The 121,896-nt window shown below is 42.6% G+C and overlaps 3 protein-coding genes and 1 pseudogene across 7 annotated transcripts; 3 read left to right on the forward strand and 1 right to left on the reverse strand.

Annotated features, from left to right (window-relative positions):
* The first annotated feature begins 31,110 nt into the window (after positions 1–31,110).
* On the forward strand, positions 31,111–31,610 carry LOC308253914 (translationally-controlled tumor protein-like; annotated as a pseudogene). Its single transcript has one exon. The product of its transcript is annotated as a translationally-controlled tumor protein-like (transcript).
* Positions 31,611–40,489: 8,879 nt separating this feature from the next.
* On the forward strand, positions 40,490–73,178 carry PLAC8 (placenta associated 8). Its single transcript, XM_080658652.1, has 5 exons — positions 40,490–40,572; positions 61,216–61,344; positions 63,300–63,424; positions 71,059–71,172; positions 72,917–73,178. Exons 2-4 carry the CDS (start codon positions 61,245–61,247, stop codon positions 71,161–71,163), a joined length of 330 nt encoding a protein of 109 aa, XP_080514778.1. The 5' UTR covers positions 40,490–40,572; positions 61,216–61,244; the 3' UTR covers positions 71,164–71,172; positions 72,917–73,178.
* An 840-nt stretch (positions 73,179–74,018) lies between these two features.
* LOC308253262 (zinc finger BED domain-containing protein 5-like) lies at positions 74,019–79,494 on the forward strand. Of its 3 annotated transcripts, none has more exons than XM_080678619.1 (2): positions 74,019–74,052; positions 77,537–79,494. In XM_080678619.1, the coding sequence occupies exon 2, from the start codon at positions 78,310–78,312 to the stop codon at positions 79,348–79,350; it is 1,041 nt and encodes a 346-aa protein (XP_080534745.1). In that variant the 5' UTR covers positions 74,019–74,052; positions 77,537–78,309; the 3' UTR covers positions 79,351–79,494. The 3 variants fall into 3 exon arrangements, with proteins under 3 accessions (XP_080534745.1, XP_080534744.1, XP_080534743.1); XM_080678618.1 differs by having other exon boundaries at positions 74,022–74,238; positions 77,537–79,488; XM_080678617.1 differs by having other exon boundaries at positions 74,042–74,238; positions 77,636–79,478.
* Positions 79,495–83,086: 3,592 nt separating this feature from the next.
* COPS4 (COP9 signalosome subunit 4) lies at positions 83,087–120,739 on the reverse strand. Of its 2 annotated transcripts, XM_080677134.1 has the most exons (10): positions 120,417–120,739; positions 111,253–111,332; positions 108,038–108,189; positions 107,380–107,483; positions 102,136–102,289; positions 101,828–101,978; positions 95,998–96,168; positions 89,568–89,683; positions 87,512–87,596; positions 83,087–83,616 (listed from the first exon to the last, which is right to left on the reverse strand). In XM_080677134.1, the coding sequence occupies exons 1-10, from the start codon at positions 120,488–120,490 to the stop codon at positions 83,483–83,485; spliced, it is 1,221 nt and encodes a 406-aa protein (XP_080533260.1). In that variant the 5' UTR covers positions 120,491–120,739; the 3' UTR covers positions 83,087–83,482. The 2 variants fall into 2 exon arrangements, with proteins under 2 accessions (XP_080533260.1, XP_080533261.1); XM_080677135.1 differs by lacking the exon at positions 87,512–87,596 and having other exon boundaries at positions 83,415–83,616; positions 120,417–120,734.
* Positions 120,740–121,896: the final 1,157 nt, after the last annotated feature.

Below are 121,896 nucleotides of genomic sequence, written 5' to 3' on the forward strand. Positions count from 1 at the left end.
CAATGGAGGAAGCCAAGCTTTCCGCCTGCCTTTGCCGGCCTAGGCCTCCACTCAAGGCTACCAAGTTTCAATGATAGAAGATACATAAATCCAAACAGAAATGGCGGCAGCCACAGAGCTGGAAAGAGCAGGAGGCTAGGGTTGCCCCCGGCGATGGAGGAAGCCAAGCTTTCCGCACACCTTGGCCGGCCCAGGCCTCGCTTAAGGCTACAAAGTTTCAATTATAGAAGATACATAAATCCCAATAGAAATGGCTGCTGCCACGGAGCGAGCAGAAGGCTTGGCTCCGCTCCAGGCTACAAAGTTTCAATTGTAGAAGATAAATAAACTCCAGATACCAGGGCCTCCGCTTGGGTCGCCAGGGGGTGTGGCCAGCCTGCAAACCACCACAGGCCCCTCGCCCAGGCCGCCCCACGCCCCAAGGGAACCCCCACCCTGATCTGGGACACCCTTCAGGGCAAACCAGCTGGCCCCCACCCGTGCACCAGGCCTCTATCCTATCTAATAAAAGAGTAATATGCAGATTGACCATCACTCCAACACACAAGATGGCTGCCCCCATGTGGTCAAAGATCCTGCCCCCATGTGGACACAAGATGGCCACCACAAGATGGTCAGCAGGGGAGCAGTTGGAAGGGATGAGGTCTGTAAGGGAGGGCAGTTGTGGGTGATCAGGCCAGCAGGGGAGGGTAGTTAGGGGTGACCAAGCCAGCAGAGGAGGGAAGTTGGGGGCGACCAGGCCTGCAGGGAAAGGCAATTGGGAGGGACCCAGGCCTGCAGGGGAGAGCAGTTGGGGGGACCAGGCCTGCAGGGGAGGGCAGTTAGGGGTGACCAGGCCTGCAGGGGAGGGCAGTTAGGGGAAAACAGGCTGGCAGAGGAGCAGTTAGGCATCAATCAGGCTGGCAGGGGAGTGGTTAGGGGGTGATCAGCTGGCAGGTAGAAGCGGTTAGGGGCAATCAGGAAGGCAGGCAGGTGAGCAGTTGGGAGCCAGCAGTCCTGGATTGTGAGAGGGATGTCCAACTTCCCGGTGGGATTGGGCCTAAACGGGCAGTCGGACATCCCTCGAGGGATCCCAGATTGGAGAGGGTGCAGGCTGGGCTGAGGGACACCATCCCCTCTCCCCCCCGTGCACGAATTTCATGCACCGGGCCTCTAATATTTAATAATTCTTTATATTAAACTTTTCCTGTTCAAATTATGCTTGAACTCTCTCTGGTACAGTCAGACTGATACAGAACTGGTACTGGAAGCAACCCTAAGAGGTAGACTTGTAAAGATGAAATTTGGGGGTTGGTTTTGTCATGCCCTTGAATTTTTCACACAGTGCTGTGCCCCTTGCCAGTGGGAAATGGGGAGCTAGTAATCACTGGCACACTGGGACATCACAATCAATCACCAGTGTTTGATTGTAATGAGGTGTAAACTGAAGCAAATGTCTTAGGAGCCCCAGTGGTTGTACTTGACTTTATGGAAGTCAATGATGACCATGAGGAATGTGGTGTGAGACTGATTTTTCTGAGTGCCTTTGAGTACTTATAGAAAGAAAATGACAACCTCAAACCTTTTGACTCTTAGCTCAAGTCACAGTTGGAGAACCAAAAAGCTTCTCTTCTTTTTACCCAGAGGGCAGATATTGCTGAAAATTAAACATAAAATTTAATTGTATGGGTTGCTGAATGAAAACAATGGCTGAATTTAGTTTCTGAGCCTCTCTTTCCTGAGGAAACAGCCTGCAAACTAAACCAAGCAAACTAGTCTTCCTTTACGTCAAGCATGTCAAACTCAAAGTCTAACACAGGCCAAATAAACAAGGTTTAAGTTTATATGGGCTGCAAAAAAACAAACACTTCAATTTTCATAGAAACATAGGTTTATTTCGATAGAGACATCTATATTATAAAGAGGTAATATGCAAATTAGGCCAGGACTCTGTAATGGGTCACGACCAGACAGGAGGAGGTTGCATGCAGAGGTGAGGCCTGGAGCGGAGATGGAGACAGAGGCAGGGGGCCCTACTCGAGCCGGCGCGGTGGCTCAGGCAGCCCCAGAGCAGACACAGGCAGGGGTTGGGGGAACTGCAAGTCAGGCGCAGGTCCCGGCCCCGCACAGTGCCGGTTCAGGCCCCCATGGCACCAATCTGGCCTGACTCCCATGGTGGCCAATGCTGCACAAATCAGGCAGGGTCCCGGCCCCCCGCAGGGTGCCTCCTGGCACAGTGGGAGGCGGGGTGTCTCCTTGGGTGATTTTAATCGCACGCTGGGCCTCTAGAGCTGAATACAAAGAGCTGAAATAAATGAGTAATCATTAACATAAAATAATAGAACATTTTAATAAAAATTAATATTTTTTCTTGAACATTAACTTACGAGACACTGAATAACTGCACAAATTAATAAGTGTAACACAAATAAACCTATTTTTCTTGTTCTCCGAAAGTGACATATTTCCTGTTGCACACACCAAACAAATCAGTCCAAGACTAATGATGTGGCAATCAGCTGCTAAAATATTTGCTGCTAGTATTAGTGGAGAGAAGTGGTGTGCCTGCACATAAGGTGAATAAAGGAAATTAATGCAACATGATTATAGTAATCAGTCATTAGTGAACTTTGTAGTTTGTTATTAATAACTACTGGCCTGGTGCACGAAATTCGTGCATGGCGGGGGGGGGGGTGTCTCTCAGCCCGGCCTGCACCCTCTCCAAAGTGGGACCCCTTGGGGGATGTCTGACTGCCGGTTTAGGCCTGATTTCTGTGGGATCGGGCCTAAACTGGCAGTCGGACATCCCTCTTGCAATCTGGACCTGCCTGATTGCCCCTAACCACTCTGCCTGCCAGCCTGCTCACCCCCAACTGCCCCCCACTGTCCTTCTCACCCCCAATTGCCCCCCCTTGCTGGCCTGCTTGCCCCCTACTGCACCCCCCCCCCGCCAGCCTCATTGGCCCCAACTGACACTCCCCTGCTGGCCTGCTCACCCCCAACTGCCCCCGCCCCGTTGGCCTGCTCACCCTCAACTTCCCTCCCCTCCTGGCCTGATCGCCCCTAACTGCCTCTGCCTCGGCCCTGCCACTATGGCTTTATCTTGGCAGCAGCCACGGAGCCAGCTGGGGCAACCAAGAAAGCCAAGCCTCTGCCTCCCACCCGCTCCAGCCAGCTCCGTGGCTCCAGCCGGCACCACCATCTTTGTCGCGCCAATTTGCATATTCCCTCCTTATTGGCTGTGGGCACCACCATCTTTATCGTGAAGTGACAGTTAATTTGCATATTACTGTTTTATTAGGATTATGTATAACAGGATATTGTAAAAATTAAGTTATGACATTTTTATTAAAACGTTTCTTACATACCATTATATTGATTGGGCCACAAAAATATTCACTGTGGGCTGCGAGTTTGACATCATGCTTGCTTTATTATTATAGACTAGAAGTTGGTGCACAAAATTCGTGCACGAGGGGGGGTGTCCCTCACCCCAGCCTGCACCCTCTCCAATTGGGATCCCTCTCACAATCCAGGACTGCTGGCTCCCAACCACTCACCTGCCTGCCTGCCTGATTGCCCCTAACTGCTTCTGCCTGCCAGCCTGATCACCCTCTAACCACTCCCCTGCCAGCCTGATTGCCCCTAACTGCCCTCCCCTGCAGGCCTGGTCGCTCCCAACTGCCCTCCCCTGCAGGCCCAGTCACCCCTAACTTCCCTCCCTTGCCAGCCTGGTTGCCCCTAATTGCCCTCCCCTGCAGGCTTTGTCCCTCCCAACTGCCCTCCCCTGCAGGCCTGGTCCCCCCCAACTGTTCTCCCCTGCAGGCCTGGGTCTCCCCCAACTGCCCTCCCCTGCCAGCCTGGTTTCCCCCAACTGCCCTCCCTTGTAGTCCTGGTCCCCCCTAACTGCCCTCCCCTGCAGGCCTGGTCCCCCCTAACTGCCCTCCTCTGCCAACCCAGTCACCCCTAACTGCCCTCTCCTGCAGGCCTGATCGCCCCCAACTGCCCTCCCCTGCAGGCCTGTTCACCCCTAACTGTCCTCCCCTGCAGGCCTGGTCACCCCCAACTGCCCTCCCCTGCCAGCCATCTTGTGGTGGCCATCTTGTGTCCACATGGGGGCAGCCATCTTTGACCACATGGGGGCGGCCATCTTGTGAGTTGGAGTGATGGTCAATTTGCATATTAATCTTTTATTAGATAGGATTATATCTCAAAATTTTTAAATTTTACCACAAAGTGAATACTAGTACTCATGAAAACCACATTTAGGGCAGACATCTTGAAAGAGGTCTTTTAGTTCTGGCCTGTTTGGCTCTGTGATTGGAGCGTCAGTCCCCAGACTGAAGGGTCACGGGCTGGATTTTAGTGAAGGGCACATGCCCAGTTGAAGGCTTGGTCCTTGGCCCAGTCAGGCGCATGTGGGAGGCAACTAATTGCTGTCTCTCTCACATCTATGTTTCTCTCACTCTGTCTCTCCCCCTCCCTTCCATGCTCTCTAAAAATCAATGGAAAAATATCCTCAGGAAAGGAGTAAGAAAAAAAGAAAGAAAGGGGTCTTTCATTCTGTTCAAGTCCCAATCCAATCACCCCCTGTATGACTAGACACATAACCAAGGTTAACTCTCAGCATATTCCAACAGGACAGGCACACAATGTGACCCAGAAAGATACAATCTACACACTAAGAAAACTGCCACAGTTTTCTAGCGTGTGTCATCAGAAACCTGGGAACATGTGGGAGTTCATCCTAAAGATGTTAGAACAAGAAGAGTAGAACGTAGCACTAGGTCAGGCCAAATTCGTCGAGATGAGTGCTCTTCCTGGAGAGCTTTCTGGGCATCATGTGGAGGAGGAAATCCAAGGCTTAGAGAGATAGGAGCATTGGACTGGGCTGCACATGTGTAACCTGTGTGTCCTCCTCCCAGGTAATTCCAGGCAGCGGCCAGAAACCACTCCTGTCCTAAAGACACCCGTCTTCCTGGAAAGCTGTGTTTGCTCTCTTTTATAGGCTGAGTGTGACGGTGGGGGATGGGTCCATCAAGAGCAGCCTGCTGATTTTCATGGGGATCATGGGACCCCAGAGCAGCAGAGGCCAAGTGGCACCATTAAACCGCCAAAGACAAGGTGTGTGGGCACAGCTGGCATAAAGGGTAGCAAGGACAGCAGTAAGCAGAATGTTTTGGCTCACAAAGCTCTTTGGCAGTAGTTAACTGATCAGAATAGATGGGTAGCCTGCCCTATGGCTTGATCTATATAACAGAGAGAACTCTAGGCCTGGTAGCCAAAAACCTGGCTTGAGTTGTCCTAGTGGCAAGTCACTGCCTTTAACTCAGCTTCTTACCTCATGAATTTAGACTCAGAGGTCCTTGAATGAAAGTATCTCTCATGGCCCACCCTAATCAGAGCCTCACAGAGAGAGGAATTCTGGGCCACCATACCTACTAAGGGCCAGAACAGGGATCTGCGGTCTGGCTCCTACTCTTAGTCATTATCTTTTATCTCCCTGCAGGGCACCCTCAACCCTGGTCTGAATGGCAGGAGTCCGGCTGAAGTTCACCAGGAGTTGTGTGGGGGTTGAGGAGTGCACAGTGCATTCCAGGTTACTGAACATCCTGTTTGCTCAGGACTGAGTAGTTCCCTACATATTGGGGACTGTCTGTGCTACAACCAGAGAAACGCTGGAAAAACCAGAACCCCCATAATCCAGGAATCCAGCCACCATTCTGGCAGCTGCATTGCCTGCAAGTACAGGAAAACAGAGATTAATTGCTCAGATCTTATCTGATTTTTGTTCTATTGCAGGATAGAACCAAGTGTGCTAATCTATGTGTAGTTTTTTGATAAAGTACACTCTACATTTTATGTACCTTTCAGCCAGTAGTACGGATTCTGATCAGAGGATGGTAAAATATTTACCATAAACTCAGTGGATGGAGAGCTAACGTAAGCAGCCTCATAGCCCAAAATCACAGAAAGTCTGTCATAAGCAAACTTGACTTTAAAATAACTTCCTCAGAACTTTCAGAATACCTTAACATTAGGAAAAATATACAGCTATTAAGGGGTACAAGTTGTATGCAGATAAATTTAATGCACAAGCAATGTGGAAACAGTTTTAGACTTTCAACATCTGCTCACTAAGTTCTTTTTCTTTAAAACTTTTATTTCAGTTCTCTTTTTTACCTCTTTATTTCTTCATATAGAAAGGCTGGAAATCAGTTAAATGTATAAAAGGCAGACAACAGATAAAGATGAAAGAAAAGAAAACTTTTTTTAACCCCAGAATCACAGGCTAATGCATCTTAAATTTCAAAACCACCAGCAGCTTCCTGCCCCTGTACCTGCAGTTACATAATGGAGAGGTAGTACGTGTAACAAGTTAAGAATGATAGTTAAAGTATAACAGTATTTGTTACTGGTTTACTTTATAAAATAAAATTAAATTAAATGGAAAAAATTCAAAGTTTCACAAACTACAGGTCTGTCCAGAGAAGCCAATGACAATAGCCAATACCCACTGAGTATTACTGTGTGCCAGGCACCATTCCAGGCACTTTGAACTATTAACTCATTTACAGGTAGGAAATGGAGGAAGAGAGAGGTTTGGTAATGGGTGGAAGGTCACACAGATGGGAAGAGTGATGCTGAGGTCCAGCCCCCTTCCAGGCAATAATGCAACCACGGGTAAAGGAATTGAGAAGGACTCAGTGGTGGAAGACTATATTTTGAGCCAGGGCTGAAGCTAAAAAGTAAACACCACTTTCTTTTATAATAAACTAGAAGCCCGATGCACGAATATTCATGCAAGAATGGGCCTTCCTTTCCCTGGCTGCCAGCGCCGTCTTTCTGCTCTGGCCTGGAGCTGCCTTCCCGCCTTCCCACACTGCCCAGAGGCCCTGAGTGGCCGGGGCAGTGTGAAATGCCTGCGTTGTCACCATGGCAACGACGCAAGCGTCCCGCCCCACCCCGCCCCGTCCTGTCCCCGGCTGCTCGGTGCCTGCGTATGCAAATTAACCCGCCATCTTTCATGGGTTAATTTGCATACTCACTCCTGATTGGCTGGTGGGCATCGCAAAGGTATGGTCAATTAGCATGTTACTCTTTTATTAGGTAGACTAGAGGCCCAGTGCACTAATTTGTGCATGGGTGAGGTCCCTCGGCCTGGCCAGTGATCGAGGCCTATCAGGGAGCCAGCCAGCCGGGGGGAGGGACCCCAGGAGGTTGGCCAGCTGGCCGAGGGGAGGGGCTATGAGAGGTTGGCTCTGGGAGTGCACTGACCACCAGGGGGCAGCTCCTGCATTGAGCGTCTTCCCCCTGGTGGTCAGTGTGCATCATAGCGACTGGTTGACCGATCATTCCGGTTATTCCGGTCATTTGGTCATGACGGTCGCTTAGGCTTTTATATATATAGACACCCAGAAACCAGAAGTGGACACCTCCAAATGGTATAGGATAAGAGCAGTGAAAGACACCAAAATGAGGATCCAGGCCACCCTAGAAATATTCCCATGATCATAGAGGTTCCTTATAGGGGAGGAACTGGAAATTCACATCAGGACTTTTAGAATTGTGCAAGTGCAAAATGGATTCAGTCATTATTATATCCATTTGTCTTCTTTTTTTAAGATATATTTTTATTGATTCCAGAGAGGAAGGAGAGGGAAAGAGAGAGAGATAGAAACATCAATGATTAGAGAGAATCATTGATCGGCTGCCTCCTGCATGCTCCACACTGGGGATCGAGCCCGCAACCCAGGCATATGCCCCAACCGAGAATCGAACTGTGTTCTCCTGGTTCATAGGTCGACACTCAACCACTGACCCAATCCGGCCGGGCAATCCATTTGTCTTCTTAGTACAATCCTGAATTATAGAATATCCCTAGGAATATTTGTATGTTAATAACTGAACAGAATAAACCCTACCTGATAATTACTATATCTAGTTTTCTGTATTTTGTGTGTGTGTGTAAATGTTTTCAATATGTGTAAGAGCATGGACAATGTAATGTACAGAGGTGGGCAAAAGTAGGTTTACAGTTGTGAGTCTATGAAACAGCTTATTCTTATATCATATTTATTAATTATTGTATTATTTATTTGTAATACAACTGTAAACCTATTTTTTGCCAACACCTGTATATGTGTTTGTTAGTTTTAATCTAAAGATAATAATGTAGCATTTGAAATCCCCTAATCAGGAATTTAGTCTTCAGGGTATATTTGAAATGCCTTTACCATATTCAGAGAACCTATTACAGGTGGTTTAATTATTGCCATATTAATATACTAATTATTAATAAATTTAAGAAATGAAATACCTTTCAGAGTGGTCGTCTTGGTTCAGGTTCTGATCGGAACCTGAAGATTCTGCTTCCTGTTGAGCTAAACTTGCCTCTAGAATATGATTGCATCTGCCTGATTAACCTTTTTATGCACTATAATTGACATTGTGTCAGTGGTGTAGACAACTGGTTGTCCACCAACAAATCCATTCTGTCCTTCCTAGGTGCATGGGTACACCACACAGCCTCCCTAACAGAAAGGTGTGGTCACATGGCTGTTTTGTCTGATGGAATGCAAGTAAAAGAATGTGTGCCTAGCCAGAGTCGAATATTCAGGTCTAGAAATCAAAAGAGGGAGATCTGCTTTGGAAACAAAGGTTTGGGAACTATCCACTTATTGAGATAATCCTAGGAGAGAGTGTGGAGTAAGTACATAAGAAGGGCTAGGACAGAGCCTTAAAGAAAATGACATTTATATATACAAAATAATATTGAATGTAAACGGTAATTGAAAAAAAAAACTTTTTTAAATTTTAAAGGAAAGAATTTATCTAGAAAAACAACAATTATCAATTAACTCAATTTAATATTAAATCAAGGTTTTAAATTACCTGAGGATGTTGAAAGTTGTGTCCAAACTGACATACTACAAAGCATAAATACTGCTGTGAAGACATTTTTCAGAATCATCGTTTAATTTAGTTAAACAAAATTTACATTTTTCATAATCTTTTTTAAAAAAATATGTTTTTATTGATTTCAGAGAGAGGAAACACTGAGCCACACCAGCTGGGTCACTTTTCATAATCTTAAATGCTATATAGAAATAATAATAGTTTATTTGATCTGTAAACCAATATGAAAAGGTTAGGAAGATCATGAGAAAAAAAACAAAATGCCAAAATCTCCATACTAATAAAATAAAGAGAAAGACATAGTTATTACTTATTTTTTAAACCAGCATTATTTATACAATTCAATTTTTCCAAAGATTTATCTTAACTATGTGAACTTGGATTCTTATTTATATTAAAGAGTTTGTGAGAAGGGAAAAAAACAATACAGAAAGCAAGCATTTATGGATGAAGGAAGAAGAGGAGCCTACAGAGAAGATGAAACGGTGCTGAGGTATTAGAAATAAGCAGAACAATGATTTCCTAGAAGCCAAAGAGGGGACATGTCAAGAATGAGAGTAGTTAATAGCTCCAGATGCCTGAGAGAGGTCACACCAAGGGCTGAAAAGTGTCCTCTGAATTTTTAGTGTAGTGGTAGCCAGAGTGTGGTGGATTTGAAGTAAGAGTTAAGGAAAGAAATAGAGGCAACTTTTCAATAATTTTGGCTCTGACTATGAGGAAAAGAAATAGGACAAGTTTTGACCATGGAGGTCCAATCTAAGGATGCTTTTATTTGCCATCATAAATTAAGGGGAGAACGTGGTTGGTGGACTGAGGTCCCTGAGAGAGCAGGAATGGAATCACAGGTGGGGCAATTAATTTTTTCAACTCAAAACGAAAGTCAAATGTCAGACGGAACCTCTAGCACTTCATGCTCATTGTGTCCATATGCATAGCCTCTAATTTCATTCTGCATCAACCAAGGACTCAGAACTTACTTCTTCTACAGTTTCTAGAAGAAAAAAAAAAAAAATGGAGTAACCCAGGCATTTTATAATTTTTGTGGTATTTACTTAGAATTTGGAGGATCCAGCCCTAGCTGGTTTGGCTCAGTGGATAGAGCATCAGCCTGTGGACCGAAGGTTCTGGGTTTGATTCCGGTCAAGAGCATGTACTTCAGTTGCAGGCCCCTCCCTGCCTGGTCCCTGGTCAGGGGTCATGCAGGAGGCAATGAATCTATGTGTTTCTCTCACATTGATATTTCTCTCTGTCTTTCCCTCTTTCTTCCACTCTAAAAATCAATGGAAAAATAAATTTGGAGGATTCATGGGAAGGAGTACATTGTGCAATGACCCACACAATACCATCCTTGTATCTGCTTAATTAACCCAGACAGAAAAAGTAGCCTGTGCTTTAGAGGGTAGACACTGACCTACACCTTAATTAACCACACTCTTCAAATCAGGGGACAGTGAGATAAGGACTCTCCTGACCTCAAAACAGACTTGAAAAGGTTAAGAAAATAGGAAGGACACTTCTGTGAATTCCTATTTGGTTCCTCTTTATTTTTCTTTTCCAGGGAAGTCCTCTCTTGTGAAATTCTAATGCTTTGGATAGATATTCAGAAATTCCTAGACCTCATCTTTGAAGGTATTTCTCAATGGCAATTCTTATGTGAGGCTTGTGGTCCTGAGATCAGAACCAGGTCTCACGGAGTGGGGGTGAGGGGACCTCCGCACCACCACGCAGGACATTAGCGGTTGTTCTTGCCATAGCTCACATTGCTTATCTTTGAAATCCGTTAACTGAGGTCCCAGATCCTTTGCTACCTGAGCCATAATCCCCAGTGCAGGTTACACCTGGTATTTCTCAACTCAAGTGTCCTTGCCCTCAGGGAGCAGGATGGGAGATTTCTTCTAAATTTTTAGGAGACACTGTGGACGAAAGGGGCCGCATGCTGACCTGACAAGCTCAGGGGAGGCCTGCATGACGGTCTTGCAAACTCAAAGACTGTCCTAAAATAACCACAAAGGATGGTCTGAAATTAAACTTTAACTAAAAGCAGGTATGGTGGGTAGTCACCTCCTAGGCCAGTATCTTCACTGACAAGGTCAACCTTTACCTTAACTGAACCTATCTGTCTTATTGCATCTATGATAACATGCTTGCTGGGTGCCAGAACAGATACCACAAATTCCTTCACTGTTATCATGTTAATTGTTCCTAGGGATTCCCCCCCTCTCTTTGCTTTCTCCCGCCTCTCTAATCTCTAATCTATCATCAATGTATTTCTTGTAACCCATCTATAATCCCTCCTATGATTGCAATGTTTAAAAATGGGTGAAAACCTGCCATTCTTTGCAGCATTATCTCAATCCCTTGAGGTTCTGCTTCCTGGCAATTGTCGACAGTTTGGCTCAAATAAACTCACAAAAATTCTTTACAGGTTTGAATGTTTTTCACGTTAACAACACTCATAGCAAAATATGTCCACACTCAATTGTAATTGATTTAGTCAAATAGTGTAAACAGAGAAAACAAGTTAGCTATTCTTGAAATCTAATAGATTTGAGGCAGCCGTCTTCCTTACACGATGTCTGTAGGCAAAGCTCTGAAATCACCCCTCAACTGCTGGCCTTGGCACATCCACAGTTTTACTGCCACTCCCTCCCCCTTATCAGTGGGAAAATGGTGATGGTTGTGGAACAGAAGCCATAGGCTGATGATGTTCTATGAAGCTGAGCACATCAATTTTAAGGTCTATGGACTTTACACATCATGTCCCAAAAGTCCTCCTTCTTATCTCAGAGCATGCTAACTCAGCATAGAGGAATTCCACATTTACTCATTATTGATTAACTCAGGATCGTTGGCTCTAAGGGGCGAACTCTACTCCTTCCTGCTCTTAGTTCTTTTCACATTATGCTGAGAAAACAAAGGGAAGTATGCAAATAGTATGATTCTATGTATATGAAGTTCTAGAATAGACAAAACTAGTCAAGGGATAGAAATCAAGTCTCCTGGGACTGGCTGGGGAGGACTGGCTGCAATGGGGCACAGGGAATTTTCAAGGTTGTTGAATGTTCTGTATCTTGACAGGTAGAAACATTTTTCAAAGCTCATCAAACTGTTTACTTAACTGTATGTGTTTTGTTATATATAAACTAGAGGCCTAATACAAGAAATTTGTGCAAGGGGCTCCAAGCCCTCCCCGCCCGCGCACTTTGTCTGGAAGGTCGTCTGGAATGTCGTCCGGAAGGTCGTTCAGTCTAATTAGCATATTACGCTTTTATTATTATAGATTATATCTCAATAAATTTGATTTTGTTTTTTTTAATGCCTTTGAAATTTTTCATAAGTATCACATCATTCTAAGTATTAAACTTCCTGATAATTGCCTTTCAAATCAGGGCCATACTTGAAATTTAATCCTCTTCCATCTTTTGTGCATGTCTTTGATATCTGAGTTTATTCGAGTGTTTACTAGGCTGCCAAATGTGTCTCTTGAGATAACTCCCTTTTACCCCTATTCAACATCATCCTTGTCTGCAAAATCCAGAATTCATTTTGAAGCACTTCTTCCAAACACTTGTCACCTTCTCTTTGGAGTCTCTGTCCAGGGAATCCTACCATTTATCAAAAATGTTACATCTGTCTTACCAAAGTCTAGGATATATACCTAATCACATCAAACTCTCCCTGGCTATCATGAACCCTAAGAAACTCATCATGTTTTTCCTACGAGTTCATGCCACGTTCACTTCTCTGACCAGTTCCTTCTTGTGTCCAGCATTTGGAGCTTACTTCCTCCACATTCTGAGAAAATGTCCACTTAGAAGAATTGCTGGGCCCTGGAGCATGGTATTTTTAGACAGAAATAAAAGTAGAGGTCAGTAATGACCCCTTCACTTATTATATGAGACATCTAAGGTCTTAAGGGCTGAGGTGTTTGGAATCAACAGAATACATATCTATAATAATAAAAGGGTAATATGCTAATTAGACCAGATGTCATTCTGGACATCCTTCCTGAGGAAGCTGGGACAGAGGGAGGGAAACCAGCCTGGGTCCTGGGTGCCTTCCAGCAGCTGGAGGAGGGAAGCCCAGGTCCTGGGTGCCAAAGGGAAGCTGGTGTCGGCAGCCAGGGGAAGGAAGGCCTATGCTTGCACAAATTTTCGTGCATCAGGCCTCTAGTATGTATATATAATATTTATGTGATATTTATAGCATTTATAAAATATAATATAAATATGTGTATTGTGGGTGAAAGAGGCCATATGCTAACCTGAAAAGCTCAGGGAAGACCTGCATGGCAGTCTTGCAAACTCAGAGACCTAACATAACCACAACGGATGGTCTGAAATTGAAAGCAGTTATGGTGGGCAGTTATGTCCTCACTGACAAGGTCAACCTTTACCTTAACTGAGCCTGTCTTTTTGCATCTATGATAACATATCCTTGAAATGCCTGGGTAACTTGTAACTTCCCTTTTTCTGGACCCCTTGGGTTCCTTCATTGTTATAGTTATCAGGTTAATTGTTGACTGTTGACTATCCTGCACCCACCTAAGTATGTGTCTATCATTTTACTTTTTATCCAATCCCAGGGGTTTTCCCACTTTGCTTTCTCCCATCTCACTAATCTATCACCAATGGATTTCATGTAACCCACCTATGCCCCCTCCTTTGATTTCAATGTATAAAAATAGATGAAAACCTGCCATTCTCTGGAGCATTATCCCATTCCACTGAGATACTGCTTCCCAGCAATTGTTGACATTTTGGCTCAAATAAACTCACAAAAATCTTTACAGGTTTCAATGTTTTTATGTTAACAGTATATATACATGCATATATATAGACATACAGATAGATAATTCCTGGGAGAATTTTTTTATTTTTTAATGTATAACAAAAGGATTTATTGAACTTGTATGCATGCATATAAGCATAACCAATGGACACAAGACACTGGGGGGTGGGGGTGGGGGTGAGGGCCTATGCTGGGGGGTAAGGGAGGTTGGGGGAAGGTCAATGGGGGAAAAAAGGAGACATATGTACTACTATTTGTAATACTTTAAACAATAAAATAAAATTTTTTAAAAAAAGGATTTATTGAGAATTTCTAAATGTATACATCTCTACTTTATTATACATAATTCAAGGTCCTGCTTCTCCAACTAGGGTAACTATATCTCCAGGGACATGCAGTAGAAGGCTACAGTGGGCCAAGTTCACAGGACAGGTCAGATCTTACAGGAATGATTTACGTTGTGAGACACAATATAAAAACGTTTTTGTACTGAAACATCTGTAGACAACTTAGCAGAGTAAAATAGAAAATGCACCACATTTTTAAAATCAAGTATGTAACTTCAAAGAAATTTCGCACTGGGTGTTCCTTTCTGCCGATGCAGTTAAAAGATGGGAGGCAGGGAAGGAACCACAGCTACCCTGTTTTCGTGTAATCTGTGAAACTCTTTTAGCAGAGAGATGCATTATCCAGGAATCCAATAACAAGTTGAAAGGATCCTATACACTGAGTGGCCAGATTATTATGATCTCTGAACACATAATAATCTGGCCACTCAGTGTATATCCTATATAATAAAAGGTTAATATGCAAATTGTCCCCTTGACCAGGTGTTCGACCAGCAGGCAGGCCGGCCAACCGCCCATGTACCCTCCCCCTGGCCAGGCTGGCCGGACCCCACCCATGCACGAATTCATGCACCGGGCCTCTAATACACACACACACACACACACACACACACACACACACACACACACTGAGTGGCCAGATTACTATGTGTTCAGAGATCATAATAATCTGGCCACCCAATGTATAATAAAAGGGTAATATGCAAATTAACCCTAACAGTGGCATGACGGGGAATGACGGGTTACTATGAGGCAGCCTTACCACCAGGGGGAAGACGCTCAATGCAAGAACTGCTCCCTGGTGGTCCCAGACTGCGAGAGGGCACAGGCCGGGCTGAGGAACGCCCCCCCCCCCCCCCGTGCACAAATTTTCATGCACCAGGCCTCTAGTTTAGAAATAAGAAAGGCATTAGGGTAGGGTCCATGGGAAAGGATTGCATATTAACAGATGGAGCCAGCTCCAAACCGCTAGATTGTTTATCTTACAAGGACAGAAAGCAGCAGAAAGTTACAAGAGAAGGAGGGAGCACTATTCTTCAAACTTTGTAGGACAAGAACCTGGAGAATTCCAGCTCGCCATTCGGGATATCAAAATCAGACACATGGTGGAGACCTGCCTGCTGCCTCCATTTGTCTGTTTCTGTGAGTGTGAAGACCAGGAAGATGGGATGTGGAAGAGACAGGCCCAACCTCTTGTAACTTCTGACCTGGAGCCTGGACACAGGTAGAAACGGCTGGTTCGGCCTCACCAGCTGGTGTCCCCTGCCTGGGGTAACCATGATTCCACGGCACGCACACGGAGCGTGTTACAAAGAGAGGCAGCATCTGTCACCAGCCACAGAGACGTAAGCACATGAGCATGTTGGTTTGATTTCCCAGATACTACGACAGGAACCCAAAACCACTTTGCTCCTCTCCACTCCCCACGCCCCCCCTGAATTCTCCATTCCCAGGTACACTCTTCAAAACCACACCAGAGAATTTGATTTGAAGTATCTTGATTAGCACTGGAATGAAAATTAAGCCACTCATGCAACAGGTACATAAGACCTCTGTGTTATTTCTTACAATGGCACATAAATCTACAGTGATTTCAAAAAGAAAGTGTAATTGAAAAAAATCAGGCTACTCAGAATGTACTGTGACTGGAAGAAAGAAATACCCCCCACTCCTCCACAAAAAAAGCCCCACCCTGAAAATCAACTTTTGGATTTGACCAACTTCCTCAGTCAAGCTCTACCTATATATAGATACCATTTGGTGCCTCGTGGGAGGTCAAGCAACAGAAAATGACACCTGTTTCTGCCTTCTCCTTCCCCTTACCAAAGTGATAAGTTCCTTAAAGGCAACTGTAAAAGCATATGTATACGTCTGGCAGTCCAAACAAAACTGCTGAGAACTGTTTGCTCCAGAGAGGGGAACAGGGCTGCACCCACACAGAGAGGAAGATACAGCCTTCACCACAGATTCTTTTGGACTTTTGGATTTTATATTGTGTGTACATATTACCTAGTCCAAAAATATCACTCCCCAGATCTTACACATCCTTTGACGGTATAGCACAGACATCACCTTGTCTATGAGCATATCCCAGTCAGAATTCATCCTCTCCTGTGTGTTCCACAGACCAATGGTTCTCAGTTGAAAAACCTGAGAGCTTGTTTTAAAAATGCCCATGCTCAGGCCCTGGCCGGTGTTCTCAGTGGTTAGAGTGCCAGCCTCTGCACCGAAGGGTCCCAGGTTTGATTCCCGGCCAAGGCCACCCCATCTATATGTCTCTCTCACATGGATGTTTCTCTCTCTTTCTCCCTGTCCCTCCCTCCCTCCCTTCCACTCTCTCTCTCTCTGAAAAGCAATGGAAAAAATATCCTCGGATGAGGATTAACAACAACAACAAAAACAAGCTCAGCCTCCCCCGCATCCCAGACCAACAGATTGAGAATCTCAGAGGGAAGGGGTCAGGATGTTTTGTCTTGTTTTGCTTTTTAAACTCCTCATGTAACGTTCAGTTGTACTCAGGATCAGAACTTCTGCCCTGACACTGTACAGAGCCAAGATTCAAGCACTCTCCCTAAAAGTAAACACTGAATAATTGATTACAAAAAAAAAAAAATTTTTTTTTAAATACTTACACTCCTTTTATCTCATTTTGTCTTCAGAACAATTCTGTGAGCTGGGCAGTGACGCCCGGAAGTGGAAAGGGAGCAGAAGTGTTAGCTTGAGCTTTTCAGTTCTGTATTTCTTTGTGTTTGACCATCTACCCTGAGAAGAAAACCAGATTTCACACCCCCCCATGCATATCTCAGCACCACCCTTTACACACACAGGTGGTGTTCAACTGCAATTTATCAGCAAAGTGAAAAGTGAGTAGTCCAGCAGGGAGTGTTTCTCAGTCCTCCACCTTCCTGAAAGCGTCTTCAGATCACAAAGAGGAGTTTATCTCCCTGTGGCTCTAACTGCCTATTTATTCTTCTCAAAATCATCTCAGGTGCATGCTCACAATGCAGATTCCTGGGCCCTGGGCTTACAGAACCAGGATTTCTGGGAATGACATTCAGGGATAACTATTTTTGTATTTTTGAATGTGTATGTGGTAATAACATATACATAATATGAAGGTCACCTTCTTAGCCATTTTTTAAAAATATTTTTATTGATTTCAGAGAGGAAGAGAGAGAAACATAAACTATGAGAGAGAATCATTGATTGGCTGCCCCCTTGCACGCCCTTGGGGATTGAGTCCACAACCTGGGTATGTGCCCTGAGTGGGAATCAAACTGTGACCTCCTGGTTCATAGGTTGATGCTCAACCACTGAGCCACACTGGCCGGGCATCTTAACCATTTTTAAGTGCACAGTTGAGTGTCATTAAGTACATACACATTGTTCTGCACCCATCACCACCATTTCTTCAGAACTTTTTCATCTTCTGAAACTAAAACTCTGTACCCATTAAGCAACAACTCCCCATTACCCTCTCCCCAAGTCCCTGACAACCTGCATTTTACTTTCTTGTCTCTGGATTTGACCACATGAGATACCTCACATATATGGAATTATGCAGTGTCTGTCTTTTTGTAACTGGCTTATGACACTTAGCATAATGTCTTCAAGGTTCATCCACACTGGACCATATAGCAGGATTTTCTTTTTAAGGCTGAATAATATTTCATTTTATGTATATGCCACATTTTGCTTATGCATTCATCCACTGAAGAACATCTAGGTTGCTTCCACTTCCTGACTATTGTGAATAATCTACATGGAAGTGCAAATAGCTTTTTGAAATCCTGATTTCAATTTTTAAAAATATGTCTACCAAAAAGTAGGATTACTGGGTCATTGGTAATTCTATTTTTATTTTTTTGAGGAACCTCCATACTGTTTTTCATGGTGGCTGAACCATTCATCTTACATTCACACCAACAATAAGCGAGGGTTCTGATTTCTCCACATCCTTGTGTCAGCACTTGGAATTTCCCTTTCTCTCTCTCTCTCTCTCTCTCTCTCTCTCTCCCTTCCTCTTTCTTTCTTTCTTTCTTTCTTTCTTTCTTTCTTTCTTTCTTTCTTTCTTTCTTTCTTTCTTTCTTTCTTTCTTTGATTGTAGCTATCCTGGTAGATGTGAGGTGATATCCCACTTGGCTTATATTTACATTTCCCTGATGATTAGTGATGTTGAGCATTTTTTTATATGCTTGTTGACTATTTTTATATCTTTGAAGAAATGTCTATTCAAGTTCTTTGCCCATTTTTAATCAGGTTGTTTGTTTGTTTTTTGTTATTGAGTTTTAGGGGTTCTTTATATACTCTAGATATTAACCCCTTATCAGATTATGATCTGCAAATATTTTCTCCCAATTCTATATGTTCCCTTTTTATTCTGTTGATTGTTCCATTTGCTGCACAGAAGTTTTAAAGTTTGATATATTCACAGCTGTCTATTTTTACTTTTGTTGCCTATGATTTTGGCATTATAACAAGAAATCATTACCAAATACAATGTCATAATGTTTGACATTATGTTTTCTTCTAAAAGTTTTATAGTGTCAGGTCTTACTTTAGGTCTTTAATCCATTTTGAATTAATTTTTGTATATGGTGTAAGGTAAGGGTCTAACTTCATTTTTTTGCACGTGAATATCCAGTTTTTCCAACATCATTTATTTTATTTTTTTAAAATATATTTTATTGATATTTTACAGAGAGGAAGGGAGAGGGATAGAGAGCTAGAAACATCAATCAGCTGCCTCCTGCACACCCCCCACTGGGGATGTGCCCGCAACCACAGTACATGCCCTTGACCGGAATCAAACATGGGACCCTTGAGTCCGCAGGCCGACGCTCTATCCACTGAGCCAAACCGGTTTTGGCCCAACATCATTTATTGAAGGGACTAACCTTTTCCCATTGTGGTGTCTTGGAACCCATATTGAAAATAATTTGACCATATATGTGAGAGTTTATTTTTGCCTTGTATACCCTGTTCTATTGGTCTATATATCTGTCTATATACCCGTACCATATTGTTTTGATACTATAGCTTTGTAATATGTTATTAAATCAGTAAGTGTAAGGCCTACAGCCTTGTTTTTCTTTCTCAAGATGGTTTTGGCTTTTCGGGGGGCTTTGAGATTTCATATGAATTTTAGGATGGATTTTATATTTCTGAAAAACACGCCACTGGCATTTTGATAGTTTCTTGAGATGTAGTTAGTTTGTTGATTTGAGACCTTTCTTTTTTTTTTAATATAGGTAGTTTCCAATATAAAATTTCTGTCTGAGATGTTTTGCTGCATCCCATAAGTTTTGATATATTTATATTTTGTTTTCCTTTGTCTCAAGATATTTTCTAATTTCCCTTGTCATTTACTCTTTGACCCATTGGTTCAAGAGCTAACTTTCTAGTTTTTTTGTTTGTTTGTTTTTTTTTTGGGGGGGGGGGGGCGCAGTTTCTATCTAACTGAGGCTAAAGACCAGATGCAAAGCAGGCAGGGCTCTCATGCACAACACGGACTTTGAAGGCCCAGATTATGAGATGCCCACAGTCTGGAAATGGATCATCAAAACACCAGCTGTGGAGACCAAGGGGCTTGTTGAGTGTCGTGATCACTATCTCTATGTGAGACTCAGTGGGTATTGGTGGTTCTGTCCAGGCAGAGCTTTGGTTTGTGGTGCAGGGACAATCCCCAGAACACATCACGGCTGTATCTTGTTCTCATGCTCAGAGAGAATAAGCCACAGGCAGAGAGACAGTCTGGAGAGAGGCCCAGACAGCTCTCAGGCTTCAAGGTTTCTAATGCTGAGTGTAAGTTGTCCGTCTGGCCTCCATATTGCTTCCTCTACCTACTTCTTCCTTAGAAACCACTGCTCTCCTTTCTTCTCTCCATTCTCTCCCTCATTAAAGGGAGAAGGAAAAGAGTGAATAATATACCATGTGCTTTATATGCATTATCCCATCAAAGCCTCACTAAGTATTATTATCCTCATTTTATAGTTGACAGAACTGAGGCTCACAATGGTTAAGTAACTTGCTCAATAATTGTTGAATAAGTAGACAGTAAGAGGAAGAGATTAGACTCAAAATAAGTCTTTCTGGATCTAACACCCATTATAACTACTTCTACCATTTATTCAACAAATACTACATCCTCGCATTATGGTAGGGGCTCAGCAAAAACAGCAACAACAACAGATAGGGCTTCCGTCACCCAAGGAAACCACTGCTAGTAGAGGAGATTTTTTAAAGAAGTGCTACAGAGGTGTAAATACTATGGGAACACAGAGAAGCATGAATTCTAGGTTTAAGTAGGAAGACGGCTCACATTTAGGCCAAAAAAAAAAAAAAAAAAGAGGAAGGACATTTGGAAGGTGTGTGTGTGTGTGTGTGTGTGTGTGTGTGTGTGTGTGTGTGTGTGTGTTATTGATTTGAGAGAGAGAGGCAGGGAGAGGGAGAGACAGAGATGTGAGAGAGAAACATCAATGGGTTGCCTTCCATACATGACCTAACCAGGGATCAAACTGGCAACCTGGGTATGTGCCCTGCTCAGGGAATCAAACCTGTGACCTTTCAGTGTACAGGATGACGCTCCAGCCAACTGAGCCACACAGGCCAGGCTTGGGAGATTTTTAAATAAAATTCCAGATGTTAAATATTTTAGGCTCTACAAGGCCAGGCAATCTCTGTTCAGCTACTAAACTCTGCTACTATAGCACAAAAGCAGATGCAGAAAACGTAAACAAATAGGCATGGCTGTGATCTAATAAAACTTAATTTATAAAAACAAGAAGGCAGCCAGAATTTATAGACCTCTCCAAAATTAAAGGAGGTAATTAAACCAAGGATGTGATCAGATTTTTGTTATAAAAAGACTACTCTGGGCAATGTAGAGTTTATGTTCTCATACCCTTTTCCTTGGAGTAGCTGAAAGAAAAATGCACCATGGTGGGCCAATGGACCTTGGATTTTGTAAGATGAGAATAATGAGTCCAGGGATTTTCACATAACTCTCTCACTCTCTTTTCCTGTCCCTCATTCCACTCACCCTCCCAATTCCACTTCCTCCTATATATTCTATCTGTCCCCATTTTGAGTATAGAGTTGCCAGATTTAGCAAATAAAAATCCATGATGCTCAGTTAAATTGAAATGTCAGATAAACAATAAATTTTCAGTATATCTCATGCAATATTTGAGACATACTTGTACTAAAAATGCATTACCTCAAATTCAAATTTAACTAGGCATTCTATATTTTATCTGCCAATGCTACCAATGGGCCCTTTCAGTCTAAGTTTCTCAGATTCCTAAGGCAACACAAGAGGACAAAGATCAGCCCAGCTACAGTGACTCAGTGGTTGAGCATCAACCTGTGAACCAGGAGGTCATGATTCAATTCCTGGTCAGGGCATATGCCCGAGTTGCAAGCTCGATCCCAGATTGAGCAGGAGGCAGTCAAGCAATGATTCTCCCCCATCATTGATGTTTCTATCTCTCTCTCCCTCTCCCTTCCTCTCTGAAATCAATAAAGATATTTTAAAAAAAAATAAAGGACAAAGATCAGGGAAGCCTGATGTGTAGACTGGGTTGTGGCTGATGGGCATGTGGGCAGCAGCTAGGAATGGGAGAGGCAGTAAAGTGAGGCCTAGTAAAGTGAGTATCAAGGTAGATTCCAGCAAACCCAGAGGTTCAGAGAAATGAGATGCTGGTGAGAGGTTGCTGAGAGACCTGTGGAATGTGGGCTGGGTCAGGAAGTGAAGCAAGAGTAGGTAGATGTGGTGGCTTTTATAATCTCTTCCACTCAAATAGAGCTTTACCACTTTACCAAAGTTGTTTCCATTGACTCTCACAGGAACCTTTCAAGAGGGCATGACTATTAGTAGTCAATGGTCTCACTTAAAAATGGGAAAACCAAAGACTCACCTAGATCAGGCAAGATCCATTACTTAATCCAAGTTAATGGCCCTTCTGAGACTCAAATAAGGCCTTTTGACTGACCTTCACTTCCCTTACCTTCTGAAAATGTGTTCTATAGTCAAAGACATTAATGATAATAGTAAGAAGAAGCAACACCAGCTAACGTTTATTGAGGACTCACCTTGTGCCAGACCTTGTTCTAAGTGCTTTGTATATTTAACTCACTTATTTATTTTTTCTTCTTTTTCTTCTTTTTTGTTTTGTTTTGTTAATCCTCACCTGAGGATATTTTTCCATTGATACTTTAGAAAGAGTGGAAGAGAGAGAAAAAGACAGAGAGAAACATCAATGTGAGAGAAACACATCAATTGGTTGCCTCCTGCACACACCCTGATAAGGCCTGGCGGGGGAGGAGCCTGCAACCAAGGTACATGCCTTTGACCAGAATGGAACCCGGGACCCTTTGGTTCTCAGGCCAACACTCTATCCAAACCAGCTAGGGCTAACTCACTTATTTCTCACAGTATTCTTTTGAGGCAGGTATTGTTATGATCCCTATTTAACTAGTACAGAGAAATCGAGCAACTAGCTCAAAATAAGAACAAGAATCCAGATCTAGTCATTTCAGTTCAAGAACCCAAGTACCTGATAAAGACTTGCTCCTTCACCAAACTTCATCAGACTCCTCTGAGTCCTCTTCCCAACTAGGCCTTAACCTTGGTTCCTCTTGTGCTTGCTGAGTCCAGTTGTAACAAGAATCTTGATAGGTCAATTTAGAGAGAATCCCCTACCCTGATGAAGATCCAATTTCTCATCCCCGACCCTTGTTATCTCATCATCTTGTCCTATCTTAAGATTCCTGTTAAGTTGGTTTAGCAAGACTCCCCCTACCCTTAACTTCTTCTCTTAGCACATTTCCATCCACTGACCTCCTCAGTGTGCTCACTGGCTGTACTAGTAAATCCCCAGCTGTCTTTGCTGTATTCAAAGTTGAGTTCCATCTCTCATCCCTATTGTAATAGTCTTGACACCTTTGCAATAGTCCTGAATTAAGTCCTCCTTACCATTTAACAAGCATCCGAATAAACTTTTCTTCACTACACCTAACCACTGGAGTATGCTGCTTCTTCAGGTCAGGGTGTGGAAGGTGTGTGGAATTAGAGGTGTGGGGAAGGAAAGCAGAGTTAGCACGAAATGAGATAAGCTGGGTGACAGACCATCTCTTTCTTCCCAGACTCCTCTGCCTTTTCTTGCTTTAGCACAAGCTGTCACTGAAATGACCTTATTGCTATTCCCCATGCCCCCTAATCCCAAACTCCTATGCACCCTTCAACATATATTCAGATATCACTAGACAGAGGTGACCACCACTTTCCTGGGTAGTGTTTAGAACTCCTTTCTTGGAGTTGCAGACTTCTCTCTTAATGCCTGTATTAGAGGACTGCATTGCCATCATTTACAAATCTGTCTCCCCTAATAGATTGTGTAGTCTTCCGCATGAGGGTCATACCACATTCAACCCTAAATTTAACACTTTTAAAACAATGCCTAATTCTCAGTGGCTTCCACAATAGAAGCTTACTGTGAATTTCAAGGGACAGTTCTTGATCTGCAGGAGGGCTTCCATGTTGTCATTTAAAACCCCAAGACTCCTGTCCAAGCTGTGTGTCTCAGTTGGTTAGAGCATCATCCAGTACACCAAAAGGTTGAAAGTTAAATTCCAGTCAAGGTGCATGCAAGAAGCAACATTCATCTCTCTGTCTCTCTGTCTCTCTGTCTCTCTCTGTCTCTGTCTCTCTCTCTCTCTCTAAAGAGCACTAAAAACATATCCTCAGGTGAAGATTAAAAAAAAACACCAAGTTCCTTTCATCTTATGGCTCCACCTTCCCTTGAAATTCTCTGCATTCAGCTGGAAGATGAGGAAAGGTGATGAAGGATTGCATGTGGAAGCTTTTTATGAACCTGCTTGGAAGTAGCACTCTTCAATTCTGCTCACATTCCATTGGCCACAACTCATTCACATGGCCTCAACTCCGATGCAAGGGGAGGCTGGGAAATGTAGTCACACTGTGTTGCCCGGAAAAAAGGAAATTGACCACAGCCAAACTGCTTGGTTTGAATCACTGTTCTATCACTTACTAGCTGTAGGACCCTGGACAAGTTACTTATCTTTTTAGAGCCACAGTTTCTTATTTCTATAAATGAGAATAATTCCTATCTCCAGGGAGAAACCAAGATGGCAGCATAGGTAAATACCTAAACTGCTGCCTCACACAACAATTTCAAAACTACAACTAAAAGACAAAACAGACATCATCCAGAACCACAGGAAGGCTGGCTGAGTGGAAATTCTACAACTAGAAGGAAAGAGAAAAGCACACTGAGACTCAGGGGAGCTGTGGAAGGCAGAGGTACCGAGGCACACGCGCAAAGAGGGCTGGCAACTGAGTACGATGCTGGCTTTCTCAATTGGGAGGGAGACAAAAGCTCCCAACTGCTCTGAACTCCAGTTCTGGGCAAGACTCTGGCGACCCAGACTCATCTGGGGAGAAACTGGACTGTCTGGCAGCGGGCAAAACTTGAGGGCGGCTTTCTCTCAGAGGTGCTTGCAGTGATTACCATGGGACACTGAGACTCAGGGGGCCTCTTAGAGCAGGGCTGATGGGAAGCCATCACTGTTTGCTCCGCCCTGAGATCCTGCCCCATGAAGCCATTGTTGTTTGCTCTGCCCTGAGACCCTGCCCCACACAAGCTGAGCACAGAGGCTTTTGAATATGAATAGCCTGGCCCTTTGAATTTTGAATTCTAATCTTACCTAACAAACTGCAGCTGAGTCAGTGAGACCCAGAACATCCAAAAGAAGGCCCAAGGCTCTGCAGCAGCTTGCATTGCTTCACAGCTGGGCCTCATCTGGGCACCTCCAAAACCCAAACAAAGAAGAGGAATATGCAGATCTCTCCATAGCTCCTGTTGGGTGGCCTCAGGCAGAGGCTAAATTAGCACCTCCTTGGAGATCCAAGAGCCAGTGTACCCAGAGGTCAGAGTGGGACCATCCAGATTACAATTCCTCAGATCCATAAGGGACACACTCTTGTCTCATAAGGGTGTCTCCAGCACAGAAGTTCTCCCAGCATAGACACAGCTGATCCTCACAGCCAATTGGCCTGGAGGTCAATTCCTCCCAGGGATACCAACAACAATCAAGGCTTAACTACAACAAGACTGTGCACACAGCCCACAAAGGGGTCCACCTCAGGTAATTGGGGAGGCTGAGCCACTGGGCCCTATAGGACACCTAGCACACAAAGCCACTCTATCAACACAGGGAAGCAGCCAAAATGCGGAGACAAAGAAACAGGTCATGCCCTAGCAGGTATTGCTCAGTGGATAGAGCTTCGGCCTGCAGAATGAAGGGTCCCAGGTTCAATTCCGGTCAACCTTGGTTGTGGGCACATCCCCAGTAGGGGGTGTGCAGGAGGCAGCTGATTGATGTTTCTCTCTCATCGATGTTTCTAACTCTCTATCCTTCTCCCTACCTCTCTGTAAAAAATCAATAAAATATGTTAAAAAAAAAAAAAAGAAACAGGTCACAAATGAAAGAAATGGAGGAAAGCAAACTACTGTATATAGAGTTCAAAACCACAGTTATAAGGTTTTTCAAGAATTTTCTAGAAAAGGCCAATAAATTTAGTGAGACCCTCGAGGATATGAAAAAGAACCAACTAGAAATTAAACATACACTGACTGAAATAAAAAATAATATACAGAGATCCAACAGCAGACTAGACAATCGCAAGAATCAAGTCAAAGATTTGAAATACAAAGAAGCAAAAGCAAAAAGAGAAAAGAATCCAAAAATATGAAGATAGTGTAAGGAGCCTCTGGGACAACTTCAAGTGTACCAACATCAGAATTATGGGGGTGCCAGAAAAAGAGAGAGAGCAAGATACTGAAAACCTACTTGAAAAAATAATGACAGAAAACTTCTCCCACCTGGTGAAAGAAATAGACTTCTAAGTCCAGGAAGCGCACAGAACCCCAAACAAAAGGAAATCAAAGAGGACCACACCAAGACACATCATAATTAAAATGCCAAGAGCAAAAGACAAAGAGAGAATCTTAAAAGCAGCAAGACAAAAACAGTTAGTTACCTACAAGGGAGTACCCATACGATTGTCAGGTGATTTCTCAACAGAAACTATGCAGGCCAGACGGTAGTGGCAAGAAATATACAAAGTGATGAATAGCAAGAACTTACAACCAAGATGACTCTACCCAGCAAAGCTATCATTCAGAATTGAAGGTCAGATAAAGAGCTTCACAGATAAGAAAAAAGCTAAAGGAGTTCATCACCGCCAAACCAGTATTATATGAAATGCTGAAAGGTATTCTTTAAGAAGAGGAAGAAGAAGAAAAAGGTAAAGAAAAATTATGAACAACAAATACATATCTATCAATAAGTGAATCTAAAAATCAAGTGAATGAAAAATCTGAAGAACCGAATAAACTGGTGAATATAATAGAATCAGGGGCATGGAAAGGGAGTGGACTGACAATTCTCGAGGGGAAAGGGGTGTGGGGGGTGCAGGAAGAGACTGGACAAAAATTGTACACCTATGGATGAGGACAGTGGGGGGGGGGGGGTAAGGTCAGAGGGTGGGGTGGGAACCGGGTGGAGGGGAGCTATGGGGGAGGGGAAGAGGAACAATTGTAATAATCTGAACAATAAAGATTTATTTTTTAAAAATTCCTATCTCATGGGGTTGATAAAGGGAATAAATGAATTAATATATGTACTTAGAACAGTAACTAGCATCTATTAAATGCTATATAGAGGTTATTATCATTATCAGCATTAATATTATCTAATCAAAACTCCCCTACACCTTCCCCTCTGACCCAGAGTAAAATCTAAAATCTGTACAATGGCCTAGGAAACCCTTATACAATCTGTCCCCAGTTATCTCCTGCTTCTCTCTCTACTCAAGCCACCTTGACCTCTTTACTTTACCTCAGGGCCTTTGACGTGCAGTTTCTCTGCCCCGAAGGCTCTTCCCCAGGTTTCTGCAAAACTCTTTCAGATATCATCTGCCCTGACTACTCAGTCAAAAATTTCAAACAACCCCACTTCCCATTCTGCTTCCTTACTTTATTTTTCTCCATACCATCTATTACCACCTATTATCCTAATATATAAAAGCTATGGGTCTGTCACATCTGCAACAACTGGGAGGCTCGACCAACCAGAAGTCAGTCCTGCAGTCAGCGCTGGGTTGCCCTGGCAACCCAGCACTGACTGCTATGGCTGCAGGCACAGTGACCCAGCACTGACTGCTGAGGGGGCTGCGAATCAGGCCCAGAGAGAGGCCTGAAGAGAGAAGCAGGGTCTGATCCATAGTCTCTGTGGCAGCTGTCGATCAGCACTTGCCTCTGTCTTTCTTTCTGGGCCTGGTCAGCAGCCGCACCTCCATTTCTCTCCAGGCCTCCACCTGGGCTACTGATAAGCCCCTCCTTTCTGATCAGGCCAAGTTGATAGGCCTAGAGACACGACTGGCATAGAAACCGACCAATCAGAACCAAATTGGCCAGCAGAGGAGGGCAGTTGGGGGTGACCAGGCCAGCAGGGGAGGGCAGTTGGGGGCCAGCAGGCCAGCAGGGGAGGGCAGTTGGAGGCAAGATCAGGCCGGCAGGGGAAGGCAGTTGGGGGCGATCAGGCCTGCTGGGGAGCAGTTAGGTGTTTTTCAGGCCAGCAGGGGAGCAGTTAGGGGGTGATCAGGCTGGCATGCAGGTGAGCAGTTAGGAGCCAGCAGTCCTGGATTGTGAGAGGGATGTCCGACTGCCGGTTTAGGCCCGATGATTGGGCCTAAACCGACAGTTGGACATCCCCCAAGGGGTCCCACATTGGAGAGGGTGCAGGCTGGGCTGAGGGACACACCCCCAGTGCACAAAATTTGTGCACTGGGCCTCTAGTATCATATATTTAACTTAATTTTCATCTATCTTCCCCACCAGGCCTTAAGCTCCATGAGGACAGGAATTTTTGCCTATTTTATTCACTTCTGTATTCCCAGGAGCTATTACAGTGTATGGCACAGACTAGGCATTCAATAACTGTATGCAACACATCAATATATTAACAAAGGAATGAATGGTGATTCTTGTGGAAGAGACTGGTCCAAGATGTGACTGCTGTCCAACACAAGCTGGACCCTGGCCCAAGAGGTTGCTTACTGCAACCTCCCTTAGACTCTATCTGATATAATCAACTTTCATTCTGACCCAAAAAATAAATCAGTATCTCTCCCCTGCCTCCTGGTCAAGCATGTGAAAGTAATTTTCCATACCTGGTAGTATTCACATACTAGTACCTGTGATTCTTCCCCCTCCCCACTTACCCTGCTGTATAGCACAGAGATTCATTTCATCCTGCAGCCACCCAAGTCACGCCTTGTGAGTATGTTTCCTTTAATATACTCTATTGGTCAACAGGCTGGAATGGTCAGCCTCTTGCTTTGGTCTCTCCCTGCCCTCTGCTTACGGAGGGGGATTTTCAGTCCCAGGGCCTTAGGTCTGCATGTACAAACAATTCTCCACTGACACTAACATCTCTGGCCCTATGAAATGTCTTTCAGAATTGTGGTGGCTATGATTTCTGTGTTGTCAGACATACAATTAATCTGTCAAGTATGTGCAATAAGGAAACCCTGCTGGGGACAGAATACAGCACCATTTGAGACAAGAAGAGTCCCTTGTCTCCAAGGAGCTGTGATTTGACCAGAAACGGAATTATCTGACATTTAAACAGCCCCAGAAAGTCCAGTAAACATGAATTTGTGGTCTTAGACAATAATTTGCAGGAGAGTGACAAAAATGAAGTCTCGCTGCATCTCTTTATAACCAAGGGACCAGCACAGTGATCTATTCAGCGTGTTGAGTCTGGCATATGCAAAAACTGAAGAACCTTGTTCCCTTTTTTTTTTTTTTTTTTTCCCTGCTTTAACAGAAGATAATTCTTTCAAGTGTTAGTGTTAACTTTTGCAATTGTGTCTTGTTAGTACTTCTTGTCAACTTTTTCTGATTGTGTCAATCTGGGGGAAGAGCCCAATGTAGAAGTCAGTTTTTCAAGAGTTGCATCAAGTCTAACAGCACTTTTTTCCTCACAAAGACATGTCCTTCTCTTGCTTAAAGTAGCACTAACAGAACAGGAGATGGGTCAGGTGTGACTTCTCTACCCAGGAGCTAATTTTAAATTTTACTCCAAATTGGGTGTATTTCTTTACAGTGTGTATTTCACAGGCTGTGAAACTACTGAAACTGGTTTAGCTAGTCTGGGCGGGGATGGGACTTTCTACCCACTATTCAATTGAACCCACCGGATAACTGAATCATCCCACAAAAAAAAAACAAGCCTGAATGTCTTTGGCCACAGCTAACAGCAATAAAGGGCAGGGTCCCGAAGCTTCATTTTCAGAAGGTAAATTCTTGTCTATGACACCATCACATCCATCTCCCCACCCACCCCCTCCCCTGCCTCCAACCCAACTCCAGTCTAGGCGGGGTTCCTTGTGTTTTGTTCTCCAAAAACAACCCTTTGCAATGCTTAACATTTGTGGGTGTAATTATCTCTTTCAGCTCAGGAAGGGACAGATCACATTCATTACAGTACCCCAGATGCCTGGCGCAGTTAAGTGACCCATAGATATATGTATTGACGACCAACTGACTGACAGCCTTCTCCCTCTGATTAACTTAGGGCGGAGGGCGGGGGGGTTGTCAAAAAGAGCATGGCATTTAACTGAGCCTCTATCTGAGCTCCATGCTGACTCTACCTTTTCTAGCTTTGTGACTCTGGAAAAACCACCCAGACTTTCTGAGCTTCTATTTCCTCATCTGAAAAATAAGGATGATAATAATATTATCCTCCTCCTTCAGAGCATTTCCTAGGAGCAAATGTGATTATGGACTTGCAAGTGCTTAGTGAATAGTCAAAGCACATTGGCCACAGTCAGTTATGTGGTGAACATTTTTAACGTGGATGCAATTAAAAAAATTTTTATGGTGGAAAAATAAGATGAGTAACTTAAAAATGGAGGATATGATCATCTGTATCTTTGCCATCTGTAGTCAGTTTATTTGAGGTTAAAAAGGATATCCATTGCACGGAGGAACTTGTAGAAGTAGCAGCAAACACATTTATTTCCTGCCTTACCTTACCCAGACTATTTTAAAAAATATCTTTTTATTGATCTCAGAGAAGAAGGGATAGAGAGATAGAAACATCAATGATGAGAGAGAATCATTAATCAGCTGCCTCCTGCACACCCCACACTGGAGATCGAGCCCACAACCCGAGCATGTGCCCCTACTGGAATCAAACTATGACCTCCTGGTTCATAGGTCTACTCTCAACCATTGAGCCACCCAGCCAGGGCTTGTCCAGACTATTTGACTGCAAGTTCCTTGATATCCTGGGTCCTGGATTATTCATCACTGAGTGCCAAACCTTAGGTCAGGGTTGGGCCTGGGCATATTCAAAATATATTTACTGAATGAATGAATGACTACCTGACCTCAATGATCTTCACATTTCCTCCACTTGCTGCACCCACTCCTTCCTTCATGCAGAGGCCTGTACTAATGCCTGGGAATCAAATTGCTTTACCTGTATCCAAACTCTGTCCATCTTCCAGCGCTTGCTTATGAATCCACCCCTGAATTTTGTTTTCTTCTGGCATGGGGTCATATCTAATCACTTATTCTCTGGATTAGCCAAATGACACCCTAATTTCTAAGGGTACCTACAGGTTCTGACTCTTCAGGGATGTGTTAAGGACATTCACCCAGGTAGAACTTCTAGGAAACTGACCCAATAAAAAAAGTTACCATCGGGTGGTGGCCAGGGGCTGGGAGGAGGGGAAATGGGGAGTTGTTGCTTAATGGGTATAAAGTTTTTGTTTTGCAAGATGAAAATGTAGTGGAGATTGGTTGCGTAAAATGTGAATATATTTAACACTACTGTGCCCTTAAAAATGGGTAACACAGCCTTTCCACCTGCTCTCCCATCCCCTCAGTGCTGCTCCCCCTGCGCCGGGCTGGCTCAGAGCTCCTGCTCCTGTAAGCCAATGCCTCTATCATCTCCTTCCAGCCGCCATCAAATCATCTTCCGGGACCTCATCAGTCCTGATGAGACCTTCTCCGATATCTGCCAGATCTGGGTCATCAGAGGTAAGCTGTGCCTGGAGGTGGAGGAGAAGATGGTCAGTAGGACAGAGGGTAACATGGATGGTGTCATTGTGGAAATGCCTCCACTGAAGGCCCCAAGGGTGAAGGTAACGAAAGCACAGTCATCACTGGTGTTGACAGTGTCATGAACCATCATTTGCAGGAAACCAGCTTCACCAAAGAAGCCAACAGGAAGCACATCAAAGATGACACGAAATCAAAGTGAAACGTGAAGAACGGAGACAGCAAGAGCAAAGCCTCTCATGACAGGGGCTGCAGGACAAATCCAGCACATCCTTGCTAATTTAGAAACCAGCAGTTCTGTCCTGGAGACAACACAAGTCCAGATGGCAGGGCTGCTCTGCTGGACTCCCGGGAGGATGGTGTGACCCCACAAATGATTCTCTTTAAGGGTGGTTCAGAAATGGAAAAGTGTTAATAATCTGGCAATTTGACCTATCACCTGTCATCCATCGTAACTGGCCGCTGCTTTTCCTCCACACACAAGCACAGGACAAATGGGACGATGGTATCTTGAGCTCTTCATTTATTTTTATCTTGATTTCTTTGGAGCAGAGACATTGTTTTTAAGCAAAACATGTCATGTAGGCTGTCTAAAAATAAGATGTATAAAAACATGGGTAAGACATTATATGTATATTTTACTACAAGTTAAAACTGTAATCATCAGACATCTCTACCATACACTGAAGAAAGAGGGTAAATTCCCCATGGGATGAAGAAATTGCATTTTATTTTATGACAGATTGTCTGAAAGCTTGGAGGTGTTCTTATCACTTCCAGAATTCTTAAGAACTGACCTATAGGAAACAGGAACTAAATATCAACCAAATATTTCACATTGCCCGATTGAAAAAGTGTGTGAAACCTATGAAATCCACAAAATACATGGACCAAAATAAACTGGCATTTTCTACAGAAGCAAATCAAAGTAACTGAAGGGAGATTCATTGCAGCACCTGTTTTGTTTGTTCTTCCAGTTTTATTTAGATATAATTGACATGTAACAGTGTCTAAGTTTAAGGTGCACAACCTGTTGATTTGATACACTTAATATTGTAAAGTAATTACCACCTCCATCAACATTTTGTTTTTATTGTGAGAATATTTAGGATCTACTCTCTTAGCAACATCCTTGCTTTGCTCAGTGCTTATTGGTTTACAACCACTTTCTTATACATCACAACATGGTGATGCTCTGTAGCTGAAGGACAGGCATTATTAGCCCTTCATGTAATAAGGTTCAGAGGCAATTAATGGCATACTCACTGAACTGACCCCAGGCCTCCAAATCAAAGTCTTGGGAGCACCATTCTCTCTTCCTTGGTGACTCATTTTCTCACTTATGACCTCAACAGAAAGTTCTCAGACCCACCTCTCTGGGCCTACCTTCTCTTCAAATGCATGTTTCACTTTTTAAAAAAATACATTTTTATTGGTTTCAGAGAGGAAGTGAGAGGGAGAGAGAGATAGAAACATCAATGATAAGAGAGAATCATTGATAGGCTGCCTCCTGCACGACCCCCACTAGGAATCGAGCCCAAAATCTGAGCATGTGCCTGGACCGGCAATCAAACCATGACCTCCTGGTTCATAGGTCTACTCTCAACCACTAAGCCATGCCAGCCAGGACTGCATGTTTCACTTAAGCTGCTGGATATTTCCACGTAGGCATCCCAATAATGTCACCTAAATAAAATAGCCCTTCTGCCCTAGCCAGTTGCTCAGTGGTTAGAGCGTCAGCCTGTAGACTGAAGGGTCTCAGGTTCGATTCCAGTCAAGGGCACATACCTCAATTGCAGACTCGATCCCCAACTCAGTAGGGGCACGTGCAGGAGGCAACCAATCCATATGTCTCTGTCACATCGTTTCTCTCTTTCTGTCTCTCCCCCTCCCTTCCACTCTCTCTAAAAATCAATGGACAAAATATACTCAGGTGAAGATTAACAAAATGAAATAGCACTTCTGCAAACACTGGTTTTACTCTTAAAGTTTCTACATTAATCTTAATAATATTGTTCTGCCAAATCTTGGATTACGGTAACTTTAGGTTTGGGATTATCTGAGAAGGCAAATCTCCCCTCACTGTTTTTCTTTTTCATAGTTTTCTTAACCTAATATTGGACATTTATTTTTCCCAATGAGCTGTATGATTATTTTGTCCAATTCCAAGGGAAAAAACACACCTTATTTTCATTCTAGTGGAAACTGCATGAAATCAATTTTAAGAGAATTGACTTCTTTTGTGATATAAAATTTCCCTTCCAAAAATATGGAAGACCTTTGCTATTGAAATTGTTTTTGTGTTTTTAACAAGATAGCAAGAGATTTCTCCCTATATTTTATGTTATTTTTTGTTAGAATTATCCCTAAGTAATATATAGTTTTTGTCGCAATTGTACATGGAAAAATATGTTCTCGCTTTTATTTTTAGTTGGCTTTTATTAGAACAGGAAAAAGCTATTGGTTTCTGTATATTTATCTAGCATCTATCCACCTTATCACATTCTCTTAAGATAATATTTGCTATTGGTGTTTGGTAAATAGTCTTTTGCATATTTAAATAATTTGCTTCTATGCTTAGAATTTTTATTAGGAATGAATAACTGCTGAATTTTAGTATCGTTTGGTTTATCAATGTAATGGCTTATGTTAATGGATGTTGAACCACTCTTACAGTTTGGGAATAAACCTTGCTTATTGTTTTTAATTGTTTTGATATAATGAGGGTTTCTATAAGCTAATATTTTGTTTATAATTTTACTCTCTAAATCTTAACTGAAATTAATGTACAATTGTAATTAAAATTTTTTGCAATAAAATTATATTGGCTTGAAAACATGAATTTAAAAGATTTTTCTATGGCTTGGAGTAGCTAAACCCACATTTCTAACCAGCTCCCAGGTGATGCTGATGCTGCTAGTCTGTGGACACACTGTGAGTAGCAAGGCTTTAAATAGCTTAACATTGGGAATATCAGACCTTTAGAGGTAAACTAAAATTCAGTTCTGATCCATTTGGCCCTAGGGTCTTCTCATTATTAACATCCAATCACCTTCACTGGTCTATTCAGGTTTAATAGTTTGTAATTTGCCAGAAAATCATGCATGTCTTGTAGGTTTTCATATTCATTGCTGTAGGGTTGCCTATAGTGATTCTTTTAAATCTTTTAATTTCTTGTGTGCCTGGGGTTATGACTCTTTTCTCATTCCTAATCTCTTATATTTTTTTCCTCTTCAACCTTGGAAATCATTTATCTATTTAATATAAACATAGTTTATTAGTCTTCTCAGTAAACTTTTAGAGTTATTAGATTTTGATTTATTTATTAGTCTTGCTATTTTTGTCCTTTCTGTTATTTTTTCTATATTATTACTTTCAACTTTTACCTTTATTGATTTCAATTTCCAGATTTCTTTTTTAAAGTGTTTTACAATGAATATTTAGTTCCTTTATTTTTTGGTTTTACTTTTAAAGTGTGAGTGTATTTTAGAGCTCTAAATGTCCCTCTTAGTACTGCTTTTGAATCCTGTAGGTCTCAATAGAAAGTGGTTTCCTTTTCATTGGTTTCTAGAGCGTTATAAGTACCCTTTTACTGCCTCTTTGATCCAAGATTAGAAATTGATTTCTTAATTTATAACTATTTGTGGGGTTTAGGTCACCTTTAATCATGTATTTATCATTTTTTATTTTCATGAAAAAATATTTTCTTTATTTGTAGGTTATAAGAAGCCCTTATATGTAATACTATATCAAGTAATTTCATTATATTATTCAGTTCTACTGAATAATGTTTTGACTGGTATATCATTGTATTATTTTGTTGGTGTGAAAGATTTCCCTCCCCCCCCCAGTTTTATTGACATACAGCAGCATATCAGTTTAAGGTGTACAGCACAATGAATGATTTTTTTGACTAGTAATTCTGGCTAATTGTGAGAAAGGTATTTTGAAATCTATCATTATAATTGAGTATATATTGTTGTTGTTGTTGTTGTTAAACCTCACCCAAGGATATTTTTTCCATTGATTTTTAGAGAGTAAAAGGGAGGGAAGGAGGGAAGAGAAAAACATCAATGTGAGAGAGACCATGTTGATTGTTTGCCTCCCGCATATGCCTGACCAGGGCTGGGATCGAACCTGCAACCTGCGTATGTACCCTGACTGGGAATCAAACCTGAGACCTTTTGGTGTACAGGACGACACTCCAACCAACTGAGCCACACTGGCCAGGGCTAGGCTAGTAATTTAATCTGCCTCAGTTTTCCTACCTACCTTATGAAAATCACAAGTATAAAAAGTTAGAATAATAGTAAGCAAATGTAAGTGCTAACTACTGTTACTATTTTCTCTTGCCCCAGGATCTGGGAGGACAAGCCTGGAGCTGTTGGCAAACGCTACAGGGCAGGTGAAGACTGAGAAGGAACAACCTCAACCTGAAGGAGAGCGAAGCCAAGGGGAGACACCTGGGCCCTGATCACAGGGTTGATCCCTGGAGCAAACTGGCCCTAAAGCTGGTTGTGCCCAGGATTTTTCAGACATTAGGTAATAAAACCCTTTTTTGCTTAATATTGACTTGAGTCAGAAAGAGTCTTAAATGATATGCAATGTTAAGCAATGTCCTGGGCTAGAAATTTGGGAACCGTTTCCATTCTTCCCTCTCCCTCACTGTCAACAGCCTCTGTGGCAAGCTGCACATTCTGCTTCCTCAATTTCTTTCTACTTCTCTAACTCAGGGGAGAAAAAAGAAAATCAACATTTGTTGAGTACTTGTCATATACTGGTGGACTGTGCGAGGACCTGTTCACTTCTTAATCTTGACAACAATCCTATGAGGAACCTGAAGTGACTTCTTAGGCCAACGTCCCACAGTGAGCCAGTGTCAATTCCAACTCAAGAGGCCACACTGTGTTGACAAACACGTGCTGAGTGTGGTGATAGATGGTGACTAGGACTCACTGGGGCGATCACTTAGTCATGTGTATAAATGTCTCATCACTGTCCTGTACACCTGAAACAAGTGTAATATTGTATGTCACCTGCAATGAAAAATAAATAAATAAAGGTACACTTGATGAGTGACAAAAACAAAACAACAAAAAACATTTGTTAAGTGAATAACCTCAGGAAGGATTCCTACAGAACTGTTCCAGGACGCACCCCACTTGGCACAGGCTGGTGGCTCCTTGGTCCTTTTTGAAAAGGGCAATGACCCTACAGCATTCTGGTCTGTGTCAAGAGTCACACATACCTGTCCTGGCCACTTTTCTCTGGGAATTGGTCATCCACCACTGAATCTACCCATTTCTCAGCCCCAAAGCTTGCTGAGCCTGTGCAAAGAGAGGAGCAACACTAGGTAAGTTGTGGCCATGTCCTATCCTTTAATCATAGAAAGACAAACAAATGACCTGGCGATTTGCTCCGCATGAATTCACCCACACGGGCCCGCATGCCTGAGCACAGGATGCATCTGCCCATCTGTCTTCTCAAAAATGGAGTCCTTTCTGAACAGTCCTTAAAACTACTTCCACCGCCATTGCTGGGGCCTCACGTGGTCCATGAGGAAGCATATTGCTTGCCCTACAGGTGTCCCCTTTCTGTTCCTCAAGTCTGCTGAGCTCAGGCTGAGACGCTGGCCCTCTCCTGGGAACTCTTCCCAGCCCTCAGCACACTGCCAGCGCCTGCTCCTCCTCTGGGTCTCTGCTTTGAGGAGACACTTCCTGCCCACCCTGGCTAAGGCCGGCACCTCTTATTCAGAATCTCAGGCCCTTGATGGTTTTCTTTGCAACCCTGAGAACAACGTGCAACTGTTTTATTCGCTTGTATGTTCACTTGGGTTTTGATTGTGTATGTATGTGTTTTTCTTCTGTCTTTCTCCTTTATTAGAAGGAAACTGAACGGGCATCTTGAGAGCAGGAAACCTGTTTGTTTCTGCTGTATCCTCAGTAGCTCACAGAGGCCTGATGTGTAGCAAGTGCTCAATGTGTCTAGAATGTCTCAAAAATATGTATACACACACTGTGAATCATTATAAAGGTAATGTTTATTAAAATACATTTCATTTTCAAAACTGAGTTATCAGCTAGTAAAGTCTGTATACATTTTTGGGGGCACCCTGTATTTGTTTAATGAATGAAAAAATAAACAGACACTAGAACATTGGACCTGGAGGGCTGATTTTACCCCATCACAGATGACCGGGCGAGCCCCTTTCAAACTACTGGATTGGTATAAATGGGTAAAAGCCCCAAATTCTGAATCCTTCTCCTTTCCATACAATTCAATTGATCCCTGAATTACTTCTACATTTTTTTCCTATTCTTGTGTGGCTGTCTCAGACCATAACTCTAAAGACATTTAATGTTATCTCATGTGATCCTGAACTCTTATGCCTTTGTCTGGCTTGGCCCCAACTTTGAAGTCATGCTGGTGAAAAAATCCCTGCACTTCTTCCAAGGGCTCAGGGTCCAGCTGTGGAGCAAGGCAAGCGAGATGTACTGTGGAGGAGAGGGGGACACAGGGGACTCTGGAAGAACCAAAATAACAGAGCCTTGTCCTGAGGAAGAGCAGGGATGACAGGGGAGTGTTCAAACACAACTCTCCATTGCACATCTTCCATGTATCCAGATTCTCTCCCCTATTATCTCAATCAATGCTTACCATGGTCCTGTGGTGGTGATGATTTTATCACTATTTTGTTATTGAGAGTACAGTCAGGCACAGCATAATGATGTTTCAGTCAAGGACCCACTGCATAAACCACAGTGATCCCATCTATAATAATAAAAGTGTAATATGCTAATTAGACCGAACGACCTTCCCGACGAAGCTGCTGTGGTGGTGGCAGCGGAGGGCTGAGCCCCTTGCATGAATTTAGTGCATCAGGCCTCTAGTAATATTATAATAGAACTGAACACTTTCTCTTTTTTTTTTTAAGTCTCACCATGGATATTTTTCCCATTGATTTTTAGAGAGAGTGGAAGGGAGGTGTGTGTGGGGGGTCGGGGGAGAGAGAGAGACAGATATTGATGTGAAAGAGACACATCGATTGGTTACCTTCCACATGCACCCCAGCTGGGGCCAGGGATCACACCGGCAACCCAGGTACATGCCCTTGACTGGGAATTGAACCTGTGATCCTTCGGTGCACAGGATGATGCTCTATCCACTGAGCAACACCAGCCAGGGCAGAACTGAACATTTTCTATGGCCTAGAGACATAGTAGCTGTCGTAAATTCACATTGCAACGCCTTACAATTGCCTACAGTATTCATTACAGTCACTTGCTGTGCAGGTTTGTAACCCAGGAACAATATGCTATACCAGAGAGCCTAGGTCTGCAGTGGGCTATACCACCTAGGTTTGTGTATGTGCACTCTGTGATGTTTGCACTGTGAAGAGATCGCCTAATGATGCGTTTCTCAGAAGCTAGCCCCATTGTCAAGCAGCACATGAGTGTAACAGAAAACCATGAACTTCTGTGACAAATAGGCTTGGTGTCACATTATTAATTTCATTTAATGGCCAAATCTCAGCTTAGGGGCTGAGAAATGGGTAGATTTAGTGGTTGATGACCAATTCCCAGAGAAAAGTGGCCAGGACAGGTGTGTGTGACTCTTGACACAGGCTAAATTATCCACATAGGGTTCTTGGGCAAGTTACTGAAGTTTCCTTATCTTTATTCTGGGGATGATAAGTAGAGTTCCTATGAATATCAAGTGGTGAAGCTGTATCTTGATATTCACAAAATAAAATGACTTTGTGCTTGGCACATAATAGGCACCAAATAAGTCACAGCTTTTTTAAATGAAGACATTTGCCCAAGATCCTCATAGTGTGGCCTAGAATTTGATGAAGTCTTGCTCCGTAAGATCCAAAGCGTATTTTCTATACAGGCTGCACGTTCCACGTGTGAGCTCTTCCAAGACAGGGACGATGCTGCCTACCTCCTTGGTCTAGTGACCTATACACACTAGTGAGTGGTTATTACTCACACACTAGTCTCTTGAAATAAGACAGCATTTATTATGCAGAAACTGAGTGTTCTGCTACATGGTATGTGTGAATGTTAGTAGACTTTGAGATAAGTACCCAGGATCCCTTTCCACTACCTTCCACCTCCAGGAACAACACCCTCTGCACACATGTCTAACCAGGGAGAAGATAAAACAAAGTTTCGGTGATGTGAGTCATTCGAAAAATATGTTCAAACCCATGAAAGAAAATATAACTCGTTAGAATCACACCAAAGAACGAAGGACATTTTTAACCTCAGCTAAACTAACACATTGTTTTGTCCACAACCAGAAACAATTAAGGTTTTTATATACAATAGTGCATGTCTATGTGCCCATCTAATGATTCATTAAGTGATTCATTCCCTCTCCATCCCTCTGCCCAGTTCCTAAGAACTGCCGTTTCCTATTTCTCTGTTAAATCCATTCTCTCCTTTCCATCCCTGCCCTGCCCTCTTCATCCTGCACTCTCTATGGAGTTACCCCTGGAGGGAGCTCCTTGATGTCAGTCTTGCCTTTGAGAATTCAGGCTCCACACTGGCACCAGACCAGTGGCTCCAAAATGCTAGTGGCCATGTCCCTGCTCTGCCCCTAACCCTTCAATATCTTTCCTTGCACATGCCATCAGCTTTGAACAAAAGTCCCAGTAACCTGGCAAGAGGAAGGTTGGATATCTCTTTAGCATTGTTGAGACCTAACTAAGACCAGCTGCCCAGTTCTTACTTTAAAACATGTTTCAAGCCCTGGCCAGTGTGCTCAAGTAGTTAGAGCATCAGCCCATGCACCAAAGGGTTGCAGGTTCAGTCCCTAGCCCCAGGCTGGGTGCGTGCAGAAGGAAGGCAACCAATTGATGTGTCTCTCTCGCACTGATGTTTCTCTCTCTCTTTCCCTCTCCCTCCCTCCCTTTCACTCTCTCTAAAAATCAATGGAAAAAAATATCCTCTAGTGAGGATTAACAAAAAACAAACAACAAAAAGGCATGTTTCCAGAACCTTAAATACCTTAGGAAATAAATGAATTATAGAAATCCTAAATAAATATACAAGCTTTGGACCTTCATCAAATGTGTTTTTGCCCAATCCTGAATAAATCTTGCTGTCTTTGGGAGAGATGTTATCAACCAAAGGTCACAAAAATAAATGCAATTAGACAAAATACAGTGTCAACATTCTTAAGTATAGAGGCAGTAAAGACAATTTTGGCAAGATTTCTTTCCTGCAGTCCCACCTCCTAACTTTCCCCACCCCTAACCCCACCCTTGGTGATTATAACTCCAGGCTGAAGCAACAGAGCGATTAGTTCAGTGTTTCTGAGCCTCCCAGTGGTTGACCTGGCTGCTGTTCTCTACAGTTAACCTTTGTGTGGTAAGTATTTTTGCAATACAGGGTGCCTTTTCCATTTTGCAAATCTTTTGTCTTTCTCTCCTATCCGCTTTCAAAAGAAAAAATATATATATTAATAAATAAATAAATTATAGAGCAAATAAAATGTTACCATGTAACTAGCTTAAGCAAAAGGAGAATTGAATAGTAGGAGTAAACTCTGGGGTAATCTTAAAAACCCACATGTCTGCAGCATGAAATTGTCTTTTAAATTCAGTTTGGCAGTAGTGATTCTTAAGTCTGTGAATAGCATGACTTTTTCTTTAAAATGTGCCATTAGAAGACCCATTTTTTAAGAAGAAAGAAATGTTTTTAATCATTAAAGAAAAAATCATTGTACCGCCATTAAGACTGGAGTGTTTAAACAGAATATTCTAAATTTCTTCTAGGAAGTTTCTCTCATTTTCTTTTCATTGTTGTTGTTTTTAATTTATCTATATTGTTCAAAGTATTATAGATGTCCCCTTTTTCCTCCCCATTGACCCCCTCTTCCCCACTCCCATCCCCAGGCCTTCACCCCACTATTGTCTGTGTCCACATGTTATGCCTATATGCATGTAAGGTCTTTGCTTGGTCTCTTCTCTTTCCCCACTCCCTTCCCTCAGAGAATCCTCAGTCTGTTCATGCTTCCTTGTCTCTGGATCTATTTTGTTTGTCAGATTATTTTGTTCATTGGAGTCCATATATAAGTGAGATCATGTGATTCTTGTCTTTCTCTGGCTTCTCTCTTATTTTATAATGGGTTTCAAGATTTGCTGTTGGAATTGGTTTTGCTGGGGGGGTGCAAGCACGATTTCTGTTTCAGTCATTTTAAGGTTTATTATTGTTTTATTGTCAGAAGTTAATTCTAAATGTCTTTGTTTTTATATAACAAAAACAACGTTTTGAAATCGTCCTGATCTGGCTACGTGTTATCTTTCCTGGTGTGTAGCCTGTTATTATCGGCAGTATTCCCAAGGCAGATCTCATTGCTTTCACTTGTTGAGGGAATAATTAGCTTTTCTCACTTGCATGGTTTAAAGAAAGGAGGGAAAGAAGCCTCTTTTTTCTCCCTTTAACTTCCAGGTCCCCACGGCAAACACATTTGATAAAGATGGTACCTAACAGGGAGGTGCGGTTGAGTGGTGGTATCTCTGATGTCTTGGATGTCTAGTCTAGAGACTCCAAAATTATGTGTATGGGACTTACAGCTGCTGTATTCATATGCTTGTTCATTCTTTGTTTTTGGTTTTTTTAAACACCGATTGAGCAGGCACTGTGTTAGGAGAGAATACTACCCTTTACCTCTCTGCACTCAATATGCCACAATTGCCTAATCCTCACAGCTTCCGACGACACGGTAACGTTAGATGAATGACCAGCACCCTTTGGCGCTCAGAAGCAAGGGACCTGAAAACAACTGGCCTTTAATTATAACCAGGATCAGGCCTTACACGCATGTGGGTGCTACTGGTCCACATCTCTTCATAAATAAGTCAGTCCGGTACCACTAGCTTATTTCTCTCAAGGATCACATTTGTTTGGAGAGAGAAACTAAATATTTGTCCATGTTTCTCTCTTTCATTTTACTTTATTGTGCAGCTTAACAGTGCCTAAGGCTGTGCTTCGTTTACCTCCTGAGAGGTAACCAACCCTAAGAGCACTTGAATGTGTTAACGAAATGCAGAGGAAGCAGGGAGGCCTGGGCAGGCACTCCATGGCTGGTCATCAGTTTCACTGAAAAATTAGCACTTAAACACTGCATTGAAACTCACTTGGGCTTTACCTGGGGGAGTGAAAATGGACACAAATGTGTATGAATTTACTGGCTGCCCCTCTTACTGCAAAGACCCTGTTCTGAAGAATACATCTGGAAGCTTTTGGGGAAAATAAATATTTTGTAAGCAAGTGTTTTTAAAGGCTGCTGCCTTTTTCCTGAATTAAAGTGGCCATTATTTAAGTGTTTTCTGGCCACCAGATAATTGTATTTTCATTGATGTTTTGAGATTCATCTGTACCAACTAGAGCACTCACCAATGGTTTTGTTATCATCTTATACAATATTGGATGGTATTTGTTCAAGTTATAGATTACAGTCACTACTCAAATTCAGTATTCTGGAAGTTTCAATCATTGATTTTATGGTTACAGACCAGCACTATCTTAACCCTCTTTACTCAATCATGAATACAATTTGGGGGACATGAGTAGAGGAGATTCTTCCCCACAGACACAATAAAACAAACTTTAAAATCATTTAATAAACTTGACTGCTTATCAAAAATAATAATAAAAAAAATCAAGCCCCTTTGAGATGTTTTGTACCAAAATAGAGGCAGCCATTAGCTGTATTGTGCTCACCAGGTAAGTGCTCTTCATCCTGCATAATTCAAAGGACAGGCAATTCCCATTCAAATTTGAGTTACAGAAAGATTTAAAATACGGTGTTGAATTTCATAGGTCTTCTGGTTCATTTAGCCAAGATATTACATCTGAGACATCTGTAGGCCTGCTATACTGTTGATATGGCCTGATACTATGCTAAGCATGGGGTAGAGCCAAGCCCCCTGCAAGTTCAGGAGTTGGTGATATCTTTTGGAGTTCCTCTCTACTGAGCTTCTGTTGGAGACAGAGTTTCAAGAAAGATATGAAGAGAGAAACAGAATAAAGACAAGACTTGAGTCTGGGGAAATAAATAATTGCTTAAATGAGGAATCTGATTTTAGTTGAGTATTTTCAGGATACTTGCATATCAATGGGGACTTTTAAGGTAACTCAAAATATTCATTCACTCAATCAATAGGATTTTAACTTAATTATACAAATATAAATAAATTGTAGGAAAAACACAAATTAAACTTTCTTAGAAAATAATACTCTCTCTCCTTTACACCAACTCAAGAGTCATGGTAGGGGTATCAACTAATCAGATAATAATTCTGAGTTAAAGCACAATGATTGGATACACTACTTTTTAGAAGAGATGAGTACTTGCATCCCAATCTAACAAACAGCAAGAGAAGCAGCCTTCTCTGCACTCTAGGAGAAATGGTTTTACTGCCACATTTGGGAGTACCCTCATGAAAACACAGTCCCACACCCAAAGTATTTTTTTATTAGACTAAATGGAAGGATGTACATCACAAGTGTCAACAGTGGTTTGGTTTGTGTGGTGGATTCAGTAGAGATTTTTTCTTCTGATATTTTTGAAAAAAAAATGTTTTTAGATTGTCTTCATTAACCACGTTATTTTGACTAAATTTTTAAAGTTATACATGTTTGGAGTGAAACTATCCTATATAATAAAAGCCTAATATGCTAAGTGCCCAGTCATCCGGTGACCAGTTAATTGTTCAAACAATCAAAGCATAATATGCTAATGATATGCTAAGGCTGCTCAACCGCTCGCTGTGACGTGCACTGACCACCAGGGGGAAGACTGTCAACCGGTTGACACTGACCACCAGGGGACAGATGCTCCAACTGGTAGGTTAGCTGGCTGCTGGGGTCTGGCTAATTGGGACTGGGTGAGACGGGGCCGGACATGCCCTGGAGCCCTCCCGCAGTCCCTCTCCAGCTCGATAGTGCATTGGTGAGGTCCCTTGGCCTGGCCTGCAACCTCTCGCAATCCAGGACCCCTCAGGGAATGTCAGAGAGCCCGTTTCGGCCCAATCCCGCAGGCCACACAGGAAGCCACCAGATGCAGGGCTCACGGCTGGCGAGCGCCGCTGTTGTGGTGGCGGTGCGCAAGCCTCTCCTGATCGGAACTGATTGGGTGCAAGCTTGCAGCAGGCGCAGTTGGGCTGGGATAAGTGGGAGAGGCAGGTTGGAGCTGCAGGTGGCATTGGACTGCTGGTTTCGGCCCAATCCCCGCAGGCCACCCAAAGGAACCCCACCCATGCATGAATTCATGCACCAGGCCTCTAGTTTTTGTATAAAAGACTTAAGCTCCACATCTTCAATACTCAAATCCTCACTTTGGATAGATTTCCTTCAATACAGTGATTCTCTATCCTCCTTGCACCTTGGAATCTCTGGGGGAGCATTAAAAATATTAATTCCAAGGCCACTAATCCCCTCCAACCAGACCAATGGATCAGAATCCCAATGGAGCCAAGTGGCTGGTATTTTTAAAAGGTGAACTAACTACATTATCTAAGGTTTCATATTGTAATTGTTTTACCTCTGCTAACCAGGAAGTTACATTTCTTAAAATTAGAGTCCACTGGGTTTCACTGGATTCTTTTGTTATCACAGTGGGTGGGTTTGTCAACACCTGATATGAAAGGTTTTCAGGCTCGGTGGTGTGAAACCTTGTGACTTTGATCAGTCTCATGTAATTCGTAAGTGCTTGCACAAAATGTACTGCTTAAAAAACACTATCAGCTTGTTCTAAATGGCTCACTTAATATCAATTGTAGCCTGTGTTGGCTAATTTGTTTTTCTAAATTTTCCCACTAGTCACCTGCTAATGAGGTTTTAGCACTGGTTTCTGAGGAAAACAAAGGCTTTCCTACAGGTATGCCTTTAGCTGATCTCCATGTTGAATTAGGACAGCCATTAATTCGCTCACCTCCACGCTATTAGGGTGGCCTTCTGTGTTGTCCTGGTTGCATCTTTTAATTTTTATAAGAATGCATTTGCTTTATGTGCCTTTCCTTCTGCATACCTGCTGCTATGAATAATAAGCAGCCCTAGTTGGGAATCTGAACTCAGGTTCTTGCCACAGACTTCTACTTCAGCCTCACTGCTGTCCAATTCTTATCAAACCCCAGCTGGTGAAAACATTATTCATGGAGGATTGTCAAAGAATATGCATCCATGTGTTTCTCAGAATAATCTGAATAATCTGATTTTTTTAGTTATATATATATACTAGAAGCCTGATGCAGGACGATTCGTGCTAGAATGGGCTTTCCTTTCCCTGGCTGCTGGCACCACCTTTCCACTCAGGCCCAGCCCCTTTCTGCTCAGGCCTCAGAGCCGCCTCTTTCCGCTCCTAGAGCCGCCTCTTTCCACTCCAGGAGCCGTCTCTTTTCGCTCCAGCCCCGCCTTCCCACACTGCCCAGAGGCCCTGAGAGACGGGGGTGGGGCAGAATGCCTGCGTCCCACCCCGTCACTTGGTGCCTGTGTATGCAATTAACCGCCATCTTTGTTGGGTTAATTTGCATATCACTTTTGATTGGCTGGTGGCATAGTGGAGGTACAGTCAATTTACATGTTTGTCTATTATTAGGTAAGATTTTTTTTTTTTTTCAGAGAGAAAGGGAGAGAGAGATAGAAACATAAATGATGAGAGAGAATCATTGATTGGGTGCCCCTGCATGATTGGGGATTGAGCCTGCAACCTGTGCATATGCCCTGACCAGGAATTGAACTGTGACCTCCTGGTTCATAGGTTGATGCTCAACCATTGAGCCACCATGGCTGGGCTAAATAATGTGATTTTTACTCTTGAATCATACCAGATTATCAGAGGAGAGGTAAGTAGTTAGATGGAATGGTTTTAGCTTCTCATCAATTAACTTTTGGTGATTCTACCCCAGCCTCCTGCTTTTACCCTATGGTAGGAAAGAGGCTGAGGGAAGTCTCTGTTCTGTTTATTGTAGAGAAATTGTTCAAGACCTTGACTGTTTCATGTCAAAATCATCTCTTTTTTGAGGGCTTTGATGAGAAATTTCTCTGGGTCTTAATCTATTTTTAATTAATGGACATGATCAATCTCCTAAATGTTGTGTTCCCTCTTCGCTTTGCCTGGTAGGAAGTTTGGATTCTAATTTGCAGCTGATGTCCAGCACTGTACGGGGACATTCAGGCATGCGCTCAAGTTGCTCCTGGCTTTGTTTTCCTTGTGTCTGATTCCATTTTGTATCTTGTTACTATATATATAAATTCATAAACTGCTCAGATCTTCTTAAAAACAAGATATATAGTACCTAATGCTTGATTGAAGGTAATAAATGACTATGTTACTGGTTTATATATTATTTACTACTAGAGGCCCATTGCACGAAGATTCGTGCAATAGGCCTTCCTTCCCCTGGCTTCTGGCACCGGTTTCCCTCCGGTCTTCGCTCTGGCCACCGCCTTCCACCTTCGCTCTAGCCGGAGTCTGCCACCTTTGCTGCTGACTCCGGCCGGAGTCTGCCATCTTCATCTTTACTGCATACTCTGGCTGGAGTCTGCCGTCTTTGTCTTCGCTGCAACCAGAGTACTGCTCCTGTACATCCCTCCCCCCCCCTCTCATAGCAGACCTCCTGCCCCGCCCAGCCGCTCTGCGCCTGGAGCTGCTGGGTGGTGGGGCCACCGCCATCTTTGTCCTTCTAATTTGCATATTCCCTCCTGATTGGCTGGTGGACATCACAGAGGTATGGTCAATTTGCATCTTTCTCTTATTAGTGTAGATACTACACTTTTTATCATTATTTTAGAGTGTACTCTTTCTACTTATAAAACAAAAATTTGCTGTAACACAGTGTTATGCCACCATCTCATGTTTACTGTGTCTCTTAATTGCATCGACTTATCTTGTGCTTAATTCAACCTCATGCTGTTTTTGTACCGTTACATGCTGTATAGGTTTGTAGCCTAGGAGCAATAGGCCATACTGTGGAGCGTAGGTGTACAGTAGGCTATCTCACTAGGTTTGGGTAAGTGCACCCTGTGATGTTCAATGAACCTCCTAATGATGCATTTCTCAGAATGTATCCCCATTATTAAGCAGCACATGACTGTACAGCTTCCTGTAGCTTTCTCAGTAACCTGGAAGAAGGAAGGTAAGATACTGTCATTGTCATTTAAAGAAAAGGCACAGAAGTCGCCACATATCAATGCTATGGTTAGAGCCCATGTCCTAACCCCAAGCTCAGTAGGCTTTCCACCATATCATAAAAATGATGAGCAAGTTCAGAGGAGGGAGAGAGGCAAGTCCAACTTGGAGGATTAGAAATGGCTTCATGGAGAAGGTGGCATTTGAGATGAGATGTTAACAGGTAAAGAGGAAACAGGAGGCAAGAACTCACAGCAGGAACAGTACAGAGTGGTGAGGAATCTGGTCTGACCAATAAGAAAAAAAAAATGGTAATCAAAGGACTGGAAAAACAGAGTGGATCATGTTATAAGGGGCCTCTGAGGTCAAGCCTAGAGGGTTTGGGTGTGAAAGTGTAGTCTTCCCCGAGAACCATAGATGCCTGACACCAGATTAACACATCCTATCTAATAAAGAGGGAATATGCAAATTGACTGTCAAGCCATAACAAAGATGGTTGCGCCCACAGCAGAGGCAGGAATCCCGTAACACAAGATGGCTGTGCCCACAGTGGAGGCCAAGTTCTCATAATGAGCCTTAGTGAGCAATCAGCAGGGACCTGAGGCTGCACCCCCCCACATCTGATGTGGCTGGACAGGGACCTCAGGCCGCATTCCCCGCCTGGTGGAGCTTGACAAGGGACCTCAGGCCGCGCCCCCCACCCATCAGGGCTTGATGGGAGACCTCAGGCCGTGCCCCCTGCCCTGGCGCCAGGCTGGGGGACCTCATGCTGTGCCCTAGTCCACGTCCCCTGCCTGGCAGAGCTTGATGGGGGACCTCAGGCCATGCCCCTCACCCATCAGGGCTTGATGGGGGACCTCAGGCCTCGTCCCCCCGCCCAACAGGGCTTGACGGGGGATCTTGGGCCATGTCCCCCACCCAGTGGAGTTTGACGGGGGACCTGAGGCTGCGCCCCCCACCCCAACACTGGGCCATGGGACCTGAGGCTGTGCACCCCACCTGGCAGGGCTTGACTGGAGGACCTCAGGCCGCGCCCCCTGACCCGGGCCAGGGGACTTCAAGGTGCGCCTCCTGCCCTGGTGCTGAGCCAGGTGACCTGAGGCCATGCCCCCCGACCCGGTGGGGCTTTATGGGGGTGGGGACGACTGGGTCTGGATCTGGCCCAATGAAGGTGGGGCCGGCCAGGTCTGGGTCTCGCACAATTTCTAGGCGCATGTGGGTGGGCAGGGACTTGACTCTGGTTCCTGAGGCACATCTCAGACTCTGACAGGAGGAAGATTTTCATATACATTTTAATAATTTTCTTTCATCTCTGACACTTCTATTATAGAGAAAGGGCAAATAGCAATATTAAAATATTTCCTCTAATTAATTCCCTTTTAATATGCACAAATTTTGTGCACTAGGTCACTAGTCCTATATAATAAAATATTCTAGGTGTCCAACCATTCATTTGACCATTCAACCAGTTGCTATGATGCGCACTGACCACCAGGCGGCAGATATTCCGACCAGTAGGTTAGCTTGCTGCTGGGGGCTGGCCAATCAGGACTGAGTGAGACAGGCCGGTCATGCCCTGAAGCCCTCCTATGGTCCCTCCCTGGCTGGCCAACCTTCTGCGTCCCTCCCTCGCCCCAATCGTGCACCGGTGGGGTCCCTCGGCCTGGCTTGCACCCTTTCAAAATCCGGAACCCCTCAGAGGATGTCAGAGAACTGGTTCCAGCCTGATCCCCACAGGCCAGGCGAGGGACCCCACTGGTGCATGAATCCCGAGCCTCTAGGTATAAGATAAAAGTAGAGAAGCCTAATGAATTAGGTCACTAGAGAGATTAGTGTAGTAGAATGGCAATGGAGAGATGGAAGAACCCAATTTGTCATGTGTTTATCTCCACCCTTAACCCTCATTAATCATTTTAATGAACCAAGTACCCTCTACTTTTTTGATGAAAGGAGGGTTACTGGACTTTCTGGTGTCAGAAAAATTCTCAGTCTTGCACTATCAAAAACACAAATACTACTGAGAGAGCTTCTCATGTAAGCATTATCAAGCATGAACACAATTGGTAACATGAGGGGAAATGTTTTAGGAGTACCATTTTGTTTATATAAATTATTTCACTTAAATTAGAAAATACCATACCTTCAACTAAGCATAATCATTTTAAAATTTCTTTATAACAGAGTTTTCATTGTTTTGACAAAATTTCGGAAATGACATTGTAGGAGAGGAAAATAATTTTCCCTCTACCATTCTAAGATCTTGGCTGGTTCCCTATAACCGAAGACAGATTAACGAGAGAAAACACAAATTTATTAACACATACACTGAGTGGCCAGATTATTATGATCTCTGAACACATAATAATCTGGCCACTCAATGTATACCTTATATAATAAAAGGCTAATATGCAAGTTGTCCCCTTGACCAGGAGTTCTACCAGCAGGCAGGCCGGCCAACCACCCATGTCCCCTCCCCCTGGCCAGGCTGGCTGGACCACACCCATGCATGAATTCATGCACCTGGCTATATATATATATATATATATATATATATATATATATATATACTGAGTGGCCAGACTATTTTGCGTTCAGAGATCATAATAATCTGGCCACTCAGTGTATATCTCTTATAGATACCTCTGGAAATGACTAACTTGCAGAGCTGGCTTAGAATTCAGGTGTAAATAGCTCCTTGAGTTTTCTTTCCTTTATCCAGGAATAAACAATTGTGTGTTCCCAGAGGAAATGCTCTTACAATAAGTCAGATAGAAATCAATCAATGCCGCACAGCTGGTGTGGCTCAGTGGTTGAGTGTCAACCTATGAACCAGGAAGTCACGGTTTGATTCCTAGTCTCCCAGTTGGGGCACATGCTCGGGTTGTAAGCTTGATCCCCAAGAGGGGGCATGCAGGAGGAAACCGACTGATGATTCTCTCTCATCATTGATCTTCCTATCTCTCTCTTCTTCTCCCTTCCTATCTCTGAAAATCAATAAAAACGTGTTGTTGTTTTTTTAAAAAAGAAACCAATCATTGCCAACATTTGGGTTCTTTGGCCTCTGATCACTCTTGGAGGAGTGAGTGAGTGCTTCCTGTACAAGCTAAGGAGGTTGCATTGTTTTTGGCTTCCCCCCACCACTTCCCATTCCTGTAAATATGGGGAGCAGTTATCCACCGCTCCCACACTGGTAACTAATACTACAGTCATTCTCCCAGCCCTCCAGATAAAATACAGAATGTCCAGTGAAATTTGAATTTCAAATAAAGAACAAATAATTTTTAAATATAAGTATGTCTAAAATTTTACATGAGACATACTTATTCAAATTTAACTGAATATCCTGGTTTTCTTTTTCCTAAATATGGCAAGTCTATTTAATCATTTGACCATAATTTCTGTTTTTCTCAGTCTTAAACCTAGACACCTGTTTCCCAGGTTCTTTCGCAACCTGTGGGTAGAAAAAAGATGTTGGCATTACCAAGTATTGGCAAGGATATGCTGCAAATAGAACTCTCACACATTACTGATGGAAGTGGAAATTGTTACCACTACTTCAGAATACTGTTTAGCATTATCTACTAACCCTAGGACCCAGCAGTTCTACCCCTAGGTATAGAAATAACAAATACATACATATTCCACTTGAAGATATGTACAAGAATATTCATAGCAGCACTATGCTATTTGTAATAGTCCAAACTGGAAGCAATACAATGGTAGAATGAATAAATAAATTGTGGTATCCTATCTAATAAAGAGGGAATATGCTAATTGACCATCATGCCCTCACAAAGATGGCGTCACCCACAGCCAATAAGGAATATGCTAATTGACTATCACGCTCTCAAAGATGGTGGTACTCACAGCCACAAGATGGCAGTGCCCAATCCCCTCAGCCCCGTCAGGGTGGCAGGCGCATGGCACAGCCAGGCCAGCCCCCAGGTGGGTCCGACTGTTCCACATGCCTGCCTCTGGAGTCCCCCGGTCCCCTCAGCCCCCCAGCTGCCCAGGGCCAGCCTCGGATGGCGGTTGCCCAGCTGATGCTTGAGGTGCAGGCAAGTCTCAGATGGCAGCTGCCCAGCCGCCCAGGGCTGCCCGAAGCTCAGGTAAGCAGGGCCGGCCAAGGCTTGCGCTGCTGGCAGTGGCAGGAGCAGAGGTGTGATGGGGGCATTGCCTTCTCCTGATCACCGGGTCGCCTCCCGCCCCTGAGGGCTCCCGGACTGTGAGAGGGGGCAGGCCATGCTGAGGTACCCCCCTTTAGTGCATGAATTTTCATGTACCGGGCCTCTAGTATCTATATAATAGGGTATTATATGGCAATAAGAATGAATGAATTAGCCCTAGCCAGTGTGGCTCAGTTGGTTGGGAGTCATCTGTGCACCAAACGGTTTCTGGTTCCATTCCCAGTCAGGGCACATGCCCAGGTTGCAGGCTCGATCCCTGGTAGGAGGAGTACAAGAGGCAGCCCATCGATGTTTCACTCTCACATTGATGTTTCTCTCTGTCTCTTCCTCTCCCTTCCTCTCTCTCTCTAAAAATCAGTTTTGAAAAAAAGAATGAATGAATTATTGCTACATCTAACATAGTTGAATCTCACAATCATAATTTTAAGCAAAAGAAGCCAGACACAGAAAAATAAATAATGTATATAATTAGGCACACACGGGCAAAATGAGCCTCTGGTGTTGGAGGTCAGAGGTTGCCTTTGGGCAGAGTGTAAGGCTCCCTAGGAGGGCTCTTGGGGTGCTGGTAATGGCCTAGTAAGGAGGGCTCTTGGGGTGCTGGTAATGGCCTAGTCCTTGAATCAGGTTTTGGTTACAAGAATTGTTCACTTTGTGAAAGCTCATTGATCATGTTTACGACTTCTGCACTTTACTGTATATACAGGGGTGAGCAGAGTAGGTCTACAGTTATAATACAAATAAGTGATACTATAATCCTATATAATAAAGATGTAATATGCAAACGGTCATTATGCCGTGAAGCGTAACGACTGACCCAGCCGTGGGCAAACTACGGCCCGCGGGCCGGATCTGGCCCGTTTGGCTGTTCTATCCAGCCCGCGGAGCCGAAAGAGCAGAGGGTTCTCTTGCTCTCCCCTCCGCTCCTTTACTTTGAATTTATATTAGTTCACACAAACACTCCATCCATGCTTTTGTTCCGGCCCTCCGGTCCAGTTTAAGAACCCATTGTGGCCCTCGAGTCAAAAAGTTTGCCCACCCCTGGCACTGACCGCATAATGACTGCATCTCGGATCAGCAGGAGGGTGGGGCAGCGAGCTACAAGTGGGTGGCAGAGAGCTACAGGAGCGGGCAGGGCAGCAAGCTATGAGGGGGGGTGTGGGGGAGGGGGACAGGGGAGCTACAGGAGGGCGGCAGCGAGTTACTAGCAAGCTACTGGCGCACGGATTGGTGCGCAGGGCTACTAGTTAATAAATAACAATACAAGAATAAACTGTGTTTTGTGTACTCACAACTGTAGACCTACTTTTGCCCTACCTGTATATTGCTCTTCAATTAAAAGTTTACTTAAAGAGGAAAAAAAATGATAGAACTGGATAGGTTAAACTGTTGACTTGGGAACAGTAAGCAGAAGTACAAGAGGCAAGCATGGTGGTGGGGGTGGACTTAGCAGGACTTGCCACACAGGGGAGGAATTTCAGAACAGGATGTGAATGAATCCATGGGGGATCCTGGAGTCACAGAATGATTCCCAAGTTCCAGTGTTTGCATTCTGAACATTTCTGAACTAAGAAGTGACGTGTTAGTTTTCATTCCTCACAGGGACTGCTTGTCAGGCCTATTGTAGACACGACTTATGCATCTGCTGGGAAACTAGACAACCTTTGGGATCCCTCCTGTGCTCACATTTCATGGAGCTGTTGATGTTCTCGACACCGTGGTTTCTCACGTCAGCACTGCTGACATTTGGGACTTGAAAGCTCTTGGTTGTGGAGGCTGTTCTGTGCTTTGCAGGTTGTTTAGCAACATCCCTGGTCTCTACCACTCACCCCAGTTATGACACCAAAAATGTCTCTAGATATTGCCATAAGTCTCCTGGAAGTTCCAGTTGTCTCTGGTTGAGAACCAGTCCTCTAAATCTGTATTGTGGAACTCTAGGGCAAGTTTTTGAGTGACTGGTTTCAGGATATTAAAAATAACATGTACATACATACATAAACACATAAATAACTACATAAAAAGAAAGCAAAGTTAGTCACAAACTGTCTAGCTCCCAAAATTTACCTGAGAAGGGACACTCTAGGAAAGCCCGTACCTTCTATTCCTGAGCAGGGCTTGCTCATTTTAACTGGCTAAGAATTGTAATTCCTCATTGGTGGATTCAGTGGAAAGAAGAATAAAGGCTGTGGAGTTCCCCAGAACGGAATTCAAGCCCCAGACCTGCCACTCTGTCACGTTGGACACGTGATGTGTTTTCTGTTTCCCCCCCCCCCCTTCCTTCGTAACCTTACAGAAGAAAGGGGGGGAAAAACAAACAGAAAATTGTGTTTCCCTCTGAGGTCAAGGACTCTCTTTTATTTTTTATTTAACTAATATTCACAAAGCACTGACATTATGCCAGACATCACTCTAAGGCAGCCGTGGGCAAACTACGGCCCACGGGCCGGATCCGGCTGTTCTATCCGGTTCTCTTGCTCTCCCCTCCGCTCCTTTACTTTGAATTTATATTAGTTCACACAAACACTCCATCCATGCTTTTGTTCTGGCCCTCCGGTCCAGTTTAAGAACCCATTGTGGCCCTCGAGTCAAAAAGTTTGCCCACCCCTGCTCTAAGGGCTTTTCAAATATTAACTCTTTAGTCCTTCTGACAACTCCAGAAGCTAGGTACTGTCAATACCCTATTTCATAGATATGGAAACTGAGGCACGGAGAAGCGATTACGAAGAGGACAAGGGGCCACACTCAGTCTTTGAGACAGGCCTCATTTCTCATCTATACATTGAAGAGGTTGAACTAGTGATAATGATCTCTCCTTACTCTTGGCATTTAACCTCTTGTCTGCAATAAAAGGCATCTAATAGGCCTTAATTCCCTGAGTGTTCTGGTCTGCTGGGAATATTAAACAGAGATCAATGTTAACTGGGATCAAACATGAAAATGCTTTGAAGAGTATAGTGCTCTATGCAAGGGTAAGCCACTGTCATCCTGGCAACATATCACACGCAGGCTTTTCCCATCCACTTTCACTGGCACTTAGACATTCTCTCGTGTATATGTAATTTGCAGTTTTCAATGTGTCTTCACACACATTATCTTATTTGAGCCTCCCCAATATTAGCAACGAGCCTCCCAAATACTAGCAATGATTCCTGCGCCATTGGTCCTCTTATCACCACATTGTCATTTGCCTTCTGGGTTGTGCTCCCAGGTGCTTTTTCATACCATTTAGTCACGGATGGGCCCTGCTGCTTTGCAGCGTTCAGTTTAAAATAGACACAATAGTGCATATGTCAGATCATTGACATGTTACAGGAAACATACTGCTTAATAGACATAGTCTACTGACATATTTTCATCACATTAATACAACAACCCAAAGAGGAAAGTCGTAATACTCATTTAAAGATGTTGAAACTGAGGCTCAGAGAAGTTAGTTTACTTGTGCAAGGACTCACAGAGGGTGGAAAATGGATTTGAACCCAGGTTTGTTTGTTTCCCTGGTTCCTAATTATGTCCAGTCTCTTCACGCACCCCCACACCCCCTTCCCCCTCGAGAATTGTCAGTCCACTCCCTTTCTATGCCCCTGATTCTATTATACTCACCAGTTTATTCTGTTCATCAGATTTTTTATTCACTTGATTTTTAGATTCACTTGTTGATAGATATGTATTTGTTGTCACTTTGTTGTTCATAATTTTTATCTTTATCTTTTTCTTCTTCCTCCTCTTCATAAAGAATACCCTTCAGCATTTCATATAATACTGGTTTGGCGGTGATGAACTCCTTTAGCTTTTTCTTATCTGTGAAGCTCTTTATCTGACCTTCAATTCTGAATGATAGCTTTGCTGGGTAGAGTCATCTTGGTTATAGGTTCTTGCTATTCATCACTTTGTATATTTCTTGCCACTCCCTTCTGGCCTGAATAGTTTCTGTTGAGAAATCAACTGACAATCGTATGGGTACTCCCTTGTAGGTAAATAACTGTTTTTCTCTTGCTGCTTTTAAGATTCTCTCTTTGTCTTTTGCTCTTGGCATTTTAATTATGATGTGTCTTGGTGTGGTCCTCTTTGGATTCCTTTGTTTAGTGTTCTCTGCACTTCCTGGACTTGTAAGTCTATTTCTTTCACCAGGTAGGGGAAGTGTTCTATCATTATTTCTTCAAGTAAGTTTTCAGTATCTTGCTCTCTCTCTTCTTCTGGCAGCCCCATAATTCGGATGTTGGTACTCTTGAAGTTGTCCCAGAGGCTCCTTACACTATCTTCAAATTTTTGGATTCTTTTTGCTTTTTGCTTTTCCAGTTGGGTGTGTTTTTCTTCTTCATATTTCAAATCTTTGACTTGATTCTTGGGATCCTCTAGTCTGCTGTTGGATCTCTGTATATTATTTTTTATTTCAGTCAGTGTATGCTTAATTTCTAGTTGGTCCCTTTTCATATCCTTGAGGGTCTCACTTAATTTCTCAGAGGTTTCTAGAAGATTCTTGAGTAACCTTTTAACCGTGGTTTTGAACTCTATATCCAGTAGTTAGCTTTCCTCCATTTCTTTCATTTGTGACCTGTTTCTTTGTCTCCGCATTTTGGCTGCTTCCCTGTGTTGATAGAGTGGCTTTGTGTGCTAGGTGTCCTATAGGGCCCAGTGGCTCAGCCTCCCCAGTTACCTGAGGTGGACACTCTTGGTGCACCCCTTTGTGGGCTGTGTGCACAGTCTTGTTGTAGTTAAGCCTTGATTGTTGTTGGTATCACTGGGAGGAATTGACCTCCAGGCCAATTGGCTGTGAGGATCAGCTGTGTCTATGCTGGGAGAACTTCTGTGCTGACACCCTTATGGGGCAAGACTTGCTTCAGTGGGGCTTTGGCACTCACTGAGTCTGCCCCCTGAGTGTGTCTCTTATGGATGTGAAGAGTTGTAATCTGATTGGTCTCACTCTGACCACTGGATACACTGGCTCTTGGATCTCCAAGGAGGTGCAAAGTCAGCCACTGCCTGAGGCCACCCAGCAGGAGCTATAGAGAGATCTGCAGACTCCTCCTCTTTGTTTGGGGTTTGGAGGTGCCCAGATGAGGCCCAGCTGTGAAGCAATGCTAGCTGTTGTCCAGCTTTGGGCCTTCTTTTGGAGGCTCTGGGGTTCTCTGACCCAGCTGCAGTATGTTAGGTTGTAAATTGCAAAAGGCCAGGCCATTCATATGCAAAAGTCTCTGCGCACAGCTTGGGTGGGGTTGTAAATTGGGTGGGGCAGAGTTTTAGGGAATCACCAGGGTGGAGCAAACAGCAATGGCTGACCATCAGCCCTGCCCGAAGAGTTCCCCGGTTCTCTGTGTCCCACAGCACTGTGCAGGAACAATGATCACTGCAAGCACCTCTGAGACAAAGCTGCCCTCGTGTTCTGGACCAATGCCAGACAGTCCAGTTTCTCCCCGTATGAGTCTGGGTCCCTAGAGTCTTGCCCAGAACTGGAGTTCAGAGCAGTCGGGAGCCTGTATCTCCCTCCCAATTGAAAAAGACAACAGTGTACCCAGTTGCCAGCCCCTTTCGTGTGCGCCTCTGTACCTCTGCACTTCACTTCCACACCTCCACACCTTCTCCCAGTCTCAGTGTGCTTTTCTCTTACCTTCTAGTTGTATAAATTCCACTCAGCCAGCCTTCCCGTGGTTCTGGCTGAAATCCTTTTGTCTATTATCTGTAGTTTTGAAATGGTTGTGGGAGGCAGCAAGTTCAGGTGTTTACCTATGCCACCATCTTGGTTCCTCCGAAATAATTTCTTTTAATAATATATATAGCCTTACTGGTACAATTTTCTTTCTTTAATGGTACCCCCACACATACACACACACAGCAGCTGCAACTCTGTAATTTTGACTATACTGATTTTCCCAGTATATTTTTTAAATGTAATGAATAATTCAGACTTGAGGTTGGTGGTATAATAGTCAGACTTGAACAACTCGTTGCCTGTACAATTTATTTTTATCTGTAACTATTTCTCGGGTAGTAGATTGAGTTCACATCATGTGCCAACTCTAATCAAATGGTAGCAGCATGCTGTACACTGTCAGAAAATGAGTCACTTGTCCAAAGTGACAGAGTGGGAGGACTATGACTTCAGTTCTATGGAACACCAAAGCCTTTATTCTTCTTTACGTTGACCTCCACCAACCAGGAATAGCAATTGTCTAGGATTCTAAGATACATCCCGTGGAAATAGATTCCACATTCTGGGATCAATTAGCAATGTCTCCTGTGGGTGTAGGAATGAGCCATTGATGCGCAGCTGGCTACACAGTGCCATTCCTACACTGCAACCCTCCCTCCTGCTCCAAAAAGCTCATGTCTCTACTGTTATTCATGCATTCCCCAGTCTTTCTTTCCCCTAAGCATTTCCCATCATTATTCCCACACCTAGGATATTCTACTTTCTGTGCCCAGACAAGAATCTATGGTCTTCAATCCAACTTTCAGCTTCTCCAGAACTGGATGATAATTTTAGTTCTGCTAGTTTGGAAAACAAAAAATGAAGAACACACACACACACACACACACACACACACACACACACCTGTTCCTAGAACATACACTTGAACTTCTCCCGCTCAGGACCTTGGATCAAATGCTCCCCTTACACGTCCCAGGGGTCCAAGGAGATCCTCAGTACAGGCTTGTTTTGATTGAAATTAAATACTACCACTTCCTCTTTGGGTTACACCTGTCCTCTCAGGGCTGTGCAAATGTCTCTGCAGTTTTAGGTCTTTTATTTTACCACTGGAAATCCCCACCTAATGAGTTCTCCATTTCTTCTCATTCAAATTTCTGTTATAGTCCCTCTGCCTTTGTAACTATACCCAATACCAAAATAAAGCCAGTCTTGCTGGATATTCAGATTTTGAATGAATTATGCGTTTCTCCTCTTTTAATATGGTTCTGAGAGGAATCATATCAAAAGAGTAAGGGAGTTGAAAAAAATACAATTTAGATTTAAAAGTAGTCAGATTAGGCAATGATACTATTAGGGTTGGGCCCCCATCACTATTCTCACTTTTTGTATCAACCCCTCCCTTAAGAGGCACTTGGGCACTTATTAAACACTAGAGGCTCGTTGCATGAATTCATGCATGGGTGGGGTCCCTCTGCCTGGCTGGCAATCAAGGCCTATCAGGGGGCCAGCTGGCTAGGGGGAAGAATCATGGCAAGTTGGCCAGCCACCCCCCCCCCAATCAGGGCCTATGAGGGAGCTGGCCAGCTGGGGGGGGGGGGAGGGGTTGCAGGAGGTTGCCTGGCAGGGGGGGAGGGGCTGCAGGAGGTTGGCTGTGGGAGCGCACTGACCACCAGAGGGAAGCTCCTGTGTTGAGCATCTGCCCCTGGTGGTCAGTACAATTCATAGGACTGGTCGACTGGTCATTCTGGTCATTCTGGTTGTTCAGTCATAATGGTCGCTTAGGCTTTTATATATATAGATACAGATTCCTCAATCACTTTCCAGGCCTATTAAATCTAAATTTCTAGGGATGTGTCATTCTTAACAAGCTCCTCAGGTGATTCTTACCCACACTAAAGTTTGAAAAATAAAATGAACATTTGTTAATTACAAGCATACTTTCTATTGAATTTAAATAAGTTATAACACACATGTTAGCTTGAATATGACAGTGGTGTTCTAAGACAAAATGTCTGTAGACAGAAACCAGTAGAAAATATCTGCTATGTAGAGTATTTTAATTAATAAGACCCCATTACAACCAGAACTACAAAATACTCCTACACAAAAACTTAAAACTTTGTGCCTTACCCTGCACAAGTTTAAATTCACTTGATTAGACAAGGCAATACTATCCATTCTCAGGACCTTTTTTAAAAAATATATATTTTTATTGATTTCAGAGAGGAAAGAAGAGGGAGACAAAGAGAGAAACATCAATGATGAGAGAGAAACATGGATCAGCTGCCTCCTGCACATCCCACACTGGGGATCTAGCCTGCAAGCTGGGCATGTGCCCTTGACTGGAATCAAACCCGGGACCCTTCAGTCCACAGGCCAACACTCTTATCCACTGAGCCAACTGGCAAGGGCCATTCTCAGGACTTTTAACCATCATCTCTCTGCTAATTCATTGTCTCCACAATACTGCACATGGATAGAAGTCCCTTGTCAGCCCTTTGCTACTTTTTCCTGTTGGTTAATAGTCTCTGCTCTACCACATATGTTTTCCTGTATTATCAAGAAAGATATCATTACCCTTCCAATTAAGCAGAGAGGAGAAAGATCCTTGGATTCTAGTTAATTATTTACCTATACGTTGCAGTTTCAAAGATGATTCCTGGGGAGCTTTGACTATAATTATATAGCCTCAAGCTGGCTAATGTCCCCTTTGGGTCATAAAGTAAGTTCTTGATAGCAATTATTAGAGACACCTTTCTAGGGCAGTTCAAAGTGCCTTGGCTTTTATTATTCGAGAGAACTTTGGTCCCTCTTTTAGAGGACTCACCTTTGGTGGAGATCAGCTGATAACAGCCACAGATCTGAGTAGACAGAATCACCCCGGAAGAGGAGCAGGGCATGGTGAAAAGCTAAGAAAATGCATTAGGAAGGATCGAGGAAGAGTGAAATGACGCGTCACTGTAGCCACCAGAGTGGCTGCATCAGAATCACCTCGTAAAGATTTTACACACCCAGACTACTCAGTCAGAAGCAAGAATCTGTCTTTTTAACCAGGCTCTAAGGACGAACCTAGTGTGCAGCCCGGATAGGGAAGCGTGTTGATAGAATTGTTGACTGGGGCTGTAGCAGTGGAGGAAGACTGAAGGCAGCAAAGCCCAAAGGACAATGGGGGGCAAAAGGGTTCCTTTGCAACTGGTCAAAGGAAGTGTTAGACGTGAGCAGGGACCAAGACTACAGAGCACAGTACTACGGTCAGATTCGAAACGGTAAAGCAGCGACTTTGAACGTTGGTAATTGTGAAAACAAACACATGTTCTCTTTTGAGAGTACTGACGGAGCAGGAGCTTAGGAGACTTCCCCTGGTCGCAGGGTGAAATATAAAAAGTATAAGCACCACTTTGTCTGAGAGACACTGTTTCCTAGTGGTTTTGCAACCAGTGGGTTTTTCTGCGGGAACTTGAAGCCTTTTTTTTCTTTTTTCTTTTTTCTTTTTTTCAGCTTCTGACCTGACATCTTCACCAAAGGAAACTGGATGTTGTTTTTTCTAAGTAACAGGGTCTTTTAAAACTTTAGCTATCCGGATTTCACTAATAATTACACATGAAAGCTGGCAATCGTTGGAAGCATCTCTTTTAATGACAATTTTATGGAAAAGTAAAGAACTCTATCTCAGAGTTCTCTTAGGGAACAGCTGTGGAATAGCTTTGTAAAAACTGATTATAATTGCTATTAAATAGAAACACTTCAAATGCAAAATAGACATTGTTCAGGGTGGTTGCCTTGAAAAAAAGCAGCAACAACAAAATAATCTTGCTGATCAGTGAAGGTGGGGGGGGGGGCGGAAACAACAGAAAACCTGAGAGAGAAGCCTTCGTCCCCTTAACTTTATGGTTTTAACTTCCAGATAACCGTAACAGCCTGGAAATGTTAGGCGACGTTAGGAGAATGTGAGCCCCCTTCACCAGGGGAGATGTGATGAAATGCCTTCTCAGCTGGTATCTACATTATATTGAACTAATACTTTTTTGGTTTTGTTTTTACAGGCAGTGACCTTTTGAAGGGATCCTGAAAAATGAACCCAGTTGTTACGCAGCCAAGTTACGGTGCAGGAGGTTCCAGGGTCAGTGACTGGCAAACAGGCGCCTTTGACTGCTGTGATAACATAGGGATTTGTAAGTGCACATAGTCTTTGCTTTCCCCTTGACTGCTGGTAACAATGCAGGTTATTAGCATAACAAAAAAGTCGTTTATTTATCCTATCACTGAGTTCCATGTTTCACTCTCTAACTCAGAAGTCACAAGCCCATGGCGGAGTTAGCCAACAGGTGTGTTTTGTTTGTCCCGTACATAATGAGCCTTCTTGATGTACTAATTTTAATATAGTAGCAAACACCTAAAAATCAGATTTCACACGAAAATCTAGCTTTTCAATCTAGGTGTCCAGCTTCTCTTGAAAATTTGGAAAATCTGGAAAGATGAGTTCCCATTCTCACGTGGCAGAGGTCAGTCAGCTGCGGCTGAGTATTAGCCAAGCCCTTAAAAAAGGATTCTCACTCTGCAGTTTGCCATATTTATGTTCACCATCCACTGTTTTGGGGGTTTTCCAACCTACCTCACTCGTTTATTTTACCTGCCTCACCTTGAGTGTGTGATCCTTGTTTAGATCAATCACCTCTTTTTAAATGTCTCACCTCTTTATTATCACCATGTTCTTTCTTAAAAATATTTTTTTTATTGATTTCAGAGAGGAAGGGAGAGGGAGAGAGAGATAGAAACGTCAATGACGAGAAGGAATCATTGATTGACTGCCTCCTAAATGCCCCACACTGGGGATTGAACCTGCAACCTGGGCATTTGCCCTGACTGGGAATCGAACCGTGATCTCCTGGTTCATAGGTCGACACTCAGCTCCTGAGCCACACCGGCTGGGCTCACCATGTTCTTGACATGATTCTCCAGTTTTCTATTTACCTCTTCCTTTCCTAAGAAGCTGACTATATTTTCCGGCTTTCAGTGATACTCTTGTGGCTGTTCCATTTCAGGAAGCAGTGTAGGTTTTTATTTTACTGACCTAATTATTTTGCACTACCAACCACACTTTTGCATGAGAAAAATTTTCTTATTTCAGAGTCTATCATCATATGAGCTGCAGATGCTCTGTGTGGGGCATCTTTCCAGTGTCTTTGAGAAACAGCCTCCTTATTTTAAAAATATTTTTATTTTTATTTTTTGGTACATGATGGAGGTTCCAAGTTCATTAGAGATAGCCTTTTGTGTAAAACAATAAAAAAACAAGGACTTTCTTATCTTATTGGGGGTATAGCATTATCAAAACTCCACCTCAGACCTGGCTGGTTTGGCTCAGTGGATAGAACATTGGCCTGCGGACTGAAGGGTCCCGGGGTACGATTCCGGTCAAGGGCATATGCCTGGGTTGCAGGCTCGGTCCCCAGTGGGGGTTGTGCAGGAGGCAGCCCATCAATGATTCTCTCTCATCATTGATGTTTCTATTTCTCTCTCTCCCTCTCCCTTCCTCTCTAAAACCAATAAAAATATGTTTTTAAAAAAACTCAGAGCTTTCCAAAATAGGCTTTTACTCAGAGCATGTTTGAGAACCGTTTCCTGTTTTTGCCATTTCCTTAGGCCCGCTTTTTGTCTTGTACAGATTCCTTAAAGTGAAATTGCAGTAAGCTTTTTAAGCTCTCCGTGCTCCTATCCCTTAACTTCTGCTTGCTTCCGACCTCATGTAGATTACAGGGCGCGGCTCTTTGCCCGCCTGACCATCTAAAACCTATTCCCTGATGCTTTTCTCATTTTGGCACCAACAAACGTCCTACAGACATGGCCCCAACATGACCTAGGGCCGGGAAGAGAGAGCCGCTTCACGTGCTCAGATTGACCAGGCAGACGCTTTGGCAGTGAACTCTGGCCTGATGTTATGACATGCACATTTTCCCCAAGCCCCGGGCAGTCGGGCCCAGAAGCAGTCCGTCAAGAGCCAGGGACCACACCGTTTTCTCGGGGGCCCGAGGCCAGCTCCCAGCGAGCACCCAGTGGAGGGCGGTGTGATCCAGTGGAGACCACGATGCCTTGGCCTCACTGCCCTGTGCGTTTCACTCTCACCCAGGCCTCTGCGGCGCTTGCTTTCCGCTGTGCCTGTCGTGTCAGATTGCCTCTGACATGGACGAATGCTGCTTATGTGGAGCATCTGTCGCCATGAGGACCCTGTATCGAACGCGATACGGCATCCCGGTGAGTCAGCCTGGGTCCACGGGGGGCGGCTAGCCCAGACGCCCGGGGGCTTCCTTCCCTTCAGCCCACGCTTGCCCTCCTCACCTTCATGCCCTGACCTAGTCTTTCCTCCATTACCACCCTGCGCTCTAAAGGGATTTACAGGGCAGTGTGGCTGTCTACACTTGGGGATATTTTTATAATAAAGTACTTTATTGATCCAATAGATGTGTCCGAAAAAGTTGCTGGTGGTGAGCAGGTGAGGGGCAGAGGCCAGCACGGGACCCTTCGCCCCTCCTGGCTTAACCCAGAGTCACACGGCCCTGCAGCCTGCGGGGGGTGGGGGGGGGGCAGTTTCCCACGGAGCCTTGGGTACGAAGGAAATCCAGGGCATCCTCCCCACGCGGTCCCGCTGGCCTCATTGGTAACTCGGAGCGAGCATTCATTCATTCATTAAAAAGGGACCACTGGCCCTAACCGGTCTGGCTCAGTGGATGGAGCGTCGGCCTGCGAACTGAAGGGTTCCAGGTTCGATTCCGGTAGGGGGCATGTATTTTATATATATATAAAAGGGACCACTGAGCACCTAGTGGTCCCTTGTTAAATCATAGGCGGATGTTCATTATTCAATGGGGATTTACTGAATACATAGAACATGCCAATTACCGTTGCAGATGCTAGAGACATGTCAGTGAATAAAGGAAATCAAAACCCTTGTCTTCATGGAGTCTACGTTCTTTTATTTTTTAAAGCCCTTTCAACATAATTTCAGACTCAGTGAAAAGTTGCAGAAACAGTACAAAGACTTCCTGGATACCCTTTGCCCAGATTCCCCAAGTAGTAAAAATTCGCCACACTTGTTTTATTTTTCTCTTTACCTTATCTATTTTTTTTCCTGAATCATTTGAGGATAGATTACAAACTTGATGTGCTATTACCTCTTTATCAGTGTATTTCTTAACAACAAGGACATTTTCTTATATAACCATAAAACAATGATCAAAATCAGGAATTTAACATTGATACAAGACTAGTAGCTAAACTGTGGATCTTATTTGAACTTTACCAATTATCCCAACACCATCCTTTAGACGAAAATGAAAGCAATCTGGGATCATACATTGCATTCAGTTGTCACACCTCTCGTCTCATTCAATAAGAAACAGTTTCTTGGTCTTTGTTCTTTTTTTTTTTAAGGAACATAGATCAATAGGCTATCCCTCAGCTTGGTTTGTCAACTGTTTCCTCATGATTAGGTTGTGCACTTTTGGCAGAAACTCCACAGAAGCTGTGCTGTGTTCGCCATACGTTGTATCAGGAAGCACATGACATCCATTTACCCCATTATGTGTGATGTTAACTTCGATCACTTGGTTAAGATAGTGTCTGCCAGGACCATCTACTATAAAGTTGCTATTTTCCTCTTTATAATGGACTAGGGGCCCAGTGCATGAATTTGTGCACCTTGAAAGGAATGGGGGGGGGGAACCAAGATGGCGGCATAGGTAAACACTTAAACTGCTGCCTCGCACAACAATTTCAAAACTACAACTAAAAGACAAAACGGACATCATCCAGAACCACAGGAAGGCTGGCTGAGTGGAAATTCTACAACTAGAAGGAAAGAGAAAAGCACACGGAGACTCACAGGAGCTGCAGAAGGCAGAGGTACTGAGGCACATGCACGGAGAGGGCTGGCAACTGAGTATGATGCTGGCTTTCTCAATTGGGAGGGAGACAAAAGCTCCCGACTGCTCTGAACTCCAGTTCTGGGCGAGACTCTGGGGACCCAGACTTATTCAGGGAGAAACTGGACTGTCTGGCAGCGGGCGAAACTCGAGGGCGGCTTTCTCTCAGAGGTGCTTGCAGCGATTACCAAGGGACACTGAGACCCAGGGGCCTCTTAGGGCTGGGTGGACGGGAAGCCATTGCGGTTTGCTCCACCCTGAGATCCTGCCCCACAAAGCTATTGTTGCTTGCTCCGCCCTGAGACTCTGCCCCAACCAAGCTGAGCACAGAGGCTTTTGCAAGTCTTGTCTCATAAGGGTGTCTCCAGCACAGAAGTTCTCCCAGCGTAGACACAGCTGATCCTCACAGCCAATTGGCCTGGAGGTCAATTCCTCCCAGTAATACCAACAACAATCAAGGCTTAACTACAAGACTGTGCACACAGCCCACAAAGGGGTGCACCAAGAGTGTCCACCTCAGGTAACTGGGGAGGCTGAGCCACTGGACCCTATAGGACACCTAGAACACAAAGCCACTCTATCAACTCAGGGAAGCAGCCAAATGCAGAGACAAAGAAACAGGTCACAAATGAAAAAAATGGAGGAAAGCAAACTACTGGATATAGAGTTCAAAATCATGGTTATAAGGTTTTTCAAGAATTTATAGAAAAGGCTGATAAATTTAGTGAGACCCTCGAGGATATGAAAAAGGACCAACTAGAAATTAAGCATACACTGACTGAAATAAAAAATAATATACAGAGATTCAACAGCAGACTAGAGGATCGCAAGAATCAAGTCAAAGATTTGAAATACAAAGAAGCAAAAAACACCCAACTGGAAAAGCAAAAAGAAAAAAGAATCAAAAAATATGAAGATAGTGTAAGGAGCCTCTGGGACAACTTCAAGCGTACCAACATCTGAATTATGGGGGTGCCAGAAGAAGAGAGAGAGCAAGATACTGAAAACCTACTTGAAGAAATAATGACAGAAAACTTCCCCTACCTGGTGAAAGAAATAGACTTACAAGTCCAGGAAGCACAGAGAACCCCAAACAAGAGGAACCCAAAGAGGACCACACCAAGACACATCATAATTAAAATGCCAAGAGCAAAAGACAAAGAGAGAATATTAAAAGTAGCAAGACAAAAAGAGTTATTTACCTACAAGGGAGTACCCATACGATTGTCAGTTGATTTCTCAACAGAAACTATTCAGGCCAGAATGGCAAGAAATATTCAAAATGATGAATAGCAAGAACCTACAACCAAGATGACTCTACCCAGCAAAGCTATCATTCAGAATTGAAGGTCAGATAAAGAGCTTCACAGACAAGAAAAAGCTAAAGGAGTTCATCACCGCCAAACCAGTATTATATGAAATGCTGAAAGGTATTCTGTAAGAAGAGGAAGAAGAAGAAAAAGGTAAAGATAAAAATTATGAACAGCCAATACTGCCACTCCCACGCACTGATGGCGCCAGCCCCACTCGCACCCACTGATGGCGCAGAGCGATTGGGGCCCCAGCAGCGGGTGCAAGAGGCGGCTACTGCCCCATCGCCCCTCAGGAGCAGGGTGAGCTGGAGAAGCCTTCAGCGGCAATTGGGGCTGGCAACCACTCGTACCTGCTGACACACCAAGGAATCGGGACCAGCACCGGGCGCCGGCAGGGGGTGTGAGTGCTGGGCAGGACCATGGCACATGGGAGCAAAGAATTTTCTGTAATCACCAGAGGCTCCCCCAATGACAGCGACTGGCACCCCATCTTGATCTGGGTCTGGCACCCCACTCACCTGCTCCACCATCCCGCTGCGGCCGACACCCACCATATTCTGCACTCTGCCGCCTACTGCCGACTCCTGCCATGTTTTGTGCGTGGTCAGCGCACATCATAGAGACCATTGTTCGGTTGTTCCACCGTTCAGTCTATTTGCATATTAAGATTTTACATATATAGATAAGGATCTCGTAGGGAGATGTAAATATCCTGTTCTTCATCAAACTTTCACCCACTAGCTCTAACATTCATTGAAGTTTCTTGCCTGCATCAGTTATTATTTTGATGGCTGCCAATGGCAGAGCTTACACTCTAATGGGAAAAGATAGCTACAATATAACTAAGTAAAAGTAAAATATATAGGATGGTGATGTGCTACAGAGAAAAGTAAAGCAAGGAAGAGGAATAGAGTGTTGGAGTTTCTAATTTTAAATAGGGCTATCAGGAAAGACCTCGGTCAGAAAGGGAAGACCTAAAAGGTGAAGCACCTGAAAAAGGCCCAGGATCCAAGGCCTTGAAGTAGAATTTAGCTGGAATGTTCCATCCAGAAACAATTGGGGAGGGGGGGCAGGAATAGAGTGTGTGGGGTGTGAAATAGAAGAAGATGATGCCAGAGCATTAGCAAGGGCCTTGGAGGCTATAAGAACGTTTACTCCGAGTGAACCGGGAACTCACTGACATGTTCTAAACAAAGACTGATATGATGGCTTCTTGTTCCTGGAAACTTAACCTCTGCCCACTCATTGCTCCCATGTGAGGAAAGCAAGTTGTTAATCTTCCTAACCTTGGCTCCCTCGCTGATAAAATGGTAAGAACGATGCCTTCACTATGGTGGTATAGTAAAAGTCACCTAAGATAATGCATGGAAAAGGCTTAGCACAGAGCCTGGCAAGTAATAGTGCTCAATAAATAAGTTATTATTTCTGTTCTTATCTCAGAACATGACTCAGCTGATTTCCCAGGGCAAGGGTGGATTCAGGCCTGCCTCCATTCCTCCGCTGTGCTTGCTCAGCGCCTGACTCTCAGCACTCCCTGCAGCTCTCATGTGTGCCGCTCACAAGGCCGATAACACACAAGAGTCCTTACCTTTGTGACTGAACCGTGGACTTCCTAAAATTACGGGCCAAGTGTCATGTATTTGTAGTTATGTATATGGATGTGAGTGGATTTCTCAAAGTGGTCCCTAACCCCAAAAGGTATGAGAGAAGGAGCACTTAGTTGGACTCTATATGATAAAAGTTCTGGGTACAGCTCAGCAAATAGCTAATGTTTTGAGTCTCTGGGAAATCATTTGGAGGCATTGGTTTTCTCATCTGTCATCAGGAAGTTGCACAAGATGATTCTAAGGTCATTTCTAGGTCTCAGATTCTATGACAGAATTCTTAGCATACATTAAATAAGTGTATTTATAGACAGTGTATCTTCCTCCTTGTAACAGACCTTTAAAATGGTAAGACCTGGCTGGCATGGCTTAGTGGTTGAGTGGTGATCTATGAACCAGGAGGTCAGGGTTCACATTCCCAGTCAGGGCACATGCCGGGGTTGCCGGCTCGGGTTGCAGGCTCGATCCCCAGTAGGGGGCATGCAGGAGCAGCCAATCAATGATTCTCTCTCATCATTGATGTTTCTATCTCTCTCTCCATTCCTCTCTGAAATCAATTTATATGTATGTAATGGCAAGTAAGTCCTAGGACTAATTTGTGCTTTCTGCTTTGTTTCCTTTTTACATCTATGCAAACTTTCCTGGGGCTGCTACAATGCAGCCTCTGACTGATTGGCCCCTCCCTTCATGGACCAGCCAATACAGCATCCCTTAGGCCAGGGAGGGGCATAGCCTCTGCTGGAGAGAAGGAGAAAGGAAACAGCTGCCATCTGCTGGGATAGGATTTTGACATATAGTTGGTCATTTACTACTTAAAAGCTTTTTGTGGCACCAGGACTGTGGTCTCCACTTTATAGATATGGAAACCAGGCGTGAGACAGGTTTAAGGTCACAGAACATGAAAATGTTGGTTTATTCTAACTCCAAATGTCTGGTTTCTCCCACTTGATCATCCTGCCTTCCTGCATAGATGTGTGGTCAACCATGTACCACAAGTCATTCATTTATTCGCTCAAACAGTGGATTTATAAATAGTGCTGATAACAAGACCCTTTTTAACCAGAGAAGTACTAGTCCAGTTTAACCAAGCAGAGTGGTGAATGCAGCGTCTTTGTTTCTGGCACCCATTTCCCAAGAAGCTATTCCCCTCAAGGCATTTGTATCCCTTATTAACTTCAACGTGATGCCAACCTGTAGTTCATTTCCTCTTTCTTTGAAAAAGGAACATTTTTTCTTCTCTATAGACTCTACATGTATATTATGAAATAGACTTAGAATCAGGTTGTGTTTTCTATAAGTTTCCCTAGGTTTCTCAGCAAATAATAGTGGGATTTTTCCCCCCTAAAAACTACCTGAGCCTGACCAGTGTAGCTCAGTGGTTGAGCATCGACCCATGAACCAGGAGGTCATGGTTTGATTCCTGGTCAGGGTACATATCTGGGTTGCAGGCTCAATCCCCAGTAGGTGGCATACAGGAGGTAGCCAATCAATGATTCTCTCTCCTCATTGATAATTTTTACTCTCTCTCCCTCTCCCTTACTTTCTCTGAAATCAATTATATATATATATTTATTTATTTATTTAAAAAACTATCTGAGGTAAATAGACAGGGCATAGACATACTGTCTCATTACTAAATGAGAATGTTTTCTTTGTGGCATAATGGTGGTTTAATGAAGGTTTAAAAGATTTTTAAAAGTAAAAAGTAAACAATGAATTAAAGACTGAAAAGCACAAGTGCTATGAGGAAAGATTAAAGAAACTGGATTATTTATCAGGGAAAAAGAGAAGGCTACAAGATGAATTATCTTCAGGCTGAATATCTGTTCCTCCCTCTGACAAGGGGCACAACTTTAGACGAGTTTTAACATTGCTATTCATTTGTCCCCTTTTTCCCCACATGCTTACTCTGGTAGATGAGAATCAAAATCACTGTAGCAACAGAAAATTTTTCATAAAAAAATAGAGCACTTGCTCTGGCCAGTTTTTCTCAGTGGTTAGAGCATTGGCCTGAGGACCAAAGGGTCCTGGGTTCGATTCCTGGTCAAGGGCACATACCTCAGTTGTGGGTTCAATCCCCAGCCCTGGTCAGGGTGTGTGCAGGAGCAACCAATTGATGTGTTTCTCTCACATCTATGTTTTTCTCTCTTTCCCCTACCCCCGCCCCACCCTCCACCCCACCCCGCCTTCCCTCCCTTCCACTCTCTCTAAAAATCAATGGAAAATATATCCTTGGGTGAGGATTGAAAAAAAAAAAAAAAGAATAGAACACTCATAATCTCAACATTTAGGAGCTCCTAACCCTTATAAACTCAATCTACCATAGCTATCTCTTTCTTCCTCATTTTCTCTCCGCTCACACTATAAATTGGGAATTGTATTTACTCAACACTTTTTAAAAAATTAGTGCTATCAAAAAAATGGAGCTCAAAATTATTTCAGCCCATCAAGTCACACCAGCATAGAATCTGGTTGTCAGACTAGAGCCTCGTGGATCACCCAGAGCCTCCCGCACAAAGCAGTTTCCTCCAAGGGCTTCTCTCCCAGAAGGTCAGTGAGAGCCCACCTGGACTCTTCCAGAGAGAGGGCCCTCAAAACGTTGAAAGTAGCCCATGCTATGGCTTTTCCAAACATCATTCGTTCCCTTCTTTCTTTTCCCCCCATAATTATATGCCCCTCTCTCACTTTGGACTTTCTCCCTTGCAGAACATGAGAGCTACCAATGAAAATGGCTGAGGGATGCAAGATGAGGCTTGGTCTGTCACTCACTGCTCACCAACTATAGAAAAATTGGTGCATTACACCACTTGCTTTAAAGGGAACCATTCCAGAAAGACCAAGCACTGCCACCAATTTGCCATGTGATCTTAGCAAGCCGTTTAAGTTCTCTGGGTCTTCAGAAAAATGGGGATAATGTCACAGAATTCTCATGACAAGTGACAAAATATATGTTTTAAAGGGGTTGGGAAAGCTATGCAAATGCAGGAAATTGTGTGACTGTGTTTGTAGACTATACGTTGACTCATGTGTCTGTGTTTTTTTTTAAACAGGGATCCATTTGCAGTGATTTTCTAATGCTGATGTGTTGCCCGCTGTGCACCCTTTGTCAACTCAAGAGAGATATTGAAAAAAGAAAAGAAATGAACGCTTTTTAAAGATGTTTGGTATGTTGGTGGAAATTCTTGATTTATGAGTATCAAAATAAAATTTCAAAGCCGTCTTTTATTTCCTTGGGACTGTCTCACAGAGACATGAGCTACTCCTTAACAAATGGAGGGCAAATGATCTTTAATTGCCAGTCTCCACCAGTCAGTTGGTAGTCACTTTTCAGAGCCTGGATCGAAAGGACCAAGCCTAGTTGCATAGGAATTTTGTGACTTTTTAAAGGTGTCTGCCACAACAGGAGTGGCCATGTGATGTACCAAATAAACCATATCCATCTTAGATACCCCATAACTTAAGGTAGTAGAGATACGTGTATGACCGAATATTCATCTGGTTAAGCCTGGATCTCAAGTCCACTGCCACCAACAGTAACCAACTGAGACGCTATGCTGTGTGACTGTGTAATGGACCTACTTATGTGTTCTTATCAGTACCAATTAAAATAATAATTCACTCTCCAAAGTGGTGGGAAACTCTTTTAGTCTCTATAAATTATGTGTGGACAATTCTCTGAGTCATCCAAAATGCCTGATCACATTTTTAGTCTTCTCACTGCTTCCTGTTTCTCTCAGGCAAGAGGGCAACGGCTTGTCCAGTCCTGTCTTTCGATTTCTTCTGCCAGTCCCCATAACATTTACAATCAGAGTTTAGCTTTCACATGGAAATGGCTATTCTCTGTAAAAGTCCTTGATCGGGATGGAGCATTCACGTGTGTGACTGGTGGATGCTGACACCTGTCTGTCTCTCTCTCAGCTGTTTTTGCCACATGCAGCACAAAGTAGTGTCCTCTTCGTGAGCCATGCTTCAGTGTGTTTCACTCTTAGTGCCGCTTTAGTGTCCGAGTGTTTGCCTTCTGATTGTTTACATGGCTTCCCTCAAGGACCGAAGTGCTTAACTCACTTTCAAGCAAAGCCATGATGGGGAGTTTTCGTATCATTATACCCTGCCTCCTAAGAATTGACTATTATCTCTCTTCCCAAGCAGTGATGCTTAAAAAAAAAGTTTTTATTGATTTGCGAGAGATAGGAAGGGAGAGGGGCGAGAGAAACATCAATCAGCTGTCTCCTGCATGCCCCCTACTGGGGATGGAGCCCAAAAGCCAGGCAGGTGCTCTGCCCAGGAATCCAACCAGCGACCTCTCGGTGCATAGGATGATGCCCAACCAACTGAGCTACATCTGTCAGGGCAACAGTGATGCTTTTCTAAGGGCCTGTGCTACCAACCTGACTCAGAATTTGATGCCAAAACTGAGGAATTAGAATGTGGCGGTTGACTGGTCTAGTCATCATGAAAAAGATTGTTTTAGGTTCTCTGCTTTTTAGATACTGTTACCTTCACGTGTTTGGTGATTCATTGTCATTTGGTAACAGACGTTAACTGTGGCAGTCTACAGAGCATTCTGTTGGTTCACTCAACCACCTAGCAATAGAGCCTGACACACACTGTGGATGAAAAATGAGCACAAGTTTCAGCCAAAAAAAAAAAAAAAAATTGAAGCCCTAACCTAGGAGGCTCATCTAAATCTTAACTGGTGGTCATGATTCTTCCTAATAAACTGTATTGAACCAGGAGCCATTGTTTGATGTAGATTTTAAATATGTAGAAGTTTGGCAGTACAGTAGGGGTAGAATAGAAGTTTTGATATTTGGAACAAAATCATCTAAAGAAAGATGGGACCAATAAACCCTAATTTTTCATTCATTTGTTCTTTTTTTTTTTCCTCTCTCTCTCTGATTCCTACAGGTAAAATTTACATTGTGATGAAAGAAAATGCTGGAATGAAATGCTGCATTTATTAAGTGCTATCTCACCTCAAATATTAGAAATTAATTCAATTAATCATATGGTTTCAAATGGCTTCAAAACACTTTTATTTCCAGTTAATTTTGAAAGACATATGTTTCCAGTGCTATTCTGTAAGATAACTGCCATTAAAAACATTGATTCCCTCAACAGTTCTTGTGTCTTTAAATACTGCTTCATGGGAAATTACAATAAACTTTTTAAAAATGAACCCAAGGTTGTCAAAATTGAATGATGGGTAGGTGGAGATCCTTTATTCTACTTTTCTACCTTTACATGTGTTTGAAAATGTCCACAACAAAGGTTTTTAAATGTTGTCAAGTAAAAAGCTTTTATTATTTCGGATTTTCCCTCCAGTGGGAGGCTGGGTGTTACCTGTGTGGTCCTTCACTCCAGGCGAGTGTGGTCTTCTCCCTTTGGGAGCCTGAGTGGCATTTCGCACTTCTTCACGGTCTTTTAAAGTAAACCCACTCCAACAACGTAGAGTTTACTGTAGATTACATAAACAAAAGAGAGGATTTCTGTTGTAAATCACACAGCAAACCTGCTAACTAAAATTCCCATTAGGCATTTCTATCCTCCCCGAAGTCATCTCCACACACTTCCTCCCCCCAGGTTAATGTGGCATATTATTATTTTTTATGGAGGCCCGGTGCACGGATTCGTGCATGGGTGGGGTCCACCAGGCGCCCAAATAGGGGCCATCGGGGGGCTGGCAGCGGGGAAGGAATGCAGGAGGTCGGCCAGCCCCACCCCCGATGGGCAGGAGCCGCGGGGCGGTTGGTGTAGGTCCCACCGGTCCCCTAAAACTAGGAGCTGCGCAGGCACCCCCAGAGCACCAGCGCAGTGCATTCTTTCGCACGCTCCCTCAGTCTCCCCCCAGCTTCAGGGCCGCAGGAGGTGCGGTGCTTCCTGGGAGTTGTAGTGTGCTTCCTCCACAAAGGGCCCTCTGTAGACTGGGCTCTGGGATTCCGAGAACTACGTCTCCCGGCGTACCCCGTGTGAGGGCACCAGGCATTTACCCAGGTCGGCCTCTTCCGTCAGCACAGAGTGGAGGACCTGGGAAGCCGGCTGAGGTGGGAGCAGAGAATGCGCTTGTGTGCTGGGCCAGCCTGTCCTGTCCATCCCAATCATTGTAAACAGGCAGAGGCAGGGCGGGGTGAGGATGGGGTGCCCGAGGCCGGCCAGGGGCACAGCACAGGGGAAGGCTTTGGTGGCTGCAGCGGCAGCATGAGCACAAGGAGGTGGTGGATGCGGCGCAGGTGGGTGGTTGCACTGCAGCGGGCCCAGGTTAGTGAGGGGCAGTGGTGGCATGCAGGGGTTGCAGTGCGCCCCCCATTGCGTGCCCAGGGAGCCCTCTCTGCACCCACCTCGTAGCGTCTGTCAGGCAGCCTGCAGGGCTAGGCTGGAGTTGGGGGTGGGGGGCGTGGCTGCCCCTAGTGCGGGTTCTTTCAGGCAGGCTTTTCCTCAGTTCTTGCCCTCTTTGCTGTGCATTCCTCCCACTTCCCGCCGGGCCTCCCTCGTGGCAGCCCCATTTGTAATCTGGTGCTCTCAAGGTCTGGAGAGCACAAGCCAGGAACCAAGCCCCTCACCCCTGGGGCTCCAGGCCTCAGGGCAGCTCGTGGGCACCTCGGAACAGGAGACAGTGGTGCCGATCAGGGGGAGGGCCCGCCAGGGGGAGGGGCTGCGGGAGTTTGGGGGGCCCAATGGGGCCGGTTGGCCGCTGCAGTGTGCGTCATAGCGACTGGTTACTCCAGTGGTTCTGGTCATTCCACCGTTCAGTAACTGGGCTAATATATATGTGTATACACACACACACACACACACACACACACACACACACACACACACGGGACCCAGTGCACGAATTTGTGCACCTTGAAAGGAACTGTGGCCGAAACCGGTTTGGCTCAGTGGATAGAGCATCGGCCTGCGGACTGAAGGGTCCCGGGTTCGATTCCGGTCAAGGGCATGTACCTTGGTTGCAGGCACATCCCCAGTGGGAGGTGTGCAGGAGGCAGCTGATCGATGTTTCTCTCTCATCGATGTTTCTAGCTCTCTATTCCTCTCCCTTCCTCTCTGTAAAATATCAATAAAATATATTAAAAAAAAAAAAAAAAGGAACTGTGGGCCGCGAGGCTGCAGTGGGCCCAGGTGTGGGTCTTGGCCCATCCTCCGTGCCTCTGCCCAACCCCTCCCACCGCAGCCCCCGGTCCCTCTCTGCCAGCAGCCCCACTCCCGCCACCACCACTCCCATGCACTGATGGTGCTGGCCCCACTTGCACCCACTGACAGCGCGGAGCGATTAGGGCTGGCACCAGCAGCGGTGTGAGCAGGGCTGGCATTGTCAGCGGGTGCAAGCAGCAGCTGCTGCCCTGATTGCCCCTCAGGAGCAGGGGGAGTGGAGAAGCCGTCAGGGGCAATTGGAGCCAGCAGCCACCGCTCGCACCCGATCTGGACTGGTGCCCGGCGCAGGTGTGAGTGCGAACGGGGCTGTCACCAGGAGCAGGTGTGAGTGGCAGCTGCGGCCCCGATCGCCCCTCAGGAGGAGAGGGAGATGGAGAAGCCCTGAGGGGCAATCAGGGCCGGCAACTGCCGCTCGCACCCACTGACAGCGACGGCCCCACTTGCACCCACTGATGGTGCTGAGCGATTGGGGCTGGCACCGGGCGCTGGCAGCTGGTGTGAGCAGCGGCTCTAGCACTGGCAGCAGGTGCAAGCACCCGGCGGGACCATGGCCCGCAGGATCAAAGAATTCTGAGTAACCACCAGAGGCTCACCCTGATAACAGCAACCGGTGCCCCACCATGGTCTGGTACCCCTGCTCACCTGCTCCACCATCCTGCCACAGCCGACGCCCACCATGTTCTGTGCTCTACCACCTGCTGCCAATGCCCGCCATGTTCCGCGTGCACCCCCTGATGGTCAGCACACGTCTTAGTGAATGGTTGTGTGGTTGTTCCGCCATTCAGTCTATTTGCATATTAGGGATTTATATATAGACTAGAGGCCCAGTGCACGAAATTTGTGCACAGGGGGGGCAGGTCCCTCAGCCCAGCCTGTCCCCTCTCACAGTCCAGGAGCCCTCAGGGGATGTCCTACTGACAGCTTAGGCCCTCCCCCCACAGGGTGCAGGACTAAACTGCAGTGTGGCCTCCCTCTGAGGGAGGCAACCGGGCTGATCAGGGGAAGGCGCCAACCCCATCACCCCACTGCTGCTGCCACTGCCAGCCACCGCAGCCACCAAGGTGTTTTCATCAACACGGACTCCAGTCCCTTCACCACGAAAATATGACAACTTTCTTTAGGCATTTTCAAGATGTGTCTTTCATAGGATATGACCTTTCTTTATTTCTTTTTTTTATCCTCACCTAAGGATATGTTTTCATTGATTTTTAGAGAATGTGGAAGAGAAAGGGAAAGACAAAGAGAAACATCAAAGTGAGAGGAACACTTCGATTGGTTGCCTCCTGCATGAGCCCTGACCTGGGCCCCAGCCAGGGAGGAGCCTGCAACCTAGGTACATGCCCTTGATCAGAATCAAACCTGGCCCCTGGGGGCCAGCCCCCCTGAGGGTTTGTGTCTCCGCTCCAGCCCCAGCAGCGTAGCACCGCGGCCAAGGGGCTGGGGCTGGGAGCCAGCCCCCCTGCGTGTTGTTCTCTCCGGCTCCAGGGCCGCCCTGTCTGTTGTTCTCTCAGGCTCTGGGCCCATGCCAGACCCCTCCTCCTGAACTGGTCATGACCATTACAGTGTCCCAGCCTTATTTGCATATTACCTCTTTATATAGATAGATAGATATAAGATAGATAATTAACATATAACATTGTATTAGTCTTAGGTGTACCACATAATGATCTGTTATAGCAGCGGTTCTCAACCTGTGGGTCATGACCCCTTTGGGGGTCGAATGACCCTTTCACAGGGGTCGCCTAAGACCATCGGAAAACACATATTTCCGATGGTCTTAGGAACCAAGACACCGCTCCTCTATCCGTCTCCAGGCGGGTCCGCCCACATGCAGATATGCCCACAAATGAGTACCCGGCGTGATGACATCATCGCACCAACCCCATCACATACACCCCATACAAATACAGGTGTATGTGACAGGGTTGGCGCCATAATGTACTTATACAGACCAGTCACATGTGTAGAGAGCAGCTACTGTGTAGAGAGCAGCTACTGTGTAGAAAGCAGCTGCTGTGTTGAAAGCAGCTACTCTGTTAAAAGCAGCTACTGTGTTGAAAGCAGCAGTATTGGAGGTAAAACGACATTTCATGAATTATAATTACTGGGTAAATGTAAAATCATGTACTGTAAAATCATCAACTACTGCAAAAAAAAAATCTGTACCATGGGAACTTAATCTGGATGCTGATCGGTCTTTTTATATTCAGCTGTGGTTGATGTGAATACTGCCCCCTTGTGATAGTAACAGGTATGTAAAAAAAAACAACACAGAGAATGGTAAATCATAGGAAACTTTAATGAACTGTATTGACTGAACTATGCCATGTATCATCTTTTGTATTAAAGCTATTGTTATATTATTTTCATTAGCAAACCATCCCATGACAATGGATCGTGTAGAGAAGAACGTTAAGAAAAGAAAATATAGTGAGGATTTTTTACAGTATGGTTTTACCTTAATAATTACAGCAGGAACTGAGAAACCGCAATGTGTTATTTGTTGTGAAGTTCTATCAGCAGAATCTATGAAGCCGAACAAACTAAAAAGCCATTTTGACAGCAAGCATCCGAGCTTTGCCGGCAAGGATACCAACTATTTTAGAAGCAAAGCTGATGGTCTCAAGAAAGCCAGACATGACACTGGTGGCAAGTACCACAAACAAAACGTAGCAGCCGTTGAAGCTTCATATTTGGTGGCACTCAGAATCGCCAGAGCTATGAAACCTCACACCATTACTGAGGATTTACTGTTGCCAGCGGCCAAAGACATTGTTCGAGTTATGATTGGAGACGAATTTGTTACGAAATTGAGTGCAATTTCCTTATCTAACAACACTGTCCACAGAAGAATAGCTGACATGTCTGCTGATATTCTTGATCAGGTAATCTAGGAAATTAAATCTGCTCCACTTCCAATATTTAGTATCCAGCTGGATGAATCTACAGACATTGCGAACTGTTCACAGTTACTGGTTTACGTGAGGTATATTGATGGTGACTTTAAAGATGAGTTTCTTTTTTGCAAACCTCTTGAAACGACAACTACTGCACGTGATGTATTTGACACAGTTGGTTCATTTCTGAAAGAGCATAAGATCTCTTGGGAAAAGGTTTGTGGTGTTTGCACAGATGGTGCTCCAGCTATGCTAGGATGTCGATCTGGATTTCAACGTTTGGTACTGAATGAGTCACCAAAAGTCATCGGAACTCACTGTATGATTCATCAGCAAATATTAGCCATGAAGACGCTGCCACAAGAGTTACAAGAAGTAATGAAAAACGTCATAAGTTCTGTCAATTTTGTAAAGGCGACTTTAAACAGTCGACTGTTTTCGCAACTGTGCAACGAGTTGGATGCGCCGAACAATGCTCTGCTATTTCACACTGAAGTGAGATGGTTGTCGAGAGGAAAAGTTTTAAAACGTGTTTTTGAGCTTCATGATGAACTCAAAATGTTTTTTAATCAGAAAGCAAGACCGCAGTTCGAAGCACCTTTCAGCGATAAAAGTGAACTGCAGAAAATAGCTTACTTGGTTGACATCTTTGCCATCTTGAATGAGTTAAATTTATCACTGCAAGAACCAAATGCAACATGCCTCAATTTGTCTCAAAAGATCCAATCATCGCAAATGAAACTTCAGCTTTGGCAAAAAAAATTGGATGAAAATAAAATTTACATGTTGCCTACCTTATCTGCTTTCTTTGAGGAACATGACATTGAACCAGACAAAAGGATTACGATGATAATTTCTGTGAAAGAAAACTTGCACATGCTTGCAGACGAAATTTCATCGTACTTTCCAAATCTACCTGACACCCCATTTGCACTTGCCAGAAGCCCATTCACAGTCAAAGTTGAAGATATTCCTGAAACAGCACAAGAGGAGTTCATTGAACTTATTAACAGTGATGCAGCGAGAACTGATTTCTCTACAATGCCAGTTACAAAATTCTGGATCAAGTGTTTGCAGTCATATCCTGTTCTGTCTGAGACTGTGTTGCGCCTTCTTCTTCCATTTCCAACAACATATCTTTGTGAAACAGGGTTTTCCAGCTTGTTGGTTATCAAGTCTAAATACAGAAGTAGACTTGTTGTGGAAGATGATCTTCATTGTGCTCTTGCAAAGACTGCCCCGAGAATTTCTGATCTGGTGAGAAAGAAACAATCTCAACCTTCACACTGATGTTGGCTTTTTACGCATACTGTCACAAAATGTGGCAATGTAGTTTACTGTTGTTATATTAAGACTGTTACCCATGCTACACCATGCTACAAGACAAAATTTCATTTATTTGTAATTAGAAATAAATATTTCACAATATATAATTACATATTGTTTTTGTGATTAACACTATGCTTTAATTATGTTCAATTTATAACAATGAAAATACATCCTGCATATCAGATATTTACATTATGATTCATAACAGTAGCAAAATTACAGTTATGAAGTAGCAACAAAAATAATTTTATGGTTGGGGGTCACCACAACATGGGAAACTGTATTAAAGGGTCGCAGCATTAGGAAGGTGAGAACCACTGTGTTATAGGTATACTAGTGGCCCGGTGCACGAAATTTGTGCACATTAAAAAGGAATAAATTAGAGGAAATATTTTAATATTGCTATTTGCCCTTTCTCTATAATAGAAGTGTCAGAGATGAGAGAAAATTAGTAAAATGTATATGAAAATCTCCCTCCTGTCAGAGTCTGGGGCATGCCATGGGACCTAGAGTCAAGTCCCTACCCACCACCCACACGCACTTCAAAAATGCAGGAGACCCAGCCCCGGCTGGCCCTCAGGTCCCCCGGCCTGGCACCAGGTGGGGGGGGCGCAGTCTCAGGTCCCCTGTCAAGCCCCACCAGGCGGGGGGCGCAGCCTGAGGTCCCTGGTCAAGCCCTGCCGGGTGAGGGGCACGGCCTGAGGTCCCCTGTCAAGCCCCACAGGGCGGAAGGGCATGGCCTGAGGTCCCTTCCCTGGCCAGGCACCATGCAGCCTCAGGTCCCTGCTGTTCAGTCGTGATGTGATGTTACAGTGATCCAGCTAATTTGCATATCCCTCTATTATATAAATAGATATTGAAAACTGATTACCATAATAAATTTAGTTAATATCTATCACTACACATAGTTACAATTTTTTTTTCTTGTGATGAGAACTTATAAGATTTACTCTATTAACTACAGTTACCATACTGTATGTTTTATCCCCAGGAATATTTATTTTATAATTGGAAGTGTTTATTTTTCTTAGTGTCTTCACCCATTTCATGTACACACATCCTTTCCTCTGGCAACCACCAATCTGTTCTCTATCTATGAACTTGTGTGTGTGTGTGTGTGTGTGTGTGTATCTGTGTTTTTTTGTTTGTTTTTTTATATATTTTATTGCTTTTTTTATAGTGGCCCTCCCTCCATCTCTCCAGCTGTCTGTCTCTCCCTGCCTCACTTTCTCTGCCTCTCTCAATCTCTCTCTCTCTCTGATTCTGTCTGTCTCTCTCTATCCATCTCTTTCCATCTCTGTCTGACTCTGTGTGTGTCCAACAATCTCACTTCTGGGTATCTACTCAAAAGGACTGCAAGCAGAACCTCAGTTCCCTGCACACCTGTGTTCACAGCAGCACTATTCACAACAGCCCAGAGGTGGGGCCACGCAGGTGTCCATGCACCTATGGTGGATAAACAGTGGAGGGCCAGCTGTAGGAAGGAATATTACTCAGCCTTAAAAATGAGAGAGATTCGGATTCATGCTGCAACCTGGAGGAGCCTTGAGGATGTGCTAAGTGAGATAAGCCAGTCACAAAAGGACACAGACTGCGGGATTCCCTGTGTCTGAGGCACCTGGAGAGGTCTGAAATAAATAAAAATGCATTTTAAAATACACACCCATTAAATAGCAACTTAGAAACACCATGACAGGTCAGAAGGAATGAAAGGGATGGGACAAGGCCCCGAGATGAGATCAGGTGCTTGAGGGTGGCAGAAAGACACAGCCTGGTTCGCGCCCATCACCTGATGCCACTCACAGCAGACCGTTGATGGCCTCTGCGGTTACAGGTTTCTGCGTTCATTCATTCACTCACTCTGCCGGTGCACTGCCCCCTTCACCAGCCCTGGGACAGGACGTAGTTACATTGAGGTCCAATCAGGGCCTAAGAGGGTTTTGCAGGAGAGTCCACAGCTTGGACTGTGTGTGGCATTACCAGGGCTGCACGTCACCAGTGCAGACAGTGCAAGGTCAACAGAACAAAGACAACGTCCCTTGGCCTCCCTGTGCCTCAGTTTCCCTCACAAGAAAATAAAGTGCACTTCTCCAGCTCTGAGGATCCAGGCTCTGGGTCTCACCTTCCCCACAACAGGAGCCCTGGAAACCTGCCCTTCCTTCCAGGAGGGTGTGGGCGCCCCCTGGAGGCAAACACGGGAAACGGGCCAGGCCTCCACACCCCTCTAACAAAAGCCTTTCTGCATGTTTAGTCTCTTCAGATATCTCCGGGGCTTTACCTCTTGCAACCTCTCTGCAGGGTAATGCAGGAACATAGCCACAGTGACAAATGCACAGAGGGCCCTGGAGCCTCTTGGGCTCCTGAAAATGGGGGCCACACACGTCAGCTGCAGAGACCGTCCTGATTCCCATCCAGCTCTGCTCCATCCCGGCTGAGGGAAGCGCCCAAGCTTGGTTCTGACCTGTGAAATGGGAAGGATGTGCTGGGCTGGCTCCCAGTGGGCAAGGGCTGGATGGCAAGGTGATTCTTACTTTCTGCAGTAACAGGAACTGGCCAGCAGAGGGGACAGCCTCTGCCGCCTCCCAAGGCAGACAGCTGGGCTGGGCCGAACCCACACCTGTTCCCCTTCGGAAGGGGTAAGGGGGATGCTGAAGGATGGCTTTGGGGCCAGGTGGGCATTCAGCTGCCCTGGGAGGCCTGTTCTGCCTACCACCCTGCAGACGGGTTCCCTCTGGTGGCCGCACTGTGCAGGCCAAGCCCTCCAGGAGCTGGACGCCAGCACAGACTCGGTGCTCTCGGCATTTCTTCCTGGGAGAGGGAGGGTGTGTTGGAGTGGGGGGTGGGGGGGGGGGGGCGGAGTGCCCACCTGGTGGCTGCACCCTTCTGCCTAAGGGGTCAACACCCTACCCCTCCCAGACTGGTTTGAGGATATTTAGCTCCTGGAGGGCTTGGCCTGCGCAGTGCGGCCACCAGAGGGGACCGTCTGCAGGGTGGTAGGCAGAACAGGCCTCCCAGGGCAGCTGGATGCCCACCTGGCCCCAAAGCCATCCTTCAGCATCCCCCTTACCCCTTCCGAAGGGGAACCAGGTGTGGTTTCTGCCCAGCCCAGCTGCCTGTCTTGGGAGGTGGCAGAGGCTGTCGCCCTCTGCTGGCCAGTTCCTGTTACTGCAGAAAGTAAGAATCACCTTGCCATCCAGCCCTTGCCCACTGGGAGCCAGCCCCGCACATCCTTCCCATTTCACAGGTCAGAACCAGGCCTAGGTGCTTCTCTCAGCTCTTCCCCGTGTGCTCCAGTATTTGGTACAAAAGTATTACACGTATTATCTATAGGCTCTGTGACTGTGAATGGCTAGAGAACAGGCATTATGCATTTCTAGCATATGGTGTAACTGTCTGCCTAATTGAAAGGAAAAAGGAAGCCCTAGCCAGTGTTGCTCAGTGGTAGAGCATCGACCTACTGAAGGGTCTTAGGTTCGATTCCCAGTAAAGGGCACATTCCTGGATTGCAGGTTCATTCCCCAGCCCAGGTCAGGGCTCATGCAGGAGGCAACCAATTGATGTGTCTCTCTCACATCAGTGTTTCTCTATCTCTTTCTTTCTCCCTCCCTCCCTCCCTCTCTTGCACTCTCCCTAAATATCAATGGAAAAAATGTCCCGGGTGAAGATTCACCAAACAAAAAAAAAGAAAACAACACTGTTCACTAATTTAAAACAAAGTACTACCTTTATTTGGCTCACTTCTCCATTTATTAGAATAACCACATTTGGAGAGGCACAAAGCACTTAAGTTTTACATGACTACAAAGTTATCACAAATCCCAAACTTCTTAGCCACAGATATTTCACTTACTCTGTTTAAAGAAAACGCTTTCAAAACTTCTGAGTTAGCTTGATACACAGAGACCCTGAATATATGGGAACTACATATTTTTAAATGCTTGTACTTCCTGCTCTAATAATGTTTTCTTTAAATGGAATCCAGCATAAAAGGGATTGAAATACATAAGGTCATGATGCAAATGCTTTGGAGACAGTGAAATTAATCTGTGCAGCATGGAAAAAGGTGTAGTGTGCACAGAAGTTCTGCGAGGAGTCACTGAGCCATCTGGGCTTCCATGGCTTGTGCTGTCCATTCCGGTGCTGTCTGACTAATTTTCTCCAAAAGGTTATTCACTTGGAAACAAAGCGATTGGATCTGTTTGTCCCATGTTGGCAGGGCTTCTCGTGCTAAATAAAAAAGAAATAATGTAAAAGTTGAAATTACTCTTTTGTATTCACAGCAAATGTAAGTTTAGAGATAAATACAGAAGTATGAATTTTTAAAAGTTTACTCCAAAAATCTTGTCTAATAAAATTAAGCTAATTAAGTAATTAAGAAAAGCACCAGAAAAAAAAGCACCTAAATCACTAGCACAAGGTATGAAACAAAACAAAAAGACATGTACACACAGATTATTATTTGTGAAAACAAAATAAAACGAATCAACCAAAAAACCTCAACCACAACTACAATAAGACGGCTTCACTGAAACTGTCTCATCTCCATTTGCTAATAAGACACTGCCATCTGCTGGGAAAAGTAAATCTATTTCAAGGTGACCCAAAAAAATGTACACACACTTTAACAGCTGATAGCTCAATTTTGAAAATGAAATGTATTTTAATAAACACTGTCTTTATAATTATTCAAAGAGTGTGTATACTGTATATTCAAGGCTGTTTCTACTTGACTCTGACGAATAAATATTTCAATATTTAAACCCAAAATAAACATACAAACAAAAAAACCAACTCATCAAGAATCCAGCAGGTTTTTTTCTATATAAACAATATAAAGTTAGAAATAAAAAATAGGGGACGTGATCCCATTTAAAGCAATACCAAACTTTACAAAAACTGGGCACAAAATTAATGAAGAAAAAAACTATAAATCTTCATAAAGAACATAATGAGTTATCAGTCCTTTCCTATTAATATGTAAAAGTTTTTAAATTACGAAGACAATCCCCATTTTCTTTGTTTTGCTTTCTAAACAGGACAAAATTAGAATTTTGAAAATAAAAAACAAGTTGGTATACATTAATTTAAGTTGTCCTTTCACTTGGTGGCAGGTTGGAGAGACTGGATGTAACAAGGAGTGATTATTTAAAAATGTTTAATTTGGGGGGGGAATTTACAATACTGGGGGGGAAAAGCAACAAAAAGACCTTTATGATTGGGATTATAAAGAGAAAGCTAAAAAAAAAAATCATGTAGGAACCTTTAGAGACTTTGTAGAACTTGGTTATATAAGCAATGGGAAATCACTCATAAGCGTGCCAAGGAAGAGACTAACATAATAGTTTATTTTGTTTGTTTGCATTTTTAATTGATTTTAGAGAAGGAGAGAGAAAAACATCGATCGGTTGCCTCCCAAACATCCTGACCAGAGACTGAACCTGCAACTAGGTATGTGCCCTAACCAGTAATCGAACCCGAGACCTTCCAGTGCACAGGACGACACTTCAATTAACGGAGCCACACTGGTCAGGGCTGTTTGCATTTTTAAAAGATCACAATCACTTTGGCTATGTTAAGGCAGCTGGACTAGAAAGGAGCAATTACAGATATGAGAAAAATAAGTTAAAAGCTATTTCTCAAGGCCAGAAGAGGTCATGGTGGTTACAATAAGAAATGAAGGAGAGTATGTGGATTCCAGATGCACCTAGGAGGTTAAATTGAAAGGATTCTGGGCAGCAACAAAGAGGTAAGATCAAGGATAAAGAATGCTGGAGGCCCTGGCCAGGTAGCTTGGTTGGTTAGAGCATAGTCTCAACACACCAAGGCTGTGGGTTTGATCCACAGTCAGGACACATATAAGTATCAACCAATAAATGCATAAATAAGTAGAACATTAAATCAATGTTTCTTTCTCTCTCTCTTCCTCTTTCTCTCCAAAAATCAATAAATTAAAATTAAAAAAAGGAATGCTGGAGAAATGAACAATGTGGTTACTGGATGGCTTGTGGGTTGGTTGCTGTGGCAGGCAGGCAGAGAGGAGAGATAATGAATTCATTTTGGGATATGTTCATTCTGAGATGCTCACGATGCAATCCAGTGAGAAACACCTAATAATCAATTAGAACCACTGCGTCTGGGACCCAGAGATTTACCCCAGAAAAGTATATGTAAGTGTTGCCTGCATAGAGATGATAACTGAATCAATGCAAATAGATGAGATTGCCTAGACTAAATGTTACCGTGTAGTTGGAAGCTATGAGGATTAGGCAATTGTGGCATATTGTGTGCAAAGAGGTAAAGGGTAGTATATGACAGTGGTCGGCAAACTCATTAGTCAACAGAGCGGCAAACCGCGGCTGTGGCTCGCGAGCCGCGGTTTGCCGACCACTGGCCTAGGGAAATTTAGTAGAGTGAGAAGAAAAGTCCTAGACATAAACCCAAGCCATCCCAATATTTAAATTTAAAGCACTAAATATTGAATCTACAAAGATGACTAGGAAGAATACCTGGAGAAGTAAAAGAGAAAGCAGAAGATGACAGAGTCAAGATGATGGGAGTGGGGCAGGAGATAGCAAGAAGTAGTAAATGGCCCTAACCGGTTTGGCTCAATGGATAGAGCATCAGCCTGCAGACTGAAGGGTCCCAGGTTCGATTCCGGTCAAGGGCATGTACCTTGGTTGCGGGCACAATCCCAGTAGGGAGTGTGCAAGAGGCAGCTGATCGATGTTTCTCTCCCATCGATGTTTCTAACTCTCTATCCCTCTCCTTTCCTCTCTGTAAAAAAATCAATAAAATATAAAAAAAAAAAAAAAAAAAAAGAAGTAGTAAATGATCAATCCTATTCGATATATTGAAGTCAAGAAGAGGCTTGAGAGGTAATAGGATTTTTGTTAAAATGGAAGAGACCCAAGTATGTTTAAAGTTGATGGGGAAAAAGCCAACAGAAAAAGAAAGGATGAAAACAGAAAAAATAATTGCTAAGTTCATGTTGCTAAAAATGTTGGGGAAGTGGGGGTAGTGGCAGAGGTCACAGAAGGGATCCAAAGGACAAGTGGAAGAACTGGAGAGGGAGGTAGAAACCATCTCCGGTATAACATGGAAGAAGAAAAGAATTAGATCGCTATTTAATACTTACAAGTTTATGAATCTGATAAAGAAGATAATTTCACACGGATACCTTTTTATTTTTTCTCTGTGAAATAGGAAACAAGGTTCTCTGCTGAGATAGAAGGAGAAAAGTCAGAGATTTAAGAAAAATGAAATCTGAAATAATCCCTGCAGAGTAGGAAAAAGAGTAGACTAAAGAAATGTATCAAGAATCCCAGGTAGTGTTGAGGACCCATGACCTTGAACGTGCAGTTGTGTTCAATCTGTCTGGTGCTCTGACTCTTCTCCAACATTAGTTAGCTACTCAAGTATAGGTATGGGAAAAATGGAATGGGTTCATTCAAGATGAAGTTTTGCTAGACAGCTGGAACATAAAGTTAACAGACAAGTGTTCTAGGGTATCTGTAAAAGAGTAACGGATGGGAAGAGCATTAAAGACAAAAAAGGGCTGGGCTGACTGGAAAAGGTAAGTTAACAGATGAGAGGCTTCAATGCAGTCAAGGAAGAGTTGAAATGAAATAACTGAGACAGACCATGAGAAAGAGAGGAAAATGGTTATGGTCAGAGTGGGATATTTCAAACTAAAATTTTACAAGTGGACTGGTTCTGGGCACAGCAAAGTCCACAGTGTAAATGAGGTAGGAACCAGGGCTGAGGAGGTATTAGAAAATGAGAAAGTCAAGAGATCTACTTACCTGCCTGCCTCCATTAGTCTAATGAATAGGAAATGCAGCTGTCATCTCTACATGCCTGCTACATGGTATGCATTCAATAAATGTTTGATGAGTAAATGAATGAACTGATGACAATTCCAGTTTCAAATTTTTCTACAGCATAGAAAATGCTGCATTAATGTAAGTTCACAATAAATATATCTTGAATTATTTATCTGAGAAAGAAGACTATTCCTGTAGTAAGAGTTTACGTCAAAGGAAATTACTCAACATGTTTTAATCATAAATATATAATACCTCACTGACATTTCATTATGACAGAAACAAACAAAACTTCTTACTTTCAAAATGAACTATTCCATCAATCTGATCAATAAATCCATTCATACGTCCTTCTGTTATCATTTGTGATGCTATCTTTTCTGCCTGTTTAAATAAAAATGATAATAAATTCTCAGACACTTTAATTATGTCTAACACATACCCATATGCTAAGACAATTGAAAAACCTTGGTTTAGCTACCCATCACTAAGTTTACAAATGTGTTTATCTGCCATTCATTACAAGAGTCAATCTGGTAAAGCTTCCTATTATACCACACCAATTCTTTCTGGGTACATCCATTGTTTTAAGCTAACTGGGATCTATTTTGCTTGTGAGATTTTAGACAAGAATTTTTTATTTTTGGACAAAAATTTTTATCTCTGCTTAAGATCAAACTAACAATTTTGTTTTTCCACTGAGATCCACACCTCAAAAAAACCTGACTTTGCCCTAGCTAGCTGGTTTGGCTCAGTGGATAGAGTGTTGGCCTGCGGACTGAAAGGTCCCGGATTCAATTCCGGTAAAGTGCACATGCCCAGGTTGCAGGCTCGATGATCCCCAGTAGAGGGCATGCAGGAGGCAGTCGATCGATGATTCTCTCTCATCATTGATGTTTCTCTCTTTTCTCTCTCTCTCTCTCTCTCTCTCTCTCTCTCTCTCTCCCCCCCCCCCTTTCTCTGAAATAAATAAAAATATATTTTAAAAAACACATGACTTTTTCTCATTTTATTTCATTTCAATTTTCAGACACCCCAAAAACTCTCTAAGAACGTATTATTTTTGGAAAAAAAAAATTGAAAGGATAAAGAGATGTTCAAATTTAAAAGAGAACTGAAAGGATTTAAAAACAATTAAAGGGAACAAAAGGTTCTCTACCTAGTGCCTAAAGACATGTTTCATGTTTACTATGTGTGAGTAAACTGGGTTGTAACTCAGTCATTTTAGTAAATCTGACCACCTTCACAATCAATCATAAGTCACTTCTAAACAGTCTGTGACTGGCATTTATTGTTAAAAATATATTCATTTCCCTTAGTCTGTTCATAAAGGGATCATAACTCAAAGCCTAAGAATAAAGCATCTGTTTTTTATTTTTATTGATTTCAGAGAGGAAGGGAGAAGGAGAGACAGAAACATCAATGATGAGAATCACTGATTGGCTTCCTCCTGCACAACCCCTAACAGGCTTCGAGCCCATAACTAGGGCACGTGCCCTGACTGGGAATCTAACTGTGACCTCCTGGTTCATAGGTCAACGCTCAACCACTGAGCACATCGGCCAGGCAAAAGCATTTTTTAATGGTAATTGAGCCTTGGTTCCCACATTGTTCCACTTCCTTTATTGCATATTGAATGTGAACATGTAAAGGAATTATGTTAAAAATCCTAACTTAAAATTGCACTAACACAGAAAAGAAGATGTGACACAGAAGTACATGACTTTAAGTTTTACAAGTTAGATAAAGGTAAGGTTAATTGCTTGCTTTTACTATTACTTAAAATTAAGAGAATGTTTTGTAAATGATACCTGAAATGCCCTCTAAATAGTATTGATACTTTGTTGGGATTTATACATAGTTACTAAACCCTTATCATGACAAAGAATGACATTAATTCCCTAATAACTCAGTCAACTTCTTAAGTTAAATGAAGCACAGAAATTACAATAGAATAGTCTGGTGTATTCTCTCAAAGAGAAGAAATACTTAACATTTGAGTCAATCTAGGGCAGAAAATAGAAGTAATAAGGCATCTATCGAAATCTTTAGTCAGAAATCAGAAACCACTATGAAATGGATGTTAACAGACTCTAATATTCCCATAAACTGGGTATCATAACCTGGAAACCCTTTAAGATTTCCATTCTAGGTCACTTTATCATAAAACACAAACAAAAAAAAAAAACAAAGACAATTCCATTACAGTACTATTCTAAAATTCAAATAATTTATTTACATTTACCTGAAGCTTTTTGTGTATTTTTGTCGCAGTTGCCAATGTTTTTATCAATTATGTACTTTATTTTCTCATTCTCTTAACTTCCCTTTTATGTATTGGAAACAAGAACATACCTTAGCTGCAGGGATCTCTAAAAGAGCTCCAAGTTCTTCAAAGGTAATATTATTATATAATTTGCTTGCAGACAACAAGTTGTGTTCAATAACGGCTCTGTCCAATATGCTAGAACCTTAAATATAAATAAGACAGTTATAAGTTTGAAACTGGTTTTTAAAAAATGCATCCTTTTTTCCTGAAAATTTATAAGCATGTAATAACTCATAATCATTCTTTATTTCCATAAAAATTTTAAAAGTAACCCAAATGCCTTATTTAATACAGCTTGAATATACAATTAAATACAAATAACATATTTGGAAAATGAGTGATTGGCAAATAATTACTAACTAGCTGAATGGATTTAACCCTTTGGGTTTGAGGGTTTGCTTCTGCAGAATAGCTAGCAGATTCATAACCTCTCTTTTCTTGCTATAAGCTAACTATTAGCAAGAGTAGCAAAACAATCATGCAACCTATTCTGCAAGTTTAATAACGTCAATACATACAGCCCAACAGAATTATCTCTATTTTGGGGGTACTTCACAAGCACCTTATTCTGAGGCAAATGTGAAAAATGTCCAGAATGTAGGAACAAGCTAATCCTTCATGAGAGATAAGGCATAGCATCCTCCCTTAAATGAGGTTATTCAGGGCCTGACAAAGTTCTGGATCTAAGGCCCCACCCTGAAGGTGTTAGTAGACTGCTGGGCTCCCCCAATTCTTTTTTCTTTCTTTCTAGATTTACTGAGATATAACTGACATATAACATTGTATTAGTTTAAGGTTTACAACATAGTAAGTTGATATATGTATATATTGCAAAATGATTACCACAATAAGTTTTGATAAGATCCATCACCTCACATAGTACAAATGTTTTTTCTTCTGATGAGAACTTTTAAAATCTACTCTTAGCAACTTTCAAATATAAAGACCTAAATAAATGGGAAAATATGAAAGACTTAATATTGTTAAGATAGCTATACTCCCCAAGTTGATCAACAGAGTCATTATAATCCCTATCAAAATCCCACCTGGCATCTTTACAAAAATTGACATGCTGACCTTAAAATTCACATGGAAATTCAAGGAATCAAGCAGAGACAAAACAATCCCCAAAAAGAACAAAGTTGGAGGACTCACATTCCCGATTTTAAAACATACTACAAAGATACAGCATCCAAGACAGTGTGGTACTGGCATGAACACAGGCATACAGAATAGTGGAATAGAATTTAGAGTTCTGAAATAAACTCTCACTTGTTTCAACAAGTATGCTAAGACAATTCATCTCGAAATAATAGTCTTTTCAATAAATGGCACTGCAACAGCTGGATATCCATATAAAGTAAGACCCCTACCTTACACCATACATAAACATTAACTCAAAATGAATCAAAGACCTAAATGTAAGAGCTACAACTATAGAACTTATAGAAAAAAAAATAAAAATCTTTATGATCTTGGATTAGGCAATGGTTTCTTAGATACAACACTGAAAGCACAGGCAACAGAAGAAAAATACATTGGACTTCATCAAAATTGAAAATGTTTGTATTTCAAAAGACACCATCAAAAAAGGGAAGGCCGTAACCGGTTTGGATCAGTGGATAGAGCATCGGCCTGCGGACTGAGGGGTCCCAGGTTCGATTCTGGTCAAGGGCATGTACCCTGGTTGTGGGGACATTCCCAGTAGGGGGGTGTGCAGGAGGCAGCTGACTGATGTTTCTCTCTCATCGATGTTTCTAACTCTCTCTCCCTCTCCCTTCCTCTCTGTAAAAAAAAAAAAAAAAAAAAATCAATAAAATATATTTTTAAAAATAAATAAATAAAAAGGGAAGAAACAACACATTGAATGAAAGAACTGCAAATCATTTATCTGATCAGATCTAGACTATATAAAGAATTCTTACAATCCTATATAATAAAAGGCTAATATGCAAATTGACCCAACAGTGGAACAACTGTTCGCTATGACATGCACTGACCCTCAGGGGGCAGACGCTCAATGCAGGAGCTGCCCCCTGGTGGTCAGTGCACTCCCACAGGGGGCGCACCACTCAGCCAGAAGCCCTGAGCCAGGCTCATGGCTGGTGAGCGCAGCAGCTCCCGCCTCCACGGCAGCGCTAAGGATACCCGACTGCCAGCTTAGGCCCACTAAGCTATCAGTCAGATATCCCCGAGGGCTCCCGGACTGCAAGAGGGCGCAGGCTAGGCTGAGGGAGTCCCCCCCCCACCCCAAGTGCACGAATTTCATGCACTGGGTCTCTAGTTCAATAATAAAAGGACAAATAACCCAATTTAAAAATAGACAAATGAGCCCTAGTCGGCTTGGCTCAGTGGATAGAGCGTCAGCCTGCTGACTGAAGGGTCCCAGGTTCAATTCCGGCCAAGGCCACATGCCTGTATTGCGGGCTCGATCCCCAGTGGGGGTTGTGCAGGAGGCAGCCAATCAATGATTCTCTCTCATCATTGATGTTTCTATCACTCTCTCCTTCTCCCTTCCTCTCTGAAATCAATAAAGAAATATGTATTTTTTAAAATAGACAAATGAGCCCAGCCTGTGTGGCTCAGTGGTTGACCATCTACCTATGAACCAGGAGGTCACGGTTCGATTCCTGGTCAGGGTACTTGCCTGGGTTTCAGGCTCAATCCCCGGTGGGATCCGTGCAGGAAGTAGCCGATCAATGATTCTCTCTCATCATTGATGTTTCTATCTCTCTAGCCCTCTCCCTGCTTCTCTGAAATCAATAAAAATTTGTACGTATTTTTAAAATAGGAAAATTATCTGAATACACATTTCCCTAAAGAAATACAAATGGCTGCCCAGCTGGAGTGGCTCAGTTGGTTGAGCATCGTCCTGTGCACCAAATGGTTGCCAGTTTGAATCCCGGCCAGGGCACATACCTGGGTTTCGGGTTTGGTCCCCAGTTGGGATGTATATAGAAGGCAACCAGTCAACATTTCTCTCTCACATCGATGCGTCCTTCCTTTTCTCCTTCCTTCCTTTCCTTCCTCCCTCCCTCCCTCTCTCTCTCAACAAGTCCTTGGGTGAGGATAAATAAATAAGATATACAAATGGCCAATGAACACACAAAAAGGTACTCAACATCATTAGCCCTCAAATCAATACCACTTCATACCAGTAGGATGGGTAAATAAAAAACACAGATAATAACAAGTGTGGGAGAGAATATGAAAAAGCTGAAAACCTCACACACAGCTGGCAGGAATGTAAAATGGAACAGCCACTTTGGAAAAACAGTCTGGCAGCTCTTCAAAAGACTAAACAAAATTATCATGACCCCTAACCCCACTCCCAGGTATATACCCAGAAAATTAAAAACTTATGTCCATATAAAGACTTTTACATGAATATTCACAGCAGCATTATCAATAGTAAAAAAAGTGAAAAATAACCTAAATGTCTATCAACTGATGAAGAAATAAATTGTGGTACATTCATATAATAAACTTTCAGTTGGCAATAAAAGGAATTGAAGTACTGATACATGCTACAACATGGATGAACTTTGAAAACATCACGCTAAATGAAAGAGGTCAGTCACAAAAGGTCATATATTGTATGATTCCATTTATATAAAACTAGAAGCCCGGGACACGAATTCATGCACTAGTGGGGTCCCTTGACCTGGCCTGCAGGATCGGGCTGAAACCAGCTCTCTGACATCCCCCAAGGGGTCCCGGATTGTGAGAGGGCACAGGCCAGGCCGAGGACCCCACTGGTGCATGACTGGGGCCAGGGAGGGACGCGGGAGGATGGCCAGCCAGGGAGGGACCGTGGGAGGGCTCCAGGGCGTGTCCAGCACATCTCGCTCAGTCCTGATCGGCCAGACCCCAGCAGCAAGCTAACTTACCAGTCAGAGTGCCTGCCCCCTGGTGGTCAGTGCATGTGATAGTGAGCGGTTGAGCAGCCTTAGCATATTAGCATATTACTCTTTGGTTGAATGGATGACCAAACACTTAGCATATTAGGCTTTTATTATACAGGATATCCAGAACAGGCAAATCTATAGAGCAGGAAGTAGATTACTAGCAATGTTCTACAGCTCTGGGACTATATTATGTGTCAAGACTCCTAGCCTAAACTAATATAAAAGATTGCTAGCCTAAGATTGTAATGACAGTAAACAAAAATGTCCAAGAAAAACAAACAAGGAAAGCAATAGGATTTAAAATGAAAGAGGAAGAAAACAAAACATCTGCTCTATCTATACAGTCCCATGTGACAAATTTGAAAGTCATTTTCATTCTCACAGATCCTAATGAGTATCCCTCTTTTAGAAAAGAATCATCTAACTGATTATATCTTTTTTTTTTCTTTTTTGTCATGGTCAGAAAGCTCAAAGTCAAATCTGAAGCTCAAGTACTAGTATATCAATTATGGAAAATTTTTCTTATTTAGCTTTTAACTTGTCAGATATCTTACAAAAAAAGAGTTAATGCTGCTCAGAAAAATGCACAAAATATAACTTAAAAGTAAAAGAGAGGAGCCCAGCAGTGTGGCTCAGTGGTTGAGCGTCGATCCATGAACCAGAAGGTCACAGTTCAATTCTCAGACAGGGCACATGCCTGGGTTGCAGGCTTGATCCCCAGTGAGGGGTGTGTAGGAGGCAACCAATCAATGATCCTCTTTCATCATTGATGTTTCTATCTCTCCTCTCCCTTCCTCTCTGAAATCAATAAAAAAATATTTTTTTAAAAGTAAAAGAGGTGATAAGCACGCAATGCAATATACAAATGATATAATATTGTACACTTGAAATTTATATAATCTTATTAACCAACGTCACCCCAATAAAATTTTTTTAAGTAAAAGAAACACGAGAGTAGTAACAATCAACACACACACACACACACACACACACACACACACACACACTATTTAGAGGTGGACTACAAATTTAGCAGCCAACCAAATTAAGAAAACCAATCAATTCATCAATTCACATTGTTTTTAAATAAGACAAAAACCAACTGCTCAGGAGAATCACAAGTAATCCTAAGACTGAAAAGGAATTTTTCCTTAGGATTTGCATAAAGAATATCCTATAGAAAAAAAAATATCTGCTTTAGGCAGAAAGAAAAGAATCAATTTGTTTCCTTCTTATAAGTGCAATTAAATAAAAGAAATTCAATAGATCAATCTAATCCCCTCACTGCTCTGGTTTAACTCAGGGAAGTAGGACTGGGTGAAGTGCACACCTTTCAGCCAAATTCTACAAAAATGACTTTTAAAAAAAAAAACAGCCATAACCAGTTTGGCTCAGTATATAGAGCATCAGCCTGCGGACTCAAGGGTCCCAGGTTCGATTCCAGTCAAGGGCATGTACTTTGGTTGCAAGCACATCCCCAGTAGGGGTTGTGCAAGAGGCAGCTGATTGATGTTTCTCTCTCATCGATGTTTCTAACTTTTTCTCCCTCTACCTTCCTCTCTGTAAAAAATCAATAAAATATATTTTTTTAAAAACACATAGCAAATTGTTTTATTTTTTTATTTTTTTAATTGATTTTAGAGAAAAAGAAGAAGGGAGGACAGTGAGAGAGTGAGACAGGGAGAGGAAGAGAGGGAGAGAGGGAGAGAAAGACAGATATGTCGATTTGTTGTTTCACTTATTTGTGTATTCATTGGTTGCTTCTTGTATGTGCCCTAACCAGAGATCTAACCTGAAACCCTGGTGTATCAGGATGATGCTCTAACCAACTAAGCTACCCAGCCAAGGCTCATAAATAACTCTTTAAAGAACAGCTAAATTATCTTCAGTAGGATGACAGTAAATCCAAAGAAGTGAGTCTAACAGATCTGCATGTTTATTTTAACCTTTTCCATATTTCTGATGTTTCTACATCTACATTTTAATCATGTGTGTTATTGATCTGAGCTACTTTAAAACCTGTAAAATAGCTGATGTTATGAACAAGCATCTATTAAAAATTTCTTTCCTGGCAAAAGCTATCTGACTTAAGCGAATACATCCCTTAATTAGGAAACATGACACCAAGTTCTATTCTTATTGGCAACAATTTCACCCTGAATAACCTTGGGCGAGCTACTGTGCCAAATTTTGTTATAACTAAAATTAGACTCGATAATTATTAAACTAATGTTTAAGATCAATTTAGGTACTTATCAAATGGTTTGAGTTTTTTAAAAACCAGTAACTATAAGCCTAGCCTATAATTCTTCTTACCACTTCCCCAAAATGCATAATTCCACAAAATGCTTCCCAATTGAGCTATTTTTATACTTCAAACCCCTATCTATATCTAATACTCAACCCCAGTCAATGTTTTTTTTTTAATCAAGTGATATATAACATCCTTGATTAAAGGGAGATGTCAAGATGCTTCAAATTTAATATACTTTCCACTAGCATGTACCTAAATATTCAATACCACATAGTTATAAAATATGATCATTACCATCAGCTGTAGTTGCTTTTTGGTGAGGCATTAGCATGGCAGCAAATTCTTGAAGTTGATTTCCTCTGATGATCCTATCGAGGTACATTTTCTCTAGGATACCATAAGCAGCAAGTTGCTGGCACCTTTCATCCTTAAAAAGAGTAGCTAGCATTCGAGAACGCTGTTGCCCTAAGGAAAACAAATGTGCATCAAACATTCTCACAACCTGTTTCATCAATGAAAAACAATCTTTCTTATGACCCCACTTTTGCTTACTAAAATAATTCAGTCAATTGTCATTATTTGCAATAGTTATCTATATATATAAAAGCCTAATATGCAAAGTGTCCCCTCAGGAGTTCAACCAACCAGGAGTTCGATCACTTGCTATAATGTGTGCTGACCACCAGGAGGTGGCGCAGAACTAAGGAAGGCCCCAGCCAGCAGCCGGCAGCTGGGAAGGGAGACCCCAGTCAGCAGCCAACAGCCACTAGGGACCCTACCTGTGTATGAATTTCATGCACTGGGCCTCTAGTGTTTTATAAAGTTGATGCCAACAGTAAATTAGTGAATACTCAACTGCTGTTCCTAGGAGAAATACAGGAATGTTGTGAGCCTCTAGACCAGGGGTCCTCAAACTTTTTAAACAGGGGGCCAGTTCACTGTCCCTCAGACCGTTGGAGGGCCAGACTATAGTTTTAAAAAAAAACTATGAACAAATTCCTATGCACACTGTGGGCCCGGGACAAGTCGGCTGCTAAGCAGGACAGGCAGTGGCACCCAGCGGGCCAGATAAATGTCCTCGGCGGGCCACATGTGGCCCGCAGGCCGTAGTTTGAGGACCCCTGCTAGACACAACATTTTTGTCAGCTAATCAATATGTAACCTTTGCTTTATGTATGTTTCTGTTTAAAAGCACCTTATCTATAATAATAAAAGCATAATATGCTAATTAGACCAGAAAGCTTAACGACCTTCCAGATGACCTTCTGGATGAAGCCAGAGCTGCAAGGGCCAAGGCAAGCCACTGCGGCTGCAAGGGCTGAGCCCCTTGCACAAATTTCATTCATCGGGCCTCTAATTTACTATATATTGTTGATTCATTAACATTGAACTCACGGCCTACACTAAAACTCATGCCTGAATAAAGCTTATCTAATACACGTATTTTCTCTATCAGGCACATCACAGACTTCCTTCACTTAAGAAAACAAGACAGTACTTCAGCACTAGCTTAGGGCCCATTTCAAACATCAAAATCACCATCAAAAAGCACAAAAACGTGAAAAACATAATAGTAACAGGCCACACAAAAAAGAACTTGTTTACAGCATGAGAGCGGAAACAAGGCAGAGCACTGCCTTAGTTAACTCCAGCTGGAAACATATTTTGGGAGACTCAAATCATTTGCTGTTCTGCACAAGTCTGCAAATGACATGAAAGCACCAGGAGTATTGATTTTGGAGTGACAAATTTTAGCAAGTAGGCAAATGCACAAATATGGAATAATGAGAAACAACGGTATATTCATTTGTGAAGATTAGGATATACACCAAAATGCAACAAGTGGTCCAAATTATACCTAATTGTTATTTTCTTCTTGCTTATTTGTATTTCTACAATGAACATGCATTCCTTTGGTAATAATAAAAAATTTTATAAAAGATGAACAAATATTTCTCTGATGGGAAATTTATACTTTCAAGAATCTTTAATTGGTGAAAAATTATGTAACAACTGATATTAAAAATTGAACTAATGGAAAGGATACTATGAACAAAATTTTTCTTTTTAAATGTACTTTTAGCTCTGTATTCTAAAGAGCCTAACCACAATGACACCCAGTAGCAAAAAGCATACCTAGCAATGATACCCAGTAGCAAAAAGCATACCTAGCACCCTGATTTTTCTATCTCCATTAAAAGAAAGTAGGGATCCTTGAAAAGTAGCTGATTTCAAGTATGGAAAGGAAAAATACAAGATAAGTCTAAAGGCATCTTTTTATGCTGCAATGCAGACAAGTATTCAAAGATTAATGGGGCCATGTCAAAAAGACATGATTTGGTAATACTTGGGATAATTGAACATCAGAAAGAACAATAAGTATAATAATAACACACTAAATACATAAAAAACAAAGTCAGATACACAAGAATATTATAGCAGTACTATTCCTAATAGCCAATAAGAAACTACCAAAGCCCTGGCTGGTGTACTCAGTGGTTAGAGCATTGGCCTGCAAACCCAAGGGACATCGATTCAATTCCCAGTCAAAGGCACGTATCTGTGTTGCAGGTTTGATCCCCGGGCCCAGTTAGGAGCATGTGGGAGGCAACCAATCAATATGTCTCTCTCACATCAATGTTTCTCTCTCTCTCTCTCTCTCTCTCTCTCTCTCTCCTCTTTCTCTCTCTCTCCCCGCCCCCCACCTCCATTCCCTCACTTCCACTCTCTCTAACAAAATCAATGGGAAAAATATCCTCAGGTGAGGATTAACAAAACTATCCAATAGGATAAAAAAAATAGTGGTAATCACATAATGGGATACTACATGAAAATGAAGAAACTATATGTAACAATATGGATAAATTTTATAAAGTTAAGCAAATGAAGCAGTTAAAACTAATATATACTAATGATTACTCTTGGGGGTGGGGGTGCAGCTAATAACTAGGAGAAAACATGACAGAGGCTTTCAGGATGATGGCAATATTTTGCTCCTTGTTCTGGATGTTGATTACATGATGATGCTCATTTGGGACAATTCATCAGGCTGTACAATTTTTATATGTGCATTCTTCTGTGTGTTTATTATACACACACAAAAATAAGCAGAAAAAAAGTCCATAGTGTGCCGAAACCAGTTTGGCTCAGTGGATAGAGCGTCAGCCTGCGGGCTGAAGGGTCCCGGGTTCGATTCCGGTCAAGGGCACGTAACTTGGTTGCGGGCGCATCTCCAGTAGGAGGTGTGCAAGAGGCAGCTGATCGATGTTTCTCTCTCATCGATGTTTCTGACTATCTATCACTCTTCCTTCCTCTCTGTAAAAAATCAATAAAATATATTTTTAAAAAAAGTCCATAGTGATACTAAAAAATAAAAAGGAGGAAAATAAAGAGGAAAGTTTTTATATAGTAGTCGCTAATAAATGCAGAACAGAATTAGCAAATTACCATTTTCACTTTATATTATAGAACATTATGAATGGTCCAGAAAAAATTATTAATAGATAATAAATTATCAACAGTTAGGAAACAGGATTTTTGTAGTGTCAAAGCAGCACCCCAGAAATTATTTACAAAATACAAAAGGAACAAAATACCTTTAAAATGGAATTTCTACCTTAACCAAATGACCAAACCCAGCATCACTAACTGTGGGACAAGCAGACATTATACGTTCTCTGATGTGATACAACTGCAAGGACAAAGCATCACTGAGGTATTCTTAATAGAAAAATTTTAACCTGAATCTAATCTAACCTTTGACTAACTTCTACTTTACAGGAAGTAATTGGGATTAAGGGATAAATAAACAATATATACAAAACAAATCTAGAGTGAAAAACATTCCACACAACAACTTCAAAGAGTCAGTATTATTTTTAAGTGAGAAAACTATACAATGTTATATGTTAATTATATCTCAAGTAACTTCAGTTAGGGGCGAGGAATCTATTCTAGACCAAAAATGTTTGAAGACTAAAAAGACAATCACCAAATGCCACACATGAACTTGTTCCTTGTTCAGCGGAAAAAAAGGCAGATATAAAAGATATTCCTGAGACAACTTGAGCAATGATGGACCAAATGCTAAATTCTACAGTGGACTCACGGTTAATTTTTTAAGGGATGATATTGTTATTATAGTTATGTAGAAAAATGTTATTATTCTTAGGTGATGCATGATGATATATAAGGAGGTAGTGTCATGATGGCCTACAAGTTACTTTGAAGAAAGAGTATACCTGCTAGATAATAAAACATGTTATGAAGCTATAATAATTCAAAGAGCATGGTACCAGTATATTCACAGACAGGCTAATTAATGAAACAATACTGTATCCAGAAATCCTACTATAATGTGCTTTAAATCAATAGGGTGAAAAAGATGAATTGTTCAATAAAGGATGCTAGGTCAAACGACTAGTCATTTTAAGAAAAAAAATTAATTTCCCTATCTCATTCCTTACACTAATATAAATCCAAATGAATTGGAATTTATAGGTAAATTTAAGTACAAAGTAGACTAAAGTAATCTACACTAGTGATTACTGTTTGAGAGAGGGAGTTGGAGGTAGTGAGCAGGAGAAGGCATGTAAGTCACAGCACAAATCAAGGCAGTGACATGGGTGCCAAACTGTATTGTGCCACGCACTCAACAGTCAAAATAAAAATAAAGTTTCACTTAAAATGTTCTTGCGGCAGTAAAAAATTATTTTTATTAATCTTGATACTTGAAACCACATCTTTTTAATATTTTATGTGATAAAATGGAAAATGCACCTAAAGCACTTCTGCTGCAAATGCAAGTACAATAGTTGTCCCCCAGGAAACACTGTGTGTTGAACTAGTTTCTTGTTTCTTTTTTCATGGAACATCATTTACATAAAATAATGACTGGTAAGTTAGTTTTTCAGACGTGGGTATTTGGCAGGCATTTTCTTAAAAATGAACAAAATGGCCTTGGCTGGTGGGGCTCAATTAGTTGAGCGTTCTCCTGTGCACCAAGGGGTAGCCGGTTCAATTCCCGGTTAGGACACATGCCCATGTTGTGGGTTCAATTCCCAGTAGGGGGCATGCAAGCAGCAGCCAATCGATGTTTCTCTCTCTCCCACCCCCTACCCTTCTCTCTATAAAATCAATGAAAACATATTTTTTTTAAAATGAACAAAGTGGCCCTAAATGGTTTGGCTCAGTGGATAGAGCGTCGGCCTGCGGACTGAAGGGTCCCAGGTTCGATTCCGGTCAAGGGCATGTACCTGGGTTGCGGGCACACCCCCAGTAGGGGGTGTGCAGGAGGCAGCTGATCGATTGTCTCTCTCTCATCGATGTTTCTAACTTTCTATCCCTCTCTCTTCCTCTCTGTAAAAAATCAATAAAATATATTTAAAAAAAAAAAATGAACAAAGTGATCCTATCACTATCAATCAACAGTATTTGTGGCCCCGATAAAATTCGAGTTTTCAACAACAACTAAAAAAACCACAGGAATTTTGGAACACGTCCATCTGCCACAATGAGCTTGACAGCTTTCCAACAATTAAAGAATTTTCTGATGAGATCAGTGGTAACATATTTAATAAACATTCTAAAATTATTTAGAAAAGCCATGGCTTAGAATTCTCAGCATTTCCTCTCAATGCCCTTTCTGCTTTATATGTTAAGTGATTTATATGATAAAATTTAGTAAAAAGAACAAAAAATAGCTTATTTATATTTATTGAAAAAAAAAGATAAATGCCAAGTCTAAAATTGAGGCTTGACGGTTAAAACAAAATCCCCAAAGCAATACATTAATTATATCACCAATCTCTAGAATTTAATTTTTATCTCCTTCTGTGTAATTCTCACTTAATTTTATATCCATGTTTTTCAGTGATATTTTAGAAGAATTAATTTTCATATTACCTCTTAACTATTCCTAATACCTGTGGGTAATAGACTAATACAATCATAATTTAAAATTTTAAGTTTGCAATCCATTTTATTGCTGTTTCTATCTAAATGTTTAAACTAAATATCCCATAATTGTATTAATAAGACATCCCTTTGCTAAATCCTTTAGTAGTAATGAACCTAAAATATTAAGCAAATTGACTGTTCATTAACACATAAATGACATGTTTACCTGCTGATGCTAAGATGGTACAATGCAAAGCATGTTTTAAGGCCTCTAGTCTTTCACTTTCGTGCACTATTGTCTTGTAAGAGAGCTCATTGTATCTTTGTGCAGCTTCAATGAATTTCCTTCTATAATCAAGAACACGTGCATAGCATACCTATAGGAGAGAAATGTTTTAATTAGGGGGAACATTTTAAAAGCAAAAAATAAAAAAAGATAGAATTTCTAATATATAATAATATTATGATGTTCTGGAGAATCTTAGTATAACAGGATTCTCCAATATAAAATTCTAAATAAGCTCATCTGTTTACCTTATAATGTATCTGTAACTGTTCATTGGTTGATTCATTCTGAAGCAATGATGCTCGATTTATGTAAGCCTCTGCCTGGACTGGATCATCATCCTCTAGATATAGCCTAGCAATCTTCAGGTATGTCTCCAGTTTATAATCCACATTGTACTGTCTAGAATACAACAGAAAAACACAAATGACTATTTTATCAAAAAAATTATTAGAAGTGGTAGATAATATTTTTTTTCTTTTTTTATTGTGTTAATATGATGGAATCAAGCTTTTTACTGCACTATATTATCGAAAAGCTAAGAAATATTTCCAAAATAAGTTCTAATGAATTTTTATTACTTTCGTCATCGTTGTTCATATTATAGTTTAGCTTCTTCTAATTCTCAGATAATCTTGTAAGTCAAAGACCTATCATATACTACTGGTAGGACTATAAATAAGTCCTGAAGAAAAAACTGGCAATATGCTCTCCAACCATCATTTGATCCTTTAAATTGGGTATACTCCTTACCCATTATACAGGGTGGGGCAAAAGTAGGTTTATAGTTGTGAGTACACTAAACACAGTATATTCTTGTATTATTATTTATTAATTATTGTATTATTTTTCCATATGAACTGTAAACCTCTTTTGCCACGCCCTGTATTTTACCTCTAGAAAATAAATCCCAAGAAAATAATCATGGACATGCATATATATGTATGTATAAAGATATTCATTTGTAAAATTATTCATAAATATCTGTAATGGGGGAAAATGGAAATCACTGATAATATTTATGGTATTCAATTGAGTTGAACACTGATAGAATACTATACAGTTATTACAATAATTATTACGTGATAATAGTCATCCTATATTTTAGCTAAGTTAAAAAACTGGATAAAACAAGATAGTAATAGCAATTATCTCTGGGTGGTGAGATTACAAGTGGTTTTCCTTTCTTCTTTATCACAGTGGTCACATTTTATGCACGAAATACATAACCTAAGACCCTACATAATCCAAAAATCATGTAATTCAAGATTAATCCTCACAGAAAAATTAATCCTATTTACCAGCAAAAGTGGTGCTACTATGTAGCAACAGAGTTTACAATTGACTTTGGCCCAGATTTGAAATTAATTCTTTACTTAATAAACAAATTCAACTTCTAATCACTTTTACTTTATTTTAACTTATTTAGAAAAGAACGAAATTTTAATTTTAATTTCTTTGGTATCCTCACAGTGTTACAGCACTATCAAAATGATAATTACCACCACTGCAAAGAATAATATCTAATTTTATATTTATTTCAACTACCAAAGAAAATATATCAACTGCTCTATGCTAAGGAGAAAATGCTCAAGACAGAATAAGACCAAAGCAATTAAGAAAGCCCCACCCTTTCAAAATATCAAAGAAAAAAGAATTAACAAGAGGCTTTAGAACAGGGGTGGGCAAACTTTTTGACTCGAGGGCCACAATGGGTTCTTAAACTGGACCGGAGGGCCGGAACAAAAGCATGTGTTTGTGTGAACTAATATAAATTCAAAGTAAAGGAGAGGAGGGGAGAGCAAGAGAACCGGATAGAACAGCCGGATCAGGCCCTCGGGCCGTAGTTTGCCCACGGCTGCTTTAGAAAGTAAAGCCTCTTGTTATGAAAGCCTACATATGAAAGCCTTTTTATATACTGGCTGCTTTTTCAAAGAGCATCACTGCCTAACAATTTAATAAATGCACTAAAGGCAATATGCCTGAAGTAATATCTGCCTTATCATCACAAATATTAATGGAGACAAAATACAGAATCCCTCATTCACCTGGCAAAAGAGAAGCAGCTGAATATATTTTTATATTTGCCTACTGAAAGGGGAAATGTGTCTAATAATACAATCAAGAGTCTCATACCTTTCAATCTTTTTGTACAATATACTTGGGATGAATATTTCATAAATACACATAAAAAGGCAAGATTGGTTGAATAAGAGTTACAAACCATAGTCTTAATTTTTTCTCATTGTTTTTCCATCTCTAGTATCTTTCTCTAATATCCCAAACCCAACAATTCATTGAACCCATTATGACCTCCAAACCCGAGATCCTATTACATTGCTATCTTCTTCCCCTAAAAGGCCTCATTTATCTCCTTACCTAGCTTAACTCTTTTAATCAATCATAATCATTGAATTACATATGCACTCATCTCCCTTGTCTCTCTCATGCTGTCATACTTGTTGGACAAAATCAAACTCCAGTTAAACCTAACAGTTCGCCCACTCCTTTCCTGCAACCATGAAACAGAACTCTAATGGAGAAAAATATTTAACCAATCTGACTGATCTCACTTTAATCACTACAACCTTCAAATGAGCCCTTAATGCTGCCAAGTATACTATACATTCTCAGTCCATTCACTGCCCAACTCTCCTAGAGAATATTTTTTTTATATCCTTGTCTTTCCTCAACCTTACAACTCCCATCCCAAACGACACTTCCAGCTGAGGACTTTGACTCCAACTTCACTAAGAATACTGAAGCAATCAGAATAGCTGCACAAACTCCACCACCACCTCATGAATAACTGCACCCACATACTCTGTGTTCCTGGCTATTACTATTCTGCCCACCGGGGAACCTATGGCAATATCTGCAGACATTTTTTATTATCAAAACTGGGAGTAGTGGTGCTATTGGTATCTAGTGAGTAGAGGCCCCTTATGCTGCTAAACATTTTGTAACACACAGGACAGCCTCCCCAACAAAGAGTCATCCTATCTAAAATGCCAACAGTGCCGCCCAGCCGGTGTGGCTCAGTGGTTGAGCATCAACCTATGAACCAGAAGGTCACGGTTCAATTCCTGGTCAGGGCACATGCCCGGGTTACAGGCTCGATCCCCAGTGGAGGACATGCAGGAGGCAGCCAATCAATGATTTTCTCTCATCGATTTTTTTCTCTCTCTCTCCCTCGTCCTCCCTCTCCCTGAAATAAATTGTGTATATGTGTGTATACACACACACACATATATATATATGTATATATTAGAGGCCCAATGCACGAAATTCGAGCAAGAGTAGGCCTTCCTTCCCCCAGCTACTGGCACCAGCTTCCCTCTGGCACCTGGGACCCGGCTTCGTCTGGTCTAATTAGCAGCCCCAGCTTCGTCCAGAAGGTCGTCTGGTCTAATTAGCATATTATGCTTTTATTATTATAGATAGATATACAGTATATGTATGTGTGTGTGTGTGTGTGTGTGTGTGTGTGTGTGTGTATATATATATATTATATATATATATATATTATATATATATATATATATATATATATATATATATATATATGATGCCAACAGTGTCAAGGATGAGAAACGGTGCCAAGAATAACTATCTATGCTCCTAAATAAAGCCTATCCCTCCACCAGATTCCTTCCCCTATTGTCTACTCCTGCAGAAATCCTCTCCACTACTCTCCTATATCAAACTTTTGCTTTCCATAGGATTATAAAAGCAAAAATAATCTCTTCTCTGCTATCATCTTCTACCCTATTTCTCGGCTCCCCTTGTGAAAACTTCCCCACAGAGTTGCCCATGACAACTTCTCACCATCTCCAATTTCTCTCTTCCCACTCTCTCTTTTTGTATATGTGCTGCCAAGTACTTCCATTCTTTTAAAAAACTTCAGTCAGGCTTTCCCGCTCACCAATTCCCCAAACAACTTTTGTCAAGATCACCAATGACCTTCACGTTACTAACTCCTGTGGTTAACCCTCACTCATCTTACTTGACCTATCAGGACCACAGTTGATCACTTGCTCCTTCTCAATACATTTTCCTCCTTTAACTTCTAGGACACTACACACCCCATTCTGGTTTTCTTTTTACCTCAACGGACAATCTTCATTTGCTGTATCTTCCTCCTACCCCTGACCTCTTAATGTTGGAGTGCTCCTGGCCTCAGTAACTCAGTCCTCTTCTCTATCTACAGTCCCTCCCTTGGAAATCTCATCCAATCTAATGGCTTTAAATTCCATCTATATATCAATGATTCATAAATATATACCCCTAGTCCAGACCTCTCTCCTAAACTCCAAACTAATATATTCAACTCTGTACAAGATATTTCCACTTGGTTACCACATGTCCGAAACAGAACTCTTGACCTTCCCTCAAAACCTATTCTTCACCACCCAGTACATGGCAACTCCATTTTTCCAGTTGTTCAGACCAAAAATCAAAACTTATCTTGGCCCTAACCGGTTTGGCTCAGTGGATAGAGCATCGGCCTGCGGACTGAAGGGTCTCAGGTTCGATACCAGTCAAGGGCATGTACCTTGGTTGCGGGCACATCCCCAGTAGGAGGTGTGCAAGAGGCAGCTGATCGATGTTTCTCTCCCATCGATGTTTCTAACTCTCTATCCCTCTTCCTTCCTCTCTGTAACAAATCAACAAAATATACTTTAAAAAAAAAAAAAAAAACTTATCTTGATTCCTTTTCTTACATTCCATATCCAGCTCTACCTTAAAAACATACCCAGAATCCAACATTTTTCACAATCTCCATTTCATCTGCAGTAGTGCATAAGATTTCCTAACTAATGGCCCTACTTCCATCATTGCATGCCTATAGTTAATTCTCAACTCAGTAATCAGAATGAATCTTAAAAATATAAGTCAGATCATGTCAGTCTTCTGTAAAATATGTTCCAATGGTTCCCCCTCATTTCACTTAAAAATACAAAGGTCTTACAATGGCTTACAAGACCCCACATAATCTAGTCCTTAGTACTCTCTGATCTCATCCTCTACCACTCTCCCCTTTGCTCACTCCATTCCACCCATAATGGTCTCCTTGCTCTTCTTAAAAAACTCCAAGCATGCTTCCATTTTAGGGCCTTTGCACTAGCCATCCTCTCTAAGAGGATCTACTAGTACTCTTCCCTCAGAGAGCTCACAGCCACACACTTACCTCCTTCAAAAATCTGAGAAGGTGATATCAGGATCACCTACCACTCCAATCACCCTACCACTCCAATCACCCTATTTAATGATACAACCTTACTTTACTTTTCTCCATAGGCCTTATCACCTTCTAATATACTACAAAATTTATTTATTTATTTATTAAATTGTTTATCATCTGCTTCCAACACTAGAATGTAAGGAAAAACATAAGCAAACAATTATACATATCCTTTATATGTTATGTGTATGTGTATATATACATATATGGATACATATATCCATCCAATATCCACTATTTATTATACTTTTGTCCTGTTTCCAAAGGAATTCCCACCAACACTTGGGCTGCATTTCTCCAATCTTCTTCTTTCTCATATATGGATGCAAGATGCTGTCTTATGGAAGCAACCTGAAATAGTAGGTACACATGTTATATCAATTGCTATTATTTAACTAATTAAAATAAATAAATAACTGTATTGTAACAATTGTCTCATTCAACATAGCAAGCTGGCAAGTATAATTATTAAAAATTTACCTAGACCACCCAAATTTTTCTATGAATTTTGTATTGATAGAATAACAAAACAGTAAACTGAAATAGCACATTATTACCATAATGTGGATTATGGCAATAATGTAGTTTAAATATGAAGTTTTGCTTTTAGTTACTGCATAGATAATGCTGGAGTTTTCCTATATTTTCAGCATGATTAACAATTTAAGTGATTTTTAAAAACTGTCTAAAGAATAATATTTGGTGCATAAAAGTGTAATAAATAAGCAAATATCAGCTGGAGTTACAATATCCTAATATTTATTTTATTATATATTGTAAAATGCTGCTTAGCGCAATTTTGACAAAACGAAAATGAATGATAATCTCCTTTGAAAATGTAATAATATCTCTCAAAATAATTACTACTATCTCAAGTTCAAATATCACTGCTCTAGATTTTTTACCTGCTCCTCAAATGAAATGACTCTAGGCTGGATCTTTTCCAAGGTGAAATGATAGATTTCTTTGGCTGTGCTATCAGGCAAGTTAGGGAGATGTGTGCAGAAATCAGTCAGCAACTGCCGAGAGATCACAAGGCTGACATTCTCATTTACCACTTGTCAAAAAAATAAGAAATAAGAAAGCATGAGTAATTTATAAATTTTTTATTAAGCAACCTTTACCTAAAATTAATACTAAAAACTGTATGTATTAGTGCAACCTGCAATGCATTATTCCTGATTTTCACACCCCTATCATCCTATATTACAGAATAAATTTTATTTGATTACATAATGACTTCAACAAAAGAGTAAAACTACCATAATTTCTCTAATAAAAATACAAATGGTTGACAAAAAGTTTTAATAGCTGAGCATTTTATGTTATTCCTTTCTCTTCTTTATTTTTATACGAAGCAAAGGCACAGAAATACCCCCATTTTTATTTATGTCTTTATGTCCCACCTAGCTACAAAAAGGAGTTAAAGAAGAAAACGGTGAAATAATTTTCATGAAATTTAATAAAGCAAATAGTGATGGTGAATACCACCTATATTTTCCAATAAGAGCAACAAATAAGAACTTAGGTCAGCACAGGGAGCGGGCCTAAGCCATCAGTCAGACATCCCCTGAGGGCTCCCAGACTGCGAGAGGGCGCAGGCCAGGCTGAGGGTCCCCCCCAAGTGCACACAGGCCTCTAGTATATTATAATGTATTAATATATTAATCAATTTATAATATATTATTTGGAATTCATTATTAAATACTGGTTGTAACTGAGAAAACAGTTTCATTACAAGTGCCATTAGACACAAAGCTGTTAAAAAGAAATTACTATACAAACTAGCACTTATCAGGGAAATACAAGTAAATACGGACAATAAATTAGAAAAATTAGTTTCTAGTCTGGGCTCTGCCACTAACTGAATGTCCCTGGGGGGTAAAAGTGACTTAATCTTGACTTTTTTTTTTACAATATATTATACAAGAATAAAGCCGAAACCGGTTTGGCTCAGTAGATAGAGCATCAGCCTGCGGACTAAAAGGTCCCAGGTTCGATTCCGGTCAAGGGCATGTACCTTGGTTGTGGGCACATCCCCAGTAGGAGGTGTGCAGGAGGCAGCTGATCGATGTTTCTCTCTCATCGATGTTTCTAACTCTCTATCCCTCTCCCTTCTTCTCTGTAAAAAATCAATAAAATATATCAAAAAATATATTATTTTTTTTTAAAAAAGAATATATCTAGCCAAAACCGGTTTGGCTCAGTGGATAGAGCGTCGGCCTGCGGACTGAAAGGTCCCGGGTTCGATTCCGGTCAAGGGCAAGTACCTTGGTTGCGGGCACATCCTCAGTGGGAGGTGTGCAGGAGGCAGCTGATCGATGTTTCTCTCTCATCGATGTTTCTAGCTCTCTATCCCTCTCCCTTCCTCTCTGTGAAATATCAATAAAATATATTTAAAAAAAAAAAAAAAAAGAATATATCTATACTCTGCAGTCACAGTTATTAAAAGGAACCGGTATGGTAGATATTATATGTGAAAACACACTGTAAACTGTAAAGTACTATCAAGTATTGCTGATATTGTTAATGCAGTATCAATTAGAGCCTGAATTCTGAGTAATTTTCAAGATAACTGAAATCAGGGAGGTGAGGAGAGTGTCTTGAAATATGAAAATTTCTAGTTCCTATTCAAAAGGAATGATCCTGACATAAATAACAGCTCATTTGTACACAGCACTTATTATATGCCAGGTACTATTTTAAGCACTTTATTATATACTAGTGGTCTGGTGCACGAAATTCGTGCACATTAAAAGGGGGACCCAGAGTCAAGTCCCCGCCCACCCACATGTGCCTCAAAATTGCATGAGACCCAGACCCGGCCACCCCCCCCCCTACTGGGCTAGATCCAGACCCCTCCAGTCCCACCCTTGTCAAGCCCCGCCAGGCAGGAGGCGTAGCCTCAGGTCCCCTGGCCCGGCGCCAGGACAGGGGCGTGGCCTGAGGTCCCCCAGATGGGGCGGGGGGTGTGCCTGTGGTCCCCTGTCAAGCCCCGCCAGGTGGGGGACACGGCCTGAGATTCCCCTGTCAAGCCCCGCTGGGTGGGGGGCATGGCCTGAGGTCTCCCATCAAGCCCCGCTGGGTGGGGAGCACAGCCTGAGGTCCCCTGTCAAGCACTGCCAGGCAGGGGAGCGCAGCCTCAGGTCCTCTGACCCGGTGCTGGGGCGTGGGTTGCGGCCTGAGGTCCCCCGGCCTGGCACTGGAGTGGGGGGAGCAGCCTGAGGTCCCCTAGCCCAGCACCAGGACGGGAAGTGCACCTTGAGGTCCCCGTCAAGCCCCACCGGGTAGGGGGCGTGGCCTGAGGTCCCCCAGCCTGGTGCCAAGGCAGGAGGTGTGGCCTGAGGTCCCCCAGCCTGACGCCAGGGCAGGGGGCATGGCCTGAGGTCCCCTCTCAAGCCCTGCTGGGTGGGGGGCACGGCCTGAGGTCCCCTGTGAAGCCCTGCCGGGTGGGGGGCGTGACCTGAGGTCCCCTGTCAAGCCCCACGGGGGGGGGGGGGGGGGGGGGGAGGGCGTAGCCTCAGGTCCCTGCTGATTGCTCGTTAAGGCTCCTTAAGGGAACTTGGCCTCAGCTGTGGGTACAGCCTTCTTTGTGATGGAATGATGGTCAATTAGCATATTCCCTCTTTATTAGATAGGATAATAACTCAATCTCCCAACAATTCTATAGGGTACATATCATATCCTCACTGTATAGACAAGGAAAAGAAGGCACAAAGAGGTTAAAGAAGAAGACACAGCTAATAAAACAGTAGACTAGGATTTGAATCCAGTCTACTTTCTTTGTCACTATGCTACATGGTCTCTTATCAATTTCTATTATCAACAACTATGGAGACAATTCATTTAAAAAAATCAAGTTGTAAATAATTTAAATTCTAAAATAAATCCATCAATTTCAATGTTGTGAGTATGCAAAACACAGTTTATTATTGTATTATTATTTATTAATTATTGTATTATTTTCCATATGAACTGTAAACCTACTTTGCCTCTCCCTGTATATGTAATTTAATCTCATAAAAATTATATTGATAATTTGATATAAGACAAGACTGAGGCAAGCTTTGAAGTCCTACTCAGTAATACAAAGCAAATATGGAATTTTCATTACACTTACTTGCTTCCACAAAAGCTTTCAAAGCTTCTAGTTGTTCTGCCCCAGATAACTGAATGGCTTTTTCCAGGATCTGACGATACCTAAAACAATACCAAAAAAATAAATATTCAGAGGGCACTATATATTCTAATGTTTACATTGACATTTATTCATTTCTATTTACCTTGGTGTCTTTCCTAGTGCTTTCTTTTCTGGTTTTCTTTATAGTACACCACAGATTTCCTTTTTTTAAAGTTTTTAGTCCATCATAAGAAAGAGTGAATCTGTAATTACTAGTTACTGGATCTAAGGTGCCACTTTTGCTTGAAAGTTGTAGTTTTGAATTTAAACCAAAAAGTCAAATTTATAAGCCATTATTTCCTTCAATTATGTATTACAGAGACACACGAGAACATTATTTAAGGTGACCCAGAACCCTTTACTCTTGTGGACCTAAGGGTCACCAACACTAGAATAATATCGACTAGACAATTAAACCAAATATTAGAGGTGTAATGTCTTAGTGAGAGGTAGCTGATTAATGTATCTCTCTCACATCGATGTTTCTCTCTCTCTCTCCCTTCTTCCCTAAGATTAATTTTTTTGAAATAATTCTTTATTGTTGAAAGTATTTCATGTCCCTTTTTTCCCCCATTGACCCCCTCTAGACACACACACCCTGCCCTGCCCCAGGCCTTCAGCACCCTACTGTCTGTGTCCATGGGTTATGCATACAAGGTCTTTGGTTAATTACCTCCCACCCACTCACCCTCCCCTGCCTTCCCTCTGAGATTCCTCACTCTGTTCCATGTTTCCATGTCTCTGGATCCACTCCATTCATCAGTTTATTTTATTACTTAGATTCTACATATGAGTGCGATTTAAGATCAATGTTAATAAAAAATATTTTAATATTATGGAGGAAAGTATATTTCATTAATTAAGGCACCTTGCATCTGTCCTATCTATCAACAATTTTTACTGAGTATTTATTATGTATATGCATATGTATATGAACTAAATAAAGGTCAGTAAGTCAATTCATGATTTTTTGGCACTTGAATCTGGAAATAAATAAAACATATACACATGAAAATGTACCACAGTCACTATTTAAGACCAAAATGAATGAAACAGGCATGTATTAATACATCTTTCATTTATAGTAATGATGATTAGACCAAACCAACCTCAAAAAATAAAAAGCTGAAAGAAATTAAAAAAAATTAACAGCATAAAATCCTAACAAAAAGAGAAAACAGGTGAGAATAGGAGTATAAAGAGATAAATAATAGCTTCTGCCTGAAAGCATTTGCAGACTCTGGAAAGACAGCTGAGAGGTAGAGTGGCACTTTTGGTGGGGAGAGGGTGGGTTCTGCTTTGGGACATTATGCCATCTGCTGGAAAAACTGAGAAGCAAGTTGCAATTTCTTGTAGAATCAGGATCTCAGTTCCTAGCTGGCCAAAGGAAGGGACACTAGCACTTTAGAAATAAAAAAATCTTTTCCAAGGATCACCAAGGAAAAGCAAAAAATTCTGAAGCCTAAGGCTAGCACCCTCAGGTGTCAGGAAGAAGGAAATGAAAATACTCTCTGAAAGGTAACATCCTAGGCCTCCTACTGTTTTTAAAAATATATTTTAAATCATTTACCCAACAAATGAATATTACAAGGCACATGACAATATGAGCTAGAATCAACAAAAGCAACAGACAATAACAACCAACAGGGACTCTAGATACTGGAATAATCAAAGACTGTAATACAATCATGTTTATGGAGATAAAGATAAGCTTTAAGTTTCAGCAAGAAACTAGGAAATCATGAAAAGTGTTATTTGAAAAAAAAACTACCAAAAACTATAGCACTACAAAAATACTATAACCAGCTCTGGCCAGGTAGGTCAGTTGGTTTGAACATTATCCCGATATACCAAGGTGGGTTCCATCCCTGGTTAGGGCACATACAAGAATCAACCAATGAATACATAAATAAGTGGAACAACAAATCGATGATCTCTCTCTCTCCTCTCCCCCTCTCTCAAATCAGTCAATAAAATAAAATATATATATTAAAAATATACTATAACCAAACTTAAAAACTCAATGGAGTTCTTAATGGCACATTTGAAGAACTGATAAACTAAGAGGCAGGTCAGAATAAAGCATTGAAATGGTAAGTACAGAAGACAGGATAAGAGATACACAGAGGTCACAGGAAGAGGACCTAACAGGGGTTTCAGTGGTGTCTTAGAGGGGAAAATAGAATGAAACAGAGGCAACATTTAAAGAGACATAGCTGAAATTTTCTCAGGACAATGAAAGAATACAATCTATTGATTCAAGAAATAAAATGAAGCTCCACAGGATAATGTGGTGGAGCATTTACAGAAAGAGGCAACAGTTCTTTTACTGACTATACCTATGTGACTTTATAGCTCTTCACATCAAGAAGTGGTTTATTTCCCCACCCTTTGATCTGGGCTTGTTTTGATCAACTGAATGCAGTAGAAGTGAAGTGCCTGTTCTGAAACTAAACCTCAAGAGGCCTTACGTGTTTTTATCTCTTGGAACCCTGCTGCTGCCACGTGAACAAGGCCAGGCTAACCTATTGAATAATGAAATATGTAGCTCAATCACCTCCACTTGCCCTAGCCAACACACAGAAGCAGAGCTGTCAACCTGACCTGCAGCTGTCTACAGGCACGTGTGAGAGCCCGTGTGGAACCAAGGTCATGTGTAGCTGAGAAGAACCATCCAGCTGGGCCCAGCCCAAACTGCCAACCAACAGAATTATGATCTAAATAAATGATTGTTGTTTTAAGCCACCAAGTTTTCCAGAGGTTTTATTTCACAGCAAAACCTGACATACACATACAAAAACACATCACACACATCATAATGAAGTTGTCGAAAATAAAAATAACAATCTTAAAAACAGGTTAAGTGTTAATATAATTTTTTAGGAGAGAGAATTTCCTAATGAGGTTTATCTTTTAGAAGAGAGAATTTCCTAATGAGGTTGATCTTTAAGCATTCTAAATATTTCAACTTTAGTGTAAGGGGGAAAGAATGGAGGGAAGACAGGCATTCTAGGCAAAAGAAATAAAAATAAAAAATCACTATCTGAAATGTAGTCCAGTTTGGTGAAAACAGTACAGGGCCAAAAAAGGAAGATGTGTTTAGAATTAAGGGCTATGAGCCAAGCAGGCTATATTCTGGCTTTGCTACTAGCTACATGACCTTGGAGGAAGGTATTTCACCTCTGTACTTCAGTTTTCTCATATGTAATATAATATTATTTTTTTTATATAATATTATTTTTTAAGGATTATTGAAATGTAAGTAAAGTTGCGCTTGGCACAGAGTAAACATTAAATGCCAGGGAACTTCACTCTTGAGATGGGAACCACTAAACTGTTGGATATGGAAATAACAAAGGGCCAAGAATCTGATTTACAAGGGGCCTTTAAGGTTATACAGCCTACGGGGGGTGAGGTAGGGGGTGGTGGTAGTGGGGTGTGTGTGTGTGTGTGTGTGTGTCCTCCATTGTTTGACAGTTCTATTCCATTCTAATTCAAAGTTTACCTCTGTAGAAGTCTATTTTCTTTTCTGCAAACCAGCTTTTCTAATAATCAAAGGCAGCTAAAAGGCGTGACATTACTTTCCTTTATCCAGGCTAACAGCTGTTTATAAAATGAAAAGTTTAGACTCCAAAGGTCCAATATCTTCCTCTGTACCCTCCATACCCCGGAACTGGAAAGAAAAGAAAAATATAAAAGCTTCTAGTTCTATAGGATTAACTCAACAAATACCTAGACTCCAAGCTCTAAAGGTAAAAAATATAGAGAGAGAGCCCGGCTGGCATGGCTCAGTGACCTATGAACCAGGAGGTCAGGGTTCGATTCCTGGTCAGGGCACATGCCAGGATTATGGTCTCGATCCCCAGTGAAGGGTGTGCAGGAGGCAGCTGATCAGTGATTCTCTCTCATTATTGATGTTTCTCTCCCTCTCTGCTCCTCTCGGAAATCAATAAAAATATATATTTTAAAAAAAAGAAGAAGAGCAACTAACCAGGTCCAGTGTGTGGATGGGTATGAGTGTATATTGGGGGTTGTTCACAGAAGACTTTAGGAGAAATAGCATCTGGCCTTGGTCAGTATTCCTTGGGCGACCAGGCCAGCAGGGGGGATCGGGCTGGCAGGCCTTACAATGAAGGGTCACAGGTTCAATTCCCGGTCAAGGGCACAATGGGTTGTGAGTTCCCTCCCCACCCCCAGATGGGGCCCATGCAGGAGGCAACCAATTGATGTGTCTCTCTCACATTGATCTTTCTTTCCCTTTCCCTTTCCCTTTCCCTTTGCCTTTCTCTCTCTCTCTCTCTCTCTCTCTCTCTCTCTCTCTCTCTCTCTCTCTCTCTCTCTCTCCTCCCTCCTCCCCCTCCCCCTCCCTCCCTTCTACTCTCTAAAAAGCAATGGGAAAAATATCCTAGGTTGAGGATTAACAAAAAAAATAACATCTGAAATGAATTTTAAAAATCCAAGTAGATTTTAGCTAAGTGAATAAGACAAGCTATCATAACAGCTATCTACTCAAATGTTCCCTCTCAAGGAGCTCCTCCCCTTCTAAAATTTTATATGAGAAAACAATCATAATGCATATGTGTGTATAGGTGTGTGTGTCCTTGTACAAAAGCAGTGTACAAGCCCTAGCTGGTTTGGCTCAGTGGACAGAGCCTCGGCCTGCAGACTGAAAGGTCCTGGGTTCAACTCCGGTCAAGGGCGCATGCCCAGAAAGCAGGCTCAATCCCCAGTAGGGGGCGTGCAGGAGGCAGCCAATCAATGATTCTCTCTCATCATTGATGTTTCTATCTCTTTCTCCCTCCCCCTTCCTCTCTGAATCCTATATAATAAAAGCCTAGGTGGCATCATGCGACACCCTCGCACGACGTCATCACAAGATGGCCAGCAGGGGATGGCAGTTGTGGGCGATCAGGCTGGCAGGGGTGGGCAGTTGGGGGAGACCAGGCCTGTGGGGGAGGGCAATTGGGGGTGACCAGGCTGGCAGGGAAGAGCAGTTGAGGGGGACCAGGCCTGCAGGGGAAGGCAGATGGGGGTGATCAGGCCGACAGAAGAGGGCAGTTGGGGGCAACCAGGCCTGCAGGGGAGGGCAGTTGAGGGCAATTGGGCCGGCAGGGAAGGGCAGTTGGGGGCAATCGGGCTGGCGGGAGAGGGCAGTTGGGGGCGATAAGGCCAGCAGGGGAAGGCAGTTGGGGGGATCAGGCCAGCAAGGGAGGGCAGTTGGAGGCGATTGGGCCGGCAGGGGAGCAGTTAGATGTCAATCAGGCTGGCAGGGGAGCAGTTAGGGGGCGATCAGGCTGGCAGGCAGAAGCAGCTAGGGGCAATCAGGCAGGCAGGCAGGCAAGTGGTTAGGAGCCAGCAGTCCCGGATTGTGAGAGGGATGTCCAACTGCCAGTTTAGGCCCGATCCCAGTCGGACATCCCCCAAGGGGTCCCAGATTGGAGAGGGTGCAGTCGGGCTGAGGGACCCCCCCCCCCACACACACGAATTTCGTACACCAGACCTCCAGTAATAAAATAAAAATAAACAAAAGCAGGGTACAAAATTTGCAAAAATGTTTTTCATATGGCCAAATATGTCAATTTTACAACTGCTGTGTTCATTCATAGTTATAGAAAAGCATTTTTAATTGAAGTTTTAGCAACAAAAGGATAGGTTTAAAATGTGATTTTTAGAATAGGCAAACTTGGATTCAAATTTAAGCTCTGCACCTTTCTAGCTTTTATTGAATCAATCACTATTTATTGAATGACTACTCAGTTATAGATAGCCTGTTAATCAGTGAGAATACACAGTATCAATATATTACAGACATTTTCTCCATCATTCCTTAATATGGAACCCTTTGTTACTAGCTCCTAATGTAAAACCTAAAACTACTGATACATTTCAAGAGTGTTTCTCTCATAAAGCATGTAGCCGGAGGAACTGTTTTATTATGAAAACTAGAGGCCCGGTGCACGAAATTTGTGCGGGGGTGGGGGGAGGTGTTCCTCAGCCCAGCCTGCACCCTCTCCAACCTGGGACCCCTCTCACAATCCAGGACTGCAGGCTCCCAATTGCTCACCTGCCTGCCTGCCTGATTGCCCCTAACCGCTTCTGCCTGCCAGCCTGATCACCCCTAACCACTCCCCTACCAGCCTGATCGATGCCTAACTGCTCCCCTGCCGGCCCTATTGCCCCTAAATGCCCTCACCTACAGGCCTGGTTGCCCCCAACTGCCCTCCCCTGCAATCCTGGTTCCCCCAAACTGCCCTCCCCTGCAGGCCTGGTCCCCCCCAACTGCCCTCCCCTGCAGGCCTGGTTCCCCCCAACTGTCCTCCTCTGTAGGCCTGGTCGCCCCCAACTGCCCTCTTCTGCCAGCCCAGTCCCCCCTAACTGCCCTCCCCTGCTGGCCTGATCACCCACAACTGCCCTCCCTTGCTGGCCATCTGTGGCGGCCATCTTGTATCCACATGGGGGCGGCCAACTTTGACCACATGGGGGCGGCCATCTTGTATGTTGGAATGATGATCAATTTGCATATTAGCTCTTTATTATATAGGGTAAATATCCTGCCACGTTCTTGCTCAGATAGGACCAGATATGTACTGCAGGCAAGGCCAGCAATTTCTTCAAAAAGCACTGGCTCTGCTTACAGTGATAAGAATCAAGTGTATTGAGTGCCTCCTGCATTATAGCAAGCAAGTATCGGCACCTACTCTCTATTGTGTATATTGAAAGCCTCCTGTATACAAAGGGATGGTACAAGTGTCTGCTGTGTATGGGAAGCAAAAATTGAGAACCTCTGTATATAGCAGGTATGCACGATCTATATACAAACAGGTATCAAGCACCTGTTGTGTGTAGCAAGCGAAGAGCACCTGCTGCATACATAAAGCAGGTATGAGACACCTATGTAAACTGCCAGCATACATGGAGCATTTCCTGTATGTAGCAATCATGTACTGAGCACCTGTAGTATACAGCAACATACCCAGAATACCTGCCTGTTCACAGCCAGAGTGCCCAGTGTATAACATAAAATAGGCATGTGTTGAGTGCCTGTTGTATATAGCAAATAAGTCCAAGCACCTGTCACTCATAAATATGTTAAATACCTACTGTAAAAAAAAAAAAAAAAAAAAAAAAAAGCACTGGCTATCAGTTATCAAGCATATTATTTCAATTACTCTTCACAATAAACCATGGTCTGTTACAGTATTGGCCTCCAATGAATTATGCTTCCCTCTGACCATGCACCTTTGCAATGTAACTTGGCCACTCCTTCCATAAATCGGGGCTGGTCTTGTGACTTACTCTGATCAATACTTGAGAACTGATGTTGTGAGACTTTCAAGGCTAGCTGTAAGAGATTTTGCAGCTTCCACTCTGACCCTCTTCGTCCTATAAGGAAGCCTCGACTAAACCATTGAATGAGAGAGCCTGTAGAGAAGGAGACCCAGCCAACAGCCAGAAATGTATGGGTGTCCATTTTAGCCCACCAGCCCCAGCTAAGCTGCCATCTAACTGCACCAGCATGAGTGAGCCCACACAAGACCAGCAAAACAGCCCAGTTAACCCAAAGAATCCTGAAAAATAATAGCTGTTTTATACCACTAAGTTTTGGGTTTGTTACATAGAAAGAAATAACTGAAGCACACAATAATATAGGTACTATTGTTTATCTGCAATTCAGAACTAGGAAAGTAAATGTTTAAGTTTCAGACATCTGCAAATACATGAAAACTGTATCTCTTCTGATAACTAATGCACTTATTTTTTTTCAACAAAACATAAGGGAAATCAAGCATGGGGGAAAATATAAACTAGTTTACTTTCATCCAAACCTATAAAAAAAATACATGCAAAAAGCACTGAGCCATGAAGACATATTCAACTTATTTCCAACTCAAAGAATATATAAATATGGAATGAATAGCTTTAATAATAATAGTAACAAAGATAATCTTATGGCACTTCCTAAGTGTCAGGTATATACACACACATACTCATTCTGACCCACTCAAGAATAAGTCCTCTAATCATTTCCATTTACCTGAGGGGGAAATTGCCGCTGGAAGTAAAGCCCAAGATACACAGCAAAATTTCTCAGTGATAAAAGTAGAGTACATTTACCATCAAAGAAAAGGCAGCACAGCCTATATAAAACAGGGTTTCAACGTCCAGGTAAAAGCAGGTGTATCCCATTAACATAGATCTAAGTGATCTCAGCTATCAGAATGTAAATACTGGGATCAATTTGAGAAGCATACTGTAAACAGAATGCATATTCATTATAAAAGAACAGCCTGTGAAATTTACAAAGAGAAACGGACAATAGATATATCTACCCACGATTAGCAGTGCTGACATGCACAACATGTCACTATTTTAAGTTGGGAGTGGACCTAAACCCTCTACAATGTAAATTGCGACAAAATTGCCAAACAATCCAGGTTCTTGCAAACATCACTAACTCTCTACACATCCTGATCCATATTATGAGGACATCATCATCGCTTCTCGGCCTTTTGGGTAAGATCAAACGTAGGTATGAGGACATCAGCGCATGTGCCCTGCTTCAGAGTTGGTGGCGGACAGAGAATACCCAAAACAAGGACCCACAGAACATGGTCGAAGAGGTTTTGGACGACATGATAGCAGCCATACCTCCTCAACCCCCAACCGCCTAAAGAAACCATCTCCCTGAAAAACTCTGCATCGAGGTCCCACAATATAAATTCCCCTCAATTAAAAAAAAGAAAGAAAAGGTCCAAAGAGAGGTCAGAATTCGGTGTGAGAGACCAGCCAGCTATGGGAAGAGGCACCACAGAAGGCTGAGAAGGCCGTGAAAGCAGTCGTCCCTCAGACCGCGCTTCCAGAAAGTTATGAGACAGTAAGGATGCTATCGAGGGCTGAACAAGTTGACAGTCACCCCAAGCCTATGGCCCCACGGGCTCCCTGCTTTCTGCTGCTTGCAGCTTTTGCCTCCACAACCTACCTCAGGCCCGCCCCCTTGGTCCTCAGGCCGGCTACTACCACACATCCGAAAGCCGCCGTCAAACCAAGGAGAACAAGTCTGTGGCTTCCCTCCTACTCCTCCCATGGCTCTCGGAAATACTCACTTGCCCGCCAGATCTTTATGAGAGCCACTCGAATTCATGAGCTGGGCCAAATCCTGTCGCACGGCCGCCGCCATCTTTCTCTCAGCTCAGCCGGGGCTGCAGGGCCTCACAACCAAAAAGGAAACGAGTATAGTCCTCCAGAGCTCAGCCAGAAGGAACCCGAGATGCCACAGAGTAGCATCTGTGTGGGCCAGAGCGCCGCATGTGCGAGCCTACGCTAGGTCCGCCCCCAGGGGTGAATGACGGGAAGCTCCACTCCGCTAGTCTGAGGCCCGCCCAGGCCTCTCGCACGGGCTCAAACTCGCACGCTCCCACTTCGGATTGGCGGATGAACTCCGAGTGTGGCTTGTGCAACTCCAGTAAGTTCCGGGTAGCAAAATGACCGCATGTTCATTAAGTTCCGTGTCTCACGCCTATGGTTTATCGTTTTTTGTTCTTTAAGATAGCTCTTAAACTACCTGTAGTAAAGAATCAGTTGTTTTTATTGTCAATTCTCCACAGACAGGTACTTTTGTAAAACGCAATTTAAAATGTCCACATTCCTCCTCGTACTCTGTACTCTTTATAGGTTAATCATACATCCCAGTTTGTCCAGGATATTGCCATTTTCCATCTGTTGTCCTGGAGTAATTATTAATAACAAGCCCTTTCACTCTAGAAACTGTACCATTTGGAAGACGAAGTATACAGTCATCATACCTTTATATGTAATTGTATTTATTAATCATATATCCTTACAGAATATCTTTCTGAACATAAAGAAATGTAAATTTTTATTCTTCCTTGCTTTCACAAAAGATAACACAGCATATCATTATTCCGCTCTTGATTTTTTTTTTCATTTTTTCTGGAAATCTTTCCGTGTAAGTTCAGCAAGCTCCTTCATTTTGTTTTAGATCTGGAGAGCATTACGTAAAATGAGGGGATGCCATAGTTTATTTAATCCTTACAGCTAGACACTTAAGTTGTTTGTAATCAATCAATGCTGCAATGAATAACCTTGTACATACGTTATTTGATATGTGTATAGGTAGAATACATTCCAAGAAGAATATCAAAGCGGAGATTTACTTACAATTTTTATAGATATTGCCAAATTGCACTTTATAGGCATGATTTTGCCTTTCTACCAGAAATATGTAGGAGTGCAATTTTCTACAGCCTTGCCTACAAAGGATGCCAGACTTTTGAATTTTTTACATCTTGATATGTGAAAAATAGCATGTTCCCTCTCTTGGGAAGGTGAAAGAAAGGAAGACCAGGATAAGGAAATCTTTAAGAAAGTGTTATGGAGATTGCCCACATCAATTTAGATCTCACTCCATTGGCAAGAATTTTGACAAACAATCATGCCTAGCAACAGTGAGACTGGAAATTTTGTTTCCAATTGGGCAAACTTATGCCCAGGAAAAGGGAAAGGATGGTTTTAGAGGGATCATCAGTAGTGTCTACCTGACTGTCCCTCTCACCTAAATATCTG

This window comes from Plecotus auritus (genome assembly GCF_963455305.1).
Source record: "Plecotus auritus genome assembly, chromosome: 1".
Classification (NCBI taxonomy): Eukaryota; Metazoa; Chordata; class Mammalia; order Chiroptera; family Vespertilionidae; genus Plecotus; species Plecotus auritus.

Coding starts and splice junctions, on each gene's coding strand:
- PLAC8 (XM_080658652.1), top strand. CDS start 61,245: ATGAACCCAGTTGTTACGCAGCCAAGTTACGGTGCAGGAGGTTCCAGG. Junction 61,345..63,299: donor CTGTGATAACATAGGGATTT/GTAAGTGCACAT, acceptor ACTCTCACCCAG/GCCTCTGCGGCGCTTGCTTT. Junction 63,425..71,058: donor GAACGCGATACGGCATCCCG/GTGAGTCAGCCT, acceptor TTTTTTAAACAG/GGATCCATTTGCAGTGATTT.
- LOC308253262 (XM_080678619.1), top strand. CDS start 78,310: ATGCTAGGATGTCGATCTGGATTTCAACGTTTGGTACTGAATGAGTCA.
- COPS4 (XM_080677134.1), bottom strand. CDS start 120,490: ATGGCGGCGGCCGTGCGACAGGATTTGGCCCAGCTCATGAATTCGAGT. Junction 89,684..95,997: donor AAAAGCAACTACAGCTGATG/GTAATGATCATA, acceptor TTTATATTTAAG/GTTCTAGCATATTGGACAGA. Junction 83,617..87,511: donor TGGAATAGTTCATTTTGAAA/GTAAGAAGTTTT, acceptor TTTTTTATTTAG/CACGAGAAGCCCTGCCAACA.